At 31.7% G+C, this 138,453-nt stretch overlaps 4 protein-coding genes and 3 long non-coding RNA genes across 7 annotated transcripts; 5 read left to right on the top strand and 2 right to left on the bottom strand.

Moving 5' to 3' along the window:
• The first annotated feature begins 29,410 nt into the window (after window positions 1-29,410).
• Window positions 29,411-37,932, top strand: LOC127724290 (uncharacterized). Its single transcript, XR_007992434.1, has 5 exons — window positions 29,411-29,476; window positions 29,736-29,899; window positions 34,232-35,641; window positions 37,091-37,160; window positions 37,891-37,932. It is a non-coding gene; the product is annotated as an uncharacterized LOC127724290 (long non-coding RNA).
• Window positions 33,353-34,197, top strand: LOC127724289 (uncharacterized). The gene is made up of 2 exons (XR_007992433.1): window positions 33,353-33,408; window positions 34,067-34,197. It is a non-coding gene; the product is annotated as an uncharacterized LOC127724289 (long non-coding RNA).
• A 20,051-nt stretch (window positions 37,933-57,983) lies between the features above and the next one.
• On the top strand, window positions 57,984-75,891 carry LOC127724287 (26S proteasome non-ATPase regulatory subunit 13-like). The gene is made up of 13 exons (XM_052231219.1): window positions 57,984-58,108; window positions 63,115-63,193; window positions 63,869-63,903; window positions 64,707-64,762; window positions 65,161-65,204; window positions 69,397-69,483; window positions 69,759-69,930; window positions 71,128-71,207; window positions 72,161-72,286; window positions 73,126-73,188; window positions 73,939-74,019; window positions 74,761-74,877; window positions 75,583-75,891. Exons 1-13 carry the CDS (start codon window positions 58,008-58,010, stop codon window positions 75,676-75,678), a joined length of 1,137 nt encoding a protein of 378 aa, XP_052087179.1. The 5' UTR covers window positions 57,984-58,007; the 3' UTR covers window positions 75,679-75,891.
• Window positions 75,892-78,486: 2,595 nt separating this feature from the next.
• On the top strand, window positions 78,487-81,235 carry LOC127724291 (uncharacterized). Its single transcript, XR_007992435.1, has 2 exons — window positions 78,487-78,527; window positions 80,661-81,235. It is a non-coding gene; the product is annotated as an uncharacterized LOC127724291 (long non-coding RNA).
• On the bottom strand, window positions 80,366-90,608 carry LOC127724288 (uncharacterized). The gene is made up of 3 exons (XM_052231220.1): window positions 90,379-90,608; window positions 83,574-83,700; window positions 80,366-80,538 (listed from the first exon to the last, which is right to left on the bottom strand). Exons 1-3 carry the CDS (start codon window positions 90,522-90,524, stop codon window positions 80,464-80,466), a joined length of 348 nt encoding a protein of 115 aa, XP_052087180.1. The 5' UTR covers window positions 90,525-90,608; the 3' UTR covers window positions 80,366-80,463.
• A 471-nt stretch (window positions 90,609-91,079) lies between these two features.
• Window positions 91,080-121,251, top strand: LOC127724285 (uncharacterized). The gene is made up of 9 exons (XM_052231208.1): window positions 91,080-91,169; window positions 97,017-98,034; window positions 100,132-100,354; window positions 107,693-108,082; window positions 108,928-109,545; window positions 111,444-111,680; window positions 112,997-113,183; window positions 114,181-114,520; window positions 116,740-121,251. The coding sequence occupies exons 2-9, from the start codon at window positions 97,036-97,038 to the stop codon at window positions 116,962-116,964; spliced, it is 3,219 nt and encodes a 1,072-aa protein (XP_052087168.1). The 5' UTR covers window positions 91,080-91,169; window positions 97,017-97,035; the 3' UTR covers window positions 116,965-121,251.
• Window positions 121,252-132,478: 11,227 nt separating this feature from the next.
• Window positions 132,479-135,135, bottom strand: LOC127724909 (uncharacterized). Its single transcript, XM_052231911.1, has 3 exons — window positions 134,845-135,135; window positions 133,712-134,080; window positions 132,479-132,828 (listed from the first exon to the last, which is right to left on the bottom strand). The coding sequence occupies exons 1-3, from the start codon at window positions 135,032-135,034 to the stop codon at window positions 132,479-132,481; spliced, it is 909 nt and encodes a 302-aa protein (XP_052087871.1). The 5' UTR covers window positions 135,035-135,135.
• Between the last annotated feature and the right edge of the window lie 3,318 nt (window positions 135,136-138,453).

The raw sequence follows: 138,453 nt of genomic DNA, 5'->3' as shown, positions 1-138,453 counted from the left end.
CTTGTCCACTTTTTTGCTATTAGAAAAAAATATTTTCAACAGAATTATTTAGCATTAAATGAACATGATGAATAAAAAACGGGCGTAATTTTTTTTTTTGGGGGGGGGGGGGGGGGTTGCATGTGAATCCCATATCTGACCGGAATGTCTGTTTCGCCGAACTGATATACTGAATACTTTTTTTCAAGGCCCGACTGCAACCTGCCTGCTGGGTGTGGCCTATATGTCTCCATGTGTCGACCGTCATTCACAACTTCATTGTCATTTCCGACTAATTCGTAGCCTTTGGTTGATTTGGAACCCCTCACTTCCCTTGTTGGGTAAAACATTTCAACCAAACATTTGGATGAAAATTGCTTGTTTGTCTTTCTTCGTGTCGGTCGTATTGTAAATTTCATTGAATAGCCATATATCTTGTTTACAACAAGAACCCTGTGAGGTTATGCTAACTAACCATACAACAAACGAGAATTTTCCATGTCCATTTTTTACTGACAAATCCCACATCAAATATATTAATTAGTACATAGCTTTGGATCCATCCAATCATTTCATAATAGACAATTGACGGCACCAAAAATGTCCAACCCCTACACTTTAACTATAAAATGCATTTAACCCTTATTTTATGTTTTTTAGCCAAAAAAAGATCCCAAAAAAATGTTCGCCTCGCTCCGCTCGGTGAACTTTAATACTACGCCCCCCTTTCCAAAATCCTGGATCCGCCCCTGTGAGACGTTCATCTACTGTATTATGGAGGCTGTGGGCTAGCTCGAACAGGTTCGTGCGTTCGGCTCCAATCTTAATTGACTAGATTTTGTCAGTTTTCATACCGAAGGTCACGGGTTCTCTACGGGCACTCCGACTTCCCCCACCAATAAAAACTGACCGCGCCATACTATAACCAATAGTGCTAAAAGTGGCGTTAATCACCAACAATTAATCAATCAATCGTTTGAGGGTTGCTGCGTATAGAAGAAATTAAGCTGCAGATGGTTTTTATGAGAAAGTTCAAGTCTAAACTAAAGGATAGCATAACTTTTTTTACCGTTACGGAATATCTGTGTTACATATATGACAACGAAACCAGTGTGTTTAATTTGTTTTGACTAAAATTCTGTAATTCTTTTATATTATATGGCTGATCATGAAATATATGTTTGCTTGTCGAAATCTAGCAACCAGGTATGACGATGGCCACTGCTGGTGAACAGGAATTGCTTACACATCCTGAAACCCTATTTTTTTTACAGATTGATAGTTTCTTGCATGATGTTTTGCTTTAGTTTTCAGTTTTATAACTTGTGATGTTTTATTTTTCACCGTCTATGTCTATAATTTGTCCCAACAAAATTGTGTTACCATTTCAAACTAACATTTGGTTATGTTTTATGGTTTATATGTAAGAGATAAATACTAATAGGATGCTGAAGGACGCCTCCGGGGGCGGGAGTTTCTCGCTGCATTGAGGACCCATTGGTGGCCTTCGGCTGTTGTCTGCTCTATGGTCGGGTTGTTGTCTCTTTGACACATTCCCCATTTCCATTCTCAATTTTATTCCTCGAGCGCCGGGCGAACAGCACGCCGTATGAACTATTTTGATTTGATTTGGAAGGCAAATGCATACAGTCAATCGCGCTCACGAAATTCTCTTTTAGGTTAACATGCAAATAAAAAGTTTAAAACATGAACAACCAAGAACATACATATATGCTAAATATACTTACTGGAACTGTGATGTAATGATTATAAAGATGTAAATTTTCTCCTTGGCAGCATATATGTACGTTTTGGCAATATAGTTTATCAACAAGTTGAAGGCATTCTTCACAATTAATCATTGTTTATGGTCAAACTCAATAAAAATCAGTGTACATTCCAGTTATTTGAAGAATTTAATAACACTTGAAGATATTTTTGCTTTGAATAATCATGCAAGACCTCTCTAACTTCAATGCGGAAATTTACCCATGGGAAATAACATAAAATAAATCTAATATAAACAGCAATAATTATCCTTTTATTTAGATTTGGATAATTCAGTTTCACACAGGAAACATTGGAGCATGGACACAGGATCTGCATTTTAATCAGATTGAAAACAAACTATAAACAAAAGTTGAGAACGAAAGATACGATTGTTCGTTTCCTATTGTGTATGTACTATTTGTAATAAAAAGTGTATTTTTTCTTATGATGTTTTAATGAAATAACTTGCTTTAAAAGTGTGTTCAGGGGAAACTCATGCATACATAGTCTTTAATTTATCTGCAATGTGATGTTGTACCATACTTTGATAACTAAACATATATGAAACCCAACTAGAATCTAAGAGGAAAGTAGGCGAAGCTTAGCTATGGTACTACATGTTCATTTTGATGTTATTCCATGGCTGACGGTCCGCCCCATTTTCTGAAATATTTCCAAACTTGTTTGCTATGCCAGTATCTGTAGTTATGTTTTAGATTTCAATGAACATTTTCTATGTATACTGTTTAATTATTCAATTAGTTACCACAAATTACTAAAAACTTTAACAAATATCTTTCCTAGATACAAAGGTTTGGAAGTTTGACTGTTCATGCATGTGGAATTCTTATGACAAGCGGGATATCACATCATTATCTTAATGATGAATTCAGTTAAGATCCATCAATGATACTTTGAATTACACTTATTCTTATAGGTTATCAATCTAACACCGTAGGGAGATGTTTGAATATAGTTTTTATCGGTAGTAGTATTGATTTGGATTTTGATTCTTTAAAACATAACTAAATATGTGTTGCTATACAATTATGAAAAATTGCGGTCATACATCCAGTCGATACTATTTAATTATATTTTTGATGTGTATTGGTTGATACCTTAGTCTGGGGGAATATGATTTATTTATTTGTTAGGTAATTAGTTGTGGATTAGGTTTTAGTTTTAGTAGCTGCAATTATATACTCTTAGATCGGTCCGTTGTGTGTGTGTGTGTGTGTTTTTTTTGTCTTTATGTTAGTTTTTTGTGTGATCTGTGCCAATCTGAAGAGTCAAACCATTCCCAGCAGGTTTTTAAAGTTCGTTCTTACATTGTGCTGTCATGACACTGTCCAAGATTAGGGGAGGTTTTAGAGCCCATAAACATGTTTAACCCCACCTTGTTCATGGCCCAAGTCAGGAGCCTCTACGTCAGAAGTTGTCGTAGGTTGCTGTCTTTAATACTTGTTTTTATTGTTTTGTCATATAAATCAGACCGTTGTTTTTGTTTTGATTAATTGTTTCACATTTTCAAGTCGAGGCCTTTAATATCTTACTAGTACTATACGGTATTGGTTTTGCTCATTGTTGATGACCTACCGCGACCTTTACTTGCTTTAATCCACATCATTTGGTCTCTAGTTGATAGTTGCTTCATTGGCAAAAATATACCACATCTCCTTATTTTTATCTATGTTAGAATGTTTGTTATATATCATTTCACAACCGAATCACTGACTACTACACCGTTGTCCGCGACTTCAGGAGCTTATAAATCATTTCACAGCCGAATCACGGACTACTACACCGTTGTCCGCGACTTCAGAAGCTTATTAATCATTTCACAGCCGATTCACTGACTACTACACCGTTGTCCGCGACTTCAGGAGCAGTCGGTATAAGTCGAAGAAAGACAGACATGCAACGCCATGACAAAAAAAGAGACAAAAAATGAACAGGAAAACAAAACATGGAAAACTGAAGATTTGGCAATACGAACTCCACCAATTCTCGGGAGGAGAGGGGGCAACTCCGGAAGTTATATTCTCCGCATTAGTTCTAGACCAAAATAAAGGAACGCTAAAGTGAAAGAAAAAAATGGCAGTAGCAAAACACGTGTACTAAATAATTTCGAAACACCTTTAACAAATACAAGACTTCTATAGGAGGCAACTTTATGTCTATTTAAAGAAAAGAAGAAATACAGAGTTATAATCGTTATAATTATGGAAACTGACATATGTCATTAGTTAAGTTCACTTCTTCTTCAAATGTTGCTTTACCGTTAATACACTTCAAGGGCAAACCTATAACAATAATAATTGAGAAATACATTAGTTTCTTATTTTCTTGATATAGTTTTAGCATATAGTTACGTAACTGTTGTTTATTGACTTAATATTACGAATACAGTAAATAAAAATATGCGCATACACACGTAGAAAACACTGCATTTTAAAAGAAATTGTAGATTAGTGTTTAAAAAAAAACGACCAGGATCCCTGACCTTTCTAGATTATAGTATCATTCTCTATGAAGTGTGTTATTGTCGGATGTTTACTCCCTTGACAACACGACACGTGCCACATGTAGCAGGAACTGTCTATAACCTTCCAGAGAACCTGAGTTCACTACTGGTTTTCGGTGGAATAATTCGTGTTGCTCGGTCTTGAGTTTTTTATGTGAAGTTTTTGTTGTTTATCCTTTCATCGTTTTTTTTGGCCATGGTATTGTCTGTTTTCATTGGACTTATGATTTTTAATGTTTTCTTGGTATCTTTACTCTCCATTTAAAACTATTGTCATTCAATGAAGTATACTGTATACTACACAGCGTTTGTAAATGCCATCATTTGAAAGTTTATTATCGGATTGCAGATTACCGCTTCTGCTTGTGTAATTGTTTGCCATATCATGCACATGTTCTATCTAGATCGATTAATATTACATGGAATATCTGTTATTTAATTACACACAAAACATGCAGAACATACCATGAGAACGCAAGGCAGAGAATACATGCATAATATATCACGAGAGCGCAAGGCAGACAATACACGCATAACGTACCACGAGAATGCAAGGCAGAGAATATATATAAAGGGTTATTCTGTTAATTTACTTCCAATTGTGTTTTTAATCGCAGTGTATTTTATTACATCAAATGAGGTTTTATTTTTGTTAATATTATATTGTCTAGAGTGTGAATACATTCATCATTATTGTAACATTCCCCCTTTTCTGTCACATTTCACATTAATACCTTTTATGTCCATCAATTTTGATGAATTGTTCAGAGCATCCCTTACAGCCTCGATTTGGTAATGAAGGTCTTTGACTGTGTCCATAATTGTACTAGCTACATATGCAAAAGAAAAAAACTAATATACATATGACCGTTAATAGTCGTAACACGTCTAGAACTCCAAGAATATTCCTAAGTCAGGAATCTGATGTTCAGTAGTTGTCGTTTGTTGATTTGGTTCATAAGTGTTTCTCGTTTCTCGTTTTTTATATAGATTAGACCGTTGGTTTTCCCGTTTGAATGGTTTTACACTAGTAATTTTTGGGGCCCTTTATAGCTTACTGTTCGGTGTGAGCAAAGGCTCCGTGTTGAAGACCGTACTGTGACCTATAATGGTTTACTTTTATAAATTTTGACTTGGATGGAGAGTTGTCTCATTGGCACTCATACCACATCTTCTTATATCTATATCAATAATAAAAAGAAAACCACAAAGGATAACTTATATAACGTCATATTACCCAAATTGCACCCATATTGAAGAAAAAAAAAAGAGCAGACATTTTACAAGTTTTCTGTGAGACTTAATAATTTGTGTATTTTTATAATTCGTCATTATGCATGTCTTTCAACATATAGTTAAATATATTAAAATACATGTATGGACAAAACGACCACATTACATATCAACAGATGTAGTATGTAGAGAGAAAAAAGTAACATGTACGAAAATGTTGATGCATACAAAAAGTCCACTTTTAAAAATGACGTCTACAAAAAGTCACATACCCAAGAATGAAGGACACTAATGGCCGATTACCCTTATCAGCGACACCCGGGGTGCAATGTTTTTAATGATGTTCGATTAACATAGAAAGTAATGGGAAAATAAATGGGTACCTTCATTAATTCTTCATATTATTTTTATTAATCATCTGAATTCTTGTTAACACATACGACCGAATTCTACATAGATTTACCTTTCTGGTGGTATACAAAAATCAGTTTATCTTATCTCATTGTTAGGTCTCCGATTTTTTTTTAATTTCATTATCTAAATTCCCTTACTCACATCAGTAAATAACGATGAATTACCTCAAAAGAAACGCGATAGCAGTACTTAAAAAATTGAAGCACACTTAATATGCAAAGGAAATACTATTAACACATACTGTTGAATACTCCTGTCAAAAAGCTATATTTTGATGTAAGAAAAGTCAGTTTAAATTAAGAAATTCTTAGGTCTCCGGCGTTTTGAAAAGTTGTCTTTGAAAAAAAATAACCAACACAAATGTAATATACGAAAACAACGTACATTAGCGAGATCATACTGTTATACATGTAAAATAAATTCCTGTTGTTCTTAAATAAATGATATAATACATAATAAGTTCAAATTCAAAGTGTTCACTGCGGCTATTTTTATTGTTCAAATAGAAACGATAAATATTGAATACAAAATATTTGGCGAAACGTATTTAAGGATAAATGATAAAGTATACATTTACATTTAAATAATAATAAACGATTCGCTGTTCAATTTTTTTTTCACCTGTACAACATTTTTCGAAAATGAAAAGGTGGTATATTAAAAAAGCTCGAAATTGATATATTGTCAAATGAATTTTATTATCAGCAGGCACCCTGTCGCTTGATTGTCTTTCCTATCTCCAATTACGATGTCTTATATATGCTCAACAGGATGCCACTGTTTGTTTTATTAAATTGAATCTGAAACAATACAACTTGTGTTAATTGGTGACATATGTACATCTTCTGACATCAGACTCGGACTTCTCTTGAACTGAATTTTAATGTGCGTATTGTTATGCGTTTACTTTTCTACATTGGCTAGAGGTATAGGGGGAGGGTTGAGATCTCATAAACATGTTTAACCCCGCCGCATTTTTGCGCCTGTCCCAAGTCAGGAGCCTCTAGCCTTTGTTAGTCTTGTATTATTTTTAATTTTAGTTTCTTGTGTACAATTTGGAGTTTAGTATGGCGTTCATTATCACTGAACTAGTATATATATTTGTTTAGGGGCCAGCTGAAGGACGCCTCCGGGTGCGGGAATTTCTCGCTGCATTGAAGACCTGTTGGTGGCCTTCTGCTGTTGTCTGTTCTGTGGTCGGGTTGTTGTCTCTTTGACACATTCCCCATTTCCATTCTCAATTTTATGTAATGAATGTATGCACGGTTTGTTATGGGAGTATCATCCTGTAATGACATTACATCAATGTGGTGGAACTATTAAAACAAATTTGAGAACTCGAAATTTAATGCAAAAAATCTTTCAAATCACTCTTTTTTAGGGAATCGTGTTCCTCGCTCTTAAGTTTGATCATGGAAGTAAATTGGTCAGTGTTATCTATGTATAGATAGTTTAATTTGCTGCTTTTATTTCTTCTTTTAATTTGTCATTTTCTATATATATGTTATTTTTACTTAATGGTATAATACAAAACACATGTAAGTTGACTCTCGGTTATTTTAGAAATACACTGTTTAAAATGTTCTTGTGTGAAAAAATGTAACGCTTACAACTATGAGGCGCCGTTTTACTATTTATTACCTATTTTCTGATATCAAAAAATGATTTTCTGATATCAAAAATTCTATTTTTTGATATCAGAAAATCGAATTCTCGATATCAAGAAATAAAGAATATTTTCTGATATCAAAAATTCGAATTCCTGATATCAAAAAATTCATTTTTTGATATCAGGAAATAGATTTTTTGATATCAGAAATTCGAATTTTTGATATCAGAAAATATTTTTGATTTTTTGATATCAAGAAATAGATTTTGTGATATCAAGAAATAGATTTTGTGATATCAAAAAATGATTTTGTGATATCAAGAATTCGAATTCCTGATATCAAAAAATGTGATTTTTTGATATCAGAAAATAAGAAATAAATAAATGATGGCTCCCTGTGTGTCATTTAAAACATTCAGGCTCACCAATGAGGCCAAACATCAGGAAATATCTGAAATAATGTTCCCGGTAGACCAATTGTTTTAAAGTGTGGAGTACCACTATACACGGTATTTGTCATTATATTGATGACATTGTGTCCCTTGTTACAAAAACAAAATGCTTATACACTTCAAGTTTTATAAACATGAATAAGACTTCAAAGTCTCCGGATAACTGCTATTTAATAACGATATTTGAAGCAAAAAAAATATTTACACTAATCTTCAGTTTGATCAAACTTATTATGGAATTCAAGACCCATGCACTAAAAGACAATATATGGAAGATTTTTAAAAATTATTCCTAAATAAAACACATTTACTCTTGTGTCGTACAATCCGAATTGGCGGGATATATCGACATAAGAATTTACTACATACTGGAAAATGTTTTCAAGATTTAGATACGATGGCTCGATAATATATTCAGGTTCAACTGGCGATATACACCATCTTTTCGCCTTATATATCTAATACAATGCATAAACAAGTCTAAATTGAAAACAACTTTCAAACCTATGATTGCGTTAGATAATTTTTATACGTGTGCATGCAAAACAAATTTCTTGGTAGAGGGGTCTAAATACAGCACAAACAACATTTTCCAAAAGATCAAAAAAGTGAAAAAGTATATTTTAACGAAACGCATTTGACTAACAGGTCGAACAACGGATGTTCTTAAACCCTGCTGACTGCCATTGGCGATTGCCAAATAAACGGATCACAAGATGTTACAAAATTGATCTATATTATTAATCTAATATCAAACAGAAAACAATAAACTTGCGGAAAAGATGGTATACCGCAAACATGAGGTGCAAAAATTTGTACACCATATCCGGATTTCGACAATTAATATCTCTTCAGTGATGTAAGGAAACGAAACGCTATTTGGAAGACCATATAATTTACCTCAATTTAGGATAGACTCTTGAATTTGAAGAGTCGAAATATATACCCTACTAAATTGTACTTACCACTTTTCTCAAAATGAAGTGAAAATTTCTTGACAATCCTTTCAATATAAAAACAAACTTTTCCAAAATGAAGGTATTTTAGAGATGAAAACATACATCCATCCTACTGAAACGTTTCATTACTTCACAGAAAAAGCTCATATGTATTTAAAAGGTTTATGGAAGACGCGGTTCATAAGAAATACTAGCAGTCTCGACAAATCTTTTGAAAATACATGACATGCATTTTTTTTATGTTGTTGTTGGCTTTGAACTAGTTGTCACTATCACATCTGTAATTTGTGTCTTTTTGTTGCTGTTACCCTGCCACGTTTGTTCTTACACTATGTTGTAATGTAACACCAGTGTCCCAGGTTAGGGGGAGAGTTGAGCGCTCAAACATGTTTAATCCCACCACATTCTTTATGTGTCTGTTCCAAGTCCGGAGCCTGCAGTTTAGTGCATTGTCTTGGTTCATAGAATTGAGAATGGAAATGGTGGGAATATGTCAAAGAGAAAACAACCCGATCAAAGAGCAGACAACAGCCGAAGGCCACCAATGGGTCTTCAACGCAGCGAGAAAATCCCGCACCCGGAGGTGGTCCTCAGCTGGACCCTAAATAAAATTGTGTACTAGCTCAGTGAAAATGGACGTCACACTAAACTCCAAAACATATCAATGAACTAAATTAAAAAACATACAAGACTAACAAAGGCCAGAGGCTCCTGACTTGGGACAGGCGGAAAAATACGGCGGGGTTAGACATGTTTTGTGAGATCTCAACCCTCCCCCTATACCCCTAGCCAATGTAGAATAAAGAAAAACATAGCAATACGTACAGTAAAACTCAGTTTAAAAGAAGTCCGAGTCCGATGTCAAAATAGGTAACAAAATAAACTAAGCAAAATGACAATGATACATAAATGAACAAAATGGTAAATTATTAAATCAAGGATTTCGTTACCATAAATTACGTAAAACTTTTGCTAAGTTCTTTCATAGATACAAAGATTTGATTAGTAAATTTGGCTGTACTTGTAGAAAACTGATTAAAAACGGTATTTCACATCCTAAATTTTACATTAATATTGTACTTAAAGCGCGGAAATCACTATGTGATCCGTGTAAACTCATCGAACCTTTAAACAAACTTATTAGTAAAGGTTATCTTACCAATGTTGTAATTAGATCTTTGAATATAGTTTACATTGGCACTAATATCGATTTTGTCATCAGCAAATTAAAACATAACTAAATTTGTATTTTTTTTTCAAGTGGGATGTATAAAGACACACCCACGTTCGTTTAGATCTATAAAGAGGTTAAACTCCTAACTATCCTACTGTCTGTCGATACATTTATTTTTGGCATTGCACTAGTCATGTCTTCTTTGACTGTCCATGACGTTAAAATACTAAATCCCTGGGATGTGTTTTAGTTGATTTTAGTCTCTGATGCATGATTTTTTATTATTAATTGTTTTGGCTTTTAACTAGCTGTCAGTAACTGCGAGTACTCTCAAATCGTACTTTCTTGTTTATTTGACCTGTTGATACTAATTGTATTGCTTTTTTGTTATTTAATGTTATTCAGGGTTATATCTGGTCTATATACCAACTTTGATAAGTGTTTGGTATAACTAACTTACCGATATAACATGTTACTTTTATTATTTTTCCCTTAGTTTATTTATTTTGTATTTACATTGTGTCATAGGTCAAATTTATTTGTTCAGTGTATGTTCAATGGTGTTTTAATATGTCCTTTGGTTGAGTTAAGCTATTTCAGTTGATATTTTATAGTGTGTCTTTCTATGTTGTGATGTTACACTATTGTTTCAGAAAAAGGGTGAAGGTTTGGTAACATTAAAACGTTTAAACCCGCTGCATTTGTTTGCACCTGTCCTAAGTCAGGAATCTGATGTTCAGTAGTTGTCGTTTGTTGATGTGGTTCATAAGTGTTTCTCGTTTCTCGTTTTTTATATAGATTAGACCGTTGGTTTTCCCGTTTGAATGGTTTTACACTAGTAATTTTTTGGGGCCCTTTATAGCTTACTGTTCGGTGTGGGCCAAGGCTCCGTGTTGAAGACCGTACTGTGACCTTTAATGGTTTACTTTTATAAATTTTGACTTGGATGGAGAGTTGTCTCATTGGCACTCATACCACATCTTCTTATATCTATATAAAGGACTACTAGCAATTATTGACATGCCAGCTCCAGACCTCAATTAAACTGATTGAAAGATTATGTCTTCATCATAAGAAAATCAAGTACAATCCCTCCCGTTAGGAGTTTAGTATCATACCATCATTAAAATGATAGTAGTCCTTTATATAGATATAAGAAGATGTGGTATGAGTGCCAATGAGACAATATTCTAATGAGAAGAACATAAACCGTATCATGCCAACAACTGGTTTTTGAATAAATGTGTTTATTTCCGATGCAAAGACCCTATGAGTGAATCAATATTAATACCAAAATATGCAATCATTAATGACTAATTGACAACAGTATCGTAACTACCGGTATATCCTTTCCGAATAAGTCTGTTTAAAGGTTTGGTTAGATTTTGAGGTGAATGCTGACATTTTTGTGCTTTGTAAAGAATATTTCCATAAAATATTGGATGTGAAATACCTGAACGTATAAGAAGTCTGCATGTTGATTTATATTTACGAATGATGTCTGCCATATTTGTTTTACTTAAATTGTTTTTGTTATAAATCATATAGGCCTTTAGCTTTCTAAATTGAGTTGTTTATTTTTTTTTTCATATCGGGGCCTTTTATAGGCGACTATATGGTATGGGGTTTTCTCATTGTTGAAGGCCGTACGGTTGTCCGTTGCTTATAATTGCTTACATCAACTTCATTTGAACTTTGGTGGCTAGTTGTCTCATGGGCTATCATACCACATCTCCTTATTTTTAAACTTAACAGAACTAACTTATACTTACAAAATCCTCAATATAAACAACGGGAAAAAATATAAAAACAAGATGAACAAAACACTGGGGCTTGATATTTGCAAAAACCTGACTGCACAAATCTGTTTCTGAGGAAACCAATAATAGCTTATAAAAGAAGCGAGAACTTACAGTTGTTGACTATAAACCTTAAAATGATAAATATGTGAAACACAAAAAACACAAAACTTCTTATATTAAGACTGATGAAGCCGAACTCTGATATATGCTTTCGTATATATTACACGACCGAAACACCAGACTTAATGTAAGGGCTCATTGGTGAACGTTGATGCTTTTATTGACACACAGGGAGCGACCGTTGATATTTTTCTTATTTTCTGATATCAAAAAATAATTTTTTGATATCAGGAATTCGATTTTTTGATATAAAAAAATCATAATTTTTTGATATCAGAAAATGTATTTCTTGATATCAAAATATCGTCAGTAATATTTGATATCAGAAATTTTTTGATATAAAAAAATCGAATTTCTGATATCAAGAAATAAAGATTATTTTCTGATATCAAGAAATCGAATTCTTGATATAAAAAAAGTCAAGTTTTGATATAAAAAATTGAATTCCTGATATCAAGAAATATTTTTTGATATCAAGAAATATTTCCTGATATCAAAAAATCATTTTTTGATATCAGGAATTCAATTTTTTGATATCAAGAAATATTTTTTGATATCAGAAAATAAGGAATAAATAGTAAAACGGCGCCTCATATACAACACATTGAATGTTGGTTTCTGTTATAATGATGAATGTGTTGTCATTGTAAATGAATATTAAAAAGTCGATTGCTGAAGACTTGGTGAAAAGTTTTAATCTTATGCACAGCAAAAGAGGCCCTTCTTCGTTGATATGTTGGGTTTTCCTTGTATTTCAAAACACCTTTTGTCTGGTGCATATGCCACGACTCATAAAATCTAACTTAAATTTATTAATTTATTTTGTCCGACGAATCTGTGTCCCTGACTTTTTTTTTTAATTTAAACTGATTAGCCTTTTTTTTTATCGTCTAAAAGAAAGTGTACATTTCATTGTCATGCACCAACAATTACCGTTAACATCGTTTGACAAGAATTTTCACTTTTATTTGTCATGAATGTACCATCCATCATGATCCTCATACAGTGTGTTGAAGTCGAGCACATTTGAAATGTTAATTAAATCTAACAAAAATCACAGAATCATGTTAACTATTCAACGTAAGTTCTTTATTTTGATTAATTTTTAAACTCATGACTAATGATGCTTGATTTTAAAATAAAATACAGATAAATAACAAATGAATTAGTATTTTATCATTTTATATATGTTGTAGCAGGGGGTGGATCCAGCCAGTTTTAAAAGGGGGTTCCAACCCAGGATAAAAGGGGGTGGGGTCCAACCATATGTCCCCGTTCCAAAGCATTGATTGTTAAAAAAAAGGGAGGGTCCAACCCCTGGACCCCCCCCTCTGGATTCGCAACTGTGTACACAAAGGTCTAATGAATAAATACAAACAAACAGGTTATTCATGGGACCCTTTTCATGGAAGAAAATACTGTTTTTAATTTGGGTGATTATTCTTTTAAAAGAATTTAGTATTGCTGGACAAAAGACTGGCATCTCATGCGAAATTGACAGAGTTGGCAGTATTGATAATGGACAATTAACATGGTAAAATGAAGACCGTACTTTGACCTATAATGGTTTACTTTTACAAATTGTGACTTGGATGGAGAGTTGTATCATTGCCATTGGCACTCATACCACATCTCCATATATCTATTAACTATAATTGCAAAGATGTAGATTTTTAATAAAGATTTTTTTTTTTATATATTTACCTATATAATATGTTAAGTAAAATTTTAAATAGGTGAAAAGTCTGCAGAAAAAAAAATAAAGATGATGAAGAAAATGATAAAGAAGAAGATGATGATGATGATGATGATGATGATGATGATGATGATGATGATGATGATGATGATGATGATGATGATGATGATGATGAAGAAGAGAATGGATTATCTCCTCCTGATCAAAAGAGACAAAAAAAACTTGACATGGCATAAATGATTTTTAAATGTACACTGAAGAAGAAACTTAAGACTGTACTGTACTACAATTAAATGTGATGGACAAATTATATAATTTTTTCATTGTTGTATCTTTCATTTTAGCTAGTAAAATTTACTTTCATATTCTGTTTTACTCGGAATTTTCATTTTTGACATATATTGCCTCAAACACAGACTGTATCTTATTTTCGTTACATTGACAACAGTCAGTTTTTACTAATCCATTTTGTCATAACCGCTATAGGGTATAAGATGAATATACTTAAGACAAAAATTTCATGAAATATTTAGAATTACATATAATACAATGAATAAAAAACACATAGGCACAAGTGATGCTGAGGTGAAAGTGTAAAGAAAATAGTAATATTGAAAGTAGATCTGTCTGTCAGTCTGTCTGTCTATTCATCAGTCCTGTTCTTGCCATCCCACCACTCTGAAACCATATCAAAATCAAACTGTGTAGGTTACTGTTAAGGACATAGTAAATAGATGTGCAAAATGACAGGAAATTATGATTCAATTTTTATTCTTCTTTGAGTTATGCCCCTTTGAACTTAGAATTTTGGTCTAAATATACTACTGCAACAGTTAGTTGTAGCAACTCATCTGAATCCACATAACAGAATTTCATGAAACTTTGTAGTTAAATAGGACATAATATGTAGATGTGCATATCTACAAGAAGTTATCTTTTGTAGGAGTTATGAGTCTTTGAACTTAGGGTTCTGGTGAGATTTTGTTTGTCCGGTGACAATTAATGTGGGGGCATGGGGTACATGAGCATGCTTGCTACGATTCTTTAAGTTTCAAAATTGAAGTAACAGCTTGAATGAATAAGTTTAAAAAGAGATGTGGAGTATATGCCAATAAGACACATCATAACAAAACAAAAACAATAGGAAAAGATCTTGATATGATCTTCAACAGATGCCTATATAATGTCAAAATCATTAATGTGACTATAAGAGCAAAACAATTCTTCAAATTGATTTCAACTGTGTCTGTTACTCAAATATTAGTAATAAAAACGGTGACATTCCAAGATTTTTACAAAAAACCTGTATCCAAGACTGCAATGGAAATGACTGTAACAGAGATCTTCATTCAAGAGTCTTACTCTTTTAATCCTTTACACCATTTATGGATGAAAATATGAATTTTGTTTAAAAGAAGAAACCATAGGTTTTAAAAATACATGATCTTTCTCTATAACACATCCCAAACATCTACTTTTATTCTAAACTGTGGGATGAATTAGAAATTGACCAACACTATCATGAGTTGCATCAAGTTTATATAAGATTTTTTTCTGCAAGCAACCAATAACAACTTTGTTTCTATATTGGAAATAACTATTCAAAGAACTGATTATGGTCCCACACAACAGTCACAGATTGTATGCAACTCATTTAAATGCTTTAAACAATATCATGCAAAATTTTCAAAAATTATGCAGGTTATTGGAGCCTCATGTTTTTAGGTTTTACTGTTCATTTTTCCTTTAGGGGAATGCTTTATTATCTGAACAAAATTCTGTTACATATTTTGTGAATCACCTTGTGTCAGGTTTCATTTATTATATTTTTCTACCCAGCCAGTTACTCAAGTATGAAGTGAGTAGATTTCAAGTGAAAAGATTTTTACCTGTACGTATGATCATGTGACTTACAGGATAGGATTTGAATTCAAAGTAGTTTGATCTTTACTAGGACAAAGACTTGCATTATTTCCTGAAAATTTTTGAAGACATGAAAAAGTTTAAAGTTTCATGACGAGTTTAAGGTATTTAATGTAGTAATAATTATTTACTTTAAGGATTGTGTACCCTTCTGTTCATTCAACATGTTCAATGCTAAACATATGGAAATTTTATAGAAAATCCACAGCCTTTCCCAATATTTGACAATTCGGTACTTGATTGATACAAGGATTTGTATAGTGAGATAGATAGACGATAATTGCATGCAGTGCTAGCAATGATTTCCTTAAAACAAAATTATAAATTAAGATATTGGTTAAAACAAATGTAAATACGGACCTATTCAAGTACACCTTCTAGGGTGCCTAGACTTTAATGACTCACCACGAGTTTTTTTGGAATTAAAAGGTTATTTAGGTTATTTAGGACTTTTTGTAAACAATAAACGCTAGCACACCATGGACAAACAAGTAAGTAATCTATGTTTAGAATTTTATAACGAAAATCTCAGTATTAAAGTCTGTGGATTTTCTACATAAATCTGGTTTTATTTGTCTCAAAATACCCATTTTCTATCGAATGCAATGAAACTATAAATAATAATGCTTTGTTCGAAGTTTCCCCTTTGTATATGTACAAAATGGCCAATCTCTACTGTACATTATCTTTGCTGTTTTGATATTATTGCAGTTTGAAAATTTCGAATTCAGATGGCTACAGAAGGGGTCATAAACCTTAATGTATTCTGTTCTGGATTTCAAACTTTTAGTTCCAGAAAATTACTTTTAAAGAATTAAAGATTTCACAAATTTTTCATACATAATAAGGTTGGATGGGAAACACAATGATGACTTAACCATTTCTTCATGTTGGTTTATTTATTTGAGAAGTTTAACATTTTTTCATTGACTTGTTTTAATATTAAATGTTTCTTTTCAGTTCTTGGATTCTAGGAACTTGAAGTCATCTAACTTGGTATTAGATAGGAAAACCAGACACTATACACCATTATATAGATTTTCAACAATGCTAGACTCAAGAGTATATACAGTCAGGACAAAAGTGAGTTCCCACTGAAAAAACGTCCTATCATTTCAACTAAAATCAATATTTTTCAAAGAAATTGTACTTTCAGTAGCTATTTAAAATGCCTCAACGGTCAGTAAAAGACATTTAATTAAACAAGGAGGTTATAAACACCATCTCCTTGAGTTTACTAATATAATAAATTAGGACCATGGTATCTATTTGGAAAGCTTATTATATGTAATTTCCTTTGGTTTTAGTTCATCATAATCATTTGGCAAAGTTGGCTGTGTTTACGCAACAAATGTAATTTTCCTTTTCAAAATCTAAGGACTATGGGTAATCTCATTGGTTGTACACCAAAAAAAAAACAACGTTATATCATTGATTAATTTCCATTTTTAAGATTTTTTTAAACCAATCATAATGTTTTTGTGTATGCTTTTGAAAATATTACAGCTAATTTATCACAGAAAAACCAGTGCAGCTGAAAAAGGCATATATATATATGGAAAAGTAAATTGAATTTTGTATTTCAGAGAATTTAAAAGACTATCCACAACATTCTCATTTTGATGAATTGTTAAACCACAGAAACTTAAAGAAGACCTACAGAAAACCTAGGCTGTATAATAGTATATACAACAATATAAAAGAATCGGCCACTTGCATTCATCTATAAGGTTTGTATTGGTTAAATATTACATTTCCCTTCATCAATTTTCAACATTAAAATGATTTTTTTTTTAAGTACAATATTAATTACCTTGCTTATTAAAAAGGCTTTGAAAGGCATAAACATGTTGAAAATATACTGCACAGCCCTGGGCCACACTTAATTATATTTTGGTTTGCCCAAACCCTACCAAAAGGTAGAGACAGTGGGTAGGTAGGTAGGCATTTTCTTTTTTTTCAGCAAAGAGAAATTAAAGTGTCAGATGTTCTTTTAGTCTTCATGCCTATCTGATTAAAAAACTTTTTCACATCAGGACAATAAAAGATTTTGAGTTGGCAGATATTTTCTGGGTAGGTAGGGTTAGGGCAAACAAACATATTCTTTTTTATGGCCCTGTGTTTTGAACTTTGTAAAGAATAATAGTGCATATGAACTTAAGATTCCAGGATATGATTTTTGTCTCGCTTGACAGAGTAAAAAAGCGAGACATAGGTATGCTGTTTTCGGCGGCGGCGACCTCAACAATGTATTAGTTTGCGATAAGGTCTAGTTTATGGGGAACCACTATTGATAGGTTAATGATAATAGGTCTGCAGTTGTATAAGCATTGGCATATATCATTTCCATGGAGACTATTTGGCCCTGCCCCTGTCTATATTTACAGAGGTTCAACCTATAAGCAAACAAATCTGAACAGAAAGGAAAAACAAATGACTGGGTTTGACAGTATAATTAATACTGGTTTTAATAAGATGATGTGGTATGATTGCTATTGAGACAATTTCTGTTTATAAACAGCCATAGGTCATGGAACAATAACCATAATTAAAGTTAATGATACTTGCATGCAAAAAAAATTTTGATCGGTTATTTTTACAGGACAATATTAATATCTTTTTGAGATAAATATACATGTACTGTAAATTCAGAAATTGTTGCGTGCATTTATTATTGCGAATTTTGTCATTTTAGACTAAAATGCAATTTTATTTTTTGTGATATTGAGAAAATCCTGTATAATAAAAACATTGCAATAATTTCTATATTTACAGTATTAGAATTTAAGTGAAAGATAGCAATGATTAAAGGAGATGCATTAAAGAAAACATATGACCATGATGACTGCCTTAGATTGAAATTTTTTAAAGAACCAGAAATAATATAAGTTTCCACCCTTTCAAATATTATATACAAAACCGACATTTTTCAGGAACCCAAAAATTGAGCAATGACCTTGAAGAATAAGCAATGTGTACAGTAAGATATCCATCTTTGTAGTTACCAAAGAGTGTGGTAAGAACCTCGTCTATAATTATACATGGTAGGTATTTTTTTGTTGGTTAAAAATTATGCATCAGGACACTATAATTTTTTCTTAGATCCTCATTAGGGAAAAAGGGGATGCAGGTATACATCAATGAAGCAGCAACCCAAGAAAGTATTTTTTTTTCATATCTCAAAGCCCACCCTTAGAAATAAATTGAAAAATGCTCAAATTTTTAGACCTGTTGATATGAAAACTTGTGCAATGCCCAAATCAAACTACATAATTTCAAGCAGAATTATTTGTTTGAATGGCTTCAAAGTTTAGATTTGCTAATTTATGTTCTTTTTAAACAAAACTACCAGATGCAACTAAACATTTTGAAAATCTATGAGATGACACCCAAGAGAAAAAATTCAATCCTGTTATTTTTTTAAATACTTTATCATTGGCCTTTAACATTGTTAATTTATCAATTGCTCTGGTACTTTAATTTATTCAAATTTTTACAAGTGAATGGAAGTTGTTTTGATGAAAATCACCTTTTATCAATGGGAGGTAACTTTGATAGCTTTTTCTTATGTGTTTTAAAATGAAGCAAAATTTCATTTTTAAAAGAAACTGAATTTCTTCTCTCAATTGTTCCTATTTGTAATGTCTTTTATATTCATAATTGATAACTGAAGATAAAGAATTACAGAAATTGGTTATATAACATAACCCTTTGCCATGCTTACATCAACACATTTTTTTTTCATTTTCCACAAAAATAAGGCAGTGATGTAGGATGTCATTCTATCAAAACATCACAGCATGGAGACCCACATCATCACACTAACATGTCAAAAGTGTATCCTACTTCATAATGCAAATATTAATTAATAATGTTAATATACAAATTTGTGAAAAAGAATTTTTATTTAAAAGATTTTACTCATTTCTACTCTGTAGAGACTATTTCACCAGCACTTTGACTGATGCACAGAGACTTCTGACAAATAAGTACAGGTACTCTTATAGAGTTGAATGCACTATTGGCGATGGGTTTGAGGACGTGGAAAGCACTCTATCATTGTTGGTAGTTTTAAGTGCTTTGATCTCTTAGATGAGGTCTCACATAAAAACATATGTTCCTTAGTTTCATATAAATGTTCAGTGCATTATAACTGCCAGACATCTGATTGACTTTGACTGTAGACTTATTTTTAGTGTCTGCAGAGTTTAAATGAGTTTGATTAAAACCCAGCTTATCTATTCCAAGTGTTGAGAAGATTTGATTTCAATATTCCATTAATTTATATTTTTTACTTTTGATAGCAAGGCTGAGGGTTTATGCACTAGAGTAAACTTTTTTGGACAAAGAGGTTGTCACTGTTCCTCAACAAAAATTTAACGAACAAATTTGTAAAGCTAAGCTACAGACAAGCTTAGGAAAGACTATCTTTTTCTTTGAGGTTGAAATGGTTATAAAAAATGTTTAATTATATTGTGTATTTTAGCCAGCTTCCACTCTTTTTTTAAAGTTTGAAAAAAAAAAACATTTAAAATATTTATCCCTTAAAGGGTAACAGGATTTTTTTTAAACATTAATTAAAATGAAAAAATGAAGTAATAATTTGATTTAAGCAGCCACTTGGGTAAATTTTGTAAAATTGAGCTTAAAAACATAGCTGATATATTATTGTTTTCCAAGACGAAAATTGAACCTCATTTTGGTCTGTATTGCATGCAACATTTAATTTGACCAATAGTAGTGGATGGAAAACGTTGCACATATGAACAGCATGGTCAGATCTTTAAAGTAAAGAAATGTCAAAATTTAATAAAAAGGAAGCAACCACAAAAAACAGCATCCCTGACTAATTTGGTCCCCATAAAATATTCTTTCACAGGTAAAACTAAAATTTTTATGCTTCCATTTTTGACTAGCTTGAGAGAAATTTTCCTCGAAAGTAAAAATCTTATATTGTTTTTTGACAGTAGTCTTATTTCCTGCAAATTTTATGGTGAAGTGAGGTAAAAAAAACTTTGAAAAAAAATAATTTAAGTTTCTATAAAGGTTTAAAGTTACTTAAAAGAACTAAAAAAATGGTTGTTTTATATATAATAATCTTCTTTTTTTTATATGTTTATGTGTAATGCATATTGTATACTTATTGACTGTGTATGAATGTAGTAGTAAGTTTATTGTCCCTCATGGTGCAACTATTGTCCTGAGGCGTAGCCGAGGGCAATAGTTGTATCAGAGGGGACAATAAACTTACTTTTCCACAAATATCCAGTCCGTAAGTGTTTTATTATATCAAAAAAAGACAACAGACAATAAATGGCTGTGATAAATCAACTATCGTAATATATAAAGCAGAAACCCAACCATAACGTTTACTTCATAAATATTCTGAAATGCTAAGGCTACATCTTGCACTGACGTCAACCCTAGATACAATAGGTAAAAATAACTCTCCCCGGTATTTTCAAAATCCTCCATTATAGCTGCATTGGAAATCCCGCGAAATATAATGAAGCTTGCAGTCAAGTAGTTTCAACGAGGTCCAATAGTTGGAAACTATTGACTGGTCCAGGCCAATAGTTCAAAGCTTGTAAGTCAAAATATTGTGTACTTATTTTATATAGAAAATAATAATTGAGGTATAATAAATATTTATATTTCATTTCAGGGGGCAAAGTTACTTCAAAGAATTGAAATAAGGTTGGTTGATCCATTTTATTTTATGTTTTTATGTGTAATGTTTTATATGTATTTCTATTTCATTTTAAGGTTTACCACAGACATTTAATTTATGAATTTTATTTTTGTTACAGATGCAGCTGGGAGGATGTTTCAGTCATAGACCTTGGATAGACTCCGTTGTAGCAGACTAGGGAGAGTAGCATATAGTTCTCATAACGCTATACAATAGTAACAAGATCATTCTACTCTGAGATTGTTAAAGGGCCTGTTTGATAGAAGTGACGCCAACGTTCTCCAACACTACTAATTTATGAATTTTATTTTTGTTACAGATTCAGCTGGGAGGATGTTTCAGTCATAGACCTTGGATAGACTCCGTTGTAGCAGACTAGGGAGAGTAGCATATAGTTCTCGTAACGCTATACAATAGTAACAAGATCATTCTACTCTGAGATTGTTAAAGGGCCTGTTTGATAGAAGTGACACCAACATTCCCCAACACTACTAATTTGTAAATTTAATGTTTGTTACAGATGGGGGCCAGAGGCAGATTCAGTCATAAACCTTGAATATGGCTTATTAGAGATCTGCTTCGATGACAACAATTTTCTCAAACACATCACTAATCTTTATTATCTGTTTCCATTACAGAGTTTATACAGAGAATATAGGTATACCGTATTTTTAATTTTTTTTTGGTCCTATGTAAGTTTGTCATAAAGAAATAGTATGTGGTATTAATGTCAATGGGATAAAACACACAGACGAAAATAAGTTAAATACCTTTATAAGTATGGATGAAGAAAGACAGACTACCCCATAACCAAAAGAAATGACAGACAAAAGTATACAAAACAATACACAAACTAAAAAATGTACAACAACCCAATCAAAGACCAAGGATGAACTCAGGTGATCCAGGAAGTTGGAACCAAAAGAAATGACAGACAAAAGTCTACAAAACACTAAACTGAAAACTAAAAATGTACAACATCAAGCCAACCAGAGACCAGGGAATGAACTCAGGTGACCAAGGACAGAAGTACTACTAGGATGGGTTTTTTACTACCAGGACAAGTCAGAAGTGGGTAAGTAATTGATATGTTAACAAATTTACAAATTGACAAAGTCAAGGGTGTTTTTTTCATTCATTCTTTCTTCAATTCTAAATTTTAAATGTGACAAGATAAAGATGGCACATAATTTTCAAATATAGTTTTTTAGAATTATTATTCTTTGTTATTTTGAAGTATCTTCATGTTTGACAAAATTTTAACTTCAATTTAACTTAAAAAAAATATGCTCCAAAATTTATTAAATTGATACACCTTTTTTTCACAGAAAATATTGGTTATCTATTTTAACATTCATGTGAGTCAAGTTAAGATAATGATGACTCAGTCTTACTCCATGAAAACACTGGTATCTTGCATTATGAGGGGCTTTAGCAAGGGGTGCTACCAAAATTTGTGTAAAAGAATAAAGCTAAAATTCACTGAGTCAGAAAAGTTACTCATTAATTCCAGAGTTCTGATAAGGGTGAATCAAATTTCCACGAAAAATAAAGTCCTTATACTGAATTCCCTTCGGCTTCAAAAATAAATAACCTTGAAGTCTGTAAAAAATCCTTATGCCCCTCCATGATGATAGAAAATTTAAAAATTTCACTGAGTGAAGGGGAGGTTACTCATATGAAATGAATTTACAAATTTGAAAGAATTTAAACTACATGATCCAATTGAGCCATACATTTGTAAAGTAAGACCCAGGGACCATGGCTGCTCAGAGAAGTCATCTGTGTATATTATTTTACATTAGGGAAGTTGAGTCAGTACAATATGTGGATACAGCCATTTTGAAAAGGGGGGGTTCCAAACCTAGGAACACCATGAAACGTTCACATATTAAAAAAAAAGAGGAATCAGAATAAAAGGAGGGATTCCAACCCCCAGACTCAAAATTTAGATATTTATGTGAAGTATTTATCAATTGAAAAAATATGACTGGGTTCAGATTATTTAAATTTCATATTTTTACTCCTAATATGTACCGGTATTTAGAACAAAATTTGAATGCAGTAATTTTTTAAATATCTCAACTTTTGATGATTTGAAAATGCACACATTTACTTCTACTACTACTCCTATGTGGTTAATCTGCAGGCAAAATTTCTATAACACAGATGTACTGTGTGTGTCATCCAGTACACCCCAAGTTAAAAATACTTTTAATTCTGAATTAGTTATTTTTATATGAAAAAGTCATCTTTTATATTTGTTATAAATATTCACCATTAAAATTTCTAATATTTCTGAAGGATTATGATGAGCAATTTTTAATTGTGAAAGTTTTCATGTTATTTATTACAACAGTAGCCAAATGATCATTTGATCCATGATAACCAAGTACCTGTACTCAAAACATGTCTATCTTTTTTCTAGAATGCAGTAAAAGATTTGTCCATAATTTTCAATAGTTAAATTATGCATCTATTAATGTGCAACAACATAAGAAGCAAAATATAGAAGTTGGAGATTAACCCAGGGTATAACGCCTTCTTTATATTTGGGGTGTTAATTTAATATTAAAAGTTATCAATACAGAGATGATGATAGTTGCAATAACTTCAGATGAGGTTTATCCTGGTTATGATTAATTTCTCTGTATTTTCACCACTACAGACTGTCATTTGATCCAACGATTGAAAGTTTTTTTTAACATTGTCTTAAAGGTCTATCAGTGCTTTTTATGTGGTGAAAAAAAAGTAAAATCACAAAAATACTGAACGCTGACGAAAAGTCAAAACGGAAAGTCCATAATCAAATGGCAAAATCAAAAGATAATGAGTAAATGCATTTTTTTGGGGTCTTCGTTAAAAGAAAAAGATGTCATTTAAATTAAAATTTCAGATTTATAATGAAATAATTTACCTAAGACATTTAAATTAAAATTTAAGATTTATAGTGAAATAATAATTTTCCTAAAATTTTTACATTTTCAAAGCATTGTAGTTGTCAGATTATAGATAACATAGCACTTGAAATTGATTTAAACTCGTAGTCTAGTGCATGCAAAGTTCCGAAGCAAAACATTCTTTGTCTTCAGAGTTTTGGTGTAGACTTAACAAATATCAAATGATCATTTCAGAAATACATTATGCTTGGAGCGCTGCGTGTCTTTACTAACATATAACAAAGTTTCTTATTGGTGTCTTAGTAGTAGGGTTGGTTATATCTTCTGTTTGTTTCAATTGTTCTTTGGATGGTTCTTTGGTTTTGAGGTATTTAGGGTGTGGTGTTTACCATTGGAAGGAATCTATATATGTAATTCTGAAATGAAAAATATTTGATATTTCTAGTCATAAAAAAAATAATCAAATGTTTGAGCATAAAGCTGCTTTGAACTTTGAATCTGTACGATTTTCATACTTTCTTTAATTTCGTATTTTCAAAATTGAAAATGAATATCTTCAATCAAAATCTAAATTGTATTTGACATATTATGATGTATTGGAAATGGAAAACTAGATAACATATTCTCGTAAATTAAGTTGAATTCAGGGGAAGTGGAAAATGATCCAAAATGTTTTTTAGATATACTTTATCTTCTTCAAAATTGTTTTTGGGTATCTACATCTTTAAAGCACTGATCGCTATTAAGATAATAAAGAAGTATAAAAATACATTTTTATAACAGTCAAGCCATAATGAAAATTCTGCCATACAAAAAAGAATTTGGATGTTTAATCTACATTTATTATAGAGTTATAAACATAATCGCAAAGGTTATTAATTCTTACATGACTGAAAGCTTGTACAAGTCTTAATATTTGGTGAACAATAATAAATTTCTATGATATATATATTATTATCACTATTTTACTGAATTTTCCTTTGATCTTACTGATAATTTCCTTTCTCAGCATAGTAGAAAGATATGGAAAGTATCTCTAGAAACTAAGGCTACACATGCCATTGTCAATGTAAATTTCAACGTCGTCATAAGCAAAATAGCGATAAACAGATTATCATTGGTCATCTCAACTTGATTGTTTTTCTCACTTTCGCGGTACCGGCTCAAGGGAGAAAATCAATCTCGTTGAGATGACCAACGAAATTTATAATGATTTCCAATACCCTAAAAACTTCATTTTGAGTTATCTGAAACTATCATCATCTCCTAGTGAAGAGTTATCTAACTTATCAATCCCGATATCTTACAGTAGTTATCTCCCTTTGCTTCAAGCTTCTCAACCTTGGGTTAATTTTCAAGTCTCACCTTCAACACTAGGTTTTCATCCACAGATTCCAGACATTTAATGATAACTTCATTATTATGAGACCATAATTGACAACTGGTATTAATGTTAGTACTAGTCCCATTTAACAATTGCTCATCGTAATTTGTAAAATTAAATTGTCTTGAGTTTAAGCATTTCTTTGTAAAAATTTCCTGTTTAATAGAAAATTAATCTTTTTAACTTCCGAAGCCATTCTGTGATGTGGATATTTTATTTAAATATATTATTAATCATGGTTGAAATCTCAGGGCAGTGATTGCATTGCAATAACATCATATTTGGTAACTATGTACATTGTTTATATCTCCTGCGCCTCTATATCATAACGTTATTCATAGTGACCAATCAAGATGCAGCATAGGTACCATTGATATGTCTGGCATTTCTTGTCAACCAATCAAGAACTAGTATTCTTTTTAACTTCCGAAGCCATTCTGTGATCAATATATTAAAGGATAATTTTGTCCAGCTTCTTGAAACAATTTTTCTTTTTTGCAATCAAAAGTATTGACAGTGAGCAGGATCATTTCAAGATCACAAAAAAGGAGCTGAAAACTGGTCTATTTTATTCTATTTATCATGTGTACATGAAAAGGAGTAGATTGTACAACACAAAAATTTCAAATTTCAAATCATAAGTTTGTTGAAATATAGCTCATTTTATACAATTTAGATCTTTTAATGAAAAAGGTATTAGACTGATCTTAACCCTATCATACCGTTTGAATTACAACATAAATTAATTTGCTCCTTGGTATCAAACCATTCTATTTTTTTCAAATTTGGTAATTACAATATAGGTAAAGCACTTGCCATCATAAAATACTTTAAAAAATAAAATAAGTAAAACCCAATTGGATCCTTTTTGAAACTCATGGCCAGACAAAGAGTAATCTAAGAGCTTGACTCTTTAACAGGGATCCAACTTTAGCCTCGTTAGTTCAAAGGAGTTTTCCATTAGTCCATAATAATTAAGAAATAATTGTTGCAAGCTATACTTTATTGTAGTTTTAACATGGGTAGGCATTATATACGTGATTATTTTTGCCTGAGCGATAGCATACAATCAGTTCTGTTAACCAAGCTGTTTTAGATTTATATTAGACCCTGTTTCAGACTTTGGGGATTTAATCACTAAAAAAGTTAAAGATAACCAGACTATTTTAGATTTAACTGGTAATCTGGTTTTCTTTTCCCAGTAGCAAAAAAGAGCTGATTCCTGTAAGTCTGTATATTGGCTGCTTCTGGTTCTTATCCATTTAAGGAACCAATGATTCCGTAGAGTGCAGTAACCTTGCCTCAGGCCATTATTGTCAAGATATCAGTGATTTTCCTTTTTTTCTGACAAAAGTCATTGGAAGTATTTTCTTACATAAAACAAATTTTGATATAACCAATCAAAAATGCTATCATAAATAATCTGGGAACAAAAAATTTTACTTTTTCAATTGTAAATTTTGCTACTATTTTTCTTTCAAGTATAAAATAAAGTAAAAAGTAAAAATCTATTTTATTGAAGTATTACGTGCCATTTGAGTTTTGAAATTAATTTAAATTATAAAGTGTTGAAATTAATTTTTATTATAAAGAATCAGTATTTATATAATTTCTTTGAGTTCTTAATTTTTTCTTTCTAAATTTTTTTATTAAATCTAAAGATTTCATACTTGATACATGTAATATCATTTTGCATCATATTTGTATTTTTTCATTTCAGCTTCTTTTTCTTGCACCACTGAAACTTCACAGAATAATTGCGTACATTTTGAAGTTGTGTACCTGCTTATATGAAATTGTTTGAGGAATTTCCCCCCATTTTTCCCTTAATTCTGATCTTGATGATTGTTTTCCTAAATTTTCAAAGATGGTACTGATTTTGTGTAATCAACTCCTGCAGTTTTCAATCTCAATCTTTTTAACTTCACACAATTATTGTACAAATATTTAAGTTGTCCACTTGGTACTATGGAATTGTTTGATAATTTTTTCCTGACTTGGGAACTAAGTAATTTTTCATCAAAGGTAAAATAAATAGTTTTTAACCCATATCTTTTGGAATTCACAGAGAGTTTGCAAATCTATAGAGGCTTTTACAAATTTTGGGACTATACATGACTACTATGTTCATGAGTAGTAAACCTTAAAAATGAGATATTTTTTATTAAACTATGCTTCAAAATATTTAAAAAATGTTGATTTATATGTGTTTATTATACTATTACTACACTGTACTTTTTTTCTTACATTTGTATAAGTATTTTCATATCAGATGTCTGGTAACTTATATAAAAGCTATTATCTAGAGCTCTGTAAATAAAAAAAAATGTAAACATAGTTCTAAAATATACTTTTAATGAGTGGAAGAAATTGTGTGGTACAGAATACATTTCGTAAATTATCAAAATACAAATTACCTGCAGTTTAAAAGCATGTCTGGTATTTTTACAGTACTTTTTAAATGAATTTAATCAATTATTTGTATTTTAAATTGAGAATTTCTTCAGTTTCCATGATTGGCAAAATAATGTGAGATGCCTTGGAACATTCTGGTGACTATTGTACATTTTATAATGTACAATGGAAAGGACATTTCATTACTTAGATAAAATGGATTCAGTAGACTGATTAGCATAAAAAAAACTGTGATGGAAAACCTTTTAACAGCCAGGATAGCAGCTCCAAGGAAGATGGTCAAATAAATCTTCAACCAAGTCTGAGGCTTTACCAAGAAATTAAGAAGGCAAGTTTATTTAGGCCAAATATTTGTATACATTTTCTAGAAATATTCGACAAGAAGTGCATATTAAGACAACACGCCAGCACACTTCTGATCTTCTGCATGCAAAACACCATTGATGTATTAATTTTAATAAGTTTTATAATTTAAGTTACCATTTTCTTGAACAAGATTTTCGATCAAAATATTTAAAACTTCAAGGGGAGACAAGTACAATTAACAGCAAGATTTGTTCATTCAATGGGATATAACTTAAATTTGCACATTGATTTTCAGTTAAATTCCAAACAAAAACCTTTGACTTGTTTTATTTTTATTATGTCAAGTTTTCTGTTTAGTCAGGTTAATAGTTACTCCTTGCTATAGATCAATGACATTTGTATTTATTTGCATTACTAACAAATTATCGAATTAATTAGCAATGTTGCTAATCATCAGATGTTTTTCATTTTCCGCTGCTAGGCGAGACATCTCTGTCAACAGTTTATCTTACAAACTTGTGTTGATACTATTGTGTACATTTTGTAAGAAATCAGAACATTATATAGTGACTTCATATTTATAGAGAAATGGATTTGTAAAATATATAATGTGTCTTTTTTTAATTCTTTTTAGGTTCTTCTGTGATATTGTTTTCATGGTGTGGGAATAAGACTTGATGGTCTAATACAGCTAATACGAAGGTATGTACCAGTATGTTAGTCCTGTTTTGAAAAAAGAAAAAGTATTATAAAATGTATTTGGAAATAGCATGTGCTCTAAGCGTGAAGGTTTGTAGGAGTTTGGTAAGAAGTCTTTGCTTTCTTTAATTGCCTTTAAAGGAGTAAATTTAATTATCTGATTAGATTATGTAAAAGTTTGTTGGGATGCTGGTTTGCTGTTCTCAACTTCTATTACATATTTAGACTTTTATTTAATTTGCCACTGGACATTTAGCAACCAACACTCAAATGAATCAATCATTCAAAATATGGAATATACATACAGTATATCAAAAATGATCCTTTTAAAAAATCTTGAATGACTAATTTCATTTTTCAGGTTAGCATCACAGCCTGTCTGTAAAGATTGAAGCTGGGAGTGGGCATTGGAGCTGACTTTTATGGTAAGAACCAATACAAAAAAAACAATATGTCAAAAAAGAAATATGTTAAGACATCTACCATTGACTTGTTTTTCATCCTTTTCTGCTAATAAAGACTGGTAGTTCAAAAAAAATATCACCAAATCACTTTTAAACCAAGTAAGAGAAAGGTTTCATGAATCATGATTATAATGACCAGTTATTTATTATTTTGCATTTGATATTGTTTCAATTTTCAGATTTTGACAATTACGTTTAATTCTGTATATTTCTTTTTCAGGTAACTGTGGCTGCATAAAAGGGCTATGTGATTTTACTGTAACAGTAAAGAATGTAATTCAGACTATTTTTGTGTATGTTTGAGAAAATGTTTATAATTTTTACAAAAAGAAAAAAAAAAATTATGTACAGGTTCTCCATTTTCAACAAGATTGGAAGTTGTAGGTTAATAGGTCGTTGAAATTTCAAAAATTACTTTCTATTTTCTGTTCATACTTATGTATAGGCAAAAGACTTCCAGTTGTTTAAGAATGGAGAATCTAAAAAAAAAAAAAGAAAAGAAAAAAAAAAACAAAGAAAAAGAAAAAAATGTTCAATTATTGAAATGTTTTTTATTTTTGCAAATTGTAATATATTTTTTTGTGTCATTTTTGTCGAGCCTGCGACTTTTGTCGCATAAAGCTCGACATAGGGATAGTGATCCGGCGGCGGCAGGAGCGTTAGCTTACTTTTTAAAAGCTTTATATTTTAGAAGGTGGAAGACCTTGATGCTTCATACTTTGTATATAGATGCCTTATGTTACGAAGTTTCCATCTGTCACATGTCCATTGTCCTTGACCTCATTTTCATGGTTCAGTGACTACTTGAAAAAAAAGTTCAGATTTTTTGTAATGTTAATTTCTCTCTTATTATGAATAATAGGATAACTGTATTTGGTATGTGCGTACCTTGCAAGGTCCTCATGCTTGTCAGACAGTTTTCACTTGACCTCGACCTGGTTTCATGGATCAGTGAACAAGGTAAAGTTTGGGTGGTCAAGTCCATATCTCAGATACTATAAGCAATAGGTCTAGCATATTCGGTGTATGGAAGGACTGTAAGGTGTACATGTCCAACTGGCAGGTGTCATCTGACCTTGACCTCAATTTCATAGTTCAGTGGTTATAGTTAAGTTTTTGTGTTTCTGTCTGTTTTTCTTATACTGTATGTAACAGGTCTACTATATTTGGTGTATGGAATGATTGTAAGGTGTACATGTCCAACTGGCAGGTGTCTTCTGACCTTGATCTCATTTTCATGGTTCAGTGGTCAAAGTTAAGTTTTTGAGTTAGTCTTTTTTTCTACTACTATATGCAATAGGTCAACTATATTTGGTGTATGGAAATATTTTATGATGTACATGTCAGTCTTGCAGGTTTTATTTGACCTTGACCTTATTTTCACGGTTCATTGCTCAGTGTTCAGTTTTTGTGTTTTGGTCTGTTTTTCTAATACTATAAGCAATAGGTCAACTACATTTGTTGTATGGAAGGATTGCAAGCTGTACATGTCTGCCTGGCATGGTTCATCTGACCTTGACCTCATTTTCATGGTTCATTGGTCAATGTTTAGTTTTCTTGGTTAAATCTGTTTCTTGTATACTATAAGCAATAAGTCAACTATATTTTGTGTATGGAATGATTGTAAGGTGTACATGTATATCTGGCTTGATTTATCTGACCTTGACCTCATTTTCTTGGATCATGTTAAGTTTATGTGACAGTTGTAATAAAGCTTTATATTTAGGACTATCAACATAATATCAGTGATTAGTAAAGAAGGCGAGACATTTCAGCGTGTGCACTCTTGTAAGCTGAGTTTATAACAAAGGGTATATTATTTTAAGAATATTTTATAAGAAGCATAGTTGAAGAATATCTTCATGAAAGTAGATTGATTGATTTTTGGTATTTAACACCACTTTCAGCATGATTTGCTATATCTTGGCTGCCAGTTTTTATTTGTGGAGACAGCCTGGTGAAAACATCCCCTTCAACAGAGAAACTGGCAACTCTAGTCAATTAAGATTGATGTTAAACACACCTACAATGTGAGGGTTCAGATTGTTGACAGGCTAGTGATACAGTAGTTGAACTACTTTGACCATTCAGCCACCATTACTCCATCCGCACTAAATATGTTATTGAAATGTGTTGAATTTTTGTAATTTAATTATTTTTTTATTTTGATTTATACTATTTATGTTTTTTTGTTATTTATAACAAAGATGTGGAGTTCTAACAGGGTGAAATTTAGGTCAAAGGGAGGTAATTTATTATACTGTGTTTAACTTCAAATACTTGAAATTCCCTCAATGTTAGATTTTTATTTACTTGGATACTCACATTTATGCACTTTTTTTACATATCAGATGTTTTCTAGATAAAAGAAATTTAGGGTGGGAAAAATTGTGTGTCACTTAAAATAATTACGTGAAATTTTTCAAAAAGTTTATTAATTGAAAGTGCATCTGATATTTTTTATGTATGTTACTATATTTTCTAAAAACAAATGGACACAACATAGATTGACAATAAGATATTGAGAAGAACCACTTTGTCAGCCAGGATAGCAGCTCTTAGGAAGATGGTCAATTAAATCTTCAACCTAGTCTGACTCTTTACCATGAAAATAGAAAAGGCAAGTTTATTTTAGCCAGATCTTTTAAGATAACAGACCCTTCTGAAATATTGCATTTAAAACACCATTGATGAATTAATTTACCAGTTTAGTATTTAAAGAAACAAGATACATGAACAAGATTTTCTATTGAAATATCAATAGTAAATCCTAAAAATAGTCATTAAACTTCAAGAAAAGACCAGTACAATTTAAAACACGATTTTGCATTCAATGGGAGATAACTTTGTAAACTATTCAGATATTTTTTGTGCAGTTAAATTTAAATCTTGACGTTTTTTTACTTTTCTATCTTTTATATTGATTTAAAAAAAAAAAATGATTTTATACAATTGTCTACCTGCAATAAGAAATCAGAAACACACAAATTGATTTACAAAATGTATAATGTGTTGATTATAATTTCATTTCAGGTTCTTTCTGAGACATGTTTTCATGGTGTGGGAATAAGACTTGGTGGTCTTACACAGCTAATACAAAGGTATGTACCAGTATGTTAGTCCTGTTTTGGAAAACTCAAATGTATTATAAATATTTTATGGAAAAACAAGATTTGAACACTTAAAAGATTTTTTACAGGAATCTACTCTTATTATTATATCAGTAACCAAATAAGAGTTAAAGTTTAGGATCTGAATTGTTTACATAAAAATGTGTTGGCTAATTGGATTGCTGTCTCATCCATATGTTCTTGACATATATAACACATTTTAAGACATTTCTATTTAATGATTTGCCACTGGACCTTAAGCAACCAACAACCAATCATTCAATCTATTCAATATACGTACATAATACGAACAAAGAACCCTTTAAACAGTTTTTATACGCCCGTTTACGGGACGTATTATGGTATACCGTTGTCCGTCTGTCCGTCCGTCGTCAACATGTAGGACATTAACTCAAATAAGCTTTAACCAATTTGCATAAAACTTTGGTGAATTGTTTATATCTATTGACGTGAGCTCCCTTTCGTTTTTTATAAATTTTAGATTTTACGTTTCCGAGTTGTGGGGTTTTATTCATTAAAAAAAGGGGGGTTTTCCAGTTTTAGGAAAATAACTCAAGAATGCTTTCACCAACTTGCAAGAAATTGTGGTGAATTGTTTATATCTATTGACAGGAGCTCCCTTTAGATTTTTATAAATTTTAGATTTTACGTTTCCGAGTTACAGGGTTTTATTAATGAATTATCATTTTATATTTCAGGTAAGCATCACAGCTTGTCTGTAAGGATTGAAGCTGGGAGTGGGCATTGGAGCTGACTTTTATGGTAAGAATCAATACATAGATTTATGAACTTTTCATCCAAGAGCATTTTAAAGCCCAAGATTTTTGTTAGGCACAGATGTAAATCTTACATATTAATGTCTTCTTTACTTATAGTTGAATAAACAATTTAGGAGGAGATATAAAGATATATAAGGGAAGTCAAAATGTATAATGTATAATGCGAAATCATGGGATTTCAGTTTTTTTGTTATCTATAGTTGTCCCCATATATGAAAATATGTAAGTGTGGTATGTATGCCAATGAGACAGCTATCAACCAGAGACCAAATGATGTGGATGCAACTAAATGTCACCCTATGCCTTCAACAATGAGCAAAACCTATATTGTATAGTTAGCTATAAAGGTTCAACATGACTAAATGTTAAAAATTCAATCAAGTATGTTAATAGCCTGATATACTATATATAGCTATAAAACAATGTTAAAAAGATATTTGTCAAGACATCAGCCAATGACTTGTTTTTCATCCTTTTATTGCTAAGAAATACTGTTACTTTAAAATTTATGTCAACAAATCACTATATAACAAAGAAAAAGAAATGTTCTATACATTATAATTGTAATGCTCAGTTAATTATAATTGTTTTGCGTTAAACATTATTTCAATGTTCATGAGTAATGTATATTTCTTTTTCAGATAACTGTGGCTGCATAAAATGGTTGTGTGATATAACTGCAACAGTAAAGAATGTAATTCAGACTATTTTTGTGTATGCTTGAGAAAATGTTTATAATTTTTTTACAAAAAAAAAAAAAAAAATATGTAAAGATTTTCCATTTTCAACAAGATCGGAAGTTGTAGGTTAACTTGTATTTGACATTACAAAAATTCTTTCTATTTTCCGTTTATACTCATGTCTAGTCAAAACACTTCCAGCAGTTTAAGAATGGATAATCTAAAAGAAAAAGAAAGAAAAAAGAAAAAAAAATGTTCAATTATTGAAATGTATTTTTTTTGGCAAATTGTAATGTATATATTTTTGCCATCTTTTTGTTATTTTAGGATTTGAGATACTTTAAAATTTTACAAGTTACTTTATACATGTAGTTAATGCAATTAAATCTGCTGATGTGAATATTCCCACTAAATTTCTTCGCAAAAATTTTAATTATTTTTGTTTTTTTTAGCAACGTTTCAACATACCTTACCATAGCAAATGCCTCTCTAGTGTAAACTAAAAAGATGAATAATGGTCTGCAGTAAATATATCCCCTTACAACCTTTTCTTTCATGTTAATTTTAATATCTTTAAGATATGTGACAAGGGTGCTCTAATGCAGAGGAATTTACGAAGTTAAGAAGTTAGAATATATTTTTTGCACTTTTTTTGTCTTTTTTAGCTGATTTTGGTTTGTAACCAAGGTGATATTTTTTAAAGAATAATTTTACAAAAGGCATAGTTGAAGAACATCTTGTTGAAATTGGATTGGTTGATTTTTGGTGTTAAACACCACTTTAACATGATTTACTATAATTTTGGCTGTAAATTTTTATTTGTGGAGACAGCCAGAGTGCCTGGTGAAAACATCACCTTCATCAGGGAAACGGGCAAACCCTAGTCAAATTAAGAATGAAGTTACACATTTCATGTGAGGGTTCTCCGTGTTGACAGGCTAGTGATACAGTAGTTGAACTACTTATAGGACCACTCTGCCACCATAAGTCGATCAGTACGAAATATTTTATCGAAATGTGTTAGATTTTTGTTATCAATCTATTTTTTAATTTTAATTGTACTATTTTATTTATTTTGTTTAATATAACAAGGATGTGGAGTCCCAACAGGGTGAAATTTGGGTCATAGGGGGGCAATTTATTATACCCCTGTTTAACTCCACATACTTGAAATTCCCTCAATGTTAGGATTTTCATTTAATTGGATATTCATGTTTGTATTTTTTTTTTTAATATCAGATGTATACTAGCTAATATTGATTATTATTTAGAGCTCTGTAATAAAAAAAAATAAATATAAGCAGAGCTCTAGATAATAAGTATGCAGGGTGGTCATTAACAATTGATTTGCTGAAATTTTCAAGAAAGGGGATTTATTGGAAATGCATCTGATATATTTAATGTATAAAACTATATTAAAAAAAAAAAGATGTTAAGATGATGAGGAGAGCCACCTTGTCAGCGGGAGAGCAGCTCTAAGGGAGATGGTCAATTTAATCTTCACCAAGTCTGAGGCTTTACCATGAAATATATGTGGTAAGTTTATATATTCCACAAATTTTATGGTAATAATATATATATAGGCATTTAACATTATTTTTTAAGGGTTCTTTTCTATCAGTGTCTGATTTTTAGAGTATCTAGTCTTACATTTGTTTTCTGTCTGGTATCGAGTGAGCTGTGTTGGATAGAAACCAACTGTATGCAAGTTATTATCAATGAATTTGTAAACTTATTTGGGTCGAACAAATTTTTATGCAAAGTCTGTAACTGTTTGAATATTGAATTGATATAGAATCATTTTCATAAAAGCGTGGACAAGACGATTTCTTGGCCTCTTATGTGATCTATTGACTGGGTCAGATAAGGTGAAAGTTTGTAACGCCCACTTGTCACATTGAATGTGTTATAGACACTTAAACTCGGGTCGCCAAAGGTTCTAAATGCCTTCATCAAATAGTACGAATTACTAGCAGAGGGCTAAACCTTGTGTGTTGATTTAAATGTTGAATAATTATTTTCTTTTTTTCTTCTCTTGTGCCTACATGTACTTTGCTCTTTTATTCTATTTAAATCCCTATTGGAAGGCCTCTGAGCGTAAAATCACTGTTATCGATAGCCAATGGCAAACAAGTTAAAGGTACTGTAAATTCAGAAAAAAATTGTGTGCAATTATTAATAAATAAATTTGGTGTATTTACTGTCTTCTGATTGGTTAAAAGTATTACTTTTATTTTCAATGTTGTCAATTTTTATGGCGACACGCCCACTCTGACAACGTATATTCATAAGCCAACATCCGTGTACGTTATGGTTAATATAAATAATATTAAAAGTTCTTTGAGCCTTATTTTTGATAGAAATTTATTTATAATGAATGGCTATAATTTATTTTGAATTTATTGAACCATAAAATTAATTTTTGACTCTTCACATTTTACATAATCCGCTTCGTGGATTATTCAATGTGAAGTCAAAAATAAATTTTATGGTTCAATAAATTCAAAATGAATAATAACCATTCATTAACTGCGATTTTGTAATTTTAGACTAAAATGCGATTTTAATTTTTGCGATATTGAGAAAAATCCTGTTTAATTCATATAAAAAAATTCAAAATGCTAGTTTAAATTATTGCCAATACAACTATGTTGCATTTTTCGCAATAATAAAAACATTGCAATAGTTTCTGAATTTACAGTAATTGAGTTAGTATTATTACCAAAATAAGTATTGGGGTTGTCTACGCTGTTATGAAAATGATTTTAAGAACCATCAAAAGAGAACAAAACCATCCGATTTTGTAATTGAATATTCCAAAATCATTGTCATATACATATACGTGCAGTTTAAAAGTTTATATAATGAAGATGATAATGTATAACAGGTTTTAATAAATGAAACATAGCATTATTTTGTTAGTCTTCTTAGAGACAGATTGATCTGTAAAACAAGTAATTATTTTTTTATTTTTTTTATATTTAGGTTGTTATAATGATGATGTTTTCATGGTGTTGGGAGTAAGACTTGGATGTCTGATATTGTTAACATGTTGGTAGGTAATCAAGCATCTTTTTAGTAATATAATATTTGAAATCAATTTCATAAGGTTCTTTAGTACCAAAAAAATAATTTTACACTGATAGATACCGGTTGAATTTTTTTGGTAAATATAAAACTAAGTATAATTAATTCAGAATATCAAATATTTTTTCCATGATTTTTTGTTATGATGGTCAAACGATCTGTATACTTTTTGGTGAAAATAAGATTAAAACTTTTTGAGTTAAGGGACTTAGTAACTAAAACAGGTGTGTGGTTTTTTTCACCTGTCGCGCCGTATCTCAAAAAGGATATATGATTATTGCTTAAAATTTTACACACTTTTTAGTTATATTAATCTAAAGATCTGTATACTTTTTGGTTTTGATTCAAAACTTTATTTTTGAGATATTGATCTTTTTTTTTTTAAAGGGGGGGTTTTCACATGTAGCGCCGTATCTCAAAAATGATTTATGATTATTGCTTAAAATTTTACACACTACTTAGTTATATTAATCTAAAGATCTGTATACTTTTTAGTTTTGATTCAAAATTTTATTTTAGAGATATTGATTTTTTTTGTAAAAAAAAAGGGGGGTTTTCACATGTCACGCCGTATGTCAGAAACTATTTTTGCTTATTGCATAAAAATTCACACACAAGACGACGGGCGTATCATGCGCTCATGGCGCAGCTGTTTATTTTAGGAAAGTTTAGTATAACTGATTACTTTTATATTCCAGGTTAGCATCAGGTTTCCATTGGGTTACTTGCTGTGATAAAGCTGTTATAAGGTGAGAACTTGTTCATCAACATACAACTTTAATGTGTTTATGTTATAGTGTGATGAATGTCACTAAATAGATTTCAATATATATATTTTTTTTTAATTTACAATTAAAAAAAATCAGTATTCAATCTTTTCATTTTAAAATAATGTACCCTTAAAAGCAGATACTAGATCTGAAGAAGATATATGAAGGGGAGATAACAATAAAATCGGGATATTTTTGATACTATATATTTTTGAGTAATCAATATAAGTAATAAACAAATTGTTTAACATACACTGATGTCTGTTTCTTTATTCTCATTAGATTATTTTAAAATCAAGAATCAACAATTGAAATTTAACTTTCTTTTTCAGTCGAAAGAGTTGCTGTTGCTGCCTTCCTTGTGTGGTAAAATCCTCCGACTACAATCCTGCAAACCATTGGATGAACTGTTGCTATCTTTTGTAAAAAAATCAGCAGATATTTGTCTTATAAGCAGAATGAATTATAAATGCAATTAATTTTTAATGCTTTATTATTCAAATTATAAATATTTATTTCATTATTTTTTCTTGCATTCAATTATTGTTTTGTAATTGAAGAAATATAAAAAAAAACTGTGAAATTATTGTTATTTGAGAGGTCCCAAAGGTATGATGTATGGTTTCACAAGATACCCATAAGACTTGCTTCAGTTTACATATATTTTTTAAGTTATGTACACTGGTTAAGAATTATAAGTCCTTTGTGAAATGATTTTTTCTGGTTAGAAACATATTAAGTAGGACTTTGATGGCCAAACACTAAAAGGGAATAAAAAAAATCCCCTATTAAACAATTTAAGTACTGAGTTTTTGGTGCAATATGAACTAGAAATAAAAATGTTTAGTTAGATGGTTTGTTTTGACTCTGCATTCTTTACATTCATACAAATTAATGGCTGTCAGTTATATTTATTGGTTTTGTTTATATATTATAAATGCATTATTCAGCATCTGAGACCACTCAAGTGAAAATAATTACATAGTTTTTGCAGTTTGTCATATTTTCTCATTTTTTTGTGATTGATTTCTATATTTTTTCTCATTTATGATTATTTATATTTTAATGTTTGATTTTTGAGGCTTGTACTCAGTTTCTAAACAATTACCTCCCCCCTCCACATGTATAACCAGGACCTGTAAAAGAAGTTTTGATTTTGAAGGATGGATGGATAATTAAAAATGCATGATTTTTTTAATGTGCTAGTTCATAATGTAAAAGTCTGCACAAGACATCTAACCCTACCTGAACACATTATTCTGACTTCCAGCTGACCAGTCTTTGCTCCTACTCCTAATTGCTGAATGCTTAGCAGGGGAGCATCAAATACCAATTTTCAATTCTTTGATATGACCCAGGGCAGGACCAAATCCCATGCCCATCTGCACTCATGTTGAGCATAAAAAGGTTATTAAAGAAGATTTGTCTGTCTGTTTGTCCATCATCATCTCTCATTCACAGCTTATAAACTATTGGAAGGTTTTCATTTGAACTTTCAGATTATCTTCTGTATCTAATGGCTGTGTGTATTTTATTTTATTATAATGAAATTTTGGGGTTCTCAATTGTAATGAATGGACCTCCAAAGTATTTGAAAAATAAGGGAAAGAAGCTTCTCATACCACCATTTTATCATGTGAAGGATAGGTTGGTTCGAATATATTTGTTTTTATTCATGTTTTTAGTAGTTGGATCTCATTATGACAAAATTTTAATGACTTAAATTCAAAATAAATTTGGGGTTCACACTGATACATATATTACCACTGTAGCTTTAATGTAAATTTTATAAGGCTTTGCTATAACAAGATTTGTGTTTTATCTGGTTTTATCTGATTTTAGTGGTTTTTATGTGATTTTATTTGTTTTTAACTGTCAAATCTTGTTATACCAAGCCTTAGTATGATTGAGTTTATATATTTTGATTATACATGCAATTCAAAATATAAATTTACATAATGAGATCAGACATTTATTATGCTTTTAACTCTTCTTAGTGGATAAAATTGAAAAATGAATGAACATAAATATTGAAGTGGTCGTTGAAGATTGACCAAATTACAAGATTTATAAATGCAGAATCTTGCTCTAACTAAATCTGTTCTAATCAGCTGAACCAACCTATCCTTCAATATGAGTAATAAAATTTTATAAATGGAAAGGTCCATTCTTCGATTGGGGAACCCTTGGATGTGAAAAAAATATACACAATGCCAACAGATACTGTAGATTATTTGAAAGTTTAGGCAAAAACAATTCAATCCTTTAATTGTGATTGGAAGTTGTAGACAGATGAGCAAACAGATGATATACTTGCTTACTATGGGACATTTCCTAAAGGATATGGACTAGGGGTATGGGTTTTGCTCATGGTTGAAGGCTGTAGGTGACTGATAGTTGTTTAAATTCTATGTCATTTGGTCTCTTGTGGAGAGTTGTCTCATTGGCAATCATATCTCCTCTTTTTATTTTAGATGAAATGATTACTTATTACTTCCTGGGCAAAAAGTTCTGGTTCCAAGAAAACAATAAAAAAAAATATATATATCATACATGTATTGTTAAATAACTATCCTGCTTTGATATAAAGAATTGACTTTGGTTAGAAATTGGGAGGAATTATAAAGAAACTTTATATACAATATAAGAGCTTGGGGTTATAAATGTTTAATGAAATGCAGTTAACTATTTCCTTGGTGATCTAATAATTTTTGCACAGCTCACGATATTAGTTTATTTAAATAACCCAGTAAATAAATTGAGTACACCTCATAAATGAATTTGATTCATGTATTTTTATGCATTTTTTATCTAAGTATTTACCATTGTATTCCTTGTTATATTTGTAAATGCCTCTTCGGATGTGACAAACTGAGGATTCATATATTTTATGGAATTATATAAATTTATTTTAAGTTTGGTATTTAAAAGTATTGGAAAGCACCAAGTTTAATATTGAGCAAAAAAAATATTCCTTTAAGACCTAAGGATATTAAAATTTAAGACATGTATCTCAGAACAGAATTGATTTTCTAAATTCTATTTAAACAGCTAGTCTGGGAACTGGTATCAAGAAACTAAAAAGAATCCTCAGCGCTGTCAGTTATTTTGTATAATTGTAATATTTAACCAATGATACCTTACCCATGATGCAGATCCTTTTCCTCCTTTTACTTATAAAGGGACTAAAAACTTATTATTATTACAATTTCTTCGGTATTTGTACACACTTGATGGAGCAGAATGGGTCTGGTTTCATTTGGGCATTTTATATTATGATGCATGATAATGTTATAAATAAATAGGTAAATAAAAATTTAATTGAGAAAACCTATCTTATATTTTATTTGAGTCTGAATGACAAATAAAGGGGGAAGAGGTTTCTGTGGTCAAGGGTAACACACAGTTGATTTATTGTATGGTATGGACGAAGTTGAAAAAGCGAGACTTGGGCATGCTTTTTCTATAAGCAGCAGCTTCAACAATGTATTTGATTGTGATAAGTTCAAGTTAAAGAAAACAACTAGTGGTAGGTCAATGATATTTGGTATGCAGTTATATAAGCATTGAAACATCTTATTTCTAAGGAGATTATTTTGCTTCTCTCCTTCAGTCATAGTCGACTTAAAACTTTTAATTAGTTTACATGTATAAGTTTGTGATTAGGTCAATTGAAAGGGAACTATAAGTGGTATGTCAATGATATTTGGTATACAGATGTATAAGCATTGACAAATCTCAGTTCCATAGAGATTGTTCAGCTCCAGCCTCAGACATGGTTTATTGACAATGTTTTGCATTATTTACATGTGATTTGTGATTAGATCAGTTTAAGATGAGTGACTAATATCTGATATTTGGTATGCAGTTGTATTGGCATTTGCAAGTCTCATTTTCATAGAGATTATTTGGTCCCACTTCCTTATCATGGTTCATGGACTATGAAACTTTCACAGTTTAACAAGGAATCAATTGATAAGTCAATGGTGTTGGGTATGCAGTTTTAAAAGCATTAGCATTTCCATGGTGTTTTTATTTTGCCCTGAACCGTCAGTCATGGTTCATTGCATAGATAACAAGTTTAAATATTGCAATTTAATTTCGACATTTGCATTATACCACCAAAAAAACGCAAGACATCTCTGTGTCAACAGTTTATATTTCCATCTCTTGGTATCTTTCAACATCATGTTTTGAGTTGTAAATGTCACAGAAACTTCTTTGCTAGTTTAAATAAGACTTGACACAAATGGTGCTTAGGAATTACATGACAGAAATGTTCATTGGACTTGCTGATTACCTGATTGGCTGCCAAGTCTTTAAATAGATCTAGAATTCTAAAATGATCTAGTTTATATAAAGGCTCATCAGATACAAAACACAGGGATACAGATCTAGCAGTGGATGCTCCTGATATAAAACTTCATAATCCAGACTGAAGAAGAATGAGTTAATCCATAATGTATGCAGTTGCCTTATGGCCTGGTTTAATCTGGCATATGAACATTATCTTGATTCCATTTTTAAGGGTATGTGTACATTATTTGTTTTCAAATTAATTTGACAGTTTTTATGTGTAATAAGGACAATTAATTCTCTTATGGTTATTGCCTGTGATCTTTTTCTCACATGAAGAGATATATTTTGTATCACATTGCATGGATTGGGATAAGAAAAAGGTTTACGAAAAATTTGTTAATTTGATTGGCTTATCCTGCACCATTTGGTCATCATTTAGGTTCCATGATTTGGTCTGTTCTCGGTCAGATTCTCTAGGTCAACAATGTATGGTGTACAGAATGATTGTAATGTGAATATGATTGTCTGATGAGATACATCCGACCTTGGCCTTTTTTTGAAGTGTGGTCAACATTAAGTTTTTATAGACTGCAAAACTTTTGCCATTTTATAATGGTGTGGATATGTCGTCATTGTGGTCTGTAGACATATGTTTTCCAGACAATAACGAGTGTAAGTGTATAGATCTCAAAGACATAAAACCACAAGGTCCCATACAACAAAAGAAAGGTATGAATTGAATTTGGGGTTATTGCCCTAACAGTTTAGGAATAAAGGTTTAAAAAAAAGATTTTCCTGGGGTTTCCAGACCATAACTTGATAATAAATCCATGGATTTCTATGAAATTATTATACAAGATTTCAAACCAAAAAGGGAAAGTTGGAATTGATTTTGGTGATTATGGCCCAAACTGTTTATGAATTAGGAACCAAACAAACACCAATACTTTGTATACATTATTTGTTTCTTGACCAATTTCAATTTCGATGAGAATCATGTATTCTTTGGGTTCTTTAATATGCTGAATCTGTTACCATGTTTGTGTATTTCTGTTTTTGAATTGGTTCACATTCAGGTCCAAAGGGTCCAAAATTAATCTAAGTTTGATTTAAACCCAAAATTGAATTCTTTGGGTTTTTTTTATATAATCAAACTGTGTATTTAGATATTGGGCCCATTATCAAATTGGTTCAAATTGAGGTCCAAATGGTCCAAAATTAAACTTTGTTTGATTTAAACCAAAATTTTAATTCTTGTGGTTCTTTGATATGCTGAATCTACTGGTAACTGTGATCTGTATTTAGATTTTGGATTTAATTTTAGCCCTGTTTACAAACTAGTTCAAATTGAGGTCCAAAGGGTCCAAAATCAAAAAATTAAAAATTGAATTTTTTGAGTTCTTTAAAATGCTGATTCTAACTTATTTTAGATTTTGGATATTAGGGTATAGGTAAATGTATTTTTTATACGCCCGTCAAATTTTTGACGGGACGTATTATGGTATACAAATGTCGGGCGTCCGTCCGTCTGTCTGTCCGGCGTAAACATGTCGCACCGTAACTTGGGAATGACTTATCCAAATTTCATGAAACTTAACATAGTTGTTTCTTATGATGGTCAAACGATCTGTATACTTTTTGGTGAAAATAAGATTAAAAATTTTTGAATTACGGGACTTAGTAACTAAAACAGGTGTGTGTTTTTTTTCCACATGTCGCGCTGTATCTCAAAAACAATTAATTTATGATTATTGCTTAAAACTTTACACACTTCTTAGTTATATTAACCTTAAGATCTGTATACTTTTTGGTGATGATTCAAAATTTTATTTTTGAGTTATTGAGTATTTTGTAAAAAAAGGGGGAGGGGTTTTTCACTTGTCGCGCCGTATCTCAAAAACAGTTTGTGATTATTGCTTAAAACTTTACACACTTCTTAGTTATATTAACCTTAAGATCTGTATACTTTTTGGTGATGATTCAAAATTTTATTTTTGAGTTATCGAGTATTTTGTAAAAAAAGGGGGAGGGGTTTTTCACATGTCGCGCCGTATCTCAAAAACGATTTATGATTATTGCTTAAAATTTTACACACTTTTTAGTTATATTAATCTAAAGATCTGTATACTTTTTGGTTTTGATTCAAAATTTTATTTTTGAGATATTGATTTTTTTTTTAAAGGGGGGTTTTCACATGTCGCGCCGTATCTCAAAAACGATTTATGATTATTGCTTAAAATTTTACACACTTCTTAGTTATATTAATCTAAAGATCTGTATACTTTTTGGTTTTGATTCAAAATTTTATTTTAGAGATATTGAGTTTTTTGTAAAAAAAAAGGGGGTTTTCGCATGTCACGCCGTATGTCAGAAACTATTTATGCTTATTGCATAAAAATTCACACAAGACGACGGGCGTATCATGCGCTCATTGCGCAGCTGTTTATTAATTCTTAAACCACATTCATTTGGAGTCTGGTCCTTACTATTATTTCTATTGCAAAATTTCGATGGTCAAAACGTTCGGACCACAACGTTTCAAAAACTTTCATTGTATATGGATCTATATGCAAGTATATCGTTTTTTTTAAATAGATTAGACGGCACCGTTGGTTTTCCCGTTTGAATGGTTTTACACTAGTCATTTTTGGGGCCCTTTATAGCTTGCTGTTCGGTGTGAGCCAAGGCTCCGTGTTGAAAACCGTACTTTGACCTATAATGGTTTACAAATTATGACTTGGATGGAGAGTTGTCTCATTGGCACTCATACCACATCTTCTTATATCTATATACAACGTAAACCAGACGTTTCTCAGACTGTTTTCTTTTTTAATAAATCCTTTGCCGCGCGTTGTGTACTGATTGATACTTCAGTTTGGGAGAACAAGATTTATTTCAGTACTAGTTGTCATTAGCTTTGAGCAAACTTCCACTGAGTAATTGAAAACACTCTAATGTCGGTGCTTTGTGTCTATTGTCTTAATGTAAGTTTTTTTGTGTGTCTCGTACCGATCTTTTGACTAATTGCAACTGATTAGTGCAGGTTGTTCTTTTATTGTACTGTTACACCACTGTCCCAGCTTCGGGATGGGTTGAGTGCTCACAAACATGTTGTTGTACGTTACACCACTGTCCCGGGTTAGGGAGAGGATTGGGATCCCGCTAACATGTTTAACCCTGCCACATTCTGTATGTATGTGCTTGACCCAAGTCAGGAGCCTGTAATTCAGTAGTTGCCGTTTGTTGCTGTGTTATACATATTTGTGTTTCGTTCATTTTTTGTACATTAATTCGGCCGTTAGTTTTCTCGTTTGAATTGTTTTACATTTGTGATTTCGGGGCCTTTTATAGCTGACTATGCGGTGTAGGCTTTGCTTATTGTCGAAGGCCGTACGGTGACTTATAGCTGTTGATTTCTGTGTAATATGGTCTCTTGTGGAGAGTTGTCTCATTTGCAATCATACCACATCTTCGTTTTTATATCAACCCTACCATATTCTTTGTTTGCCTGTCCCAGGTCAGGAGCCTGTAATTTAGTGGTTGTCGTTGGTTCATGTCTCGACTCATATTTGATATTTTGTAAATTGTTTTGTTAAGTATAATTAGGCCATTAGTTTTTTCGTTTGAATTGTTCACACTTTTCATATCGGGCCTTTTATAGACGACTTTACAGTATCAGGTTTTTGTCATTGTTGAAGGCCTTACGATTGTCTATAATTGCTTACATCCACTTCATATTTGAACTCCGGTGGATAGTTGCCTTATTAGCAATCATATCCCATCCCATCTCTTCGTTTTTATATTATGTACCTGACTTCTAAATTCATATTTTCCTGAACAAGCATGAAATATTTGTCACTGGGCGTTAAAAATTAGCAACAAACAATCAATTTAAAATTGTGTTAAATAAGTGGAAAACCATTTGATATTTATCTATTTGTTGGGGTGGGGGACAGAAGGATTTCATATATGAATATGGTTGCCAGGTAAGAGCTGAAAAATAGGCATGATTATAGCGACAGATTAAAATGAACAATAATACCCTCTCTTCCCTTCCCCATCCTTCATCTATAAATTTAAACTGACCACCACGGAATAGCCCAAGAGTGTTCAAAGTAGCGTAAAACACCAATCAATCAAAATCCCTTCCCTATATATATATATATATAGAATATCAAATAATCGTCCCTTAACTGTTATTGTCCGACGGTGTATAGTTCTTATATTTATCCAGCTTATCGTCCTACAGGGATGTCCTACTAAGGCTGTCATACCATAAAAACGTTTATAACACAGCTCACATTCTAATATATCTGCATTCATAAATTTATTAGTCATTTAGACTAAACGACGCCATATGTTTGTTATGTGCCTCTGCCGTCTAAACAACCTATCAAAAAAGAATAGGTGGAAGAGAGCCAGAAGATCTTCCCAATGCAAAAAAAAACCAGAAATGGACTTCTTCTGGCTCACTACCGAAGAACAAAAAAACGCGCCCCATTAATATGTTTTAAAAACGCCTTGTCCCTATACCCTTTTTTCCCAAAAATTGGCTTTGTTATATATATATACATATATATAATCATCATTACAATGCTATTGTATTTTTATAAGACCTACTTTATTACATGATCTGGGACTAATGACATCTATCTATAAGTCCAAGCATACAGTAAATTATAATATGAATATGTTTCTTGTTTTAATAACCACATATGATGCTATGCATGAGTCACCATTTATCAGGACAGGAATTATGTTTACATAGAGAGAATAATGTGCAAAAAGTAGATAAGGGGCGGGACCAAACCTATAGATAACATAATAAAGAAATGATGAAATATAAAGAATACGTTGATTGTTTTTTGGTTGCCTTATGTCCAGTGGCAAATATTTCACGCAAGTTTAGGACAAATATAATAGAGATGAAAGGACAAAGAAAAGAGTGTAATGGTAAAAACTAAAAGATTTAGAATTGTAGAAACGATCTTTGATCTGAACTCCCTCCCCCTCCCCTCACACACACACCATAACCTTTACTGCCAATACTCGCATATATACATCTCTATACAAATATCTAAATCTGAACACCCTCCCCCCTAGACACCGAGGTTCTGGATCCGCCCCTGTTAAATGTATCTTATTATATACATTTTGTACGGTTCTAGATAATAGCTTAACGTACAATCCTACAATTTGTTCGATACAAATCATTAGAGATTTGTATCTAATTATATTATATACTGTGTCACAAAATAAAGTTACTTGTATACCCCCCTCCCTTTCCCAATGCAGTATTGAAAAGTAAATCAATTAAAAGTCCTGAAGAAAAAATATTGTTTGAAATATGCCCTGCATACTTATTTATGCAAAGACATATAGTAGTTATTGAACTACTGTGGGGCTTGAAAAAAATTCTATTTAAGGGATTCGGAGTAAAAAAAAGCTCAGCAACGAATCCTAAATGTAAAATGATATGCGGTATAAGACATGAGAGCACATATTATAGATAGTCCAAAATGTGAAGTTCACGCCTTCATATACAGTGTACGTCCTATGTCATAGGACTATTGTTGTAACATGGGTTAGTAACTGGTTCCAATTTATCTTTATTAAAGAATAAGTTCCGGAGTATCACAGCTCAGGTCTCTTCTTGTGGGTCTCTGTGAGCTGGTTCTGCTGTCGTAATTAGGTGATTTTTTTTCTACATCATGTAGCAAAAAAGAGGTGACTTAGTCCAAATAATCCTAAAGTCCTGGAAGGCTTTTTAGTCTTTTTTATGTCTGCTTTCCTGCAATGTCTCTGAGGATCAAGAAAAGTAAAAAATGATATAGCATCAGAGAACGTCATGATTACATGTATACCATGTATCTGGACTTAGAGGGGGAAAGGGGTGGGGTGGGTTGGCGCTAGCTATGTATTTTTTTTATTTCAATGTGTAGACTGTAGGGGAGTTTCTTCATAAAGGGTTTTCATTGGAGGCGTTTTTGCCATGCACGCAGGTATCTGTTTCTATCCATGAACAGGTTGTGTGTCAAATTAATTATTATTACTGGTCACTCGCATATTTTGCTCGACCTGGGCATTATTGGCATTAACAGCCAGTGCACGAACTCGCATTAACGCCAGATTTAGTTAGAGGGGTGATATTCCGACGCGTTTTTTTAATTCTTGGTCACTCATATTTAGAAAGAAAGGGAAGAAATCCAAACAATTACCGACCAATCACAAACGCTGTTGCAAATTTGACCTTGTGACGTCAAAGAATTTCCCATTATGTAATTATTGCATATAAGATAAGATAAGATAAGATAAGATAGGTTTTATTTTCCAAATTAGGTCCCCAGGGGGGCATATACACATAACATATATAATTGATACAACATACAGTATTTTACATGACATTCATATAATAAACTTCAACTATTGAAATAAAGTCAGGTATTATATGTTAAATAAAAAGTATTTAAGAGTTGCTACTCCAGAGATGTGGCAAACTTTTTTTTTTCTCACTTGATTTTAAAATATTTTGCTGGAAATGTATAAATATAAATATAAATTATTGTTTAGCTGCAACAGACACCAAGGGACGATGCTCTTTATGATTGTGAGCTTAAAAGCTCTTACAATCCTCCTCGTATCTGATGCAAAAAAACAAACACAAATGCAAAAAAATGTTCATGTGTATTCACAGCAAATAAAGTATACTGCAGTAATAGGTATTGAGAATAGTGTAGGTTTCCCTACTGCAACAGACACCAAGGGGCGGTACTCAAGGAGCTATTTACACAGTCCTCCTCGTGTCTGAAGCAGACAAGAAAGCCACATAATTAACAATTTTTCGAAATAAATTTACATGTAGCAGTGAGAATTGACTTATCTTCTGTGTTCATAAGCCATATCAGTTTATCTCTTGCGTTAAGAGTTAAAAAGTTGGGGCAACTTTTAGTTATCTCTTGAAATAGATGAATGCGGTCATCATTAAATTTAACACAATGGAATAGAAAATGATATTCATCCTCCACATCTCCGGAGTTACAACGAGTACAAGTTCTGTCATTTAGGAGAGTACCCTGATACCTTCCGGACTCAATTCTTAAGTGGTGTGATGAAATTCTGAGCTTTGTTAAGCTTCGTCTCTGTTCAAAATTCCTTATAATGGAAAGATATTTTTCTCTTCCAAAAACTGATTTAAATGTAACATAAGTTCTAAGTTTACCATCTGAATGCTTTACCAATTCAGTGTTCCACAAGTCTATAAAATATGATTTTAATTTTTTTTTCATATTAGCTTTGAAGCTATTAATTTTTGGTAATGGTAAAGATATATGATTGATGTCTGGGATCATTTCAAGAATTGACTTCATAGAGCCATACCAAGATGGTTTTTTTTTAATGAGAAAGATTTTGTGATGTTACATAAGCATCTCTGAAGAGAAAATGTGGAATCAAGATTTTCCAAGCGATACCAGTAATTCAACATGGATTTAAGCATATCATAATATAATGGGAATCGCCCTAGCTCAGATAAAATTCCAAAATTCGTGGATTTTTTATGAACACCTAAAACAAGTTTACAAAATTTGATATGTAGTCGCTCACATTTTAAACTGGAATAGATTTTATCAAATGGTAAAGTTCAATTTCTGAATCTTGCTGAGAATGGATTAAAAGTTCCCCATATTTCAGACCCATATAGGAGTATTGGTTTTATGGTATGATCAAATACATGTAAGCTGGTACTTATGCTTGGATTAAGTGATAACAAATTCTTGTACAGTTTATAATAAGCCTTCAAGGACTTTTTATACAGTTCATTCTGAGCATATGAAAATGACTCTGATGCACTAAAGTGCAAACCAAGATATTTATAATTATTAACACTATCAATCAACATATTTTCATAAGTAAATTTTTCACAAATGTGTCTGCCTGCTTTGTTGAATATCAGAACCTTTGTTTTGGTGGGATTTACACTTAAACACCAATCTTTACAATATTTTTCCAGGATGTTTAGTCTTGTTTGCAATCCTTTAGCAGATGTTGATAAAAGGACCAAATCATCTGCATATAATAAGCAATTAACTGGTTTCTCATTAAGTATAACAGGGTCTTCACTTTCTTGTAAATACTCTGGCAAGTCATTAATAAATAACTTGAATAGATTGGGACTTAAATTGTCCCCTTGTTTAACTCCAAGTTTTATCTGGAAAAAATCTGTTACTTTGGATTGAATCTTAACACAAGATTTACTTGATTCATACATGTGTTTAATAACATTATAAAATGAAGTACCCACGCCAATCTAATTAAAATTAAATCTCCGCACTTGCTCCTCGTTGTTTATATGTCGCGCATGGGACATATAAACAACGAGGAGCAAGTGCGTAGATTTAATTATAATTAGATTGTACCCACGCCCGCAGATAGTAATTTCAACTTAATACCAGTATGAATGACTGTGTCGAAAGCTTTCTGAAAACCCACAAAGCAGGCATAAACCTTTCCATCCTTTGAATTACAATATTTATCAAAATACATTTAATAATAAACATGTGATCTGAAGTTCTAGCTTTTTTTGTAAAACCTAATTGACATTCATGAATTAAGTTATATTTCAATAAAAAATCATCAAACCTACTATTTAGTACACTATTAAACACTTTTTCAATGGCACTGGTCACTGTGATTCCTCTATAATTGTTAGGATTTGCAATGTCACTAGATTTGTGAATTGTTGAGATATAACCATCACTCCAACACTTGGGATAAATTCCAGAAGAAAGACATGTGTTAAAAAGTTTTTTAAGAATAGGTAATAGAATTGATTGACCATGTTTTAACATATTGTTTGAGATGTTATCCAACCCTGGGCTTTTGTTAGGTTTTAGTTTAGCTAAAGCTTTTGATATTTCAGTGTCTTTTATGGACATATCAAGCTCATTAAAACATTTTACTGTCTCTAATTTATCTAGCTGTTTTTGTAATTCTTCCAGGCGTGCCTTGAATTTATCCTGTAAAGTATTCAGATTTTGAAAAAGTGAAAACCATGTAGATGAATCAATTGTAGAATAATTGTCATCATGTTTTTTGGTGTCCTTCAAGTCATTTATAAATTTTCTAATTGATTAAGCAAGGATTGTTTGTATTGTCTGTATGTTTGTTTCCTTGTTTTATTGTACTGACGATAAAGTTTGTAAAAATGATTTTTAACAAGTGGGTCTTTTGGATGCTTTGAGTATATTTTCCCATAATTTATCAGATGTATTCTCATATTTTTTAGGTCCTTGTTAAATCACTTTTTGTGTTTTTTATGTTTTTTACTGTTTATTTTTTGTCTTTTTAAAGATTTGCATGCAGCTAAGTGTATAATATTACTAAGCTCTCGACATGTGTCATCAACTGAGATTTGTGAGTTGTGTGTTGTCTTATTGTTTAACTTGTGTAATTGGGTTTGAATGTCAGCAGAGCCCAGTGCCATTAGAAAGTTATTAGTCGAGCCATCATCCCATTTAAAATTAGGTGACAAGGGATGTGTATTATTATCTTGAGATAGATTTTCTTGCTTATAAGTAGCAAGTATTTCCCATTCTAGTTTACAATGAGTATCTGACAATGTTGGTATAAAATCTGAGACCTTAAAATACAATATTTGATCCAGGATACTCTCCGACAGAATAACATAATCAACAGTACTAGACCCGTTTGGTGTATGACATGTATATGTACCAAACATATCACCCAGCACTCTTCCATTTAAAAATCTTAGTTGATTACTTATACATAAATCTAATAGGTCTTTTCCCCTGGTATCTAAGACTTTATCTTGATTTTTTCTAGTGAGAAGTTCTTTATCTATTATATAATCAGTATTTACTGGGATAAATTTACTACTGTCATTAGCAATATAGTCAGGCTCTGATGAAACTCTAGCATTAAAAATAAAAAAACTACTATACCAATTGAATAAAAAATATTGCATTAAAATGACAAGTTATACCAATTGAATAAAAAATATTGCATTTGAATGACAAATTAAAACATTTGAATAAAAAATATTGCATTTAAATGAAAAAATATACCATTTGAATAAAAAATATTGCATTTAAATGAAGAAATATACCATTTAAATAAAAAAAAAAATGCATTTAAATGAAGAAATATACCAATTAAATAAAAAATATTGCATTTAAATGAAACATATCAAATTTTTGCAACCGTGACTTTTGAAAATAAGCAATTAAAATATGTCCGAGGAATCTATTTCTCATTTTAAAAATGAATAGTACGCACTGACTAATGTCGAATTGCTATAAAAATTTGGAGAATTCCAAATAAAACAAAAGTCAGATATTCGATATTTATAGATGTATATTTAAGCATGGATGCAATCATAGCCCTATAGTTTTTTATGCTTAAACTTGTAAATTGTTAAAAACAATCTGAAACATTTTAAGCTATAAACCATAATCATGTTAACTGGAAAGAAGAAACGCAACGGTTGGAGAAAAATATTTAAGCTATAAACCATTTTGAAAATATATAAAAACGTGCTTTCGATCCCGGTTAAGATGTTCTTTAACAATTTAACCGCGTGGTTAAGTCAGTCCCGTAAAAAACCCAGGCCTTACGGTACTCATCATTACATAATCTTGGGTAGTTTGGAGGTCGGTTCAAACCCATTTCCCTATGATTCAGTATTATAGTATTAATGTATGGACTTTTTCATATTGGCCCTGTAACATGCCCTTGGTATTAATAATCGCCAAGGATGGTTGTAATGGCCCCGAGGCAACGCCGAGGGCCATTACAACTGTCAGAGGCCATTATTAATACCAAGGGCATGTTACAGGGCCAATATAAAAAAGTCCATATATTGATACTTTTATTAACCAACTTCATTCAAGAACAGTCAGAGTCCATAATTATTATTAAGGATATATGTATCAGGGCCATTATGAAAAAAAAAAAACATATGTACTTTGATGCTTCTGTTGACAAATTTTATAATTAAATATGTGTTTGTTCATAAAACATGGCGTTATTTTTGAGATGGAATTGTTTTTTATGTGTGTGCACTTGTTCTTTGAGTTTCATTTTTGACAACTGGAAAAGACCATATATCAATTATTCTTTTTGCAATTACTGTTAACCGTTGTCTGTTGAGTTTGAATCCCAATGTTGAAGGCCTTGTAGTGAACTCTAAATGTATAATGTTGAATCGGCTTACTGTTCCCATGGACATGATGGAAGATAAGGAATGAAAATACCATTGATTTTTTTAATTAACATAAACAAATAAATCAACATAAATATGTGTCACTGAATTGTTATTTTCAAATAATGGAATATTAGTTGATTTTCAACCTTCATAAATTAAAAAAAAGTTGTCACTTATTTAAAGAAATAAACGACATTTTGATTTAATCGATGTCCCGTTTCATCTGTTCATAATGCATGGCTGTGATTTCGTAATGCACGGGTGTGATTTCGTAATGCATGACTGAGATTTCGTAATGACTGGCTTCAGCAATTTCTCCGTTCATAATGACCAGTTGTCGAAATTTTCCATTTATAAAGCATGGGCATTTCTATACATAATGTAGTAAGTTGGTTAATAAGGATTCATAATTTAATTCGTGGAATTATATAGTAATTATTAATTTAAGGATATATCTACAAAATATACACAGAATTGAAACTTTTGTCTGGATCTTAAATACACGTAGGTGAAAAAAACTGACAAAATATGTGCAATTTGGGTACCCTCACGTTAGGGTTACTTAACGAATTGGAAATAGCTGTGTAGTACTAATGTATACGTTTCGTTTTGTAAACTATGAAATTTTGCATATTTACAGAAGATAGAGAATAAACACATATTTTTCATGTTGGGGCCTTTAATAACCAACTATACGGTATGGATTTTTCTCATTGTTTAAGGCCGTACGGTTGCCTATAATTGCTTACATCCACTTCTTTTGAACTTTGGTGGATAGTTGTCTCATTGGCAATCATACCACATCTTATTTTTATACTAGGTATTTCACGTTTTCCTTGCGAAATGATGTTCATCATCGCGCCGTGCGGTACATTAACTGGTGTTTATGATCTGATATTAAATGTTTCCAAAGGTTATTTTTTGTAAAACTAAAATTTGGTTAAAAATCGCATTCCATGCATGATGTCAAAATCGAAGAATAGATGACTGCATGGGCTTTGGCTACGACATTTGTTCTATCACGGTCAACCGAATCACGATGATGGCGTCAGATGTATGTATTGAGAACAAATAATTTTGACAATGCAGTTTTAATGTAATATTGTTTAATGCAATTTCATTTCCTTTTTACTTCTTTATTTTAGTCGAAAATAAATATGATAAATATAACATTATGACACAAACTCATGCACGCATGCTTAAAATTTGTTTTAGTCTTAACGGATATTTATACCAACCTGCATATCGTCCGGTGTCCATAATTCTCTTAACTGTATCTTCTACTGGCTGTTCCCTAATTTCCTTGTTCAAGCTTCTAAGTTTGGAAGTGTTTGTCATAATTGTGCGTTTCCAAGTGGTCAGTTCAGATGTAAACTTGTGCTTACTCTGCCGAATTGTATCCATTTTGCTGTAGATTGCCTGTAGACTCAATGTAAGTTCCGGTATACGATATTCTTTGTTTTTGATTAATCTTATGATGAGGGCTGCAATATTTGAGCAAACTAATTAGGAACACCCAAAGCAATCACTGAGCACATCAATCAAGACAAAGCATAAAATTATTTACAATTATTTATAAGGCCCGGTATACTTTTTGGACACACCGTTATTCCTAAGTTCGAAGGGGAAGGGTTTTGTTTGATCAAGATATGATACTGTTGTGATATCCCGGAATATGGTCCTGCGATATCTAATAGTTAAAATTGCACTTCAATAAAATTAATCTCACCATGCATTTCTTCTTCGGACTCTTTAATTCTCCATTGATCATGCTGCATTAGTCCTTGTAAAACTTTCATTTCTGTAAAAAAATTAAAAGAAGATGCATAATATTGATAATATATATACATCATGCTGCAAACAAATGTCTGGTTTTTCTATACAAAGAAATAAATAAGAAATTGTGTAATTATACAATGCTGATGAGTAATTATACAATACTGATAAAGGTCGCCTGAATGTTTCAAATTATCAGTAATTTGAAATTTTAATAACTTAACCGTTAAGATATATTGTAATAGCCATACTTACGATCAACTTTAGTCGTAATATTTTTTTTGTGAAACGGAGTGCAGGAATGAGTTTACAAAAAATCTTACGACTAAAATTGATAGTAAGAATACTGAATTGTATTACGATCAATTTTAGTCGTAAGTTTTTTTGTGTGAAACTCATTCCTGCAGAACTCTAACCTTGAAGTACAGAGATTCTAAAATGATATTAACTTTGTCCGTACATAACTTACCTAAATACCTCCCATACAATTATAATGCCTGCTTTAGCGGCGCTGAAATCAACTGGCTTGGTTAAAGGTATACAGTGGGCAATAACTTCAACAAAAAGGCTAAAAAATAACGATATGATGAAAGCAGTGTACATCATCGCCATCTTCGACGTTACTACCTACGTAACTATGACCTATATATTTACCAGACATCACAATCTATACAAGGCGTCCTCAGCAACGCCACATTTTGACTCGATTTACGTGAGACGTCAATATGTGGACTTTCAAAAAAATCGTGTTCAACTATAGAACAAGTCCAAAGTCTCACTACACCTTCATGAATATTTAGTTTACAATATTAATTATGAGGCTCTGGATGGGGGTCCTTCATGTCTGTATTCTTTAATCTTTTAGGCCATTTTTCTCTATTCTTTATACTTTTTGCCCGTTATTCTCTATTCTTTATATTTTAACACCTCATTATTCTCTATTTTTTATTTTTTGGTCCATTTTTCTCTATTCTTTATACGTTTTGTCCATAATTCTCTATTCTGTAAACCCCATCCACACCCTCAATTATTTGTTGGTTGCTTAAAAATAAGTGGCAAATATTCCATGCACGTTCAGGACGATTTAACAATATAAGAATGAACGTTTAAATCAAATGAAAAAAAAAACGAAAAAAAATAACTATAGGATCTTATAGTCCCAATCTCTTTATAATAAAAATAATAAAAATGTCATACTATACTTCTGATCGAGCCAGTGAAGCTAAATGCCCCGTTTGCTCAGCTGTCTTGCCTTTTCTTAATGTGTTCTACTATGTTGCAGTATCAAAGACTAGCATACAAAACTGCTAACTGAACATAAGCTGTATAGTCACTTTATGATAAACTAAAGGTCAGATGCGGATCCTGGATTCTGAAAAAGGCCCCCAAACTAGGCAAAATTTTGGGTGGTATAGGTAAAACGTCTGAATTAACCATTGGCCTCATGCATTTGGAATTTGTGATTTCTAATTCATCATTTTCAGCATAGTGGAATTGGTGGATTAAAAGTTAATTATTTTACATGTATATATGTGCTAGCATCACCACCGAAAGGAGCTCACTACATCAATTAAAATGTATCAATATTATTACTTATCACCGGCATTGCCTGTCCAGTAATTTCTTAATCATGAAATAATGAGACGAATTTTGATATGGTTCTGGTTTAGAACTGAGGTTGAACCGTCTACCGTCTATCGTCTGTCCGTTTGTCCGGGCTTAATTGTAATTGCTCTCACGTGTACAAATCTTATAATACGAATACGAAAGTTTTAGTTTGATTCGGTTCACATATAACAGTCCAAAAATAAGCTCTTGAGAGCCTTTAATATAACATATACATAACATTACAACAGAGAGCATGGAGATAAGATATATAAGCAGCATATATTTCAATATAAAAATAAGGAGATATGGTATGAGTGCCAATGAGACAACTATCCAACAAAATTTGAATATAGTGGATGTAAGCAATTATAGGCAACCGTACGGCCTTCAACATTGAGAAAACCTGTTTAGTCGGCCTCGACATGAAAAATATGAAATAATTCAATTGAGAAAACTAACGCCGGCTTAATTTATAACAAAACAAATTAACGAAAAACAAATGTGACAGCAGGTGGCTGAACCAGCCATTTATTTTGAAAAGGGGGGTTCCAACCATTTGTCCTCATTCAAAAGCATTGGTCGTGAAAAAAGGGCGGTCCTGGATCCGCCACAGCACAGACACGAACCAACGACAACCACTGAATTCAGGCTGTCTCGTTGGCGCATACACTACATTCCTTTTCATAGGGGGAAGGCATCTAAAACTGTCACGATTAATTTACTAGACGACGATCCTGAATATGCATGAAATGTTGCCCGGCCTACTGGACGTTAGCACATAAATTAAGCATTAATTTTTAACGTTGTATGTATCTCTGTCATTTGATAGACAATAGACGATATTTTAATGGCACAAATGCAAATGATTAACATTAGGTATTAAAGTCGCGTCCAATATGAATCCGGCATCTGAATCCCGCCAACAAAAAATAAATATGGCCATGACTATTATGTTACATATAAAAAAATAACAAAACTTTTTTTAAAATGGGAAACAATAAGACGGAAACGTGTAGAAAAATGATTGAAAAAAATGGCATAAATATAATTATAGTAAACACGCGTACCATACAAAAGTACGAAATTGGTGAATTATCTCCCTTTGTATAAATCTTTTTCGTTTGTTCAAAAACATATCGTCATGCCGAGAAACGTTGGTGCTTATTTAGCCGAACAACAAAGAAAAGCTACTGGGGATGTGGCCACAGAATGGGGCCAGCTTGAAGACTTTTATAACAAAAAGTATAACTGACGTCCGATTCATTTTATTTTCAGATTTCCTGAATTAATAAGCTCATCGCCATCGGTGTGAGCCACAGTCACGGACACTGGAACTTCACTTGTTTCAACAGTAAACAAACCCTTTCTTAACATTTGAATGAAAATATAGGGTCTTCATTTTAATGATGAAATAAATGTCAGATGAGTCTGGAAGCTCAATTCAGATTCAGAGAACCTCCAAGCACACCACTTAACTTTGTGATACCAGGGTGTCCAAATTTATCTTTGTAAAAGCTTTTGGCTTTTTGCTCTGCTCTAGATTTAGTTTTTTTTAACAGCCTGTGACTTCAGGCCAGACTTTGCAAAAACCATCTGACCTGTCGGTCCTGACTGCCAAAATTTCACCAGGTCCAGCTTTTTCATGTTTGACACAGAAAAGTGGTCATTGTGGTTCATTCCGTCTTGTTGGTAGTTTGTCTAATCATTGGACACTGGTTTCCTATAGACGTATTTACACTTGTATGCAAATTTGTCCGCCATTAAGTAAAATCACACAGGTTCCCGTAAACTTTGACATCATAATTCAAAACATTTGACGTCACAATTAAAAAGTGATTGTTGCCTGACGTCAAAAGGTGATTCGGGGTAGATCTAAGGTCATTCGGAGGCAAAATATAGCTTAATACTAAAAGTGTAAATACGTTTATTCTACCTTGCGTTATATTGTGGTCAGAAATCATACATTCGGCTGTTGTCTGCTCTTTGGTCAGGTTGTTGTCTCTTTGACATATTCCCCATTTCCATTCTCAATTTTATTGTAACTTTAGAACCACTTAAAGAAATTTCAATGTCGAAGTTGGGGGTTACACATGTTGAACATAATGTTTGCACACAAATTGAAAACAGCTGCAATACGTTGAAGCCTAAATGAAGGACTTGAACATTGATAAGGGGAAGAACAATTGTGTGTTCCTGATTTCCTGACAGACCACATAGTTTGGCTACGACCATAGTGTTTTTGTGAGGATTTCTTCAAAAACTTTTCAGCAGCGAATCATTTGTTTCAACCGCTAATTCATTTAATCGAAATTCATGACAGACAATTCAACCAATACCGCATTTATTTTGTTTATTGACAAATTGCAAATGGCAAACATTATTATAATACCTAACTGGACTATGTGAAAACACAATTTTCTGTATTGAAACAGTTTTTTTCCAAAAGGTATATTGAAATACAAACTTACAGCCTTGACAATATATAAAAAGGAAACCCTTTAAATCTTAAAATACATATTGGCATGATTGGTATGTATCAAAGATGGTTCTTTTTGTATCTTAATTGCATTGTCTAATGATTGAAACCATAATATCTTTTATAACAAACTAGGTTATAATTTACAAAAAAATGAAGGACCAGTAAAAATAGATAAGAAGATGTGGTATGAGTGTCAATGAGACAACTCTCCATCCAAGTCGCAAGGTGTAAGAAGTAAACAAAGGTTGAAGTATGGCCTTCAGTTTGCTTTCTGTTAGTACTTGGTCTGACAGAGAGAAAAAAAGAAGTTTCGCGAACTCTATCATGCTTTCCTTGAGTAGTAGATACATACTAAGCCAGCCATAAGTGGTTGAGGGTTGTTCTAGCCCCAAGTTCCAAGTCGTTTCCTCTCACGTCGATCTGCCCCCATAATAGAATAATGAATAATTTATATTAACATCTGAGGATTTGGTGACATATTTGATTCAGGGTAAATGGAATTAACACAAAGCATCAATGATTAATGCCAGCAGGTAAGTGAAGTATGCCTAATAATGGAGGATCATTCAGATAATTAATTTAAAATCAATACGAAAAGTAGAATGATTGGTACTGCTTTTAAAGCAACATCAGTATGTAAATATGAAGTTATTTTCCATGATAACTTGGAATATCATGGAAATATATAGTTATTACTCCAATGGAACGTATAATTATGTAATCATGATAATGACTTGTTTATATCAAATCAATGTCTATAATTGTCTTGTTTATTCAACAATTGTCTGAGGATCGTGAACCAAAGAAACACCAGTCGTAATCACTTAATTAAATCTTGTTAAGATCACAGTCAGTTGAAAAAATGTTAATTACTGCTGATTAATATTGATGGTACTACATTCTGTTATATATGCTTTTATTTTAATTATGCATACACGATAGTCTTGAAAATTTGTAATAAAAACATTATCAACATAATTGTTTTATACTGCTTAATCATCCGTACTCATTTAACATGTTTAAGGTCAAGGAACAGTAAATAGGCTGTGTCCCACTCCGAGATTTTGGTAAAATTTTGCATACAACTTTGGCTCTTTCAAATATAATTGAAAATTGTAAAGAATAATGCATTTATATCTTTTAATAACTGAAATATTACTTATTGCATTCTTTCAAACTAGGTGAACATATGTATAGAAAACTCAACATAATATCAGCGAAAAAAGTTCTTAAACTTGTCTTAAAATTGTCATGTATCTCCAATTTCAAATCCATAGATTTTTCTTTAAAAAATTATACATGAATTTCCGTTTGAATTATAAAAAATAATCATATGGTCACTGACTTCGTGTTTGGTCTATTAACCAATCTGTTACCTAGTTGGCAGTGAAAAATATCAAAATTCAATGTTTTACGGCCTATAACATGATGACGTTATGCTTATTTTGAAGTTTTGTGGTATTTTTTCACGTAGAACCCCACTTTGAATGATGTATACAGTAAAAACAAAGTCGGTGAGCATATTATTTTACATCATTAAAATGAAAATTTATGAAATAAGGTACAACATACTGGTATACGTTTTTAAAGAAAAATTTTTAGATTCGAAATTGGAGATCTGATAATTTTAATACATATAATTCAGTGTTCCAGCTAGCATGAAATGGAGGGGCGCCGCGCCCCGCCCCCGAAATTTTGCGCCCCTCTGCCTTTTTTATGCGCCCCTCTGTGCCCTTTTGAAAAAAGTTAGACAACGATCTTTTTTCCTCATATCGTCGCCATTTTGTTGAGTTCTTTATACACACACTTCTTTAAGACAACAGATTAAAATTGTTAACACTTGTTTCCTGTATATAATCACCTATTTGATTAGAGTCAGTTACTTAATCAGGTGAAATTTACGACCCTGTCTAATCCCTTTGCCCTGAAGCACCAAACATCCAAGTTAAATGAATTGATTTTTTAACACCTGACGATGCAATATAGAAGTTATAAAATAAAAGTGAACGATGTTCATTTCTATTGTAATTGTTATTTATAAAATAACGTTCATTAAAAAAGAATCATTCCAATAGTATATTGTAAATCGTCAACACGCAAAATGCCGACGAAAAAAAGAAAAATTGACCAACTCGAAAATGACAAGAAGAAAATATCAAAGACATGCCAGTCTATTACATCTTTTTTTCAAGAATAATGACCATCAAAGGTAAAAAAATAATTTAATTCTTTACCTTTATGAAAAATCAAGAAGAAGAAAGGTTTCTGTCAGATATCGCAATTGTTCTTCTATTGTAAATTCCGCCGATTACGGAGCACTCAAAAGTCCGATTTTTATATCATTTTTCTTAAATTGAAATCCGTTTTGACTAACTTTAATATTGATATTATTAGATACACTCAACATGAAATATACGGATATGCATGTTGAATTGATAATAAACTTTCAAAGTCAAATTAATTTATTATTGTGCCGATTACGGAACTCTCGAAAGTCCGATTTTTGTATCAATTTTCTTATTGAAATCCGTTTTGACAAACTTATTGATATTATTAGATACGCTCAACATGAAATTTACGGAGATGCTTGTTGAATTGATAATAAACTTTCAAAGTTGAATTAACAAACTTATTTGTTGAATCAATCTATTTCTCAAGATCGAAATAAAGACAATTGTCTCATTGGCACTCTTATTTAAATTCACAACCAAACCTATTTTCAATGTAAGATGTAGTATAGAGTATTTAACTTAGCTACATGCTTGCTAAAAATATGTCATTATGTGGTAATATTAAGTATTTGTCTAATTGATTTTTTTCAGGAGAACGCGCTAAAGGGCCTTTTTTAAAAACGCGCCCCTCTATTTTCAAATCCTAGCTGGAACACTGTAATTTTATTTAAGAACACTTTTACCTTTTTTATGTTCATCTATTTTGAAAGAATTCAATCAGTAATATTTTAGATCTATAATAAAAGAGATAAATGCATTATTTTTTTGATTTTCAGTTCTAGTCATATGAGCCAAAGTTGTATTAAAAATTTTGCCAAAAACTGTGACATAGATAGCCCAATTACTTTGACGACCTTCAGGTGATAAATTGATTTGAATCTTAATGTAACTGTATAAGTATTTGAGATATTCAAAAAATATTCCAATAAATATCTCATCGAATGAAAATTGAATATTTCAATATTTGTCAAAGGCACACTTTTTTACCATCCTCCTTTTATGTCATTAAAAATTCATATACATGTATCTATTACAATTCATACATATGACTTTTTATTCCTCATAAATTTATTTTTAATTCGGGCCAGATCGACTAAATATAGGGCCAGATCGACTTTAAATATGGGGCTGGATCGAATTAGACAGATTGACTTTGGGCCAAATTGACTTTAAATATGGGGCTGAATCGACTTAGACGGATTGACTTTGGGCCAAATCGACATGAAAGCCGGTTGAGCTTGGGAAGTTCTTCTTTAGGTCAATTGGTTAGAGCTCTGACTTGTAACACAGAGGTCAGGGTTTGAATCGGGATGGGGATAATGTGATTTTCTAATAAGAATGGTGCTCTTACCATGCTTACAGATCAATGGTCGAACCTCACAAGTGAATGACATCAATCATGAACAATCACTTGTTATTGTGAGGGGGGAATGCACAAATGTGAAAGTAGTCTATTTTGAGTGACACAATAGCACTTTTATTAAAATATGTTAAAATATGCAGATAGTATCTTTAATATTCATAAATTAATCTTCCAGGTTATGGCATCAGTTAACATTACGACTTCTAAAGTTTGTGAAACATCCAACATTTGCCAAAGGAGATGGCCTGGTTAAAGTGAGTATGACATTAATTTGTGGTGGACTGATGGTTAAAGCCTATCATGTATTGCCAGGTTTACATCATTTTTAATTCATGATATAAATCAGTTGAGTTTTTGTGAAAGACATAATAGAAAAGGATAAACTTATAGTTGTTAAAAAAATCTTATGGTTTCTTATTTCTATATATATGTATTTTGATAATCCTATATGGTAAAGCTGGAAGCCAGCCTAATGCAATCATAGTAGACTTTAGACAACTTTCTTATTTAGATACAACACCAAAGAAACTTGGAAAGATAATAGAATGTGTTTTATATGAATTTTAATAGTTTGTTAATTTCCTAAGTTTAATAAGACATTGCATGCAATTTGGTATCACAGAGATTTTTGTGTGTTAATTAATGGGTCAGCTAAATGGCTCATGTATATTAATTGAACAACTCCAGTGACAACTTATCAGTGCCAGAAATTTCTTTAGTTACATTACTAACATATATATATGTCATATTCACAACTTTGCATGAAAATTAACAAATAATTTGAAAGCAGTAAAAAAATGAAAAAAGATATTTGGAAAAAAGTGCCAGTTATATTAATTTTCTATATAAGTTTATAATTCCAAACCCATTTAAATACTAATTGTACATTTATCATTGTTTATAAACACATATCTTGGTTTTAATTTCAGTTGTATGAACATTTTATATCAGATTTTGAACACAGGTGAGTACACGCAAGTCGACAGTATGATTACTTATAAAATGGCAAGGACTTTATAATTTTGTTGCAGAAAGCAAGAAATAGGGATGCTGAAACAGCTGCGGTGACAGCAGTCTTTAACTATTTTGTTTAAGCTTAATATTTCAAAATGGAAAATTTCTCACTTAATATATTAATGGGATATAACTGTATTTGATATATGGAATCCTTGCAAGGTTAATGTCTATTTGACAGGGCTCACCTGACCTTGACTTCATGTATCAGAGATCAATGTTTAGTTTTTGTTGTCAAGTCTATATCTCAGATACTTATAGTACACATCCATCTGGCATGGTTGATTTGACCTTGACCTCATTTACATGGATCATTAATAATGTGAAATTAATGTGACACTTGTAGTAAAACATTTATCTGAAAGGCTTTCAACCTAAATTCGATCATGATCAGTAAAATAGGAGAGACATTTCAGTGTGTATACTATTTTAAAGAATAAATTCTCAGTTTTTGCTGATGGCTGATCCAGAAAAAGTTATTGTGGGTCTTTGAAGGTACTTCACTATATATTTCTTGATTGTTTGGATTAGGTGTTCATTTCCCTTTGGTAAAGTTTGTTTTGAATTTCTTTGTAATTGTTTTAATTTAAGCATAGATAATAATAGAACTAAATGGATATTGCAAAACATTAATAAAAAGATGTTTCAAATTTTTCCAATATATAATCAAAAGAATTTTTTTTCGTAACTGTAAGACTTTTCAATATAATCTGTATATTGTCAGCAATACTTCATGTGTTACTGTATTTTCAGGATCAGTCCACTGGCTTTGGCAGAGATGGGAGCATGTATTGTCAGGCAGATTACAGGTTAGTACTTTCATAGACTTACTTTCCATTTTTTAGGATTTCATGGTTAATCAAAAGCAGAAATTTAATACTGTAATACAAATATTCATGTACATATAAACAGAAATAAAAAGGATAATTTATTAAAAATCTTCAAACAAGAATCTTCAACACAGAAAACTAAAGATTGAGAAACATGAACCCCAGGTGAACCCAGGTGTTCAAGGAGGGTAAACAGTTCCTGAACTTCTAGTTGTACTGATCACGTTTCTCATGACAAGTTAAAACCCAGTGATAAATTCCATGTGGGGTTTATATTAAACAAGTAAAGGTAGATTGAATTGTGACATAGATTTATTGTTTGTCTAAGAGTGGAAGATGGTTGTTTATTTATAAATTTTAAACTTTTTGTATTTCAGATCCAAAAGCTGGTGTAGAGTTTTTAGAGAAACTGAAAGAGAAGGTATTGTTAAAAATGTCTTATGCAAGAAGTTACTCAATATTATTGCCATGCATATAAATAAAATCAGAAAATAGCTTTTTGAATTGAATTATAAATACTGGGTTTAAGAGGTATTTACAAATGTAACATCCTATTAGCTGTCTTTAGCATAGGACTATTAAAAATAGTTAGAGGGTGTGGTTCAGGGGTTAGAACATAGTAAAGATAAATAAAATGCTCCGCAGGGCGCAGCTTGATACGACCGCAGAGGTCGAACCCTGAACAGTTGGGGCAAGTATGGACACAACATTCAAGCTTGATACAGCTTTGCATTTGGATTGTGATTAAATATTTGACACAGCATAGGTTTCTGACACAGAATAAATGTGGTCTAAGAACTTAAAATTTTTAAATTGGACATTCACCTATTATGGTCTAATATCCAAAATCTAAATAAATGGTTAGATTCAGCATATCAAAGAACCCCAAGAATTCAATTTTTGATGAAATCAAACAAAGTTTAATTTTGGACCCTTTTGACCTCAATGTGGACAAAGTTGATAACGGGGCCCAAAAATCACAAATCTAAATACATGGTTAGATTCAGCATATCAAAGAACCCCATATATTCAATTTTTGTTGAAATCAAACAAAGTTTAATTTTGGACCCCGATTTGGACCAACTTGAAAACTGGGCCCGTAATCAAAAATCTAAATACGTGTTTAGATTCAGCATATCAAAGAACCCTAAGAATTCAATTTTTGTTAAAATCAAACTAAGTTTTATTTTGGACCCTTTGGACCTTAATGTAGACCAATTTGAAAACGAAACCAAAAATTAAGAATCTAAATACACGGTTAGATTCGGCATATCAAAGAACCCAAATAATTCAATTTTTGATGAAATCAAACAAAGTTTAATTTTGGACCCTTTGGACCTCAATGTGGACCAATTTAAAAACGGGGCCCAAAATCCAAAATCTAAATACACGGTTAGATTCAGCATATTAAAGAACCCCAAGAATTCAAGAATAAAACCCCATTGAAATTGGTCAAGAAATAAGCAATTTATACGAAGTATCTTCTTTTGCACAATACTGTGCAATTAAATATTTCTTGCTATTGCGCAATACTGTACAATTGACAATTTCTTGCTATTGCGCAATATTGTGCTATTGGATATTTCTTGCTATTGCGCAATACTGTGCAATTGAAGATTTCTTGCTATTGCGCAATACTGTGCAATTGAAGATTTCTTGCTATTGTGCAATACTGTGCAATTGAAAATTTCTTGCTATTGCACAATACTTATTATATAATAATTTACACATCCTGTTTGGTGTGTATCTCCTACCATATCATTATTATTTGCTTTTAAATGTAAATCAGAAATAACCAACTTAAAATGGAAAATTTTAAAAGAAAAAAAAAAAAAATCCCCCCCCCAAATTTATTGAACCCCCTTATGATTCATCACCCCCAAACTTAATCCTCACCTTCCCTTTGTGGTATGGTACCTTGCAGTACAATTTCAGAGAGATCCATACACTTGAACACAAGTTATTGTCTGGAAACTAGAAAAATGCTTATTTTTGGCCCCTTTTTGGCCCCAAATTCCTAAACGTTTAGGGCAATTACCCCCAAACTCAAACCCAGCTTTCCCTTTGTGATATGGAACCTTGTAGTACAATTTCAGAAAGATCCATACACTTACACACAAGTTATTGTCCTGAAACTAGAAAAATGCTTGTTTTTTGCCCCTTTTTTGCCCCTAATTCCTAAAATATTGAGGCAATTACCCCCATCATCAATCCCAGCCTTCCCTTTGTGGTATGGTACCTTGCAGTACAATTTCAGAGAGATCCATACACTTGAACACAAGTTATTGTCTGGAAACTAGAAAAATGCTTATTTTTGGCCCCTTTTTGGCCCCCAATTCCTAAACGTTTCGCAATTACCCCTAAACTCAATTCCAGCTTTCCCTTTATGATATGGAACCCTGTAGTACAATTTCAGAAAGATCCATACACTTACACACAAGTTATTGTCATGAAACTAGAAAAATGCTTGTTTTTTGCCCCTTTTTTCAAAATTTTGGCCCCTAATTCCTAAAATTTTGAGGCAATTACCCCCAAAATCAATCCCAGCATTCCTTTTGTGATATGGAACCTTGTGGTACAATGTCAGAGAGATCCATACACTAACACACAAGTTGTGTCTGGAAGTTACAAAAATGCTTATTTTTGGCCCCTTTTTGGCCCCTAATTCCTTTACTGTTGGTACCATAACCCCCAAAATCAATCCCAACCTTCCTTTTGTGGTATTGAACCTTGTGGTAAAATTTCATAGAGATCCATTCACTTAAACTAAAGTTAGAGTGCGAAAACCAATGTGTCTTCGGACGACGCCGGACGACGCCAACGTCATACCAATATACGACCACAAATCGTATAAAAATGAAAAGGATTCAAATGATTGATCTTAATTTTTAACATTAATTTTAGCGGATTTTCCTTTAATAATCTGTTTTTGAGGCTACAGACTTTTCAATGCAAAATGAAGTCAATGAAATTAATGCTTTAAGATTTAGACTGCAAGTAAGAGAAATAAACTCATCATACATGTAGATGAATTACAGTAAAATTTTCTTTTCTTTTTATACCTATATAGAAATAAGGATATGTGGTATGATTGAGACAACTATACACCCAAGTTTAAATGAAGTGGATGTAAGCAATTATAGGCAACCGTATGGCCTTCAACAATGAGAAAAACCCATACCGTATAGTCAGCGATATATGGCCCCGACATGAAAAATATGAAACAATTCAATTGAGAAAGCTGACAGCCTAATTTATAACAAAACAATTTGTGACAAACAAATATGGCAGACATGAACCAACAACAATCACTGAACTACAGGCTCCTGACTTGGGACAGGCATATAAAGAATGTGGCGGGGTTAAACATGTTTGAGCGCTCAACCCTCCCCCTATGATTGCAGTAGCCGTGTTCATTGTCTCCTTCCATTAATCCTTATGCCATAATAGAATATAATCTTCAATTCCTATTTCAAGTAAATGTACTAATAGAAAAGAAAGGGTATGGGGTATCCATCCATGACACAAAATCAGTATATGCACAGCTAAAAACACAAAAAGCAAATTGCTGTTTTTCATCTCAAATTCACAGTAAGGCCTTCAATATGGAGCAAAAAAACTCTCACCTCACTGCAAGTTTTGGATGGCCCCTAGCAGCAGTTTGTGCGGAATTCTTTACAAACTGACGATCACGCCACAACTGTGAATTGAAGAAAGCCATGTAGTAATATCAATAAAATAAATCTGGCAAAGAAATCAAATAAATGGATTTCAATCAAGATTATTATTACTTCATCAAAAGTAGTGGGTTGTGCATCCTTTGTCTAGATTCTGTACGTCAGAATTCTTAAGAAGAAATTTTTAACAAGCCAGATTTTAGATTTATTTTTACAATATGTGCAGTTCGCTTATCGTCTCAAACAGTACTACTGAATGAATTCCAGACAAAATAATATCTCTCCCTCTGTGTTGTTTAGTATTGCATCATATGCATATAACAACATGGGGCAAGGATTATGAGCAAGCCAAGGCTTCCTTTGATTTAGCTTTATTTCTATTAGACTTTGTTTATTACCCTAAAGAAAATGAAGAATCTGTTCAATTGTTAAGAGTTTTACCACATGAAATTTGCGTTTGTCCATCATGCAGGAAAGAAATTATTTTCCAGTTATTCTTTTATATCCTTCACAAGAGACAAGATGTTGAAGAAGCGAGACTTCATACGACAGAAGCACTGTATTAATTTATTTTCATGGGTACCAATTTTCATGGATTGAGGAAAAATTGTATTTTTGTGATATTTGAATTCATGGTTTTGCTTAAGTCTGAATACAAGCCTATAGAAAATTTGTACTTTTGTTGACCATTTAAATTTGTGGTTCCCCATACCAACGAAATCCATGAAAATTAGTTTCCAATGAATAATAATAAATCCACTGTATATGTTTTTCTAGCATCAGATAAATTTATGCAAAATTAACACTAATCATTGTGAAGTCCCATTAATGTACAATTGATGAATACATGCAAATAAATATTTGGGATTTGACCTAAGCAGATATAACAACAGATGTGAATCTACATTTTATAATTAAAGAAACTTTTGTTTGTAGGTGAAGGCCAGTGATGAAGCTAAAGTACTATGTATGACATCAAGTGGACTAATTTGTTTGAGGACTAAAGAAATGGAGAAAACTAAGGTAAGCGTTGTGCAATTATATTTGCTGATTTTTATTTCCATATAAAAAACATTAGCATTACTAATAACTTAGATATCTTCATCACTCTTGACCCTACAATTATTTAGGAGTCAAATGGAATGTTAAAAGAAGGGTTATTGTAATACCTAGGGCAGGGGGTAAATTTCTTTTTGGTAATTTTCATAAAAATTTAAGGTTCTCTGTGAGATCATTATGCAGGGTTTGCCTTTTTCATGCCATCTGGAAAGTTTTCATAGATTCACGTATATTTTCAGACTCTTGTTGAAGAATGCCACGGTATCATGGAAACATTCGATGGCGTCACCACGGTGCACAGTAGGTTTTATGATTTATCAAGTAACTACTACAAATTGATGGGAAACCATGCAGACTATTACAAAGAAGCCCTCAGATATCTTGGTTGTATGCAAATGGAAGACATAGCAGGTATATAGACCACTTTATTTATTGTTAAGTCATGTAATTTAAAAATAAGGAGATGTGGTATGATTGCCAATGAAACAACTATCCACCAAAGTTCAAATGAAGTGGATGCATAAATTCAAAAGACCACTTTCGAGTTCGTTGTATTTCCGTCAAAAACTTTGGTTTTAGTGAACATCATTCGTGTATTTAGGAGCATCGTCAATTCCTTCCCATGTTGAGCGAGCTGTTGAAAAAAATATGATGCTTTATTTCATGAATTATTCGGCAAATTAGATTCATATAGTTGATAATCAGCACTGCTGTCATTAGGTAATAGTGATAAGGTACCTATGGAACAACTTTATTTCTAGTTTATCCTGCATAATGACGATCACGAAGATGCTTGATGAACTTTAATAGTGCAGGGATACAGGTGATCCTCTCTATCTGGTAAATGACGTCATAAAGGCACACATATTGACAGAACTTTTCCGGTGAAGGACATAACTCGAAAATGGTCTATTTTAGGGTTCATACCAATAGGATTAAGATTAGACTTTTACTTTTCTCTGTTCAATTTGCTTGTTGCTCGTGTAAGATCAGAAGACATCCCATCAGGGGTCGTGTTTAGAAGTTTTATGCAAATTTTTAATCAGTCAATCATTTCAATTGAAGTGCTTGCACTTTGTATTCAAATTTTTCCCTGTAAACACAAATTTACCAAATGAATAAATATTTCTACAAACTGAAAATGTATAGTTATTTTATTAAACATTTTATCTGTTTAACATATCTAGGGCTATTCCAGAAAAAGGTGTCTCCTGGGTGCAGATTGCCCATGAAATTAAGGGGTACCACCAACACATTAGAATTAACGTGCAATATTTGTTTTACATAGAAAATTTTGAACTATACCTCCCACCAACATAATAATCAACCAATGGCGTTCTGCCCCCTAGTGACACTTTTTTTCTAGAATAGCCCTTAGGAAATGGAGACAATTTACCATCATGATATGTTTGACTCCAAAAATTAGTTAAAGTGAATGGTAATTGCTTGTTCATATTTCTTAAATTTGTTGAATTTGCAAAAAAAAATCATAAATATATATGAAATTTAATGTCATTAGTAATGTGTTCAAAATACAGCACATAGGTAGGAGTGCTTTTATTTCATCAAATTTTTTTGTTACAAGAGATATTTCTGTTCTTATTTTAGCATCAGAACAAGTAGAGAGAGCATTTAATTTAGGCCTGGCAGCTGTGTTAGGGGAAGGTGTCTATAATTTTGGAGAATTGGTAAGGAATTATTAGTATACATCTACATAGGATATCTCTAACATTTATTGAAAATAAGAAGATATATACAGCCTCATAAATATTCTTTGATGTATAACGCGTGTGGAGCACGAGACAAATAAGTCAATTAATAGAGCCATGATTTTTTTTTTTATATTTTCCATGTCTTCCCATTTGTTAATTAAACTTTTCCTTGTTAAATTGATTTGTTGTAATAAATTTTTCTTTCAGAATAAGTTCTTACTATTTACCTTCGAGTGCATGTTTATTTACATTCTTTCATCACGGTTTTCCCCTTGCACTTGCACTGTGCTTTGGCCGAAGTTCTATCGAGAGGTCTCGTAGTTAAGGTCACTGCATATATGCGAATTAGTGTACGAGAAGACAATAATTCAATAGCATTACATTTATGAAGATTCTGATGATATAAAGGACTTTCTTTTACAAGAAAGTTCACATACACATGTTATGTGGTACATGTAAAACTTAACCATTCAAGTATGTTAAACATATTCAGGTTTTTTTTTTAATTTGAATTTTCATATGACTTTAATAAGTCTTTTTTATTTAAAAAAAAAATATTTTAGAAATAAGCCAGATAATAGGGATAATCAGTAATCAAAGAATATAAGTAATTCCCTAGGAACAGAAATTGGGAAAGATAATTGCTCAATTAGGGGAGATAACTCAGCTTTATATTATGGCATGTTGATCAGTTTTTTACAGAAGTTTGTAAAGTATCATGAAGTAGAAAAATAATATGAAACAGTTTAAATTAATTATTTTTTATATCCTGAAAAGTATTTGATCTGCAGAACTACAAGCTGTTATTGTTTTATATACCAAAAATAATTAATCTATGAATTATCCATATGGAATATAAATGAAATTGAGTGTTCTTTACTTCATATAACACTCTTTTAATCTTTCATCAACTATATTATCCATTTCAGCTGGCTCATCCTATCTTAGAATCTCTAAAGACCACAGATAAGTCCTGGCTAGTAGATTTATTGTTTGCCTTTAACAGTGGAAACATCTCTAGGTTTGATGAACTCAAAAAAAGCTGGACAACACAGGTATAGTTCATTTTTTCGTTAAAAGATATCAAATTATTGAGAATTAAAGATGTTAAAACAAGATATAAACAGCATATGAATTTATAAAGGTTAAACTAGTATTAATGTGTGCTGCTTTCTCCAGAAATTTTTGCAATGTTTTATTATTATGAAAATTGTGATGTGATAGGTTTTGCAAAACTTGAAAACTAGCATTTTTAAACTTTAAAGCATTATTTGTATGCAGCATTTCTCAAAATCACAGTAATGAATACTACATAAGTTCGTTCCATGATTCATAAATGTGATACTGTAGTGCTTGAACAATAAGTCTTATTTTCAAGGTCAAGGTCATACTATGACAGAAACTTTCCTGATATTACATTCAATCAAGGCCATGCCTAGTCCTCAGGGTGACAATTGCAAGATATCTTTTTATTGTGTCCAGAGCTTTTTTTCTCACTGTTTTTTTTTTTGTGATATTTTAAGCAATTGTTGCCCAGTGGGCAAGTCACGACCTTGATAGATTGTAATATCAGAAAAGTTACCCTCATAGTATACACAATTGAAAGAGATTAATTTAATGAGTGATTTGTTGATATAAGATGAAAAAACTTTAAAAAATGAAAAACCAGCGGTACTTGTGGTAGATGTGCAAAAAATAGATATTCCAATCAATTATGAATAGGATTATTATGTCTTTATTTATCTTAGTAGAAGAGTTTTGCTCTTTCAGAAATTTTATTTCTATATCAGTTTCCCCAAGGTAAATACTACTGGTACAATTTTTTTTTCCAGATTTAGTATAGTGTTTTAATTTTATCCATGACTAATATATATAAAAACTTCTGTATTTTCAGCCAGATTTAGCAGCTAATGAAATTCCAATGAGACAAAAAATATCACTGTTATGTTTAATGGAGGTAAGAGTACATACTTGTATTTCAACAATTTAGAAGTTTCTCTGATGATGGAGACAGTCCATTTATGAAAGTGGAAATGACAAATTTTCATGGTTTTTCTGTTCCTTGAGCTTCATATATTCAGACAAAATCAGTTTTGTTAAAAAATTAACTCTTTTAGTGTTTATGGTTTTATTTCCACGATTCTGGATTTAGATAATAAGAATAAGAAAATTGATTATGTTTACAAAGAAAAAAATTGCTGAAATTGTTTTGCACAGTCAATCTAAGCAGTTGCTGGGTTTTGTAAAGAAAACTTCATAAGATGAGCAATGATGTAAAGAATAAAATGGCTTTATAAACACCAAATAGTGTCGCGATGGTCTGACGACATAAAAAGACCAAATGAAAATTTTATTAATTTTCCTTACTTCTCTTCTGACACATTTCGTTGGTGTCTGAAAGTTATTTTGTTAGCAGCTACATTTTCATTGCATGCTGGCCAACATTTTTGTTTGTTGCATTTAATGTTTTTGATAAATGCTGTAAGAGGTAATCTAAGCCATCATAGCCAGAACCACTTGACATGGAAACTATATCACCTTAATTAAGGACAAGATGATGCCATCTCTATAATTTGAAAGAAATAAAACAACTGGTGATGCAATCATGTGCAATTAAGAATACAGTTGGCAATTAATATCTAGAAAAGCAAAGAAATTACTACTTTTACATTATTGATGAAATAAATGTTTTAATGTTATTTTCCAGATGACTTTTAAAAGACCAGCAAATGACAGACAGTTAACATTTAAAGATATATCTGCAGAAACAAAGTTACCAGTAAATGAGGTATGTAGAAATGAGAGACAAAATGTTTACTATACAGTAAAACCTGTATAAACCAGCTGGCTATGGGACTATGAAAAAGGGCCGGTTTAGACAGTGGGCAGGTTTATTCAGGTTTCCTCTTTGACAGGAAGTTATTGACTTATGACGTCAGATATTTTGCATGTAAAAGTTCTGTCTCATTGTAAATTGTAAACTAATAAATACAAATATAGTAATAATCTATTTATTAAAGTAGTAATGTCATGGTTTGTGTGAAAATATTGTGACATCAACATTACAAGTGTTCACTGCCTTTTCACCATTTAACTACGCACGATCTTTGTTTTGAGTCTTCGTATTCATTGGCTTTAAAAATTTCAGAAATTGGTTGTCCTCGTAATTTGAATCTGCTTGACCGTACTTTGAAAACTACCATAAAAATATTTTCAGTACTGTAAATTCAGCCATTTTTTAGATGTTTTCGTTATTTTGTAAATTGCGATCGAAAAGGTTTCATCAAAGTAAAAACTTGTATTTCAAAAATTTGAATACATAATTTGTATGCAGCATTTCCTGAAATCACAATAATTTATCATGCATTAAAGCCCATTCTTCAACAAAAGCATTTATAAATAGATGCACAAATTTCTAAATTACTATGAAATTTACAGTATTTCACTGTAATTAAAAGAAACTACTTGAATGGTGTTTAGAAAACAAAAAAACCAACCTTGATGTTAATCAGATTTATCATTTTTCCAGGTAGAATTGCTGGTTATGAAGGCTTTGAGTTTAGGATTAGTGAAAGGATTTATAGATGAAATAGACCAGAAAGTATCACTAACATGGGTCCAACCTCGGGTATTAGATCTACAACAGGTTTGTTCATAATTTAGGGGTTTATATATAATTGTATTGAATAATAGCATTTGTTATCCATCAATATATGTGTATTGATAACAAATTGAGTTTATTGGCAATGTATTGTTGCAAATGGTTATCAATTATCAAATCTAAAACTGATGCTGGTAAATTAAAAAAAAAAAAAACATATCTAAAAGCTTGTCATGGACTCATAGAATAGAACATCAAAATTAACATCAAAATATATAGAACTGCATTTCAATGATAATTTGATGTTAAGGTTAGGTTAGATGAATTTATAATGAACTCATCACAGATACCAGGATTGAAATTGTGTATGCCAGATGCTTGTTTCATCTTCAAAAGACTAACTAGTGAAGCTTGAATCAAAAAAGTTAAAAAGTCCAAATAAAGTATGAAGTTAAATAGCATTGAATACCCAAATTTCTGAAAGGTTTTGTCAAATACAGCTATGGTAATCTATTCCTGGGGTAGAAAAATCCTTAGTATTTTCTAAAATTCAAAGTTTTGTAAACAGTTAATTCATAATTATGACCCTATCATTGATAATAAATGTCAACACAGAAGTGCTGACAACTGCGCTGGTGATACCCTCATGGAGGATACCTTAACCAGCAGTGACATCGACCCAGTGGTTGTAAATAAACTCTTCACAGATACCAGGATTAGTTAATACTAATTATATATTCTATATTTTAGGTATCCACAATGCAGAAGAGATTAGAACAATGGTGTTCAGATGTTTTAACCATGGAGAAATTAGTGGAACTGAAAGCTCATGACATCCTTACTTAATCATACAACAGTGCTCTATATAATTTATACTTTTGTTATAAAGAATTCATGTTTTAAAGTGGATTATAAAACAAGGACATTACGTAATATGAAGAAAAAATTGACAATAATACAACAGTATAGATTTAGAAGATTTTGGCTTCTAACCATCTCAAATCATTGTAGCATTTCATACTTGTTGTTAGTTATAATTAAAAGACAAAAATAATGTTATTCATGCATGCTTTTCTATGGTATTGGGGATGCATTCATTATCATGGGTACAAATTTTTGTGGATTGGGGAAAAATTATATTTTCGTGGGATTTTTAATTCATGGTTTTAAAAAACATTGCATTCAAGCCTATAGGAATTTGTATTTTGTTTGTAAGAATACTTAAATTGATGGTTCACCTTAACTCACGAAATACCAAATAAGTACCAGTAGTTCTCAAGTAATAATAAATCCAAAGCATATTAGGGCTATTCCATTCAACCAAGAACCATTTTTTAGATAATTTTGCATAATGGTAATAGACTGAAAAAAGACCCATGACCCACATTCAATAATTAAAATTCCCTTCCTACCCTCCCACATACATTTTAATGGAATAGCCCTTACCTGGCCACTGGCAATCTGAGCTGTTACTAACACTGATATATCAATAGCTTGTAATTAGCACTGTAGTTTTTGTCTCGCCTGTGACAAAAGTTGCAGTATGCCAGACATAGGGATTACTATCCGGCGGTGGCACAGGCACTTGTCTCAGAAAAAAATTTTCTGAGACAAGTGCCTGTGGGCAGCGGTGGTGATTTAAACTATTTGTATAAAGCTATATATTTTCAGAAGGTAGAATACCTGGATGCTTTATACCTTGTATGCAGATACCTTATGTTATGAAGTTTCCTTCAGTCCTATGTCCGTTGTCCTTGACCTTATTTTCATGGTTCAGTGACTGCTTGAAAAAAAAATGGTAGTTTTTTTGTAATGTTAATTTCTCACTTATTATGAGTAATAGGATTACTAAATTTGGTATATGGGTTCCTTGCAACGTCTATATGTTCGTCAGACAAGGTTGACCTTACCTCAACCTCATTTTATGGATCAGTGATTTAAGTTAAATCTACGTGATTAGGTCCGTTTCTCAGGTACTATAAGCATTAGGTCAACTATGTGTGGTGTATGGAATGATTATAAGGTGTACATGTCAGTCTGGCAGGTTTTATCTGACCATGACCTCATTTTTATGGTTCATCTACCTCATTTTTATGGTTCATTGGTCAATGTTAAGATTTTTGCGTTTTGGTCTGTTTTTCAAATACTATAAGCAGTAGGTCAACATTATTTTGTGTATGGAATGATTGTAAGGTGAACGTGGCTGTCTGGCAGGTATACTCTGACCTTTGACCTCATTTTCAGGGTTCATTGGTCAATGTTATTTTTTTGTTTTTTGTCTGTTTTTCGAATACCATAAGCAATAGGTAAACTATATTTGGTGTATGGGATAATTATAAGGTGCTCATATCTATCTTACAGGATTTTTCTGACCTTGACCTCATTTTCATGAATGGATATATTTATAGCCTGTAAAAATGTTAAGTTTATGTGATACTTGAAGTTAAACCTTTATCTTTCAGAATTTTAACACAAAATCAATGGTCAGTAAAGCAAGCAAAAAATTTCAGCGTGAGCACTCTTGTTTAATAGTATGAATTACTGAAGTGAATAGGATGAAACTTTGCAGAAACATTCCTTCAAATAGATGGTGCAACTGTTGTTTCATGACCATGACTGAGGGGGCAGGGCCATATAATCTCCATGGAAATAAGATGTGCTAATGCCAATACAACTGCCTACCAAAATATCATTGACCTACCACTAGAAGTTCCACATCAACTGAACTAATCACAAACTAATAGTTTGTTGACACCGACATCTTAATATGTCTGGCTGTTCGACTCCTTTAAGGGCGAGACAACAAATATGACAGACAGCAACCATTGATTGACTCCTGACTTGGGACAGGCACATACAGAATTTGCAATGTAGTTATGAGAAAATTTTGGAAAATATGCTAGCTAGAAGCAACATTCGTGACAATTGTCCATGGTTTTATTGTTTTTTGGGGTAAAGATTGCATTTCATGCAATCAAAACCCTATTGTACTCACTTGATATCTAAATCTTCCAAGGTTTATCACTACTTTTGAGATACACAAAATATAGTGCATTGATGATCATAACATTCTAAACATCCCATCCATGAACATTTCCAGAAATTTATCAATGAAATAAACACTCAGATATTCAAGTCAAAAAATGATGTTATACTTGTCAAGAAAATTACATAACTTTTGCAAGGTGCAGGAATCTAATATCTGTTCTAAAAATATCAATGATATCATTGTTAAAGTCATCTTTAAAAATTTTAGTTATCTTCCTTTGTCCAGAATTGTAGTTGGATCAACTACAACCAATGTTTATATACAATGCAATATTTAATTTGACTTCCCACTGATAAATTAAAGCAATCTTTACCCTTCAGTGCTAACAAGCACTTTGATTATAAAGAACATTCTAAATATTGTACCTGCAACTTTTGGCTGATATTGGCATTGTACTTTAACGAGTTAATAATTTGATTTTCCGTATGTTCAGTGTGAACCAATGCTATATCACTGCCACCTTGTACTTCACCCAATGTGTTCAAATATTTTTTTCTAAGTAAACTTAAAGAATCGGCCATGCAGTCATCAGAAATCAATACCTCGTGAGCTTTTGCTATCACTTTGCATCAGTCATCAACCTTTGTCTATTGTTGTAAACTTTAATAAAATGCTCAACTGGGCGCAGCTTGATACGACCGCAGAGGTCTAACCCTGAACAGTTGGGGCAAGTATGGACACAACATTCAAGCTTGATACAGCACTGAATTTGGATTGTGATTAAATATTTGACACAGCATAGGTTTCTGACACAGAATGAATGTAGTCTTAAGAACTTAAAAATTTTTAATTTACCTATTCAAACCATATCATTAATATTTGCTTTTACATATAAATCAGAAATAACCAATTTAAAAATGGAAAATTTTAAAGAAAAAAAAGGAAAAAAAAATCCCCCCCCCCTAAATGATTCATCACCCCCAAACTCAATCCCAGCCTTCCCTTTGTGGCATGGTACCTTGCAGTACAATTTCAGACAGATCCATACACTTGAACACAAGTTATTGTCTGGAAACTAGAAAAATGCTTGTTTTTTGGCCCCTTTTTGGCCCTAAATTCCTAAACATGTAGGGCAATTACCCCCAAACTCAAACCTAGCTTTTCCTTTGTGATATGGAACCTTGTAGTACAATTTCATAGAGATCCATACACTTACACACACGTTATTGTCCTGAAACTAGAAAAATGCTTGTTTTTTGCCCCCTTTTTGCCCCTAATTTCTAAAAGTTAGAGGCAATTACCCCCAAACTCAATCCCAGCCTTCCCTTTATGGTATGGTACCTTGCAGTACAATTTCAGAGAGATCCATACACTTTAACACAAGTTATTGTCTGTTAACTAGAAAAATGCTTGTTTTTTGGCCCCTTTTTGGACCAAAATTCCTAAACGTTTAGGGCAATTTCCCCCAAACTCAAACCCAGCTTTCCCTTTGTGATATGGAACCTTGTTGTACAATTTCATAGAGATCCATACACTTACATACACGTTATTGTCCTGAAACTAGAAAAATGTTTTTTGCCCCTTTTTGGCCCCTAATTCCTAAAATTTTGAGGCAATTACCCCCAAAATCAATCCCAGCCTTCCCTTTGTGGTATGGTACCTAGCAGTACAATTTCAGAGAGATCCATACACTTGAACACAAGTTATTGTCTGGAAACTAGAAAAATACTTGTTTTTTGCCCCTCTTTGGCCCCTTATTCCTAAACGTTTTGGGCAATTACCCCTAAACTCAAACCCAGATTTCCCTGTGTGATATGGAACCTTGTAGTACAATTTCAGAAAGATCCATACACTTACACACAAGTTATTGTCATGAAACTAGAAAAATGCTTGTTTTTTGCCCCTTTATTGGCCCCTAATTCCTAAAATTTAGAGGCAATTACCCCAAAAATATGACGACGCCGGACAACGACGACGACGTCATACCAATATACGACCACAAAGTTTTTTTGCAGTCGTATAAAAAATCTCCACTGAAGAAACTTCTGGTTCAAATGTTACTGAACTTTACCTGAATGTTTCTTGAGAATCTAGTTTAAAATTTGTACTCTGGGATTAGATCATCATCAAACGTGGCCTCTGTTGCTTAAAAAAAACAGGATAAACATGTACTGGTGACCTTCTGCTGTTGTCTGTTCTATGGTCGGGTTGTTGTCTCTTTGACACATTCCCCATTTCCATTCTCAATTTTAGTATTGGCCTTTGGTTTGATCATCTCTTCAATGTTTTGGTTTTTCAGTTATTTTGGCGTTGTGCATCACTGAAGAGACATTTATTGTTAAAATGCACAACTGGGGCAGTAAAATGGGTACAGTTAATGTTATTAAACCAGTTAAGGTTACAATGGCCATATGGGAGTGTTTTTTTTAAAATTCCTAGTCTGGTATTGATTGCAAGTGTGTAAACAGACCAACAATGAATGTAAGTGATGGCACTAGCTTACATAGGCCCTTAGGACAACAGGTATTAATTTCAAGAAACACATTTAGTCAATATAAAACTTTATATCTCAACAAAACATTCATCCACTGTCTAGAGTTAATCTACAATTTATCAATTATTCATGAATTATTGTGTCAATTTCACTCCATATCATCTGGAGGTATTCCAAGTTCTTCATCGGTCCATTGTGTAGGATCAGGAATTTTGAAATGAGGCTACAAATATAATAGAAAAAAATTAGTTACTTATCATTTCTGAACTAAAATTAAATGATACTAAACATTTAAGCAAAGACAATAAAATGCTCCGCAGGGCGCAGCTTGATACGACCGCAGAGGTCGAACCCTGAACAGTTGGGGCAAGTATGGACACAACATTCAAGCTTGATACAGCTCTGAATTTGGATTGTGATTAAATATTTGACACAGCATAGGTTTCTGACACAGAATGAATGTGGTCTAAGAACTTAAAAATTTTAAATTGGACATTCACCTATTATGGTCCAATATCCAAAATCTAAATACATGGTTAGATTCAGCATATCAAAGAACCCCAAGAATTCAATTTTTGATGAAATCAAACAAAGTTTAATTTTGGACCCCGATTTGGACCAACTTGAAAACTGGGCCCATAATCAAAAATCTAAATACATGTTTAGATTCAGCATATCAAAGAATCCTAAAAATTCAATTTTTGTTAAAATCAAACTAAGTTTAATTTTGGACCCTTTGGACCTTAATGTAGACCAATTTGAAAACGGAACCAAAAATTAAGAATCTAAATACACGGTTAGATTCGGCATATCAAAGAACCCCAATAATTCAATTTTTGATGAAATCGAACAAAGTTAAATTTTGGACCCTTTGGACCTCAATGTGGACCAATTTAAAAACGGGGCCCAAAATCCAAAAACTTAATACTCGGTTAGATTCAGCATATTAAAGAACCCCAAGAATTCAAGAATAAAACCCCATTGAAATTGATCAAGAAATAAGCAATTTATACGAAGTATCTTCTTTTGCACAATACTGTGCAATTGAATATTTCTTGCTATTGCGCAATACTGTACAATTGACAATTTCTTGCTATTGCGCAATATTGTGCTATTGGATATTTCTTTCTATTGCGCAATACTGTGCAATTGAAGATTTTTTGCTATTGCGCAATACTGTGCAATTGAAGATTTCTTGCTATTGTGCAATACTGTGCAATTGAAAATTTCTTGCTATTGCACAATACTTATTATATAATAATTTACACATCCTGTTTGGTGTGTATCTCCTACCATATCATTATTATTTGCTTTTAAATATTAATCAGAAATAACCAACTTAAAATGGAAAATTTTAAAATAAAAAAAAGGGAAAAAAGAAAAAAAAAGTAAAAAAAAATCCCCCCCCCCCCCCCCAAATTTTTTGAACCCCCTTATGATTCATCACCCCCAAACTCAATCCCAGCCTTCCCTTTGTGGTATGGTACCTTGCAGTACAATTTCAGAGAGATCCATACACTTGAACACAAGTTATTGTCTGGAAACTAGAAAAATGCTTATTTTTGGCCCCTTTTTGGCCCCCAATTCCTAAACGTTTCGGGCAATTACCCCCAAACTCAATTCCAGCTTTCCCTTTGTGTTATGGAACCTTGTAGTACAATTTCAGAAATATCCAAACACTTACACACAAGTTATTGTCATGAAACTAGAAAAATGCTTGTTTTTTGCCCCTTTTTTTGGCCCCTAATTCCTAAAATTTTGAGGCAATTACCCCCAAAATCAATTACAGCCTTTCCTTTGTGATATGGAACCTTGTGGTACAATGTCAGAGAGATCCATACACTTACACACAAGTTATTGTCTGGAAGTTACAAAAATGCTTATTTTTGGCCCCTTTTTGGCCCCTAATTCCTTAACTGTTGGTACCATAACCCCCAAAATCAATCCCAACCTTCCTTTCGTGGTATTGAACCTTATGGTAAAATTTCATGGAGATCCATTCACTTAAACTAAAGTTAGAGTGCGAAAACCAATGTGTCTTCGGACGACGACGACGACGCCAACGTCATACCAATATACGACCAAAATTTTTTTTATTTTTGCGGTCGTATAAAAATGTCTAAATAACATTAACCATATTTTTATAACATTTAATAATGAAATTGTTAGAGCATTTAAGGATAATAACTCCTTAAGGTGGTACCCAACACTTTGACTAATATTAATTTGGCTCGTTTAATTTTCATAAAATTTTGACAAAATGTTTACTTTGACCCTTTGACAAAAATATGAAAATTTCAAAAAATTTCAACCAACAACTTTATCAGAAAAATTTCATTGGTTATATAGCAGTTTGACAAACACTAATTTTGATCATTGAGAAGCTTAATATTTCCTTAACAATACGTGATTAAAACGTCTAGCTGATTTTTACAGAGTTATCTCCCTGTAGTGTTAGGTACCACCTTAATGGACAAAAATAAAATCAAATATTTGTGGCAATGATGAGGTATGATTGCCAATGCGACAACTATCCAACAAAGTTTAAATAAAGTGGATGTAAACAATAATAGGTAACCGTACAGCCTTCAACAATGAGAAAAACCCATACCATATAGTCTGCTATAAAAGGCCCTGACATGAAAAATATGAAACAATTCAATTGAGAAAACTAACGGCCTAATTTAAAACAAAACAATAATGGAAAAACAAATATGACAGACGTGAACCAACAACAACCACTGAACTATAGGCTCCTGACTTGGAACAGGCACATAAAGAATGTTGGCTGGCGGGGTTAAACATGTTTGTGAGCGCTCAACCCTCCCCTAACCTGGGAACAAGAGTTCATTCTATTCTCACTGTCTGACATAATTTTACAATAAGTCTGTATACTTTATTGTACTTGTGATAAATAAATGCTTAAATTAATGTTCTGTTATACAAAAATAGTAAATATTTAATTTAAGGATCGTCTGATAATTTAACTATGAATGATATGTAATAAGGGAGATAACTTGTGTATTATTTTAAAAATTAAATATATCTAACATGGGAGATAACTCTTAAAGCTTCAGCCATGGTATCAGTGATCACAATAATTTTGTTGTTTGTTGTATTGTTCCATTATATCTAATTTTGTTTGTTTTATAATGTTATGTTGTTTATTTGAAAAAAGACCAACGTGTGGTCAAAATCTGAAAAAAACTAATCATTTACTGACTAATGGCCTGAAAGGGACAATTGATTTGTACTTACCATTAAATGACCGTAATCTGTTATACATTTATAAAATATCCAAGACCACATGAAAAACATCATTAGACCTTCTGTAGATTTCATGCCCCAGTCTCTATCTAAGTATTTACGTCCTCTGTACCCAAACCTAAAAAGAAAGAGAAAACATAATTAGACCTTCTGTAGATATCAATTGGCAATTGTCTTGTATATACCGACTATAAATAAAGCTTCATGTGACTGTCTTAACAACTGTATCCAAACCTAAACAAAGAAAAAAGTAACAGTGGGTTATTTGACTATCAATATATCATTTTAAATTATAAAATAAGATTGACTGAATTCATTTGGTAGAGTTAATATGTATCTTTGGAAAAATCAATTCAAATTGGTGAGCCTGGACTCAATTTCTTAAGTGAATGGATCCTCAGTCTTCAGTCTAAGTACTTTTATTACAACTCAACTCACAAAACAAAATAAAAGAACAGAGTGCCAATGTCCCCTGTGTTGCACATATTTTATCTATCCAAGATACAAGGGCAATAACTAAAAAATACACTTTTTTTTTGTTCTTTAAAATTGTTCATAAATATCTGAGAAATGAATGCGTCAGAGCAAATTCAATGTGATTTCCGATATGATTCGTTAAAAATGTTTGATCAGCAATTATTTTCGAAAGTGTCAAACACATTGCTGATATAAACCTATGAAATAAGTTTCATAAAATTAGGGCAAGAATTGTACACATGAGAGCGCTATTGAAACTATCCAATTTTCCATATACTGTAAATTCAGAAATTATTGCGTGCATTTATTATTGCGATTTTGTCATTTTAGACTAAAATGCGATTTTAATTTTAGCGATGTTGAGAAAAAGCCTGTTTAATTCATATAAATAATTTCAAAATGCGAGTTTAAATTATTGCGATTATAACCCTGTCGCATTTTTCGCAATAATAAAAACATCGCAATAATTTCTGAATTTACAGTAATTAATATTTCCAAGGGGCATAACTCTTTTAAAAAATAATTGATCGGCACAGATTTTAGAACTCATCCAAGACATTGATGATATAAACCTATAATATAAATTCATAAAAATCTGGCAAAAATTGTACACATGAGAGCACTCACAAGGCAATTTTCCATATAATTAATATTTCAAAGGGGCATAACTCTTTTAAAAATAACTGATCGGCACTGATTTTTCGAACTCGTCCGAGACATTGCTTATATAAACCTACAATATAAGTTTCATATAAATCTGGCAAGAATTGTACACATGAGAGCGCTAATGATGCAATTTTGCTTAAGATACATTGCTGATATAAACCTATAATATAAGTTTTATAAAAATATGCCAATAATTGTACATGTGAGAGCGCTAACAAGACTGGACAGACAGATGGGCGGATGCCCAGTATTTCTATGTCCCCCCGCAACGTGTTGCAGGGGACAAAAATAATATGAGTGAATGGACCAATAGTGAACAGGTATGTGAGCAAATATCACTGCATGACCCTTTATGCACCTTATCGCTATTTGCCTGCCTTTAATGGACATCACAAAGATTCCAATAAAATTTTGACCTGATAATACATCAGTTCTTCCACTGGTCATCGAAGAGGGTTCTACGATGATTGCTGGTAAAAAGTATTGCGGTCCTACAAAAAATCTGGAAAAACCTGACCGGAAATCCGGTAACATATTCGTCGATTAACAACAACTCCATAACTTCCACCATTTTCCTTTCTTACTTTTCTCATCTTGTTGACCTTGAAATATTATGAAGGTATTTCCCCTGGTAAAAGAAAACACGGGAAAATAAATGATAAAACAGAAGAAAATAAAAATTTTGAAAGAGTATAAATCCCAGCAAACACAAAGTTTTTGGTGGAAGTTGGAAAAAAGAGAGAGGTTGGTTGGAGTTTGATAAGGAAAATCAATTGATGAAATGCAGTCTTTGTATTAATCACTACAACAGGGGACAGACTGAAAACAAAAAGGGGCCAAAACACCTTTATTACTGGGAGTTCTAACTTTAAAAAATCTGCTGTGGATAATCATGAAAAAGAGCAAAGCTCATATTACAGCAGTAGAGATTGATGAGGCTCATGTTTTCTTTTACCAGGGGCAGAAGCTTCAGAAGTATTATTTCACAAATAAAGTATAAAGGTTTGAATAATGTGTTTTGTTAAATAAAATTTGACACTTATATTTCGATCCTGTAAAACCTCATTCTGTCTTGTTATTTTATTTAGTTTCCAGGACAGAATGTCCTGTAAAATCTGAGTGACCTTTGAAATGACTGAATACATGATCTTCCAACTAGTGCTTTTTCCCCAAAAAATTTGCTGTCATAAAACAAATATCTTCACATCCCAATTGTCCATTTTCATGTAAAATCTTACGATACTTTTTCCCTCAAATGATCCGGTATCAGGTCCCTTCGCTCCCAAAACACATTCGCACCCCTCACGTTCACCACCTGGGTCTGTTTGCACCTTCATGTTTGCACCCTATTTTTTATTTAAATACAGGTTGAATTATCAGATGTATTTTCAGATTATATATATCAATATACATGTGTTTAAATTTTCATGAATAAAATTTCATGAATTTTTTAAATGAAATATTTTTTTTAAGTGATTAGATGATTAAATATAACTGTTAATTATTTATCATTATTATAAATTGGTATTTACAAAACTAAATTGGTAGAAAATAAAAGGATATGGAGTAAATGTACATGGGACGAAATTGCACACAATACATAGAAGCATAGAAAATTATCAATGAACAGGGCTTTTATTCCTGTTCTTCATCTTGACAGTTGATGTAGGGTCTTCAACAATGAACGAATCATTCATACCCTATAACAAGGTCAAGACGGCCCCTAGCGTCGACTTAAGCGGTACTATTGATAAATTAAACCACAGTTCACCTTCTTGCTCCCCACCCGCCTCGGAGTAGTATTGTTTTAATGTGTTTGAAAATCATGATTGCTGTTATAACTAGCTTTTATATGTTTGATAGTCGTTTGGTATCTTCCGCCTTTCTTTTACAAATCTCAGAGACGGATGACTTGGCCTTTGTCTGATCATTATGACAATATTCATTATTTATTGTGTCAAAATTATTCACAAAACAAAACCTTTTAGAATGTCATTTTATTTTTAAACAATGAAAAAAACTTATTATCTTTATTCAATAGCAATACACTAATTAACATGATTAAAAAAAAATTCACAAACTTTTATACATAGCTTTTAAAAAAGGGTATGACATGTATGAATGTGTAGGGTGCGAACGTGGGGGTGCAAACTTGAAAGGGGGCAAGCGTGAATGGGCGCGAACATTATTTTGGGCAATTGACCCTGATGCGAATGATCCCTGATCAACAGAAGTAGTTCTTTCGTAAAATCGAAATTGGAAACTCGTCTATAGAAAATATCTTACGCCACAAAGGAAATTAATTGTTGTATGACGTCAAGTGTAGCAAATTCTCAGGTCAAGTGTTGCAGATACCAAAACAGAAGTAAGGTCAATTCTTTGTAAAGTCTGTAAAGGGAGAACAAGGAGAGAGAGGTAAGTTTAGGGTTTTTTCATTGTGCATGAGGAATCCGGGTCCGTTCGCCCAAAATCATGTTCGCTCCCATTCTCAGTCGCCCCCTTTCACGTTCGCACCCTGGATCCGTTCGCACCCGTTTATAAAGATTTTGTGTTGAATAAGTTTTTAATCATGCTTCAGTTAGTGTATCAGTGTTCTCCCCAGGCCCTTAAAGGACCGCGGGCCCGCGATGTATAATTTTCTACCGTGGTGGTATCGTTCTTGCCGCGATGTATAATTTTTCTCCGTGGTGCTAAATTTTTCGGTAAAAAAATCGTAAATCGGTAAAGTTTTAAACAACTTGTTAAACCTTTTCCGTGGGGTATAAAATTTCAGATGAAAATTGACCAGTTCAAACAACTTGATTGTTTACACCACGTGATCGATTTACCTTTTGAGGTTAACCTTGATGATTGGATTTAATCGATGTACATGATTCTTTTGTGTTTTAATTAATTAAAAGATCATAATTAATGATCAGACTTGTGAGGGACAAGCAGACATTTGTTATTTAACTCTATTACTCCAGCCTTTGGTTATAAATAACTTGCATATTTTAAACGTGTTGGAGTTACTTCCCCTGAATTAGCTTATTACAAATAAGTGCTCCTAAAATATCATCTATCAATGAAAATAGAAATAAAGTACAAATTGAATGCAAAATTATATAAGAATGTTACCTTAAGGATAAAAACTTTCTTTGAACATACCAACAAAAATATATTGCAAATTATTTTTGATAATCATACTTTTATTAATGCACAGACATATTATAATAAATAGGTAGTATTTTCTTATTGGTAATTGATTTCTTCCAAGTCTTTAAACACTGATTGGAACTCAGCTTGATATGATATGTGGGTGTACATATAGATGATATAAATTTACTTTACATGTCTATCTACCAAGTAACACAATAATGATTCTAATAATAATTGTATTGTTGTTTAAAAGAATCATGTCTAAAGCTATGGAAAATAGTTTTTAATTTACTAGAGGTTCTGCATTAAAATTTAATCTTGTTTAAATTTAATTGTTATGGTGTAATCTAACAAAAATGGGGAAAGTGTAGTGTAACTACAAGTATCAGGACAAATTGGCTTGATCAAAATATAAAAAGTGACTTAAGTTTAAAGACTAATAGTGCTTTCTTTTATTTATTCTTAAAAGAAATTAAAGTATACAAACTGTTTATTGATTTACTTCTTTTTTTACCAGTAATTTTTTGACCCAAAGTCTACATAACACAGTAAACAAAACAAAGACAAAAAGGTAATGACACAAAAACTAACAAGAAAAAAAAAACAATGCAACGCGACACAGCATATTGTACAAATCATTTTGACACGCGTTACCCTGGTGCTATCCAAAAATCCTGGGGAGAACACTGTGTATTGCTATAAAAAATAAATAAAATAAGTTTGTTTTATTGTTTTAAAATAAAGTGACATTCTAAAAACGTAAACAGGTTTTCTTTTGTGAATTATTTTAAATTTGACGAAATGAATAATGAATATTGTCATGATGAACAAAGACTAAGTCATTCGTCTCCAAGACTTGTAAAAGAGAGACAGAAGATTCCAAACGGCTAACAAACTCCTCACAATCTGTTAAAATTAATTAATCTTTTGTTTTTTCTAATTTTAAATCTTCATTGTTTTTACTCCTACCAAGCTAACTACTTGTATTTTACTTTACACCATCACATAACAATAGTACCAAATTACTTTGTAAACACCAATTAACGGTAATATAATAATTAAACACGAATTTTTATTCATGAAAATATAAATGTTTTGATATATACATGTACATCTAAAAAACATTTAATAATTCAACCGGTATTCGAATAAAAATAGGGTGCGAACGGACCCAGGAGGTATCGGGTCCGTTCGCCCTAATTACATGTTCGCCCTGGGTCCATTCGCCCTGAGTGCGTTCGCCCATTGAGTCTGTTTGCCCTAATTTTTATAAAAAAATAATATTAATGTTTTAATTTAAAGTTTTGTAATCTTATTCAGATATTTAAATGGTAAATATTAAAAAATATATCTCCAAATTCAAGAATAAACATTGAAATTAAAAAAAAAAAGTTTTTGTTTTGGAGCATTTATCAGGCTAATTGGCTTCATTGTTAAATTTGTTTTTATTCAGAATTACTTTTAATGACTGTTGATTGTAAATAAACTCATCATAGATACCGAGATTGAAACTTTGTACGACAGACACACGTTTCTTCTACAAAAGAATCATCAGTGATTCTCGAATCAAAAAAGTTAATAAGGCCAAATAAAGTACGAAGTGGAAGAGCATTGAGGACCAAACATTCCTAAAAGTTTTGCCAAATACAGCTAAGGTAATATATTTCTGAGATGGAAAAGCCTTAGTATTCCGAAAATTCAAAGTTTTGTAATTGAGAATGCTGATTAGATATGATTACGATGTCTTTGGTCTCACTGATTGTTGTAGTTATTATTTTTGGTGGATTAATAATGAAATTGGTTTTTTTAAATAAACAAGTCAGCTTGGAATGAGTTAAAACAATGATGTAAGAATTGTAAGACATTAAAGGGAAATTATTTTCGCCGCTTAATTGGCTTCTTTGATCTCAAGGTGTTGAGTGAGTTGGATCTTGTTATGCCTGTTTGGATTGTTTTGAAATTGTTACATTTCAAAAAAGATAAATTCATACAGATAACTTTTTGGTCTCCAGTTCCTGGACACTTCTTCTTCTTCAAAATACTGTCCACATTCAACATGATGAATATTCTTGCAAGAATATTCAATGCAAATCAAAAGAAAAATCATTATCTGGCAACATAAATTCTCGTCTCATGGGTTTTCGTGCTATTAAGAATGCAGTGTGACATCACAATTTCCATTGAAAAAACATGCATAGTACGAATTCATATGACGTACAAAAACGTATGATCTGACCAAATATTTCGGCGGAATTTTCAACAAACTTTAGAAAATAGAAATCAGAGGGAACAGACTAAGTGCGAACAGGAATTAGGGCGAACGGACCCAGGGCGAACAGGTACTAGGGCGAACACGAATCAGGGCGAACGGACCCAGATTCACCCAGGAGGCGAACGTGCGGGGTGCGAACGTGTAGGGTGCGAATGTGTTTTGGGAGCGAACGGACCTGATACCGTGCATGTGGAACCTTCCCATTGTAAATATTAAATAATTTAAGAATTTTTAAAATCTTACGTGCTAGTTCCAGGTAAACAATCAACATCATTTCTTTCAGCGTCATGAATTATTTCACCGCTGGCTTTACGGGACTGATTTCCATTCCTTTTTGTAGCATAGCCAAAAAGTCTATGAGTTGGCCGAATCAATCTTGAGACAATCATCTCAAACTGAGTGAAAGACAACGAATCTTTTAGATCCGAAGGACAAATCCGAAAATTATTGCATGTAAAGTTCACGTCGGATTGTTCTCCAGAAAGATTATTTTAAACAATATCTAAAAACCAAAACCAAATGTTTCGAAAACGACATGTTGAATTCAACCAGGAATACCGTTTATATTTTCAAATAATGACAAACTAAATATAATTCATTTCTTTCAGTTATTTAAATTCGTTGAAAGTCCGACAGCTTTTTTACATTTTCTCCTAAATTGACTTTTGGTGTATCATCTTTATAAGAGTTCTCTAACGTACTTCGCTGTCATTTACTGTTTTCAACAATTAGAAAAATTTAATCATATCTTCCACGTTTCTATTGGGTAACAATGCTACAAGAATCTAGCTTATCATTTTAAGTAAACATAAGAATTTCTTGTTTAATAAGATACTTCTTTATGTAATAAAATATCACACTTAATTAAAACAAATATAATTAATATCGATTTTGTAAAAACAACCGCATTTAATAGTACGAAACAGAGGCTGTGAAATTGGTGACTTCCTTGACAACAACAGGTGCCCGAGGTAAACGATTGTAAACCATAAAATAATGAACGTTGAAAATTAAACGGAATTCTACTAAAATTTGTAAGTATAGCCTTAATTAATCATTTGGAATATATTTTTTCGTTTGCAGAAATTTGTCATTTATATGAATGTTGTTTAGTTCTTTTTTTTAGCATGTCAAGAGCAAGATAAGTCTTTTTCAAGCATATCAAGCCTATTAGTAGTTCTTTTTTTCAGCATGACAAGCTATTTAGAATGACAAGCTAAGTTCTTTATCCAGGATGTCAGGGTTTCATACTGGTTTAAATATCTATCCTCAATCTATAATTTGAGCGTAAATAGCTTGATTTATTGGGCTGTAGAAGAAGATTGTTTCCAATTAAGGTTAATTATAAGGAATCTCTGTGGTTTCACCTGTTTCACATATTGTATATATGTCCTCTTGTACACCTGTACACCTGTATGTGTCTGAGGTTACTAATAAAATCTTGAATCTTGAATCATCTGCAACCAAAGTGGTTTCACCCTAATTCATGTTTGAAACAGGGTTATTTCACCCAAATTATATACTTGTGTTAATTAGTCAGGAATATAAACATGATAAACTGTCATGTTTTTTATGTAGGTGTATTTGGCCAGAATTATATACTTGCATCAAGGATTTGTATAGTAAGTACTATACAAATCCCTGCTTGTATATAAACACATTGTATAACAATTTATAGAAAACAACCGACCAGCAAATTTGATACCTACATGTATCAGATTGTCTAACGACAATTCAGCCCAAACAGATTTTTTTTTTAAAGTCTTAAAGGGGGATTAGCTGTCAAATTCATGTTCACCTATTTGACTCAATTCTAATATTTGATTTATAACATACTATTACTAAAACGTAAATACAAATTGCAAAAAGTCTAGAATAAACAATTAACAATGTATGGACTTGGTAAAAAGTATCAGCATTTTTGTGTATGATAGTCTAGATGTCATCTAATGAACCATCAAGATGACCTCCGAAGACAGCAGACTGTCATATAACCCGATGTAAACATACAAGTCTAAATTGAAAAGAACGTTCAATCCTATGATTGCCTTGGATAAAAACCACAATTTTTATACTTGTGCATGCAAAACAAATTTCTTGGTAGAGGGGTCTAAATACAGCACAAACAACATTTTCCAAAAGACCTAAAACATTTGTAAAAAGTGAAAAAGTATATTTTAACAAAACGCATTTGACTAGCAGGTCAAACAACGGATGTTCTTAAACCCTGCTGACTGCCATTGGCGATTGCCAAAAAAGCGGATCACCAGATATAACAAAATGGATCTTAACTATTAATTTAATACCAAACAGAAAACAATAATCTTGCGGAAAAGATGGTATACCGCAAACAAAAGGTGCAAAATTAGTACACCATATCCGGATTCGACAAATAATGTCTCTTCAGTGATGTTAGGAATCGAAACGGTATTTGGAAGGCCATATGATTTATAATTTATTTATATAAATATAAATAGATAGTGAGCACCTAGGTCTGTTTAATTTCATATTATAGGTTAACAAAATATGTGAATCATCGTTTTTACCTGTATAAGAAAGATTTTTTGTGGATATATAAATCAGTCAACCAAATGGTTCACCCTTGTTTCACTTTCAATGTTGACATTCTTTTCCTTTTAATGGCTGAACACGCCTAGTACATGTGTAACCCATTTCCAGCTAGGGGTTAAAATGGAGGTCTCATGAATACAGATTCAATGAGGTTAGATTATTACTTGCAATTCTATTAACCATCAGCTGTGTTTTTGAGCTTATTTTGACAAATTTGGGCCAAACTAACTGCTTATAACAAAAAAATCATTTCCAAATTCTGCTTTTTCAGTCGAGCCTGGGACTTTTGTCGCAAAAGCGAGACATAGCAATCCTACATTCCGTCGTTGTCGTCGGCGGCGGCATCCACAAATATTCACTCTGTGGTTAAAGTTTTTGAAATTTTAATAACTTTCTTAAACTATCCTGGATTTCTACCAAACTTGGACAGAAGCTTGTTTATGATCATAAGATAGTATCTAGAAGTAAATTTTGTTAAAAAAAAAAAATCCTGTTTATCTGTATTTTACTTATAAATGGACTTAGTTTTTCTGCCAGTTAACATTACATTCACTCTGTGGTTAAAGTTTTTAAAATTTTAATAACTTTCTTTAACTATCCTGGATTTGTACCAAACTTAGACAAGAGCTTGTTTATTATCAAAAGCTAGTATCTAGAAGGAAAGTTTGTAAAAATTTATTTCCTGTATTTCTGTATATTACTTATAAATGGACTTAGTTTTTCTTCCAGTTAACATTACATACAGTCTGCAGTTAAAGTTTTTAAAACATTTATTAGATTCATAAACCATCCTGGATGTTTACCAAACTTGAAAATTAGAAGCTTCTTACAATCAAAAGAATTTAAAGATAGTATCTAGAGGAAAATTTTTAATAATTTATTCCCAATTTTTGTTGAGTCTGCGACTAACAGCAAAAGTAGGCGAGACACTGGGTTCGGCGGAACCCTTACGAATTGTTTTTAATACTTGAAATAAAGAATCATATTTTAAATTTTTGTCTAAATTGTAGCTAATGCCCCTTTAAGATTTGTTCCACAATACTGATAAAAGTTAAAGATTTACGAAAAGAGGAAATGAAACTGAATTGACAGATAGTGAGATATTTCGGCACAACAAATGGCCTCAGTCGGAAGTCATCAGTGTTATTCCCTTCTCAAAATTGGATAAAACAATGAGTTCTTTGTGTGTTTTAAAAGAGCTCACTCAGTCTTAAAGGTAATCTTGCACTACATCCCCGTACTTAAATGGATGTGAATGGGTATCTATGAAATCCAAATACTGGCCCAAGTATTACCATTGTATTTTTTGTTGTCTACAAATAGTCCCCAGTACAGGGCGCTTCTGAAAAAATTTGAGCCAGCCAGACATTTTTTTCATCCTGTTTTTAATCTCTTAAGATTTTGTAACTTAATGTAATAAAGGTAATGATTGGGGAATCATGACATTCTGACAATGACTGACATGATAATAATTACTTTTTACTTTAGATATACAATGTATGGATTATTGCATTGAACTGACATTAGTTCTTACATTGAAAGTCTTGTCAACTGAGAGTACACCTTTTGAAGTGTGGAACATTACATGTAGCAAAATGATTAGGGGATTTACATTTGGGCAACTCTTTAATATCACAATAACATATTGACAGATTGTTTTAAAACACATGTTTTCTAAATCTGATGTTGGCTTGACAGCTTTAAAGAATGGAACCGAAACAGAAAAACTTAAACCCTTGTATTTTTGTCAAGCATCATGGAGTTCTCTCTATGTTATTTCCTCAAGAAAATACTTAAAATGAACATAAGATACATGGTACAAATTACCCAATATGGCTTTGCTTTACAAATAAATTTTACCCTTACACCTTCCCAATCCATCTCCCCATGCTCCATGTATAAAACAGAAGCAAAAAGGGAAGGACAAGTGGCAACTCCACCTGCTCTGTGTCCAACCACCTAGACCACTCAGTCAACAAGGTTATTTAAAAATATATCTTCTTTTGGTCAATTGATTTCCTTGTCAACGATACCTAGGTTTATAACACTGTGTACTTACATATATGATGGCATGTAGATAGAATAAGATTACAGATCAGCTATTATTATCAGTCGTAAAGAATGAAAAATACATGTAGTTACCATGCAGTAACATCAATATGATCTAATATATACGAGGGGCCTGATGGGTTATTTTCGTTCTTCGTGATCGGCGCATTTTCACTATCGTGATCCGTTTTTCTACAGTTTTTTTTTTTTTTATATTTTCGTGATCCGTGATCATGGAAATTTATTTTCTGTGAATCGTGATTGACAAAAAAATCAACTCGTGAATCGTGATGAGACCCCCCCATCAGGTCCCTCATATACATCTAAATATGTGAAGTCTTCAAATTAATTTCTCCATTTAGGGCAGGAGGATTTTGGAAATATATAGCCTGCCCTAGGTTGATAGTTTGATAAAATTGGCACCCATGAAATTGTGTCACTGTAATCAGGTTATGATATACATGTACCATGATCATACGAAATAAAAAAAAAAATAAAGACTTATTATGAAATAACTGCTAATTTTTAATGTGTACAGAATATTTATCATCAAGAGCAGGTTAAAGGTCAGAATTGTAAGAAAATGCCCATGGTGAGGCCATACTTCATTATACATTTTAATTTGAAATATATTCAGTACAAGGCAATAAATTGTAAAAAGACAGAAACAGTACAGACGAGGTTTAAAATTAAAGTTAAAGTGAACCTACAGTACAAGTAAAATCTATTTGATAGTATGTAATGAAATTCATGCTCTCTGGTTACATTGGTGCTCAACTAAAAAACCCACAGTGGTTAGAGAGGAATTCTAGCTAGGGTATGTGTGTGAGAGTCATAATATTATGATGACCCTTGAGGTGGGGGAAGTGTGATGGGATTGCTTCCCTTAGTAAATGTGGTAGATACTTAGTCAGCCATAAGCGGTTGAGATAAGGAAGTACTTCTTTAGCTCAGTCGGTATACACACTGCCTTGAAACACAGAGGTCCCGGTGGAGACAAGCAATTTTATAAAGAAATTCATACTCTCCGGTTACAGTATAAATGAAATCCATTTGGTGTTGTTGGGCCTATTTTGAAAAGAATGAAATTAAAGTCAATATTGATGTTGCTGTATATCATATTTGTTTTTCGTTCATTATTTTGTACAAAAATCGGGCTGTTAGTTTTCTCGTTTGAATTGTTTTACATTTGTCATTTTGGGCCCTTTTATAGCTGAATATGCACTATGGGTTTTACTCATTGTTGAAGGCTGTACGGTGACCTATAGTTGTTAATGTCTGTGTCATTTGGTCTCTTGTGGAGAGTTTTCTCATTAGCAATCATACCACATCATCTTATTTTTGTATAGTCCAACTTCACTTTACGTTTTTTTTTACAACTTGTTCACCCTAAACTTTGAACATTGCTATGTTTTCTTTACAAATACAATATCGTCAAATCTGCTTTAAAGGTCAATAGTACTAAGCAAATACATGTCTGGTCAGGTCACCCTCTTCTTGTAACTTTGTAGTAATACCTATGCATTTTTAACCTTAATTCAAAGGTCATCTCCCATTTAAGGTCAGTTTTTTTCTGGTCTCAAGCTTAAGGGTGACCTTTATATAAAGATTTGACTGTATATCCCAATGCATAGTAAAATAATTTTTGATATTTTAAATAGTTGTGCGATGATTTAACTAAACTGTTTAAGGAGGCACCTTTACACCCCTTTTAACACTAAAATAGATATAGCTTTTATTCTATTGATATAAAGGTTTAATTTTGACAATAAAAATTGGGAAACAATTAATTGTATTGATTAGTTAATTAAGATCTGTGGATTTAAACAGATTGTTGAAAGATTTATAAGATAGGAACTGCTAAGTTTCAATAAATCATATACCGGTATAACATTACTTAATTACGGTAACCAAAACTATATAATTCATTATATAATTGAAGTTCCCTAGTTACAACAAAACTTGGAGATTTAAGCTTTCCTTTGTTTAAAAGTGAAAAAAAAGAAACAGTCAAAATTCCATAACTGAAAAGGTACTATATTGATATTTTTCTTTGATGAATATATATAACTATGCAAATCTTGTTATTAACTTATTACTGATTTATGAAGAGTCTTTTAAAAATGACTTGCAATTTCTTTTCACTATTCATTGAAATAAAAAATGTAACCTAATATTTTGACTGTTTGAGTTTTCTACTACATTTGTACTTTGTATGTGTAAAAATTAAAAGTTTTTCAAAAAACTGTTTTTTTTCTCAGGTACATTAACTGTTGAAAGATGGCAATAATACCTCCAGAATTGAAGGGTATTCCCACAATATTTGGAGAGGTGCTAGAGAAAAATGTCACATTTTGTATTGATACATCTGGAAGTATGTACAAAAGTCTTGATGTTGTCAAGGAACATTTGATAGAAACATTACTAAAACATGCTAACAAGCCACCACCTAGGTCTTTCAACATCTTAGAATTCAATTCTGATGTCACACAATGGGCAGATAAAATGGTTAAGTGTTCACCACAAACTGTGACTGTTGCTACAGATTGGATTAAAAATTTAACCCCTAAAACGGGGACTAATACCCAGGGTGCTTTGCTGACGGCTTTGTCAGATTCGGCATGTGGAGCTGTGTATATTGTGACAGATGGATTAGCTGATCAACACCCGGTGGACATTTTAGATAGTGTATACGATGCAGCTAGGGGACGTCCCATTCACTGTATTTATCTGAGTTCTGAGGAACGTACTGACAGCGTTGCAGTAGAATTGTTGGAAGATCTAGCCGTGGAATCTTATGGTTCATTTCATATTATAACATTAACAACACATGGATGTGTTGAACGAATAACACCAATTTATCGTGCAGATCATGCTGCAGAACGCTTAGTAAGAACAGCTAATGGTACAATTCATAGCCAGGACAAAATGTGCAGTATGTCAACATCACTTGCAGTGGACCCCGAAGAGAGTCTGTACCTAACACCACGAGTCAATGCATTTGGGCATTATGCCCCATATTTAGACCCTGTTTATCCTTATCAATATCCTGGGCATGCTCCATGGTTACCATGGAACGCCTATCCATTTAGGTATTATTATCCACATGGCTGGAGCAGATATCGTCCAGCAAGGAATTATTTGAAAGCAAAAGATGCCATGTTAGAGAGCATTGAAGGTGATCTCTCTCCTGCAGCTGGTGCCCTGTTGATTGGTAAAAGTGTGCTGGCTCGTAGAATGGATGATGGATATTTTTACCAGGGAACTGTCAAAAGTCAGGTAAGCAAGTTGTTAATATTCACATGTCCCCTGATGAGGTCTTGAGAAATGAAAGTTTCAAGTAAGATCATTGTTGGATACTCTGTAAAGAGCTTGAAGACGGGAGGCATTTACAGTTTTGGATGTTTGATTTAAGATTACAGGGTGCTGGCGAAAACTAACAAAAAGACGGAAAAGAAAAAAAGGAAATTGTAAATTGTTTTATTTATATTAGAGAAAGATGATGAGAACATGAGTAGGTTATTGAAATTATGTTTTTATTTTTTTTTATTAATGTGTGAAAGAATATGAATAAGTTTTTTTTAAAGTAAACAGTTTACTGGGAAAATATATGTATTTACTGTTTCTAAATTGATAGTAATAGAAGTAACTAAATTAAGTAAAAGACAAAAAAGAAAACATGTTTAATAAGAATTTGCTTGTGAAAATTGTGTGAAATTTGGTTTTAATCTGCTGACTGTTGGAGTTTAAAAACTTCCAGACTGCTAGAAAATAAAAGAAAAGTCTATTGATTGAAAAATCAATATGTATACAATATGTATAATTCTGTTTCAACTTAGCTATCAATTAAAAAACCTTCAGACTAATTTTTAAAAGACATATTATATCATTTTACTATTCATATATATATTATGTCATAAAGCATGCACTGTTGAAAATCCAGTCTTTTTTTTTAAATGCCTCACCCAGGTGAACAACCAAACACATACTAAAATGTCTATAGCCAGCTAAGTGCAACAAATGGCTTCCTATAAAAAATGAATAGACAAAGATCTTTATTTATGATAACTGCATTGTATAGGTTAATAAATCATGGTAAACTCTTTGTTGATATCCAATTTTAAATAGCGTAATGCAGGCAACAACGTGTTATCCCATAGTGAACAGCTTCAAATATTTCATATCAAGTTTTGAACATGTTAAGTTTACTTTTGCCAAGTTTTGGTATACTTGTATAATAAGTTATGAAATTAAGACATTACTTTTCTTAGGTATTGATAACTGAATATAGTTTGAAATAAATACTAATGAAATATAAGCATTTTTAGTAATTTATTTTTAAACAGTACACTACCCAAAACATGACAAATGTACAAGCTTGTGCAGCTAAAATTATATTGTCTGTTAATTGTCATAGATTCACAGAAATAATATTCAAACATCTAACATCAGCTAGGCAGTTGAAATTGTGAATTATCTCCCTTATTTAAAAACTGTCTAACTGTCTAAATTGATATTATATTTCTCTTTTAGTATTAAAAAAACAGATTTTGATTTTTGAAAGTTTAAACCTACATATGTCTGCATAAAAACAAGCTTTATAATTAAATGGACAGTATTTTTTTTGTCTAGAAAAAAACAATGAACAGCTTATCACGAGAAAACAATTTTTTAGATTTTTAAAACCTTTATTTGTAGTCTTTATTTTTTCAAAGGGGGAGAGGGATAACAATCGAAAAAATATATCTCTTACATAAATATGTTATGCCCTGTTGTTTATCAGGGTTCTCACGAAGGTGAGTCCATGAGTCCTGGACTCATGAAAATCTGTCTAGACTCACCATTTTCAAAACTTGTGAGTCCAAAGATGCATCAAGATTGAAATATTTTGTATAAACTGAACACTCATATCATCATTTTATAGCAAAAGTTTAAAAGAAATCTGAATTTGATATTGTTTCATTGCTCTTTTAGCATGTTTAGGTCATGGAGACTAATTCACTAAAATGATAAATTATGTTGCAATAAAATATCTTCTTCTTACTGTTGGACTCACCATGGCTAAAAATTGCAAGTCCCTGGACTCGCTTTCAAAAATCCTTCGTGAGAACCCTGGTTTATGGTTGTTATTTTTTAATACTAGTATACAAATACTGCATCAATGATCATTAAAAGCATACCAATTGTATGGTAGGATATATATTGGGTTGTGGAATTTTCAATCTCATTAAAAGCAGCTATTAGTTTTAGCTACAATACTCTCTACCCTGTTAGAGGTAGTGTAGTGATCACAACATCAGATTTTTGTCAGATTGTGTTATATATTTATCTATGTTTTCCTAAAAGTCCTTTATTTTATTCTTTTTTTTTATTTAGATTTTGTCAGACAAATTCCTGGTTGCATTTGGTCCATGTAAACACGGTAAATACAAGGACACTACATATCAAGATACATACGTTTATGACATCATCGATTATGAGGACGCTAAACGACACACAATTCTGGCTGCCGATCGTGTGCTAGCACCTTGGGAAGCGGATGGTGAAAGATTTGCTCCAGGAATAGTCATTGATGGGCATGAGAAAAGACAAGCCCCAGGTTAGTTTTTTAAGGTATTCTTAGTGACCATAATCAAAACAAACATCAAATAATAAATAGTATGTAATGCAAATAAATCATGTAATGGTCATGCTTAGGAAAATTTTTCAACATTGTTTAAATCCTTTAAAGGAGAGTATAAGGAACCAGCAGATCCTTATTTGGTCCAAAATATGGTGTCAGATAACAATTCATGTCAAGTCACAACCCTGTTGAAATAATATTAGAATATAATGTTCTTATTTTGAAAATTATAGCAGTTCTAAAAGTAACCGTGTATTGGTTCTAATGTTAATCATTGCATTACTTATAAGAGGGCTGGGTCTAATAGCTAGGGAGTACAGAAAAGAGAATAATGACCAAATAAATTTTTGAATAGAGAAAAATGAGCATAAAAAAAGAATAGAGAATAATTGGATACAAAAGTATAAAGAATAACTGTGGAATATAAAAGTACTGTGGATTCATATATTTTTATGGGTACCAGTAATTGTGGATTAACATGATTAAAGAAAACTTGCATTTTTCGTGGATATTTGATTTTATGGTTTTACAAAAGTCTATACAAGCCTATAGAAAATTTGTACTTGTTGAACATTTTAATTTGTGTTTCATCAGTACCTACGAAATCAACGAAAATTGGTATCTTACGAATAATAATGAATTCACAGTATAGAATAATACAATATTTGCTGATTACAGAAATGAACCATGTACAGATTAAAGAATTAATCTAAAAGTAAAGCAATTTTTGTGAGAACTTTTACAGAATAAGTGTTTCTTTTAAGAATAAAGAAAAATGCCCCAAAATATTAAATGAAAGACCCAAATCCAGACTCTCTTATATTGTTAATGGTTTTTGGTCTTGGAATAATGTGATAATGACAAATCTATAATGTTGCTGTTTACTTTATTTCCAACGTCTTAGATTAAGGACAATTCATTGTATAGATCGACACATGTCTGTTATTAGTGAACATGTGTTGACCTCTAGATCTCTTTTTGTTTTTTGTATCCTTGGGTTGCTGTCTCATTAATGTAAACCCCCATCTCTCATTTGATACACCTGAAAAATATTTAGATAGTTTTAGAAAGAACTTGTGACAAAGTAAAATGGTTTAATTGTAGTTTCCGAAATTTTAAATTCTCCATATTCGTATGATAAAGGCTGTTTTTTAAAATAAAAAAAGTGATAGACATTCTGAAATATATATAATGTAGGCCGTATCTATGTAACTAAAACACGTTTGTATAACACTTCAGTTAAAAGCAACTGTGAAATTTAAATGTCAGGTTATGATTCCCTTTCAAACATACTATCTTTCATATATTTGTCTTTTAATATTTACATTTTATTTGATAAATATATGTGGACAGATAAAGTCTGAAGATGTTTTACATAGAATTAGAACTATGTAGATCTTGTTGCCATAAACAGTCTGAACTGAAATAAGGATTGTAAGATGTGTTCAGCAGTCTTTTCACCATTTTATTGATTTTTCTTGTTTTATGCTTTTGTCATGGAGTGGTTGAAGCATATTTTCTTTACAAAGGTTTCTTCCATTCTATTTTTCAAGTTAACTTTTTTTTCAGGAAATTTTTTGTTGTGCCTACAGTTGAAGGGGCATTGGCTACGATTTCGACAAAAATTAAAAAATGCAATCTTTTTTGTTTCAAGTATTAATAATAGCCGAATTTGAAATAATGTTTTATCATAAGCAGTCAGTTTGGTCCAAATTTGTCAAAATAGGCTCAAAAACATCGCTGATGTATTATTGACTTGCAAGTCAATAATTTAACCTCATTGAATCCGTATTCATGTGACCTTCAATTTAACCCTTTAGTTAGAGATGGGTTACGCATATACTAGGGAGGTTCAGCTATTAAAAAGGAATAGAATGTCAACATTGAAAGTAAAACAAGGGTAAACCATTTGGTTTACTGATTTGGTTCACAAGAAATCATTTTTATGCAGGTAAAAACTATCATTAACATATATTTTGATCTATTATATGAAATCAAACAGACCTAGAAAATTACAATTGCATGTGTTCTCTATCTATTTATATTTATGTTTATATCGGGTTATATGACCATCTGCAGTTTTCAGAGGTCATCTCGATAGTTAATTAGATGATGTGTAGCCTAAAATACACACGAAATGTTGATACATATTATCGAGTCCATGCATTGTTTTAGACTTTTTGTAATTTTGATATTCGTTTTAGTATGTTATTAATTTGAATCAAATTGACAAACATGAAATTGACAGTTGGATGATAAGCATTTTACTTTTCACCAATTCAGGTAGCCAAGTATTCTAGATACATGTAGCTGAAGTACTAATATTGCTTCTCTAAAAATTGCACTTAGATTACAGGTATACACCATATCAATATTTAGAACCTATATTTGACATTACAGACAAAGATAAACTTTAGCCCCCCCCCCCCCAAAAAAAAAATACATTGTATACGTGGAACATGCTAGAAATATTTGTCTTTTAATTAATTTAAGCTATAAATTATATACATGTAGATTAAATATATTTTAAATGTTTTTCTTTCCTTCCATACCATATACTGGTATACTGTTGTATATATCTGGATTGAAATAAGATAATGATATAACAGAGCACATGTAAATTGATTGTGGAAAATATACATTGTACTGTAGGTGTTAATGGATTCAATGAAATAAGGTATACAAGAAAGGTAATGTTAGTCTCTGTAATAGGATCAACATCTTTTTCTAAAAAAGATTAAAAAAAAAAATTAAATGTTATTTTTTATTTCAAAAAGTATTTATAAATTTGATGCATATAATGCAGTTTTTTTTCTAAATGAAATATGTAATAAAAATTAAAATATGTTAAAAAATGAAAACCCTAGTAGTGCCTCTTGACAAGTTTCACAGTCTTAACCAAACAATGATTGATTTTTCTTTTTCTGTTATGTATAATAGGTTTAATATTTGATGAGCATTAGATATATAGATTTACCTATATTTATTAAGTTAATAATCAGTATGCAATCATACATATTTCTTTTGTCCTTGATCTTTGTACTATTTTTGCATTTACTTTTAAATTCCAGAGAGATTTAAATTAATTTGTAATCCATTTTTTGATACATGTACAATTTCTTATTATGAATGCATGTTCTTTAACTTTCTTTATGTTATACATGGACAGAATTACTAGGATATTAACAGAAATAAAATAATACATGTATATAAATTTCTATCATGGGAAAGGCAGCAGTGGTCAAGTGGTCTAAACAATTCAGCTTTCACTATTTGGTTAATACCCAGGTTCTGAGTCTGACCCCGTCCCCATAGGAAAGATGCTTTTGACTTCAATCTTAATTAACTAGGATTGCAATTTATGGTCTGTGTATCTCTCCACAAAAAAAAAGAGTGCTGAAAGTGGTATTAAACACCAACAGTCAATCAATCATTTATCATGGGAATATAAGGAAAATAGTCAGTCATTAAACAATCAATCATTTATCATGAGAATGTAAGGAAAATAGTCAGTCATCAAACAATCAATCATTTATCATGAGAATATAAGGAAAATAGTCAATCATTAAACAATCAATCATTATCATGGGAATATAAGGAAAATAGTCAGTCATTAAACAACCAATCATTTATCATGGGAATATAAGGAAAATAGTCAATCATTAAACAATCAATCATTATCATGGGAATATAAGGAAAATAGTCAGTCATTAAACAACCAATCATTTATCATGGGAATATAAGGAAAATAGTCAATCATTAAACAATCAATCATTTATCATGGAAATATAAGGAAAATAGTCAGTCATTAAACAATCAATCATTTATCATGGGAATATAATGAAAATAGTCAGTCATTAAACAATCAATCATTTATCATGGGAATATAATGAAAATAGTCAGTCATTAAACAATCAATCATTTATCATGGGAATATAATGAAAATAGTCAGTCATTAAACAATCAATCATTTATCATGGGAATATAATGAAAATAGTCAGTCATTAAACAATCAATCATTTATCATGGGAATATAATGAAAATAGTCAGTCATTAAACAATCAATCATTTATCATGGGAATATAAGGAAAATAGTCAGTCATTAAACAATCAATCATTTATCATGGGAATATAATGAAAATAGTCAGTCATTAAACAATCAATCATTTATCATGGGAATATAAGGAAAATAGTCAATCAAAGGAAATTAATACTTATATAAGTTATATGAGTAAAAAAGTCATATTTTCTTCTTTTCTTGATTTTTTTTTGACTATATTTCTATGAGTGTTTAATTGTCTGTCACAAATCATAAATGTATAATTTCATGAACAATGAATATTTCATTTGTCTGTTATCTTCAAAACACTGCAAAGATTAAGGGGAGATTATTCAAATGTTGAAATGAAAATTAAAATCTTTTTACATCCTCAAGTAAATAAATATGACTTGTATAAGTATTGCCACTGACTGAAAGTTTTAGTCATGGGGTATTATCACATATTGTTTGATTCTTACATGAATGGGGGCCTTGGTGGCTGAGTGGTCTCTTTGACGCATTCCCCATTTCCATTCTCAATTTTCAACTTCACTGAGGTTGTGAGTTCCAACCCCGCACAGGGCAGGTGCACTTTATTCCAATCTTAATTAACTAGGATTGTCAGTTTTCCTACAAATGGTCAGTGGTTCTCTCCGGGCACTCTGGCTTCCTCCACCAATTAAAGGTGACCGTAACAAAATATATCTGTCATTTGAATGATATTAGATATATATATTACAAATAACAATGAGACAGCATCCATACAAAATAATTCAATAATTATTCCTTTTGTAAAGGTCTCTAAACATTTATGTTTGTTATTTGATGTTAAGATAACAAACATTAAAATGTAGCCAAAATTTTATTAACAGATATTCAGAAGAAAGTGTACAATAGTTTTTCTCCAAACATTGGTCCTTAATTGAAAAAAAATAAAGAATTTTTGCTTTAAAGCTGAAATAAAAGTATAACAGTTATCAATGTAACTTTAAAGATTTTGACCTGGTACCCTAAATTGGGATATTTTTGCTGTTTTCATATTATGGTTTATTTGATGCCTATAGAATGAAGATGAAAGATTTTCACATATTCTTTGCAAGTTCTTCTGAACAAATGACAAAATCAGAAAAGAATTAATTGGGTAAACTATACAGAAAACAAAGTTTTTATGGATGGAACATTTAAAATTTGCCCTAAATTTATCAAGCAGCTAAATACAATTTGTAGATTTAAAATTGGAAACTCTATTCCTCTTGTGTCCATTCTATTGCATGGATATTCTGTGGTACTATACCATCATGGCTTATCTAGTAAGCTTGTTTCAATTTGTGAAGACCTAAATTAGATTTTTTTTACCAACTGCTATTCATGTTGTCTTTTAGAAAGAGTCATTGTTGATTTATGTAAGGAATTTACTTCCATTGGCCTCTTGAAGTGTTGTCATCTTCATCTGACACAAGCATGATGGCTTTTAGCTGTGTATTATTAAAATATATGAATGTATTGTTTTTTTAATATTAAATGATCTTTTAAAGTTTTAGCCATAATATAACTCAAATCATGTGTTGATAAAGCACAAGTGTCCTTTTGAAAAAGCGCAAATATCCTTTTCTTTTAAAGCACAAAAATCATAAAAATTAAAGGGCAAATGTCCATTTACATAAAGTGCAAATGTCCTTTCAAAATGCACAAATGTCCCTCACCGGATTTAATTGGAAGAGAAAAAACAACAATGGTGCTAATTATATAATTAGTAAGATCGAATGGTGTGACAGTTTAATTGATGGCCTCTTGTACTTTATTACCAGATTAATAGATTAATGTAACAACTTAACACTTGGGTTAATAAAATGTAAACTTTAATTAATCTACCTTGGTCAAAATATTATAATCAAATATGATCTGATTTAATTTATTAGATTATTCTTTTCTTCTTACAATCATAACAGTTTTTGTCTTAACTAGTCAACATTACAATTAATCGAACAAATAATTCCATTATTCTAAATTCTAATTATACGATATTGATGCAAAATGCCAAAATTTTAAACACCAGAACTAAATTAACAGCTACCTTTTCAAAAGAAAAAAAAAAGCCTGAAACCAAAATATCCCAATTTACGGAAAGCATGCAGTTTATAGCAAATGAAGATGTTTTGATAGGTAGAAAATAATAAATGTGTCCACAATATTCCTATTAAATTATAAACCATTGAGGGGTGAAATAAAACTTTGGAAGAAGTTTTTCAGTCAGATTAACTTTAAGATTATAAATAGGATCTTTTGGAGATTGCAGAGTTCTTGAATAGCTTTTTGATAATTCAAATTCAATATTTGTGCAGTTGTTAGGAAATTTAAATGATTCATACTAGCATGGCACTGAACCATGTCATGACCATGAAATTAGAATTTAAATATTTCTATTTGGTATCAATGTTATCTGAATACATTAAAGGTATGGAGCGAGAAGTTTTCTTAAAAGTTTAACATGACCGATGACTTTGTTTTTATTTTAATGTTTATCACTACATCTTACTTGATGAATTAAATATATTGAAGCGTTTTAATGATTAATATCCCTTGAATATTCTTAGAATATTTTAGAGGTTTAAAATTTTTATTCGGTCAGAAATTAAACATAAATTTCACAGAATATTCTGGTCTAACATAATGTTTAAGTAAAAAAACAAATCAAACTGATTAGAATTTATAAAATATTATTTTAGCCTAGAAGTGTAATGAACCATGACCTATAGTTGTCTACATCTTTGTCATTTGGTCTCTGGTTAAGAGTGGTCTCATTGGCAATCATACCATCTCTCTTATTTTTATATATTAAACAGCAAACAATGATTTTATTTCAATAAGATCAGAAATAAACTGAATATTATATGATTGAGCATGTTAATCAGATTAAATTAGGGACAGTAGTATATGCTTAAACACATTAATCAGATTAAACTGGGGACAGTATTATTATGATTGAACACATCAATCAGATTAATCTGGGGACAGTAGTATATGATTTAACACATTAATCAGATTAAACTGGGGACAGATAACTCACAAACTGACTTTTATGTAAGTTTTGTGAGTTAGCAGCCCAGTTTACACACACACTCTAGAAAAAAATGTTTATAATTGTCAGTCCAATCAAAAAATTTTATAATTTTTTTCCTTTTCAATTTCAACTTTCTTGGAACTCCAGGATTCTATTCATGTCATTGAAATTGGATTATAAAAATAATCAGTTTTTATACTAAATCCCTTTACAGGTCCTGAAGATGATGTTTTAACAGTAACATTTTCAAATGGTAAGACATCTCAAGTTCCTCCACATACTGCAATATGGACACCAACAACTGTGTACGAACGATTAGCCTTAGAACTTAAAATGCCAAAAGAAGCAAGAGAGAAACTCCAATCTCAAGATGAATATCCAAAAGAGTCTTTACCAGGGTATCCTACATCAGGGCCAGAGGCAGAGCCAGAAGAATTTGGAAAAGCCCCACCATTTGAGTTCGATTTAGACCCAATGGTTTTGGAAACAAGACCATGGCTTAGGCCTTACATACATGTACCTTTGGGACAGACCTTAGGCCAGACAATGACACAGAGAACAAAATCTGCTGTCCAGAGTGAGGAAATTAGTAAACTTGTTCCTGGTTAGTGTTTTAATAAATACTTTTGTTACGAATAGTTAAAATTGAAATCAATTTTAATGCATCAACATATTATCATTATTTTAACATAAGCTCAGTCATCAGTGTAAGATGTAAATTTTCATTTTTGCTCTGCATCATTAACTGTGCAGTCGTTTTGATACCAACAAACAAAAAGAAAAACATATGTATACAAGAAGTAAATATGACATTATATTATACTGGGGAAAAATATTCTGGCTGAAATTTTATTCGTTATCTTGACAAGGGGTATGTGCCTAAATTAAGGACAATTAATGCTGAAATTGGGTTACTCCAGTATGAAAAAACTGTTAATAAGTTTGGTTTCATCTGACAGCTCAGAGGATATAAACATTTGACAGAAAATATGAGCCAATATCAGCCGTGAAGATCCTGAATAATATATAGTCTCCGTTGTCACAATATTGTTGCTATGGGGGTTCCTTTTTATAATAAAATTGAGAATGGAAATGGGGAATATGTCAAAGAGACAACAACCCGACCAAAGAGCAGATAACAGCCGAAGGCCACCAATGGGTCTTAAACGCAGCTGGCCTTCTTTTTTTTCATGATCATTGATTTTCATGGATTCAGGAAAAATCTGTTTTTTTATACATGTTTTGTTGTTTTGAAAAAGTCTGCTTTCAAGCCTATAGAAAACTTGTATTTAGTTGAAAACAGGAATGTTTGGTTTAACTTTACCAATGAAAACAACAAAATTAGCATCCGACTTATAGTTTAAAACCCACAGTATTTTCCATTGAAACAGAATGGTTATTCATGGAACAATAATGACATAAATTTACACAAGTCTAATTATTTTGCAGGAACAACACTTACAAATGGGGAGCTTGAACAAAAAATAAGTATGCAACTGAATGAACATAAACAATTACTTGATGAGCAAGAAAAAGAAAAGGAAGGAAAAGATAAGGAAGAAACATATTTAGGAGTATCAGACAAGCAAAAAGAAGAACAAAGAGTAAGAGAGGAAGCTTTACAGCTAAGACAAGAAAGAGAAAGGGCAGAACTACGAGAGAAAGAAAGAATAGAAATGCATAGACGAGAAGAAGAAAGAAGGAGAGATGAGCAAGAAAGACAAAGGTTTCTGGAAGAACTAAGAAGAAAAGAAGAAGTAATTTCTGGAAAAAGACATCTAACAGAAACTGAGGAGATAGAAAATAGATTACAGGAGCAGAAATTGGCAGACGCATATGGTGAATGGAAATCGGCAGAATGGGAATTAGCATTGGAAACGGAAAGATTGGAACATATAGCCAGACTTGAAGAAATTGAAAAGTTACGTGAACTTGGTGGTGATAGATTATTGCAAAAGAGACAAAAACAAGAAGAAAATATGTTTAAAAAGTCTGTATCATTCAGGGGAGATAATGAAGTCAAAAGAGAACGACCACAGTCAGCACAAGTTCTTAGGTCTGATACCGGTATGTTTTTTTTTAAGCTTTATTGTTACATCTATAACACTAAAGATGTCATCAGTGATTATTTTAAAAGCTTTTAATCAAAACAAATATAATAAACTGCATATGCCTAAGTAATAAAAACAAAAATTCAGAATTTTTTAAAATTTTTATATGCATATATATAAATTAAAATGTTGTAAAAATGCTGATATTTAATGTTCTGAGTTACATAATTAACTTTCACAAAATTTAACGACAACATCCATTTTCCTGCTGGTTTCACTATTCATCATCAGGGATTATATAGATTTAGATATTCAAATGTTGTTGCTCATAATAATTTGCTACTTGTTAAACAACTATGATAAATATTCATGCATATTCAGAATAAGAACAAATAAAACAATGGATCTCATTAATAGTTTCTGCAACTTAGTAAGAATGGAATAAACATCAGTTACTTTCAACTTCCACTAGAGAGAGAGAATATGTTGATTAGGGATAGAAATTTTGCCTTGCAGCAAGTCACCTTTTTTTCCAGCTAGGAAACTTCAGTATGCAGAAGTTCAATGAAGTTGTTAAGAATCTCCCAATATGAGGCATCATCTTATAAATTTTAAACTAAAAAATAAAACACAACATATTTTAAATATGTTGAAGTTGATTGTAAAGTGGGGGATACCTTAGGCCACACTTAAAAATATTTTGGTTTGCCCAAACCCTACCCAAAGGTAGAGACAGTGGGTAGGAAGGTAGGCATTTTCTTTTTCTTTTTTCGACAAAGAGAAATTGAAGTATCAGACGTTTTTGTCGAGCCTTCGACTTTAGTCGAAAAAGCGAGACATAGCGATCCTACATTCCGTCGGCGTCATCGTCGGCAGCGTCCACAAATATTCACTCTGTGGTTAAAGTTTTTGAAATTTTAATAACTTTCTTAAACTATCCTGGATTTCTACCAAACTTGGACAGAAGCTTGTTTATGATCATAAGAAGTTATCCAGAAGTAAATTTTGTAAAAATAAAATTCCTGTTTTTCCGTATTTTACTTGTAAATGTACTTAGTATTTCTGCCGGGAAACATTACATTCACTCTGTGGTTAAAGTTTTTAAAATTCTAATAACTTTCTTAAACTATCCTGGATTTGTACCAAACTTGGACAGAAGCTTGTTTATGATCATAAGATAGTATCCAGAAGTAAATTTGTTAAAAAAGAAAAATCATTTTTTCCGTATTTTACTTATAAATGGACTTAGTTTTTCTGCCAGGAAACAATACATTCACTCTGTGGTTAAAGTTTTTAAAATTTTAATAACTTTCTTAAACTGTCCTGGATTTGTACCAAACTTGGACAGAAGCTTGCTTATGATCAAAAGCTAGTATCTAGAAGGAAATTTTGTTAAAATTTTGTACCTGTTTATCCGTATTTTACTTATAAATGGACTTAGTTTTTCTTCCAGTTAACATTAAATACAGTCTGCAGTTAAAGTTTTTAAAACATTTATTAGATTCATAAACTATCCTGGATTTATACCAAACTTGGACAGAAGCTTCTTACAATCAAAAGATAGTATCTAAAGGAATATTTTTATTGATTTTTTTTCTCATTTTTGTTGAGCCTGCGATTAACAGCAAAAGTAGGCGAGACACTGGGTTCCTCGGAACCCTTACAAATTTTTTAGTCTTCATGCCTATCTGATTAAAAAAAAACTTTTTCACATCAGGACAATAAAACATTTTGAGTAGGCAGCTATTTTCTGGGTAGGTAGGGTTAGGGCAAACAAACGTATTCTTTTTTATGGCCTTAAATGTAATATATTTAAGTATACTGTGGATTAGGATAAAATTGTTTTATTGCTGATATTGTTGATTTTTTTTTTTCATTTACATTCCTCAGCTTATTAGGTCTGTTTTGTTGTAGGTGAAGAACAGTTTGACTACAGAAGATTTGCTGTTGATGACATGGATATGTCCAGGAGGAGCAGATTAGGTCTTTATCGTCGCTCAAGAAAGAAGTCCCCTCAGCGACCTCCATGGAAAAAATATTGGAAGAGCGATACTGCTCCTGAGATCATTGCACCAAATACACATGGTGCATTCAGGGAAACAGCTCTGCAATGTCCTTTAGAAGCTAGAGATCAAAGAGGTCCATATGTGGGTAAGGAGTTTATCACTTTTGACTTTGTTCATTTGGAAATCTAAATATGGAGCCAAATTCTGGGTTGTCTAAATGTTAGACAATAGATATTTCTTAAACTTCTGTAAAATACTTCTTGGTCAATTTTCTTTCAAATTTCAATATAAGATCTGGGGGTCACAGACCTTTTTTTTTTGTTAGAATACATAGAAATTAACGAAATCACAGATATTTTATATGAGTTAAAAATGGGAAACTTAATTTTTCCTTATTGAGGAAACATTAAACAATAAAATTGGTTAAAACTTAATGAGAGAATTGCTTCTCATAAATACTTCCGAAATATCAAATAAAAATAGGGAGGGTCACAGGCTTTTAAAGGTTTTTTTTCATAAAATTTAAAATACACTTAACAGCACTTTAATTTTTTTGATAATTTAATCTTATTTCAAGTTTTAGATGTTTCTGTTGTATATTGAATGATACCTTGTAAAGTGTTTTACAAACCAAAAAAATATTTTTGCAACATGCCCAGAAGGGATGCTAAAAAAAGACACCCAAATTACCTTAAAGGATCAGTAAACATTTCGCATTACATTTCAAAGGTTTTTTTTTGCACAAATGAAAAAGAAAAGAAAAACATTAAAGAATTTTAAATCAGATTTGTAATGGCTTAGGATAGTGTAATATGATGAAAATAAAGAATATAAAGGGTGCATCCCTTTAAAAACCTGAAAAAAGAGTTTTGAAATAACTGCTTTGAAAGGCATATAACATGTGACTTGTTTAAACATCCCTTACTTTTATAAATATTGTTCTAGCAGAATTTTGGTTGTAACCAGGGGGCATTTGTATTATACTGCCACATCCTGTTTTTAAAAATCAGCATGATTAATATAAATTCAGAAATTAATGAATCCTTGACCACTGGCAAAATTGGGAAATATAATAAATGTGATTGAAAAAATTTCATGATGGGAAATCACTACTGAAATTATGAATGTCAGTTTTTTTTAATACTGTCACCCTTTTTGCATTTATAAAAACATCGCAATCATTTCTGAATTGACAGTACTATGCCACACAATAAACATTTTTTTGTCATTTTACAGCTGAATGGGGAAGTCCTATGTTTAAGTATGTAGATAACTATGCCACACAATAAGCATTTTTATGTCATTTTACAGCTGAATGGGGAAGTCCTATGTTTAAGTATGTAGATAACTATGCCACACAATAAACATTTGTTTGTCATTTTACAGCTGAATGGGGAAGTCCTATGTTTAAGTATGTAGATAACTATGCCACACAATAAACATTTGTTTGTCATTTTACAGCTGAATGGGGAAGTCCTATGTTTAAGTATGTAGATAACTATGCCACACATGACTATTCCAATTCTGTTGAATTACTTATGAAGCACCCACAACCACCTCCACCAAGTAGGACGAGGGTAGAAGTCAAACGACAGGTTGTACAGAGACATCCAGCAGAAGAGAAGGAGGAAAGACGAATGAATTTTAGGTATAATATTTGTTATAACCTTTCAACCTATGTCTAGTTCTGTTTTCTAACAACATGTTGGCTCTGCTTGTTATCCAGATTGTCCAAAAAAAAATTAAGCCCAAGATTGTTCTGACATCTGGCCATTTTTTTAGATTTGTTGGGGCTGTTTGACATCAGTGCGCTGTCCATATAGAAAAGATGGAAATTGCTGACCAAGACTTGGGGCAGCAAGTTTCTATCTTGAAATTGTAAAAGATTCTTTTTCAAATAAATAATTCATGAATCCTTTGATATGTTATTCCTTAAAAAAACCGTCAGACATTGGATCAATCTTGGACTAAAAAAGGGTACGAGCAGCCATTTTTCAGGAGAGAGGTACCTGTAAAAGTAGACTCACTTTTTATGATACTCTATATAACTCAGCCTTAAATTAAGGACAATGTTAAAATAAACAGTGACCATATCTTACTTGTAATGATATAATGGTACAGTCAAACCTGCTAAAAATTGAAAAAAAAACAAAGGATATGGGGTATCCATCCATGACACAAAATCAGTACATGCACACAAAAACATGAAAAAGCAAAGGAACAGTGCTTTTATTGCTGCTCTTCATCTGAAGGTCACCTCTATTAAGCGAAAACTTGTCTTGACAGGTCACCCTCTTTTTTGTCCAACTGAAGTAATGCCTATGCATTTTAAACCTCAATTTAATTATCTCTTAACCTCTCCTATAAGGTCAATTTTCTCTGTTCCCAAAGATGACCTATATATACAGGTTTGACTGTGTTTTGAAAAGAAAGGTAAAATTATATAAAAAAAAAAATTGTGGATAATTAGAAACAATGTGTTTTCATGGATATCTGATTTCATGGTTTTGGCAAAGTCTGCATACAAGCTAATAGAAAATTTGTATTTATTTCGTTGAACATTTAATTCGTGATAAACCTACTCCAATGAAATCTGCAAAAATTGGTATCCATCGAAAAATAATTTGACTAAATAATTTTTTCAGGAGGCAGCAGGTAATAAATAGACAGCAAGCGTGGGACAAAAGGTCAAGGCAAGAAGACAGCATGAAAGAATTGATGCAAGACCAACATCGTGAGCGTGTAATCGCTCAACTAGAACGTGACCACCAACGTCAGATCAAAGAACAAGAAACTGTAGAAAAAGCTAGGGAAGCTAAGAAACACATCAGTGCTGAGATACGGTCAAAGATTGAGGCTAATCAGCTGAAAGAGAGAGAAAGAGACCAACAACGAATAGATGCTTTGAGGCAGAGGAGAGAAAGAAGGGAGGCAATTCAGGGACAACGAGCAAGAGAGGTGGAGCAAGTCGAAAAGAAAAGACAGGTATGAATAAATAGATTCACATGACATTTCCTTTTTCTAAGAATGAAAGAACTTTTCTTGCATGACAAATACAAATATTGTCTTTAAAACATTTGAGCCTTAGAACAAATTTTAAGGAAGCAAGATTAAACTACATTTTCTCATCTTTTAGTTTGAGTAGCATAAAACTTTATATATAATGTATTTCCAATAAATGCATCTATATTGTTTTATCCTTCAATTCGAAATAAATGCCAAGTATTTTGTATCTTTGTTTTTTCAAACATTAATTAACCCTTACCATGCTGAGCCCGTCATATGACCGGATTACCCAAACCACCGTTATTTGGCTCCAATGGCTCTCCATACTTTTAGAGGTCAACTTTATGATACTTATTTCGAAATTGATGCATGTTCCCTCAACCTGAGGCTATCTATTGTCATGTTTCTCATGTTTAAGTTGCATTTTGAGCTCAAATACGAACATGGAAAATTGAAATCGGATAAATCTGGTTTTTCTGGAGGGGTGGGCTTCCCTTCGGTGTCTTACACAGGAAGTTCAGAGGCCTAAAACTTTCAAAAATAGTGTAAACCCGCAGGTATATATCTACTGATCATAATTATTATTTAAGTACACAGAGGAAACGACTACTTCAGGTTTCAGGTCCAGTTGAAGTTCAAAAATTGGAAAAAATCGTGAAATTCCGTATTTTTTGCCCTAATGACCTTCTTTAGACTGGTGTTCCCAGATCAGTTTTACTCCAACTTAAGAACTGTTGGGGTTAATGTGTTTACTGGGGTCCACTGTACATGCAGACTACAGCTGGATACCTATATCAGCATCCCTCGGTCTTTGGGGTCAAGAAATAGGACGAAAAATCGTCAAAAATGATGCTTTTTGCACCTGATGACCAACTTTGGGGCAAGTTCCCGCGCAACCACCCCCTCCTCCTCACCCCAAACACCCTGCCCCGTGCTCCCCTACCTTATATTTAAAGGAATCAATACGCAGGTAAAGCTCATTTGCATATAATTTGCATATTTTTGCAAATAAACGAAAATTAGACATTTTCAGAAAACAATTCAGCATGGTAAGGGTTAACATTACTTGGATTCAGACTGCTAAGTGAAATGTAAATTAAAATGTGACAGAAACAGTAATTTGAACATCACAATTGGTGCAGGATATTAACAGGATACCAGATCAGGATATCCATGTATAATATATGTTTATTGCATGAGTTTATTTGTATAAAATTGCTGATTGTAGGATAAGAAATATAGATGGGTACTTAAGTTAAATTCAAAACAAATAGAAAGTTACAAAAAAAAAATAGATGATGACAGACATACATATACATGTGAATGAACGAAATTTTTTCTATTGTAAATAATAGAAACATTTATTTTAAATGGGCTTAAAATTTTGTGGTTTTGTCTACATTTCTATTTACTGGGTAATATAAAAAAAACTGGTCTGAATCTTTCAGAGGATTCAGTGCTAAATTATAAGTGCAATATATAAAAGATATGTGCAAGACATTATACTTAAGTTTATAAGTTCAATTGTTAGTGGCAATTATTATAAAGTCTATAAATTTGAGAAAGTATTGGTCCAACAACTCTAATGAATACATGAACACACAAAGACAATTGTGAAAAGTTTTCTGAATAAAATTTATAGATAATTCTCCAACAATTCATAAATTGCCAGAACTATCTAAATTTGACAATCTGTCAACATGAAATATTAAATTTTTTTTTTAAATATATTCAACTAATATTAAGAGTACACATTATTATTATATCATGTTTTTTTTTAAAAATTGATTATATTCTGTCTAAATAGAATTATTAGAGACAAGAAGTAGATTTTTTTATCCTCTGAAAATGACTCTCAATGTTTTTCTGTATAAAAAAGTATATTTAACAATAATACTTAGACATTATATCACTTCCTTTACTATTCTGTTTCAAAATCAGCTTAGAAAAATCATATTGCCCAGTATTGCCCAGTATAACTCATTTTAAAGAGTATTGCCTGGATGTGGGTTTTCCAGCCCTGGTAAATACTTTGCCATTCCTGACCCAGTATGTTAAAGTAATATTTTTGTAAGTTAAAATTTGTTGGAGTTTTGATCTCATGAATAAAGACTATTCACTAAATATATAGAATTAAAACCCAAACTTAAACTTCTGTTTTTATAATATTTACAGATATGTTTTTGTTATGATTTTAGGAAGTTAAAGAGAAAAACTCACAAGCCAGATGGGATTCCCACCATCAAAGACTTATATATGAAGATAACCAAAATCATACAGAAGAATGTAGGGTGAGAGCAGCCAAAATAAATCGCATTCAGCATTTCCGTAAATTGGAAGAACACGGACAAATGAGGAAGGATGCTAGAATTGGTATTACTAATCAACACATAGCAATGTACCAATCTCAAGTGTTACCATAAATGAATTGTTCATTAGGTCAAAGGTGACGGTCAAATTTTATTTGTATACTAGTCTGTTTGAAAATGTAGAATAATGCTTTTAGATAACACCACTGAATGTGTTAAATGTCTTAGGAAACTAACAAAAGAAGACTTCGTTGTTTGCAATTTTACAAGTACTAGGTAGATTATGAATATGAATTATTTTTTAAAATTAGCTTTAGAAAAATAGGCTCTTTATTTTTAATCAGTAATTATTAGACCCAAAACAAATAATCATAATTTCTGATAAGATATACTAGCTTTCTTTTGCAAGAGATTCACAAAATCCTTTAAGCTTATATAGATTCTAAAGGATTATGGGTAATTTTATTGTTAGTACTTACAACTGAAAAAAAAAAATCGCAGTTATGGTTTAATTTCCATTGTTTATGATGTTGTTGCCTAATCAGCATTTTTTGTGTACACTTTTAAAAAAAATTACCTGGAATGCTTCAAATTCTGAAATTTTGAATTACAGCAGAGGACACTGTTTGATATTTCAAATCTAAGTTATCTCCCTTATATAGTAACTATTTGGTGGTATTTTCTGTCTCAATGTAAATAAGTAGAATGACCTAGATTTAATATTGTAATGTGCACAGATGCCTTATAGATTTAATTGCTCAGTTTTTGGAAGAGCTAAATGAATATGTATATTTTTATATATGACTCCAGCAAGAATGTGATAGTGTTATAAGAAGTTCATTTTATGTGATGACATGTGATAATAAACATTTTTATAAAATATGTAATTGTAAAAATCTTTGAGAATATTATTCCAATTTAATGTTACTCTATAGATCATTTAAAAGGCTAGATTTGAAAAAAATCAAATTATGGGGAAAATAGATGGAAATGAATAGAAAACAAATATAAATGAATAGAAAACAAATAGAAATGAATAGAAAACTTATATTGATGAATAGAAATCTAGTATTGATGAATAAAAAAATGATATTGACGAATAGAAAACAAGTATCAGAATAGAAAATAAATAGAAATGAACAAAAATTCAATTTTGAAACAGAATTTCAAAATGTATCATTAGTTTTTTTTACCATAAATATTCTCATTCATTTCAACTCTTACTTTCATTTGTCATTATGTATTCCAATTTGGAAAATTTGTGGTTTATTCATGTAAAAATGCAATTTTCTCATTTAATTATCATTACCCAGTGTGTCAGTCATACATTTATTTGTTATAGAATAAGAAAATGTCTGTGAATATAACATACTTCAAAGATGTAAAATGTTGAAAAGAAAAAAAAAATAATTGTGATTTCTTTTTTAAATTCAGAAAATATAATATTTTATTGTATAATGAACTACAAGATTTTTAGTTATTTGAAAAAAATATATTAAAATCATTTAAAAAAGTCTAATTGGGGAACACACTTTTAGAAAAAGGTGTAGGTGTTTTAAAAATACATAACTACCATTAAGATTAAACAAATATTGTTTAAGAATAGTTTTAATCATGTAATAAGGTACTGTCAGTTTCTTATAATTTTATACAATTTTTATAAATATGATATGTAAATGAAGACGACATAAAATATTACGTTTTCTGTTATACCGGTAAAATCTCTTATGATATTTCTTATGATGATTCATCATTTCTGACCTATGTTATTTCATGGATTACTTTTGTAATAAATTTCTTTAGAAGTGTTCAGCATCACAGTTTCACATCAGAGTTCATTTGAAAACCTCTGTATGATGTCCAGGGCTATTTTTAGTTTTATGTGTAGAGTGATTGACACACATTCAGTCAAATCCTGTAACTTCAATTCTTGTTAGTCCATGCATTTTCGCTGATGTAATATCAAGTGATCAGACTAATAGGATGAACAGAATTACCGGCAGACGTTGTGAATCATTTCATTGCTGATGATGAGGAATTTTTTAAAGGCTTAAATAATCAAAATACCGTCCAAGATAGTTGTCATTATTGAATGTTTCCCCCTTAAAAGTTTGTTGTTCTTTACCTGTTTGTGTTTAGATTCATATTGTTTCATGTTAAATGGAAGTAGGATTACATATAGGGTACTAAATGGTCATCAGTATTCCATAAACTTACAGATCTTCAAATGTGACTGAATTTGTCCATAACATTCAATGAATCCATGAATATCTAAGGAAATTTGCTTGTTATTTTAATTACTACTTTTTCTTAGTTCCTGATAAATTTGCTGAATGGAAATTTACTCATTATATGCATTTTTATCCTTGTATTAAACTCGTTATTATGATTGAATTTGAATGTTTGGTTTAAAAGAAAGTTTGGATATTGTCCTGTAACTCTGACATGTAAACTTCCCCTAGAAGTGATATAACATGATATCCATTCAGTATTTCAGTATAATGTTGTTTAAATGTTAATATTTTACTCTTTTTAGCAAATATTGTCAGTGATGTCCTGCAACCAAGAAGCTTAAATGAATAAAACATTACAATAAATGGTTGATAGAATTAACATAGACAATTTTCATGATATTTCCATCATCCTTTTAAACTTTGAAAAAATGTGTATATATTAGAATCCAGTTGTAGTACAATTGCCTTGTTTTAAAAATAGAATAGATTTTTCACTTTTATGTACCCAGTTTTTTAAGTAGAAAATTTTGTTCCAGTTTTGATGTCAAAATTATCATACACAGGATGACATTTGTTGTCCTTAGCAGCCATGTCAGCAAACGTACATATAACTATCCTGAAAACTTCAGTTAACCCTAACTTGAGAGTCCAATTTGAATTAAATGAGTTAAAGGAAAATGATAGAACCACAAAATCAAGGACTGTAAAATATTTCAGAATTTCATAGAAATCTTGCAGAAGTGCATAGATCACATTACAGAAAGTTGATTCTGTTCAAGGATATTTTATACCTGTCTAACAGGTTTTTTTTAAAATTGTATTTTACTTTTTTCCCGAAGGTTGACATAAAGTTCACAACCAGTGGCGGATCCAGGGGGGGGGGGGGGGTTTCGAGGGTTGAAACCCCCCTTTTTTTTGACGATCAATGCATTTGAATGGGGACATATAGTTGGAACCCCCCCTTTATCCTGGGTTAGGAACCCCCCCCCCCCTTTTATTAATGACTGGATGTGCCCCTGACAACTAAAGATCATCATAAAAAGCAACATTGACCATTTATTACTTTTGCTAACCAGATCCAATTTGTGAAGATATTTTTGACATACAGAACTTGAGACAAAATGATTTTATTGCTATTTGGGACTGTTGGTCAAGTGAACTGGAATATGACATACTGACATCATGCAAACATTAAGTTTTGCACTGTGACATCAGACATTTAATCTTGTGACTTCAAATTATATGGGAATGCCAATGATATCCAGTAATTGCAGACAAATAGCAATAAGATGTATGGATTTTGCTTTGCTCAACACATTCCAGTATTTATATTTGTCAGCTTTAGGTAGAGATTTCGATTTGTTGTTTTTAACATGCATTCATGTGTAATACAGGTAGTAGAAGCCAAAATCTCACTAGAAATGTTTTAGTGCTATTATACTCTATAAATTTAATTGAACATAAATAATTCCCAAATGAATTCTTATAGAAATACTTTTTCTAGTGTATTTCTAATTGATTTAAAAAAGGTTTACCAGAAGGGAATTTTAAATGAGTTTACAATATTAAATAGATGTTTCAAATAAATTAGCAATTGTACAATACCTACTAGATTTTATTAGTACTTTCCTATTTTATCAGCTGAGTTATTATTTGAAGCACCCTTTTGAACAAGCTCCTATTTACTTATATTTAAACAGTTTGAGGGAAAGTGGAAGTGTAAGTTAAATTTGATTTTTAATATAGCCAGATATAACATTAGGGCTCTTTGTCAGTTAGAATTTGAATTAAAAACATCTCTGCAAGTCAGGTCTTTTTTTTTTCGAAAATCAAAATCTTTTTTCCTGTTCTTTATTCATTGTAGCAACTTAAGTAAACACAAGGTGGGACTAGAATGATAGATGAAAGAACATTTATTTTACATTGGACTGGTATCCTAATAAAATGGAGAGGAATGCAGTCATTAAAAATTACACAATAATCAGCCCCACCTCCTGTTTATTAAAGTTGTTAAATATTGTTATGTTTATGTGTTGTTTATCTGTTAACTATGTCTGTTAACTATGTCTGTGATAATTGTGGTGTTTATTCACCAGATCAGGATTTTTATAGCTGATTGCTTGAAATAGATTCTGTTGTAGAAAATAAAAGTGAAAACATAAAAAAATGTGTTGTTTTGTCTTACCTGAAACGAATGGGGAGATGTATTTATTTATGCTTATCTGGCACTGTAGGTGACCGTTACAGTGTAATTTATTATATGTTTATTTTATATTCAAAAGAAAGAATGGCCTGTTGCAAGACAAAATTCCAGTTTTTCTGTGACAGTCCACATTTTCCGCCATTCATCCCTGCCTTCCCACCTTTCAGAACTTACCTATTGTATTAGTTGTTAATAATTTCTCGTTTTGAAAATACATAAAAAAAATTGCCACTGAATGTTGAGCAAGCAACAATTAATCATTCAATCAAATAAAGAATAGTCTATTTATTGCATACAGACATATGTTCTTAAGTTTGGGTCTGGCATATGACCGTTGACCGTGGAACTCCAAACATTGTTCAATGATCAAATGAAAAAAAAATTTATCACACGATCTCTCGAAATGCCTTGAGTAATACCTTAACTATATTTGGTAAATAGAATCATTGCAAGGTGCTTATTTCCATTTGACAGAGCTTACCTGAATTTGCCTCCTTTTCATTGAAGCTCCTCGATGGATTCGTAGTAGCCTGCTTGTCTTGAGTGCGGGAAGTCATTGATTCGAACCATGGCCGGATCAAACTAGACTTGAATATTAATATTTGCTGCTTTTTCATTAAGCACTTGGCATTAAAGAGTAAGAGCAAAGATTAGTTGGCTTTAGTCGGAATAATGTGTCTGGGTAAGGTGACATGTCTTACTGTGGACTGTAACATTATAAACTGTTACCTACAAAATCCAGCTCAGCATGTCGGTCTAGTACACAGTAGGTTTAAGTTCATATCTGACGATCATGTTCTCGTCCTGAATATGCGTTTAATTTGTCACAGGAAGGAAAACATCCATTAATCCATCTTTTTCATGATTCTTTGTTAAATGTGAAGACCCCACTTTCAGTTCATGTAATAGGTCTACAATATTTGGTCTATAAATTCAATATAAGGTGTATAGGTTCATATTAGATCATATTACAGGGTACATGACTTTGGTCTCTTTTATGGTTTACTGACCATTGTTTAGTTTTCATGATATATTATAGAGGCAGCAGTAGCTTACTAAGGTTACAGTCTAATAAATCCATTAAGAAGATACAAATCATGGAATCGCTTGAACTGCAAACTGTAAAATAACAAAAATACCGAACTCCAAGGAAATTTCAAAACGGATAGAGGTAGGGCCAATTTCCCCTGATTTTTTTTTCACAGAAGGGCCAATTTCAAAAAGTGCTGAAAGAATAAAATTTACGATAAAAACAAGAAATAAAAATGTTTTTTGATCAATATCTCGATTTTAATTTATTATGATATGTCGGAAAAATAGTTAATCTAACCCCCCAAATAAGATGAAAGTCAAATATGCGGAATTTACCGTGTTTTTAGGTGAAAAAAACAGGGAATCCCCCGAGAAGGACATTTCAAACCAAAACAAAGTTATGTTTTTTGTTGTTGTTGTAATTTATATAACTTTTTTCCTCAAAAATGAAATTGTGTCCTTAATACCTAAAAAACAACTTTTTAATAACAAAAAAAAATGGAACATCACTAAATTGTACCTATATAGCAGCTTAATGACACATTTGAATTCAAGAGTCGTTGTGGCTCCATCGGTAGCGCATATAACTGTAAATGATAGACTGCTTGTAAGAAGGGGTTCAAATCTCCTGAAGTTTTTTCACTTTTTGTGGTTGAAATATTAAATTGTAATGTTTCTATCATATTTTTTCGGATGTTTGTTTAATTCATAGAGTCATTATGGATCATTTTGACTATATATCATTTCATTAAAGAAAAAAAAATAATGTGTTGCTTATTGTGTGCGTTCCTATTACTATCCATACTCTTGACTTACTTCCTATTCCTGTGTTTACATTTATTATATATATACAAGGAACAATTGCCGTCAAACTGAAGAAGGTGCTTGTACATAACCAATAACACGAGAATTGATTATATAGCAATGAAGCCCAAATGTTGTGTGTGTAATATACACATAACGAAAAAAGGCCATAGCTGAAAAATTTCATGACAACAAAAACAATTTTTCGAAACCTTGAACAAGAACGTTTTTGAAAATGGTATTATGTGTAACAAATGCAGACAGCAATTTTAATTATCGCCAATCAACCAACTGTGTAGACACTAGTACTGACATTGTTACCACCGTCCTTGTACCAGTACCTAAGTCATCAGAAAATAAAACAACACCACATAACAAATCAATTACACTATCAATCGTAACTGTAGGTAAAACATCAAGAAAGTGTAGCATCTGTATCACAACTAAGGGTCCATTTGTTACGATGCCAGAAAAGGACAGATTACATATGTTTGTAACACAAGGTGTTCTAGTACCAACTGGTGTAAGATGTTGTCCGGTTCATATAGACGGTAAAACCTTAAAAATTGACAGAGATAGATACATCCAGATTGAGGAAAACAACATCCCAGTTAAATGCGTCCGATATTATTTGGCTTCTTGACAGGTTACGTGGTATGGTATCTCATGCAAAGAAAAAGAGACTAGACTTGTTGATTGTTAACGGTTGGTTTTGTGAGTGAAAGGCGAGAGCCAGAACTATGGGATGCTGTGCCTATGTAGCTGCGATATTGTGGTACATGGGATATGCCAGACATACAGAATATAAAACCAAAAATAAGTAGATATTCCGCTGCATTTAAAGATGCCAGTATAAACATTAAGACAGAGACCGATCTTGAATCAGATTAGCTGGTTTATATCAGATAATTAGATTATTAAATGTGTTTTGTATTTATATTTAACCCCCGTTTTTATTATTTTGTTAGTTTTAAGTTAAACAAAGCTATAAAATAAATGTACGCTACAAATCACCTACCACACCTACCAACATTAACACGCTAAGTTAAACTGAAGAAACATGTTGTTTTAATACAAAACTAATTTTGAATATCTATTAGTTGATAATTCATATTTTAATGCACCTCAGGGGCGTTCAAAAAATCAATAGTCTTGGCCTTGTTTATTGTAGGAATACCTGTTCAAGGTACGAAAATAGATGATATGACGTATTTTCATGTACTATAATAAGCAGCTATCGGGCTATTTAAAAACATGATTTACTTACCTAATCAAATGAAAAGAAATCAGGTGAAAATGGCCCTACCTCTTTCTTTATCAAATGGCAAATTCAAAAGCTCAAACACATCGAACGAATGGAAAACAACTGACTTGGTACAGACATTTCCTAATGTAGAAAATGGTGGATTAAACCTGGTTTTATAGCTAGCAAAAGAGCGAGACCAGATGCGTCGACAGGGTAAGTGTCTCCTGCTAGGCATGCATCACCCGCCATGCTAATTCACACTCAGTCAAAATGTTGTAATTGGAAATAGGACACAATTGGTAAAAGTACAGATCAGAAGACTATACTGATATCCAAAGATCTGGGACTGCAACCACATGTCCTATAGGACACAATTAGTAAAAGTACAGATCAGAAGACTATACTGATATCCAAAGATCTGGGACTGCAACCACATGTCCTATAGGACACAATTGGTAAAAGTACAGATCAGAAGACTATACTGATATCCAAAGATCTGGGACTGCAACCACATGTCCTATAGGACACAATTAGTAAAAGTTCAGATCAGAAGACTATACTGATATTCAAAGATCTGGGACTGCAACCACATGTCCTATAGGATACAATTAGTAAAAGTACAGATCAGAAGACTATACTGATATCAAAAGATCTGGGACTGCAACCACATGTCCTATAGGACACAATTGGTAAAAGTACAGATCAGAAGACTATACTGATACCCAAAGATCTGGGACTGCAACCACATGTCCTATAGGATACAATTACTAAAAGTACAGATCAGAAGACTATACTGATATCCAAAGATCTGGGACTGCAACCACATGTCCTATAGGACACAATTGGTAAAAGTACAGATCAGAAGACTATACTGATATTCAAAGATCTGGGACTGCAACCACATGTCCTATAGGACACAATTAGTAAGAGTTCAGATCAGAAGACTATACTGATACCCAAAGATCTGGGACTGCAACCACATGTCCTATAGGATACAATTAGTAAAAGTACAGATCAGAAGACTATATTGATATCAAAAGATCTGGGACTACAACCACATTTCCTATAGGACACAATTGGTAAAAGTACAGATCAGAAGACTATACTGATATCCAAAGATCTGGGACTGCAACCACATGTCCTATAGGACACAATTGGTAAAAGTACAGATCAGAAGACTACTGATATCCAAAGATCTGGGACTGCAACCACATGTCCTATAGGACTCAATTGGTAAAAGTACAGATCAGAAGACTATACTGATATCCAAAGATCTGAGACTGCAACCACATGTCCTTTAGGACACAATTGGTAAAAGTACAGATCAGAAGACTATACTGATATCAAAAGATCTGAGACTGCAACTACATGTCGCTAGTGAGTTGAGATATTGAACGTAGTAATGCGGATCGTAAAGCAGATTTTGATTTTTTTACCGTTAAGGAAGATGTTGCAGCCCAGAAATCAGATGTGCAAGCATAACAATCCGAAATTGACGAATGTATGTCGCAAATATTATTTGATTTATCTCCGTATAATAACACTTGAACAATTGCGTTTTTTAGTTACGTTTAGCAACATAGTCGTTGGATTGAGGATGAACATCTTCCTCTGCATTGGATAAATAAATTCAAATACTTCAGCTCAACTAGAATTATGTACACATACAACTTTGCAGTACAAAAAACCTTATGATCCGGTCGAAAGTCATACAAACTATCGAGTTAACACCGTTAACATAATTACTAACTATAAAGAGAATGACATGGAAGCAGATTTCTATCGTTTTACTTTTAAAGTGATATACTGATGATAACATCTATCACTAAGAGATTCAATATGGCTGATCAAAATAGGCGGAGAATGTATACAAATGGGAATAATTAGATAATAGTGTTAAGGAAATGAATATTCAAACATAAATAGGTACGTCATATCCTAGAAAAATGTCTAACGAAACGAACTATATATATTGATAAGCTTTGCATGGACGATAATCAATAAATTTTTGGGAAATAAGTGCGACCTGAACCTGGGTCGCAATTCCGAACGTTTTGAAATAAGAAAAATCCGTAGCTCTATGGTCCGCAAATAGTCAAAAAATAACATAAGGACCTAAGAGCTACGGTTCCACAGCTAATCTTATATATGCCAGACGGGAAGTGGGTTGACTTTCTCTGAAGTGTCCCACTTCAAGTACGGGAGATCGTGCGTTCGAACTAAGGCAATGTTCCTATTAAGGTCCTGCGTGTTTTTATTTTGATGAGGATTAGAAATCAAAATGGTATCCACCGCAAATCAATACTGACATTGAAAACGCGTTGGGAAATACATTTTGCTTTTCTTTTGAAAAAAAAACCAGAACTTGAATGAAAACAAACCATGCAGTTATTGCTTTCAACATTCGAAAATGTCTAAACTGATGTATATTTTCACACATTTTAAACAGTAAGGGAAAATAATTTTTGAGTTTTATTTGAGAACAGACGAATAGAAGCGAGAACACATAATGCAAAAGGGTAATTAAAAATGTCCTTGAGATATGTTATTATTTTGGTCTTTATGAAATGCCTATATTTACTATTTAGACAGAATGCATTAAAATGAGTCTACCCGAAGGCTCTAATATATTTTAGCTCAGTTTCCTGATCTTTCATGAAAAGAATACATAAATTAACAAATGACCTTATTATGCTTATGTACATTATTCATTCTGAGTTTGTTTATTATTGGCAAAGTGGTTTCAGAAGTAAGTATGAAAAAGTAACTCACATTCAGAGATAAGCTACACATACTGATTGATTGTTACATAAAGTCTGGCGGCGTATATTTCAAGTTAAATAAAGTAAAATAGGCTAAAATAATGAAGCATTTTTTTTATTACAAACATCTGTCACACAAAAAAATACACAAGCATAGCATTAATGTGATTGGAAAAAACCTGTTACTTCTGACAACATTACAGCTCCGAGGTTAATCATGTCGATTACACGTATAATAAAATACACCACAGGGCGCAGCTTGATACAACCGCAAAGGTCGAAACCTTAACAATTGGAGCAAGTATGGACACAACATTCAAGCATACTACAGCTCTGAATTTGGAATGTGATAAAATATTTGACACATCAGTAAAAGCTTAATAAGAGAATCATTACATATACTAATAAAAAGTAATATATATATATATATATAAATAAGAAGTTTACACAAATAGATAAATATCAATTAGATTATGAATTCATACTACATATAAAACAAATTCTAAAACTCTATTTCTTGTTAAGATATTAATTGGTAATTTCACATAGAAATAAAACAAAAATAGACAACGCTAACATACGAAAATGCAACAATCTTAGAAAGAAATGTGTTCTTGCTTTATAGCGCAATCCTCTGTGAAAACAAAGTTAATCTGAAAGTACTTATTACTTAATATCAAACCCTGGAAAAGTCTACGAAGAGAACAACGTATATAATTTTTCTACAAAAATCTTGTTTGCATGCTGAAATCCCTGGGATCAAACACTCACATAATTCTATTAAATAAACTCATCATAGATACCAGGCTTAATTTTCTTTACGCTGGACGCGCGTTTCGTCTACAAAAGATTCATCAGTAACGTTCAATAAAAAAAGGTAAAAAGACGTTAAAATTTCGATATTTTGCTCACACATTGTTGTCAATATAATGGAACTCTATGCGACTGTCATACATGAGACGTTTAGCTAGCTATAAAACAGGTTTAATGCACCATTTTCTACATAAGGAAATGCCTGTACAAAGTAAGAAATATGACAGTTGTTTTCCATTCCTTTGATGTGTTTGAGCTTTTGATTTTGCCATTTGAAAAGGGTCTTTTCATTTTGAATTTTCTTTGGATTTGTTGTTATTTTACTTTTTCCTATTCACACCAACAAATATGCGGATAAGTTAAGCCCTTTTCAACTGTTTATTATCGTATATTCTTATGTTGAACTGTAACACCACTGTCAAAGGCAGTATGTGGATTACAGTTGTTGTGCACTATATGTAGATTTTATATCACTACAAACCAGTAAAAGTCTGAAATGGCCTATATCTGTACTCGACTGTACTGATTTTTACTCGACCAGTCTGAATTGGTCTGAATTTTACTCGATATTACTCGACCCCATTCTTAACCATACTCGACTGTACTGATTTGTACTTGACCCTTATCTTTGCCATTGAAAATAGTCTGAACTATTACTCGACCAAAAGTCTGAACAATACTCGACCAGTCTGAACCATACTTGACCAAATAACCTCTACTTTTTTAATTTTAACTACTTAAATAACTTTCTTTTAAACTGACATGACAACAGACACAATAAAGTAAAGATATATAAAAACAGATTTTTACATCCTTACATAGTTTATCAAATCCAGATACATGTAGTTAAATTATCTAATTTTAAAGTCTGAGTCTTGTTAAAGAAAAGATTTTCTTTTACCTGAAAACAACACCTATACTGAGGGTATTAAAACCTTATTAAGGTGCTTCTTGTTTGCATGTGATTTTTTCAAACACAACTTAATTTTCCTAAATTCTTAAAATAAAACTACATAGGTTCCATGGTAACATATAATAGTTATATAACTATCTTTTTAACTAAGGTAACAACAGCCAACAAAATCACTGAAATTGTTTAACCTTATATCAGAAATATATCTATTCTTATTATAATTTGGGATATATATATATCAAAAAGGGATAAAAAATTAAAGAAATGAATAAAATTGTTCTTCTGATTAGGGGTAAACTATAAATTAATATCTCCTGCTTGGGGCACACTGATTAAAAAGATTACACCTGGTCAAAAAGTAATGAATTTTAAATAACATCCATTGAAAATTACATCCTGTAAAACTTAAATCACTAGGCCTTTTGATTTCACTAGATAAGTAATACACGAGTTTAAGAAAAATAATGTTTTCTTTTTACCTGTAAAACACACCTGTACTGAGGTAATTAAACCTTATTAAAGTGCTTCTTGTAATCCATGTCTTTAATTTTGACAAAACTTATTTAATCAACCTAAATTTTTACTGCAACTTTGGAACACAATTGAATTCCTTTTTTAAAAGGTTATCAAGGATTGCTATGGAAGTTCTATTATATTAAATTCTTGGTTTTACAAAACAAATGTGTCATCTTTAAAATTTATTAAGTTGTTTTATATACAATTTTTTATATAGTTTACTAAAAAAAAAATGTTCACTACATTATTAACTAAACTCGACTGACACCATAAATCTATACCAGGCTTAAGTTAGTGTTAAAAGTTTTCCAGTAACCATAAAAAATACCTGAAACTTTCAACAAATTTTGAATAACATTTAAGATATTTGAATAATGGTCGAAAGGTATTGTTTTTTTGATGTACAAAATGCAATGTGAACATGATATCATGTATATAAAAATACTAAATTTATTACATTATTACATGATATTTCTTAATCCGACCAGAAATTACTTCCTTTGGTCATCCTGTTTTATTTTTATTCTAAAGGTGATATACATTGTATATATGTATAATATATATATGTATATAAGTGTTGATGAATATGGGGTTGATGATTACATTATGATTATTGTGAAATTTTGGTTTCAATGCTATATTAAATACAAATATACAAATATCTAGCCAAGGGAAATAGCTGTTGTTAAAAACAGTTCCTAAATTGATGAAATACAATAGATAGATACAAAAAAATGGTTTTGGTAAGTTAAGACTTGGTCGAGTACGGTTCAGACTAGGTCGAGTATGGTTCAGACTAGGTCGATCATGGTTTAGACTTGGTCGAGAATGGTTAAGACTACGTCGAGTTTGGTTCAGACATGTATAAAATGGTTAAGTACTGGTCAAGTAAAGGTCGAGTACAAGTTCAGACTGTTAAGAATGGTTCAGGCTACAGTCGAGTAATATCAAGTAAATTTCAGACCGATTCAGACTGGTCGAGTAACAATCAGTACAGATATAGGCCATTTCAGACTTTTACTGGTTTGTAGTGTATAATAGTAGAAATTATATAATAATTTTGAAAAAAAAAAAATCTTTTTTTTTCAGTTCACAAGTAAAAAACTTGAAGGATTATTAAACACTTTTGTACAGTTGATGTGTTTCATTATTTAGATTTGCATTTTTTTTACATTTTTTAAAAAAATGCGGTAAAAAACGAACTTTTTGGTAAAAAAAAATCATACATTTATTGAAACATCTTCTGGTGCCTTTTTGATATAAAGGTATAAAGTATTCTTTGGCAAATTGATTCTCTATAAGAACAAATACCTACCGGACCACCAAAATGTGAAATTCAACGTGATTGGATTTCAATGAAAGATATTCACATAGAACACATATCCTGGATAAATCTGGTCTCAAAATTACTTCGTCGGCATCTGTTTTCAAAATAACCCCCAAAAATGCTAAGATATTCTGAGTGCTCATATTTCAGCGATAATTGATATCTAGGGAGGACATAATATAATAAATTGTTTCTCATGTCAAAAAATATCCATGGACTCCTTTTGTCAATATGTCTGTTAGTCACCTAAAAAAACACGTTTTATAAGCCTGGCATCTTTGATAATTTAAAAAAAAAATGATACAGTAGAACTCAATGGAAATTACATGTATGCACTAAATTTCTTGTTTTGCTTGTAACAAAAAATCCTCAAAGGCGGATAACCCAGGAGCATGTATATCTATGTTTACAGTAGTATTCATTATTTCTTTCGATCCCACATATAAATGTAAAACTAAACTGTAGGACTAAACATCATTCATTCTCATGTTTTATAATAACTATCAACGTTATAAATATTTTATCAACACCACACAATATTGTGGAAAGATGAGTAAACAACTGTTCCCTTGGCTAAGGTTTTATGCACTTTCATAATTATTAGTGCTCGTATATACTCTACTACATTTTGGAATAATCGAGGATGGCAAATATAAATTAAAAAAACTAATTTCTGATCTCTCGAAAATACTCTTTTCTTGATTTGATAAATGTGTATATTAACTTTTGATGCAGGCCATGGTTGTATATTTATAAACGTCTAAAAAGCGTACAACAGCACAAAACATTGAATAGATATTTCAGACAAAAACATTATCCTTAGTCAGTATAAGTTGCCGATGCAAAATGGCATCGTTTGAATAGTGAAAATTATAAATAATAAAAACTATAAACTTGTGCGTAATGTTCACATAAATGCTAATCGTTTTTGGCCTAAAACGAATCTTGTAAATACGTCACTTGCGTTTAGATAATGAATTCAATTAAGGTGTATGAATGTAGCCCAGGATAGCAGTATAAAATAATTAGCTCCGCCCACATAATGAGTGTGTACCTTGTGCAAATAACAATTATTAAAATCGCAATTGAAAACGTAAAGATGAACAATTGATAGAAATATTCAACAATAAAGTATTATCCGATTATATGCATAGATAATGATTATATACATTTGATAAATATTTGTCGAGCTATACATCTACTTTGAAATCGACATCTTTACCATGAAAACTTCAAATGTATGACGGATATTTGATTGCAGATGGATTCAGGTACAGAGTTGTTCTCACTATACAATTTCTGCAGAAGTTTGTGTTTAGTTTTAATTATAAGATTTCGAAATGATTATTGAATAAACATAGTTTTTTTTAAAAGGATCTGTAAAATTTATACTTGAATGCTGTGTTGTTTTTTTTTTAATAAATTAATGCAAGTGACGATCACATTTTTAGCTAGAACCGCTGATGCTTCTCATGCAAAATGTGATAACAATCATTTCGTATAGTACAAAATAAAAAAAAGAGAGGAAAACACACAGCATGCAATTCTATAACTAACGTCAAACAAACTCAGTATCAACAACAGATAAGGGAACATTTAACCACCTAATGAACTAATCTGCAAGATATGTTTCCAAAAAGTCAAAATCTGTATTCACTGGATCATTCTTGAAAAAAAAAAAACAAAATGCATCCGGTTTAGAAACGTAACATGTTTAAATATCTTGCTTTAAACTTGAAATATGGAGTCAGATTCATGTGATCCATACAATGATATCATCATTCTGACCGTCCTTCTGGTTCTGAAGTATCAGTTTTTCCTGTCTTTAATTTAGGTTTCATGAATCTCATAATTGACATCAAATCTATGATAACGACACCAAATATAACAGAAAAAATGAATACTATTCCAAGAATGCCAATGGACTGTGAAGACTTTCTCTCATCTTTTGCACTTATCCTTTTATTAATTGTTGCCGACAAGTTTGATTTGTCAACAGATAATTCTTTTTCCGTTTTTGCCAGTTGAGGAGCTAACATTTCGAGTAGTTCATCTATTGTATAGTTGGATAAGTCTCGCCTTGCCCAAATTCCAAGAGAACTGCACGGACATTGGCATGAAATCGCCTCTGCAAAATATGATTTTAAAATTTTAAAAAGGCAAACTAGGCTATTTATACTGTCCACGTTATGTTTAGCTTTTGTCCACGTGGATAATAGAATTATCCATATGTTGAAAGGACGCGAACCTCACCGTTGCAATAGCGCATGTTGTTCATACTCTGTTCTAACAAACGCCACATTTCTAACAAGAAATCTACATTGTAAAAGAGTTAAAATCTGTTTCTCTTAAGAATGAAAAATAAATAAACGATTTCTAGAGTTTTCATTTAGGCTACTCAAAACTTGTGTTCCAGATAAATTTCTAAGTGTTGTATGAATTGTCTTTTATTATTTAGACTTCAATATACTTATCATTTCCATTCAAAAAAACACTAAATACGATGTTTTGGTTGCAATCTGCTATTATATTTAACAGCGAATATATGTATTGGAACATATCACATGCTGAATTTATACATACCAGAGACTTCTAATCATAACAATTATGATAATGAACATTCCTGTCAATTCAATATACGATCATTGTTGGAAATCCTAGATATTTTTGGACCTATCGTTTTAATCATGCAATTCAATATTAAAACTTAGGCGTTTTCTCTTGAATAATTGATTGTAAATAAGCTAATCATAGATACCAGGATCAAAATCTTGTATGCAAGATACGCGTAAATTTTATAACTTTAAAGTGATACTAACGCAAGTACTTTGGACGAAGCATGAGCGCCTCTAGATGAAAAACATATTACTTCACTTTCTTTCCTATTATTTGAAACTTGAATATTTACATTCCCCTCTAATTTTTACCGTAAACAAATTGAAGCATATGCCAAATGCTATTTAACGATAAACGTACTGAAAAGAAAAACAAAGATTACAATAATAATTTACCAGGTTTTGTGGTCGTTGTTGGTGTAGTAAGCGTCGTTGATACAAATGGTTTTCCAGGATTTTGGGTTTTAGTGGATGTCGTCGTTGATGTAGATGTAGTTCCAGGATTTTGGTTTGTAGTGGACGTCGTTGAAGGAGATGTAGTTCCAGAATTCTGGGTTGTAGTGGACGTTGTCGTTGATGTAGATGTAGTTCTAGGATTTTGGGTTGTAGTGGACGTCGTTGAAGGAGATTTAGTTCCCGGATTTTGGGTTGTAGTGGACGTAGTTGAAGGAGATGTAATTCCAGGATTTTGGGTTGTAATGGACGTCGCTGAAGGAGAGGTAGTTCCAGGATTTTGAGTTCTAGTGGGCGTCGTTGAAGTTGGATCTGTAGTTAGAGGAATGAAAGTAAAAAAAAAATATATTTTCAACTAAATGGTAAAAAGAAAATAAAAGAAAAACGACATTCCACATTCCACATTACGTTAGACAAAAAACTAAAGATCGAGAAATATAAATTTGAACAAACCAAGAAGTTCCTGCTCAACTAATGGCACTCGTCGTCATTAAGTTAGCGTGCGATAGTTTTGTGACTAACGGTAGACGGACAACAATTTACCACTAAATGCCAGTTGATAACGGAAGTATTCATATAGATTACCTTTAAGATGTTTATGAATAAAAAATGTCCGAATAATGCAAAATATGAAAAAGACCCTCTATGCTTTTGTAATTGCATTTTGTTATTGTAAGAGCGTATTATGGAAACTTGACAACTTGATTGAATAGCAAACGATCACATGACTTGATAACAAATCATGATATATTATCATACCAAGACTACACTTAAAAATTGCTTGTTTTGTCATTGCAACATGAATCATGCACATTCGAATGCGTAAATATTTCCTTAAAACAATAACATTTAGAAATATGTCATTAACATCGATTTTCAGATGATTCATTTTTGAATTTGATACATTTTTTCGCATTTTACGGTAATGTCAAGAGAAGTACTAGGGTCTGGAAGAAGAAGTGGGGGGGGGGGGGGGGGCATTTTTTTGGCCTATTTTTCTCTATTCTTTATATTTTTGCTCTTTATTCTCTATTCTGTAAACCCCATCCAGATCTTCAAGTATAAGCACTAATTACCACTAGTAACTGTAAGTGCGACTTCCTGACTTGTTCTAATCTCGTAACTATTCCCTGCTTCACAAAAGTAAATCCCATCATCTTCAATTGTCACATTAAATATTGTAAGAGATGGTACTGACAACGTTGCCCCATTATATTTCAATATGTTCGTCACATCAATTTGATGTGCCTCGGTCTCTTTTTGCATACTCCAAGTTACATTGGTAATGTCTGGCCTTCCAGTAACATTACATTCCAATTCAACATCATTGCCGTAAACAATTGTGTAAAGAGTAGATGAAACAGTCAGTGAAACTGAAATAAAACATAAAAAAATAATCTCTGTACCAATCTGAGGAACAAGTGCCTACAGTGTAATGTCTGATTATCCAGTTAAAGAACGGCAATTTCAAATCATTTTCGTTAGCAATTCTTTAATGAGAAGACGAAGCAGTCAGCGAAGCTAAAATAATAGATTTTCCTAATAAAATAAAGACTCACGCTCACACACTCACTATGCTTTTGACAAACAGAAATACTCACTTCCATACACTTGTATATAAACTACAGTACTTGACGATTTTCCAAAGATGTTTTCAGCTGTACATATATACTGGCCTGTGTCCGTAAAATCTGTCGATAAGATATCTAGTGAAGGAGAAGTAAATGAAAATACAAAATGTTTTCCTAAGTTGTTTTCATCAGATGAAAAAAAATTTGTTCCAGTCTCTGTTGTAATAATCCATTCTACGGCAGTAATATCAGGAAAGGCTTTTACTCTACATTCTATGGTATGTTGTGTCTGGTAAAGTACTTCAATCGGGTCTGTTATCACCTCTACAATAGGCTTATCTGTAATGATAACACAAAAATAAAACAAGATACTCTAAAAATTTTACCGTTAAATATAGACATGACTGTTTTAAGGATTTAAGGACACATGCAATTTATAACGTGTTGTTTTCATTTTTTACAGCACTGGGTCGATACCTCTGCTGGTGGACTATCAGTCCCCGAGGGTATCATCAGCTCAGTAGTAGTCAGTACTTACATCATTTATTACAAACCGTTCTAAAATTAAAATTATCCGTTCATAATTTTTAAAATTAAAAGAAAGTAAGGTTTCAACTCCCTCAGGCAAAGTTGACCTTATATGGATTTGGCTTTTTTTAAACAAAATGATCTTGATCAAGGTAATTTTATTGTCGTATTTCTATTCTATAAAGTATATCTTATAAGACGATATGTATAAGTCTTTTTTTTAATTATCATGTGTACGTAAACCGGATTAACACAAAGTTATTATTATTGTACAAAACATTGTATAATGTCTTTTGGCATCGTCATTTTCATTTCAAATCCACCAAATTCAAAATGGAGAAAAAGACCTTTTTCGGTGCTTATGCACATTGTTATGAAATAACCTTTTATACTGTAACTGTACTTTCTGGTTAGACAAATATGCACTGATCGTATTAGAATTGACCCAATACTGTCTCTGACCGTATTTATGACGTTAAAATGTGTTTATCTATGAAGTCATGAGATAATGCATGTTCCTGGAATTTTAGAAAAGTAAAAGTGATTTTTCAGACGTATTATTGATGAAAACTGATTAAACTAATTTGGTCTTTCAATTGTGATGATACGATCTGGCGATACTGAGGAGACTAATGTAGACGAAACGCGTGTTTTGCTAACCAAATCACCAAGCTTTGTATCTTTGATGAGTTTTAACAAATATAATTTAGATTTAAAATCTGAAGAACGATTCTCTATTTGATTGATTGATTGTTGGTGGCGGTGGTCCCTCGGGAAACATCCGCTCAGTTGTACACTTCGGTAGTGTTTGTTTTGTGATCATGATAAAGTTGCAACATTCTCAGTTAAAGTTTCGAAAAGATCATTTTAACTGTTCTGTTAATCCGTTTAAGCCAATAACATAAACGGTACCAATTTTGCTGCACCAGATGTGCATTTCTCGACAATCAATGTCTCTTTAGTGATGCTCGAGGCCAAAACATTTGAAAATCCAAAGATGAGAGCTATTAATCAAAAAGGACTAATTATCAGACTGCTCATTTGTCTGACACTATCTTGTCCAATAAACCATTAATCCGATAACCCATTAGTCCGACAAAACATTTGTTAGAGAGCCGAATTGTCAAAAAAAAACAAAACAAAAAAACATCTAACTATATATTTAAAATCAGAAGTTGAAAAGGCATGTTAAAATTTTTATTACATATATAAAAATAAGGAGATGAGGTATGATTGTCAAGAGACAACTATCTACCAAAGTTCAAATAAAGTGAATGTAATCAATTATAGGCAACCGTTCGGCCTTCAAAAATGAGAAAAACCCAGTCAGTGATATTGAGAATTTAAGACTTAACATTTTACACCTTACAAGGTAGACTTACTAAAATCGAAATATAGTTCTGTTATTTACTCAGAATACAGGGAGATTTATGATACATGTAAATGAGACAATAATCTAACAACAAAAAAACCCACAAAGTATATATGGGGGTCAAATAGTCTGCATCAACAGACAGGCCAAGCTCTAAATCGACCGAGGTCTATAAAAGTTGTCAATAAATTTATCAGAAATTATAAAAGATTTTCCCTCAACACCAAATTCACTATCATCTTTTATAAACTTATAAACAATTTGTATTTCTATCCAAATGATACCTAAAGCAACAATCTGGTAACCTCATTTATAATTGGACAACATAGAAAAAAATTGAAACGATAAATGAGCTAAAACCTCCGTACAAAAGCAACTGTTATAAAGTGCAAAATGTCAAATATGTTTTACTCTTACTAATTTCAGGTTATACTTAGTTCATAAAAACCCAATGAAACATCACTCGATTGAAATTTTCCAAAATACTTGCAGTTATTTAGATGACATATTTTCTCACAATTATTTAATTTTTTTCTAAATATGCCAGTGAAATGTACCCTACTTATTATTTCAAAGATAGTTCGATATGCTTATGGTATCAGAGTTGATCTGTTTAAAATTCAATCTCAATCTGTAATTTAAAAAACAATGACTCATACTCAAGTAAAATGGAAAATGTCTTTTTTATCAGGACATTACCAAGGGACATAACTCGCAATAGACAAGTCATGTTAGAGGTTCATTACATTTATCTCACTGAAATCAGGGTATTGTAAGTGCAGATACCTTAGTTTTGTTACTCCCTGCATTATAAAGGGTGTTACCTCTGGAACGACAAATGTTAAACGTTCGAAAGAGGAATAGATAGATTTTTGTAGTATAAAGCCCTTACAACTTTTCCAAATTATAAAGGTAACCTTCCAGATTAATTCAAATTATTGTACAGAAATATAGTAGCAGCGCACCAACGGATGAACGGACGAGCAAGAGTACTATAGTGATCAAACAAATTAAAAAACTTACTTGTCAAATGTTTCAAAATTTCCTTGACGTTATAAACCTCTATTTGACAACGGGGATCGTACAAATTCCTTGTTTTGTCGGAGAAATGCGTTGTCGGAAAAATATTTTTTTATTCGAATTATCAATACACCGTACTAAAGCAGTCAGACTAATGGGTTGCCATATTAGGTGTCAATCGCACTATTTTGAGT

Source organism: Mytilus californianus, unplaced genomic scaffold (genome assembly GCF_021869535.1).
Source record: "Mytilus californianus isolate M0D057914Y unplaced genomic scaffold, xbMytCali1.0.p SCAF_14, whole genome shotgun sequence".
Classification (NCBI taxonomy): domain Eukaryota; kingdom Metazoa; phylum Mollusca; class Bivalvia; order Mytilida; family Mytilidae; genus Mytilus; species Mytilus californianus.
This window is presented reverse-complemented; position numbering and strand designations above follow the sequence as displayed.

What these genes read in the sequence shown, in the direction of transcription:
- LOC127724285 (XM_052231208.1), top strand. Translation starts at nt 97,036, where the DNA reads ATGGCAATAATACCTCCAGAATTGAAGGGTATTCCCACAATATTTGGA. An exon ending in AGGGAACTGTCAAAAGTCAG is followed by an intron (nt 98,035 to 100,131) that starts GTAAGCAAGTTG and finishes TTTTTTATTTAG; the next exon opens with ATTTTGTCAGACAAATTCCT. An exon ending in TCAAAGAGGTCCATATGTGG is followed by an intron (nt 111,681 to 112,996) that starts GTAAGGAGTTTA and finishes GTCATTTTACAG; the next exon opens with CTGAATGGGGAAGTCCTATG.
- LOC127724287 (XM_052231219.1), top strand. Translation starts at nt 58,008, where the DNA reads ATGCCGAGAAACGTTGGTGCTTATTTAGCCGAACAACAAAGAAAAGCT. An exon ending in AAGAAATGGAGAAAACTAAG is followed by an intron (nt 69,484 to 69,758) that starts GTAAGCGTTGTG and finishes GTATATTTTCAG; the next exon opens with ACTCTTGTTGAAGAATGCCA. An exon ending in CAAAGTTACCAGTAAATGAG is followed by an intron (nt 74,020 to 74,760) that starts GTATGTAGAAAT and finishes TCATTTTTCCAG; the next exon opens with GTAGAATTGCTGGTTATGAA.
- LOC127724288 (XM_052231220.1), bottom strand. Translation starts at nt 90,524, where the DNA reads ATGATTGTCTCAAGATTGATTCGGCCAACTCATAGACTTTTTGGCTAT. An exon ending in TGTTTACCTGGAACTAGCAC is followed by an intron (nt 83,701 to 90,378) that starts GTAAGATTTTAA and finishes CTTTCTTTTTAG; the next exon opens with GTTTGGGTACAGAGGACGTA. An exon ending in CAGATTACGGTCATTTAATG is followed by an intron (nt 80,539 to 83,573) that starts GTAAGTACAAAT and finishes TTATATTTGTAG; the next exon opens with CCTCATTTCAAAATTCCTGA.
- LOC127724909 (XM_052231911.1), bottom strand. Translation starts at nt 135,034, where the DNA reads ATGCAAAAAGAGACCGAGGCACATCAAATTGATGTGACGAACATATTG. An exon ending in CGCACTTACAGTTACTAGTG is followed by an intron (nt 134,081 to 134,844) that starts GTAATTAGTGCT and finishes CTCTAACTACAG; the next exon opens with ATCCAACTTCAACGACGCCC. An exon ending in AACAACGACCACAAAACCTG is followed by an intron (nt 132,829 to 133,711) that starts GTAAATTATTAT and finishes CATATTTTGCAG; the next exon opens with AGGCGATTTCATGCCAATGT.